The sequence below is a fragment of the Anabrus simplex genome, chromosome 1, assembly GCF_040414725.1.
Source record: "Anabrus simplex isolate iqAnaSimp1 chromosome 1, ASM4041472v1, whole genome shotgun sequence".
In the NCBI taxonomy this organism is placed as follows: Eukaryota; Metazoa; Arthropoda; class Insecta; order Orthoptera; family Tettigoniidae; genus Anabrus; species Anabrus simplex.
In genome coordinates, this window is record NC_090265.1 from 30,599,879 (window position 1) to 30,731,285 (window position 131,407).

Below are 131,407 nucleotides of genomic sequence, written 5' to 3' on the forward strand. Positions count from 1 at the left end.
TTGGAGATGTGTGGAATCTGGTGAATGCAGCATGGGTGAAGTTTAAGAAAGCGGAGATTGTTATTAGTGGAATACTGTGTAGGAGGGATACTGACTGGAGGATGATTGGGGATTTAAATGAGTATGGAGTGGATATGTGGGAAACTGGGAGTGAAATTTCTAGATCCTAATGGGTGGGTAGGAGATAGGGATCTGCGCTCGGATGGCCTTCATTTAAACCGCAGTGGTACGTATAAGTTAGGAAATTTGTTTGGAAGGGTAATAGCGAGGTACATTCAGGGAAACGGGATGGCCTAGGGAGCGGTAATAAGGGAACAGGGAACTGGAAATCAAGTAGGGATGACATAAAATTGTTAGTGTTGAACTGTAGAAGTATTGTAAAGAAAGGAATAGAATAAAGTAATTTAATAGATATATATTTACCAGATATTATAATAGGAGTTGAATCATGGCTGAGAAATGATATAAGGGATGCAGAAATTTTCTCACGGCACTGGAGTGTGTATCGTAGAGATAGGATAGGAATGGTGGGAGGGGGAGTGTTCATTCTGGTGAAAGAAGAATTTGTAAGCTACGAAAAAGTTAAAGATGACACACATGAAATTCTAGGTATAAGGCTCATTTCTAAAGATAATAGGCAACTTGATATATTTGGAGGGTACAGATCGGGAAAGGGTAGCACTGACGTGGATTTGGAATTATTTGATAGGATAGTCGGCTATGTGGGAAACGACATGGAAAGAAATGTGATTGTAGCGGGAGATCTGAATTTGCCAGATGTCAATTGGGAAGGAAATGCGAACGACACGAAGCATGACCAACAAATGGCAAATAAGTTAATATGGGAAGGACAGCTGATTCGGAAAGTGATGGAACCAACTAGACAGAAGAATATTCTGGATGTGGTGCTGATAAAACCAGATGAGCTCTATAGGGAAACTGAAGTAATAGATGGTATTAGTGATCATGAAGCTGTTTTTGTGGTAGTTAAAAATAAATGTTATAGAAAGGAAGGTCTTAAAAGTAGGACTATTAGGCAGTACCATATGGCTGATAAAGTAGGCATGAGGCAGTTTCTAAAAAGTAACTATGATTGGTGGAAAACGGTAAATAAAAATGTAAACAGACTCTGGGTTGGGTTTAAAGAAATTGTTGAGGAATGCGAAAACAGGTTTGTACATTTAAGGGTGGTAAGGAATGGTAAAGACCCACCTTATTATAATAGAGAAATAAAGAGACTAAGAAAGAGGTACAGACTGGAAAGAAATAGAGTTAGAATGGCTGTGGAAGTAAGGAGAAATTGAAGGAACTTACTAGAAAATTGAATCTAGCAAAGAAGGCAGCTAAGGATAACATGATGGCAAGTATAATTGGCAGTCATACAAATTTTAGTGAAAAATGGAAGGGTATGTATAGGTTTTTTAAGGCAGAAACAGGTTGCAAGAAGGACATTCCAGGAATAATTAATGAACAAGGGGAGTGTGTATGTACAGATTTTCAAAAGGCAGAAGTATTCAGTCAGCAGTATGTAAAGATTGTTGGTTACAGGCATAATGTCCAGATAGAGGAGAAGACTAAAGTTAAAGAAGTATGAAAATTTACATATGATAACAATGACATTTACAATAAGATACAAAAGTTGAAAACTAGAAAAGCAGCTGGAATTGAAAAGATTTCTGGAGATATACTAAAGACAATGGGTTGGGATATAGTACCATATCTGAAGTACTTGTTTGATTATTGTTTGGTCAGAGGAGCTATACCAGATGAATGGAGAGTTGCTATAGTAGCCCCTGTATATAAAGGAAAGGGTGATAGACATAAAGCTGAAAATTACAGGCCAGTAAGTTTGACATGCATTGTATGTAAGCTTTGGGAAGGCATTCTTTCTGATTATATTAGACATGTTTGTGAAATTAATAACTGGTTCGATAGAAGGCAATTCGGTTTTAGGAAAGGTTATTCCACTGAAGCTCAACTTGTAGGATTCCAGCAAGATATAGCAGATATCTTGGATTCAGGAGGTCAAATGGACTGTATCGCGATTGACCTGTCTAAAGCATTTGATAGGGTGGATCATGGAAGACTACTGGCAAATATGAGTGCAATTGGACTAGACAAAAGAGTGACTGAATGGGTTGCTATATTTCTAGAAAACAGATCTCAGAGAATTAGAGTAGGTGAAACTTTATCTGACCCTGTAATAATTAAGAGGGGAATTCCTCAAGGCAGTATTATCGGACATTTATGTTTTCTTATATATATAAATGATATGAGTAAAGGAGTGGAATCGGAGGTAAGGCTTTTTGCGGATGATGTTATTCTCTATAGAGTGATAAATAAGTTACAAGATTGTGAGCAACTGCAATGTGACCTCAAAAATGTTGTGAAATGGACAGCAGGCAATGGTATGTTGATAGGGTTAAAAGTCAGGTTGTGAGTTTCACAAATAGGAAAAGTCCTCTCAGTTTTAATTACTGCGTTGATGGGGTGAAAGTTCCTTTTGGGGATCATTGTAAGTATCTAGGTGTTAATATAAGGAAAAATCTTCATTGGGGTAATCACATAAATATGATTGTAAATAAAGGGTACAGATCTCTGCACATGGTTATGAGGATGTTTAGGGGTTGTAGTAAGGATGTAAAGGAGAGGGCATATAAGTCTTTGGTAAGACCCCAACTAGAGTATGGTTCCAGTGTATGGGACCCTCACCAGGATTACCTGATTCAAGAACTGGAAAAAATCCAAAGAAAAGCAGCTCGATTTGTTCTGGGTGATTTCCGACAAAAGAGTAGCGTTACAAAAATGTTGCAAAGTTTGGGTTGAGAAGAATTGAGAGAAAGAAGAAGAGCTGCTCGACTAAGAGGTGTGTAAAATTCTAAATTCCAATGGAGGGAATTAGATATTTTTCACCAATAGAGCATGTCAAAAACATATTAGATGTAAGGCTTTTCAGGCGTTTCAGGCACAGTATGCCTCATATATGGGCTTCTGATAAGCTCACCTGCATACACCCAGCGTCAGTGGGTAGGGTCTGACACATCCCACTCTGACGAGTCTAGTGTCAGACCTAAGACAAAACGCTGGTTAATAGAGCAAACAGCTGAAAAGCCTTACATCTGATATGTAAGTGGTATGTTCCGAGCTGTCAGCAGAGAGATGGCGTGGAATGACATTAGTAGACGAATAAGTTTGAATGGCGTTTGTAAAAGTAGGAAAGATCACAATATGAAGATAAAGTTGGAATTTAAGAGGACAAACTGGGGCAAATATTCTTTTATAGGAAGGGGAGTTAGGGATTCGAATAACTTACCAAGGGAGACGTTCAATAAATTTCCAATTTATTTGAAATCATTTAGGAAAAGGCTAGGAAAGCAACAGATAGGGAATCTGCCACCTGGGCGACTGCCCTAAATGCAGATCAGTATTGACTGATTGATTGTGGATTACGAACTTGGAGGAGAAAGTGTTTTTGAAGTTGATATTTGTAAGTACTTGGGTGTTACTATTAGAAAAGATTTATACTGGTTAGAGCATGTGGAAAATGTAGTTAAGAAATCCTAGAGATCATTACATTTCATTATGTGGAAACTCAAGAAAACTAATTTTGATGCTAAAAGTAAAGCTTATAAATGTTTAGTAAGACCGATTCCCAAATATGGATCTGCGTGTTGGGATCCATACAGGGTAGTTTTAATAAATTCCCTAGAAAAAGTTCAAAGAAGAGCGATGTTTTTTGTAACCGGGAATAGGAGGAATACCATTAATTGGGAAAGTCTTGAATCTGGAAGAACTAGAGCTCGCCTGTGTGGTCTCTACACGAGCTATACAGGAAGGGCTGCCGGAAGTAGTATTAGGAATGGGTTTGAACCTCCCTCGTTCTTATTGAGAAATGATCGAAAGCATAAAATTAGGGCCAGAAGCCAGCGTACGGATGTGGACAAGTTTTCCTTCGTAAACAGGACCATAAGGGATTGGAATAAATTAGCTGCAGCAGTTGCTAGTGTAAAGTGAAATGTAAAACTAGTAAATTAAGGACACTGAATTTGTGATTTTCTGCTTGATTTAGAATGTTATCAATCAATCAATCAATCAATACTGATCTGCATTTCAGCTTTATCAAGCAGTAATCCTAGAGTTTTGCATTATTTCAGTCCTATCCTAAACTGAAACAGAATAAAAAATGACTAAAGGTGAAGAAGCTATTTGATATTGCTGCTATTAAATATACTGTATTTACTCGCATATTAGGCCCCATAATGTTAGGAATTGGTAAGGCTTTTTGCGGATGATGTTATTCTCTATAGAGTGATAAATAAGTTACAAGATTGTGAGCAACTGCAACGTGACCTCGAAAATGTTGTGAGATGGACAGCAGGCAATGGTATGTTGATAAACGGGGTTAAAAGTCAGGTTGTGAGTTTTACAAGTAGGAGAAGTCCTCTCAGTTTTAATTACTGCGTTGATGGGGTGAAAGTTCCTTTTGGGGATCATTGTAAGTATCTAGGTGTTAATATAAGGAAAGATCTTCATTGGGGTAATCACATAAATGGGATTGTAAATAAAGGGTACAGATCTCTGCACATGGTTATGAGGGTGTTTAGGGGTTGTAGTAAGGATGTAAAGGAGAGGGCATATAAGTCTCTGGTAAGACCCCAACTAGAGTATGGTTCCAGTGTATGGGACCCTCACCAGGATTACCTGATTCAAGAACTGGAAAAAATCCAAAGAAAAGCAGCTCGATTTGTTCTGGGCGATTTCCGACAAAAGAGTAGCGTTACAAAAATGTTGCAATGTTTGGGTTGGGAAGAATTGAGAGAAAGAAGAAGAGCTGCTCGAATAAGTGATATGTTCCGGGCTGTCAGCGGAGAGATGGCGTGGAATGACATTAGTAGACAAATAAGTTTGAATGGCGTTTATAAAAGTAGGAAAGATCACAATATGAAGATAAAGTTGGAATTCAAGAGGACAAACTGGGGCAAATATTCATTTATAGGAAGGGGAGTTAGGGATTGGAATAACTTACCAAGAGAGGTGTTCAATAAATTTCCAATTTCTTTGAAATCATTTAGGAAAAGGCTAGGAAAACAACAAATAGGGAATCTGCCACCTGGGCGACTGCCCTAAATGCAGATCAGTATTGATTGATTGACAGTCACCCAGGTGGCAGATTCCCTATCTGTTGCTTTCCTAGCCTTTTCCTAAATGATTTCAAAGAAATTGGAAATTTATTGAACGTCTCCCTTGGTAAGTTATTCCAATCCCTAACTCCCCTTCCTATAAATGAATATTTGCCCCAGTTTGTCCTCTTGAATTCCAACTTTATCTTCATATTGTGATCTTTCCTACTTTTATAAACACCGTTGTAGATTTCTTGTAGTATTCTCTTGTTGTACTCATGTTACTGTAGTTGTTGTTGGGTGATCCTATGTTTTTAACTTTACTTTATTATAACCCGTAATGTTAAGCTAGTAGTAAGCTCAGCCTATAGTACTGTAAGCTGGTAAGCTGTAGTGTTAAGACCGGGAAATAAGAGTAGCCTACTTAAGTTGTGTGTGAATTTGTATATGATGATGCTGGATTTAGAATGTTAAACTAGTAGTATTTCTTATCGTATTTTCTTTCCACGGATTTGCTTGTTGTACTGTTGTTGTTATGTAGTTATGTTTTTACTTTACTTTATTATCACTTGTAATGCTAAGCTGGTAGTAAGCTCAACCTATGGTATTGTAAGCCGTAATATTAAGCAGTGGAAATAATTAAGTTGTGTGTGAAATTGTATATGATGATGCTGGATTTAAAATGTTAAACTATTAGTATTTCTTATTGTATTTTCTTTCCATGGGATTGCTTGTTATACTCTAGTTGTTGTGTAGCTAGGTTTTAACTTTACTTTATTATCACATGTAATGTTAAGCTAGTAGTAAGCTCAACCTATAGTATTGTAATCTGTAATGGTAAGCACTGGATATATGTATGAATGGTAAACTAGTAATATTTTCTTTCCATGGAATTGCTTGTTGTACTTTTGTTTTTGTTATTGTTGTTGGGTAATTATGTTGTAACTTTACCTTATTATCACACTGCTGTAAGTGACCATTGTTAACGGGATATTTCCCAATTGCGATGTATTTGATGATGATGATAATAATAATAATAATAATAATAATAATAATAATAATAATAATAATAATAATAATAATAATAATAATTGTACCGGGCGGTACACCTCTATGACGCAATTTCAAATCTTGCGCCAATTGAAACTTCTCTACCGGAGAAACCTGGAACTTTAGACGTCTAATGACGGAATATATGATGTATTGAATAGGAGGATACTCTCATTTTTCGCCATTGTAAAGTGAAAACCGTCAATACGGAATGATTCTAATATCTTGCTTTTGTTTGTCATTGATCAAGAAGTGTGGACGTTCTCTACCAGATGTCTCTACAAAAAAACTATGATCATGCACTCTGGTGCAAAGGAATGAACCTTCTTGAAGAAATTTTGTGCTCAAAAATTGTTGTCTTTACTAAATTTTGTTCTTTTATTTTCGGGTTGGCAATATTAATCCTTCCTTCCACCAGGTTTGAACTTAGCCAATCCCGAATTTCTTTAATTAATTCTCAGCCAATCATGTATGCCTTCTTCGATATGGATATGTAGCTCTAAGCTATCCAATAAAGTTGAGGGCGTGTGTCTACTCATTCTTGAAAGGTCTCGAATTTTCCACGAGGGTATAAAAACTGCTGATTTTCTTGTCTCCGGGCCACTAGTATAACATCTAACTCAGTGTGTGAATATGTAGCAGGGGGCGGGAAGCGCCTCGTTCTTCAGACAGCAGTTCTTCTACAAGGTAATGGCCTCTTAACATCTTTATTTCTTGCTAGCTCAGCAGTTTAACTCCCGGGGAAGGTCCGAAACCTTTAATATGTACACAATTAAACATGTAAACCCTTTTCCTGGTAAACTTCAGTTTTCTTGAACTTTAATTTGGGGATAGAGAGTGCTTTACCCTCTCGAGCTACCCCTCATTTGAAATTGAGGTGACTACGTTTTTGTAACTGTTTCTTCTCTTCATTAATGTATTAAAGTTTCTCATACGAGTCACCTCCCTAGCTTGGGATTAGCCCCTGTATTATCGGCCTAGCGCTACATAGGTTTTAATAAACTTTAGTGTAGGAGTGCATGTATTCGCCTCCATTCAATTTTGTATTTTTGGCCATTTAATTAACCTGATGTTTTGTTTTCTTCATGTGAAGGCCCTGTAGGTTGGGTATTAAATGCCCCTGCTTCTTTGTGTGCCTTGAGGGCAGTTAGAAGTGAAGTTTGTTGTGGCCTTGGATAGGCTTGTAAAATTGAGAGCAGGTCCGCTCTTTCTGGTATTTTGGAAGGTGCCTCTAGGAAGCTTGACATTATTAAGCGGGAGCAAGAGCTCCATGTAATTAAGGGTTTTCTGCCCTTTGGTGTTTTGTGATTGTGAGCTGAGAGCTGAAGGATTGATAAATTTGGGGCCCGTAGCCCAGAATTTGTAAACACCAATTAACTGGTGCTTTCTTGTAAATCTACTCTGGTACCTGATTTTGTTATTTCCCCTAGTGGAAACTGGTTTAAGTTTTTATCTAATCTTGGACTTCTTGATTGTGTACCTGATTTAATTTGTTGTTATTTGTTGTACGCTCAAATTCTATGTCACCATTGTTAAGTCTGAAAATATAACCTTTGTTGAAACTTTAATTCATCTTTCGAACTTGTAGTTAGACCCATTCCAGCCCGCACCTTCTTTCACCTCTGACTTCCACGGATAACTCCGTAACAACAACAACAACGACGACGACGACGACGACGACGACGACGACAACGACAACAACAACAATAATAATAATAATAATAATAATAATAATAATAATAATAATAATAATAATAATAATAATAAAGGCTTAATATGGACTGTTGTGCCGACTAATATGGTAAAGTGACTGATAGAAGATACAACTGTATCTGTAGCTGCTTGTAATGTGCTGCAGTGGTGGCGACTGGGAATTAGAAGTGGTGGGGGAACAAAAATTTATTGACAACAAAGAATACCCTGGTCTGTGGTTATAGGTAGGGGGGGGGGGGGGGTTAGACTTCAAAATGATAAGTTTTTTATGTTCTTTGAGTGAATTTTGACAGAGAAATAAAGGTTGACAGTTTACCAACTTAAGTGCAGTAATAATAATTTTATTGAGATTTTGATTCAGTGCTACACAATGAAACTTTAACCAAAGGAACAATTACACAAGTACAATTAAACAGAAGTATGTGGTGATTATACAATTAAAAAGTAATTTAGTATTTGACTGCATACTAACAAAGAAACAGACACTAGATAGAATTACACAGACACATTGACTAAGTGTGACCAAATACAGTAGAGACAATACGCGACACTCTGCGAGATATCGGGGGACAGCGATTAGAGCTCTGTCTAGAGGAGCGACCTGAGAGTTACTGATTCTGTCATAAGAGCACGTGTTATTTCTTTGTGAAGCTTTTGGGGTTATTTATGCGTTTACATTAAGTTGACATAAGTAAACAGTAGCGTGTGCCATTCCTTTATATCTACTGTCAATATGAGCGGAAAGATATGTGCTGCGTTAGGCTGCAATAACTATGAAGTGCAGAAGGATTCGCAGTCTTTCTTCCGTTTCCCTCATGACAAGAAAATGTAAGTAAATACTGTGTTTGCATATATATTCTTCCAGTTACAAAGATATTTTTATAGAAAGTCTATTTCCTAAACTTCTGACCTGCGCGACCCATATTTTAACTGGCTTAGAATATAAGCTTATTTTATTGTATTAGTGCAGCAGTTAACTTCAATACCGATGTGTTGCTGTAGGTGAGATCTGTGGGTTTTGATTTTATTCAGGAAAAATGCATATGTATATGTGTGTGGCTGGTTGTGTTCCAAGTTACCCCATTTGGAATGCCGTAATGCGTTGTCAAGCACCGAAGAAAATATGGGTGATTTAAGAAATGTGATGATTCAAATTTGCTTTACCCTGATGTAATGGAAAGTATTGCTTATAGGGAAATTTTGAATGTTTTTGCGGCTAAATTTATAGGTTTTCTTTCTGTTAGTAAACTTCAAGTTAAAAGGAAAAGTGTCCAGCTCTTAAATGTAAATTAATCGAATCATATGTGTAAGGATTGTGCTGATATTTTTATTGACAAGTGTCCTATTGTGATGTACAATGCTTTTAAATAATAATAATAATAAAAAAAAGAAAAATCTAGCCGTGAAAGTTCAGGCAGGTATACTTATGCTAAAGCTAAAAAAGTAATGCGTAAACGAAAGATCAAGTCCTTTCACATCTTGATTATATGTTTAATTTCAGTCTTTAAATAATTCTTCATTCATGTATCCAGAATTGGTTTAGCAACTTTGAAGTTAATATTTTAGCAACACTTTCTTTCTAGACGTAATTTATTTATCCATTTCCGTATATACATTTCCATTGATATTTGAATTTAGCGCGAATTGTCTCCCGTTTTAACAAGGCTAAATCTATTTGGCTAATCCGAAGTGTCGCATATTGTCTCTGCTGTCTACTGTATTTGGTGTGACTTGCTGGACTGACTGATGTATGCAGCAGCGAGTGGGTGAATCATACCTCAAAGCCCATGACCTAGGCAAAAATATACCCCTGCTACTCTTCCTCACAGCGACAACAATGTTACACATAACTAGGGCCCGGATTTTTTAAAAATGCATATGCGCATATGCAATTGCATATTTTGACATATTTTGAGGGTTAGTGCATATTCTAGACGTAACAGCATATTCCAGTATATAATGTCTGAATATAAGGATAATTACAAGAACTACTAAAATAAATCTGTTTTGTACATCCCTACCTAGTTGCCTATTTTATGTGCATCCCTCGCTAGTTGGTATTTTCGACTGTCTGTGTAACAGCACTTTACTTTCACAACTGACAATGGCAACAGATAGCTTAGGTGTGGGTAGGCAGGCTGGACTTCCCTGAATTCCGTTCTCTACCACAGCAGATAATAATCTCAGGGGGCTGGGCACTTGGTCAGGACAGAAGTATCTTCAGTTCACTAGTTACGTTCCACTTTAATGCCCTGCATCTCATTTCTAAAAGTTTTAGTTTTTAAAAAATGCTTAAGGAAAAGAGCAGCTGAAGAGATTTACTAAATCAGTGGGTGTCGGGTAATAGGGACTATTCAACAGATGGTGCCATCGTGTACTGTCAAGTTTGCTCAAAGGAAGTGAAATGTGAAAAGAAATTTCAGCTTGAACAGCATTCAAAAATAACTGCACATATTAAAGCAAAGGAGGAGAAGAACAGCACACCACAACTACTTCTTACACAGGTAAAGCCCAAGTCCTATAGTCTTAATACATTTTCAATTGATCTTTGTAGGGCTTTCGTATGCAGCAACATTCCATGGAAAAAAATTAAACAATCCAGTTCTGCGACCATTTCTCGAGAAATATTGCGTAAATCAAAAAATACCAGATGAATCAACTCTTAGGAAAAATTACCTACCTCCGCTATATGAATCTACCCTGGAATTGATCCGTTCTGATATCGGAAGGAACTGTGTCTGGATATCTGTGGATGAGACAACGGATTCGTGTGGCCGTTACGTAGCAAATTTCGTGGTTGGTAAATTACATCCAGACGAACCCGGTAAGCCACACCTTCTTGCTTGTAAAATACTAGAGAAAACCAACCATAGCACAATAGCAAGATTTGTAAATGATTCTCTGCGACTATTGTGGCCATCTGAAATTGAGGCTAATTGTTGTAAAGTGCTTGTACTGCTCACAGATGCAGCTTCGTATATGTTGAAAGCAGCAAAGGCCCTCCAAGTATTTTATCCAAAACTCATACACGTAACCTGTTTAGCGCACGGATTACACCGCATTGCAGAAGAAATACGCGCACAGTTTCCAGCTGTTAACAATTTAAATGGATGTGGGAAGAAACTGTTTCTGAAAGCACCAGCTCGTGTCCAGCTCTACAAAGATTGTCTACCTGAAGTTCCTTTCCCACCTGAACCTGTCCTGACTAGGTGGGGGACATGGTTATCTGCAGTATCATTTTATCAGGAACATTTTAATGAAGTGAAAGAAGTGGTTACAAAACTTGAAGATGAACATATTGCGTGTGTCCGTGATGAAAAAGTTGTGCTTGAAACCGCTACTGTTTATCAAGATGTGAATTTCATTCATGCACATTTTTCTAAACTTCCAAAAGCCATTGAGAGCTTAGAATCTTCTGGTACTCCCCTCCATGAATCACTTGATCTCGTTGAAAAAGCTGCATCTTCGTTGAATTACGCTCCAGGCGAAATTGGAGAGAAGATTAAACGCAAGTTAGAAAAGGTATTGAATTCGAACCCAGGTCTGAAGATGATTAAGTTAATTAGTCAATTCTTGAGTGGAATTAGGGTATCCTTGCCAGATGTATGCTCCGAAACGTCGGTGCCCATGTATAAGTACTGTCCAATTACGTCAGTTGATGTAGAACGATCATTTTCAGCCTATAAACTCATTTTGACGGACAACAGACATAGTCTGTCTCCAGAAAACATTGAAAGACTACTAGTTACCTATTGTGATGCTTCTTTTTGCAATAAATGATACCTGTAAATAGGTAAGTGAATAAAATTGCATGTTTTTAAGAGCATATTTCCTTATTATCCGTGCATATATTGTAACTTTTTAGTGCATATTTGCATGCATATTTTCAGGTTTTTAGTGCATATAAATCCGGGCCCTACACATAACACATTGCTGAGCGAGATTCCACTACTTGCTGTAGCGCTGTACGAATCAGTTAGTAACAACATTTTGCGCATATTTCTGCTAAGTATATTTTTTAATACCGTAATTAAAGAAATTAAAGGAAAGAAAATAACTTAATTAGGAGATGACAACAGGGTTTGTATAAGTCCCTTTTATAATTTCCAGTTTCAGGCTGCTAACACGACGTACACATTCATTTCTTTCTCAACAAAGTCAGAAGGGAGGGGAGGTGTGTGGACGACTTATCCTCCCACTTGCACCCCTAATCAACTGTAACTGGTATTAAACCCAGCTAAAGCAATCAGTAAATTATTTTGTTCACTCAGTATGTGTTATGTAATCCTGTGAGAGACTATACAATTATAGTGATTTCTATAATAAATATCTACAAAGGCTTATTTTGTAAATAATGATATAGGCCTAAACCTCCATATTTTGTTGAATTTTCGTTTCATATTTTGATGCAATTTTCTTCAAATTGTGTCTCTGTCTACTCATTAATCTACAAGGGTGAACGGTAGTGAATTAAGGCGTCGAAACCTGGGGTCGCTGCTGCTATAAAAAAAATAAAAAAAAATTAAAAATAAAAAAAAAAGAGAGAGAGAGAGAGAGAGAGAGAGTCAGTTTATGACGCAGCGAGAGATCACCTTTTAAATATTCAACAGCTTAGAATAATTTAGTAATTATAATTCCCTTCGATTAAGCATTCCTGACGGCTCAGTGGCTTTATTCAGATCGTTCCGTGCGCAAAAATCGGAAAATCCCCAATGTGTTGCAAGTTGCAAGCTGGGTTGCTAGATTTCATGCCCACCGTGTGCCCACCTGTTAAAGCAATTGGCCTTGATGTGCTAAGTACATTCAATTAAGCCTACAGACTTTAAAAATGACATTTCAGATGCGTACTTTTTTTATTTTTATTGATAGAACGGGCTTTCATCAACCTATCCCCAATAACTTTCTCTTACATGATGCTTGAACTTCTAATTTGTTGTTGTTTCAAGGGACGGAATAACACCAAAATTCCTTATCATGTAGATCTTTTTTTGACAGACTTCAGTGGGATGATCTAGTTCGTCAACTTTTCTGGCGCGTAAATTAAGACCTTGAACCGATTATCTCCAAGCTGCATTATTTCGTCCGCCCCGCTCATTGCCCCGTTGCTGGCTGGTTATAGGCAAATCTGAACACACTGCTGTGAATACAAGTTATCTGTGATCTTAGGCCCTTACGACCTTTACAAGCTTTATCGCGAGAGCTAGCTGGCTCCGACATTTGACGATTTACCAAGTTCAGTGACGTCAAATTGATTGTGTGTTTATTTTTTTGAAGTGTTGAAATTCCCGTAGACACTTGTAATCGCTCTTTTCTTCCTTGAGCGTGAGTGTGGTGAGTACATCCAATTAAAGCACCGACATTCCTCAAATGAAAATTACCGCTAGCCTACGTAATAGAGTAACAATATTTGTTTTAATGCTTTGCTTATCTGGTTTTGGCACTAGTCTTTGATTTGAAAGTATTTATAACAGAAGTCTTCAATACGGTACGTTCTTTCATTTTTTTTTTTTTTTTTTTTCATGGGGTCCGTAATGTTGCATTTAAAGGGACTTCATGGTCCAAACGTTTAATCAATGGAAACTTTCACTTTCGGTTATAAATTGTTTCATGTATGGAATCATTGCAAAGAATTACAATCGGCGTTAAATTTCTTAAATTAGCATGAATTTATTAATGAAAATTTTTGTATTTCAACCAGTGGCATACCGCAGAAACAGATTTGTTGATCAGTCTCACCTTAAAATGGGTGGCAACATTTGAAATGTAAAATTCGCCCACCTAACCTCATTGCTGACAGAAGTGCATCATGTGAAATCCTTTAAGTCTGTAGTTCCAAGAGTGGTTATACAATCCTACAAGTGTTCCATATTAAATCAGGATTGGGAACTGTTCTCTTAAATTACAAGTTGGAAGATATACTTGCACACATGCATGTCTACCCAAACATTTTTAGCACACATCGGCCAACTTGTACAAATATTTGTACTGTATCCAGTTGTTAAAATACTGACCAGCTCTGGTAAAATACAGTGTTTACTGTGTACTGTGCCCTCTGGCACAAGCTAGAACATGATTACCTTCATCTACTGTACCTACTTGTCTGAGTATGGTCTTTGGTTTTGACAACGTAAAAGTGATGAGTATGAGCAATGCTAGGAACGTCGTTCCTTATGCAGCCAGTGACTGTGATGAATGGTATGAGAGGATGGCTTGTACGGCCAGTTGGTATATGAGTTTGACAGACTGATATATCTCCCGACTTGAGAAAAAATGAGAAGCATTTACGTAGTATGCTTCTTCAGTGATTCCAAAGCTTTATCCAAGTCTCTGTCAAATGTATAGTACGCGAACCTTTTCTTGATCCCAAGTTCCCATTCAGCACCATAGAGCTCGGGGATCAAGAAAAGGTTCACGTACTATACTAACCTCCCGTTTTACTTGCTTAGGTAAGACTGTGATAGTGAGTTTTATCAGACATTTTCTGTTCATTTTAGCTGTTCGTAGATCAATCTCTTTCGCAATTCCTGAACATAAAGAGATTTTCTTAGCAAGAGTATTCTTCATAGTTCCCGGGTCCACTTCTTTACATTTCTTAGCCAAAACAGTATATGCTTGAACGTTTTTGTTTTGATCACTGTAGTCCTTTGATTTTATAGTACGTGAACCTTTTCTTGAGCCCTAGTTCCCATTCAGCACTATGGAGCTCGGGGATCAAGAAAAGGTTTGCTTACTATACTTACCAAAATGTTGTATGCTTAAGTCTTTTTGTCAATCTATGAAAACTGAAAACCTACAACCTGTTTTCCAGTCATTGACTGAGTCAGGGATGTAATGAATGAAGCAGATATAGGCTGTTAGTACGATGGGGTCATCACTCCCAAAGTGATTTATTAATGAATGATAGATGCTATGAAATGAGAATGGAGAGTGTTGCTGGATTGAAAGATGACAGGGAAAACCGGAGTACCCGGAGAAAAACCTGTCCTGCCTCTGCTTTGTCCAGCACAAATCTCACATGGAGTGACCGGGATTTGAACCACGGTATCCAGCAGTGAGAGGCCGACACGCTGCCGTCTGAGCCACGGAGGCTCCTGTCAATCTATGAAAATGCTTAATATTAGTTTTTTACTAAATGACATAGTAGGGATAAATGATTGAACAGTTTAGGCACAGAAAAGGGATGTTTTAACATTTTCAAAATATCATCTATGATTTATCTTATTGATGACAGTGTTGTACAAATGTGTTAGTGACCTCAAGATAGAACAAAAATGTGGAAAATGAGAATAAGATAAGACTTTAGTACTGTAATACTAGGAATGTTTAAATTGTACAATGAAGAGCATAGGATAGAATTAAGACATAGATTATAATAGCAAGTCCAAGGATTTTTGTTGATGTTTTGTACCGCTGAGAAAGAGAGCAGTTGAGCTCTCAAAACATGTATGAGAGGTAATATAATAAAATGTGAAGTATTGACAAGGCGGAAAGTGTTTTCATAGATTGAATGTAAGTCAGTACGGACAAAATTGAACCATCATGGTTTCGATCACTGAAGTTCTTCAGTTTTACTTGCTGTAGGGAAAGATAGCTATGATTTAATACAATGAATTCAGAGAAGAATTCTTGGTGACCGCTGGTGCAGTTCTGATATGTTTTGCTTAAAACAAAGCTCTGGTCCATGAATCATCTGGGCGATCATCTGTTTCCATTCGGTTGTGGCAAGGGGTGCGGTACGTGTTTCTGTCCACATGTAGGCCTAATGTTTTACCTGATCTGTCTTGCCTGACATGTGAACATTGATGATCTGTAGAGGATGATTGCTTAGTTGTATTTCATCTTAAAACAATAATCACCACCACAACCACCACCACCATTGATGATCTAACCAGTAGGCTGAGGACTTGACACGCATGCATACTTAGGTCATTTTTGCTTAGTATCACATATTTTTCTGTATGCATAAACTGGCATGGGTGGTGGGATCATGTGAGGCGAATGGAGGATGATAGATTATCTAGGAGAATAATATACTTGGTGAGGGAGGGTAAGGGAAGTAGAGGGAGACAAAGACGATGTTGGTTAGACTCCCCAAATGAGGCCACAGAGCTAGTTACAATGGAGGATTGTGGTAGCATTTAGTAAATTCACAGAGGCTTGCAGATTTAATATTGAAATGCATAATTCAGTCAATAATTGTGTGCGGGTGTTTTTCCCTTAACAGAGGAATAATGGTTTGGGGTCTGGACTGGAGTTTGAAGACCTTTACCTTCTTTAAAAAAATGCAGTTAGAAGGCACAGGACCTTTCTAATGGGTCTCACCGCCCAGCTAACATAATCTAGATATGTGCTATTTACATATTTTATTAATACATATTTTAGTCATTAGGTTTCGAAATGAACATGTAAATATATGAACAAGTTAATAGTGAACATGCATCTGGTTCAGAGAGTTCGTACTGTCTGCCACGATTAATGTTTGTGGCTTAGAGTGTATTATCTGTTACTTATGCCCTACCTACAAGCTGCCACGACTTCTTGTGAGATGCAGACAGGATGAGCAGGGCTGATTGGCTCAGATGGTTGAGGCACTGGCCTTCCGACTTCAACTTGGGAGGTTTGATCCTGGCTCAGTCCAGTGGTATTTGAAGCTGCTCAAATACATTAGCCTCATGTCAGTAGATTTATTGGCATGTAGAAGAACTCGTGCGGGATAAAATTCCGGCACCTCTACAAAAACTGTAAAAGGTAGTTGGTGGGACATAAAATTAAAAACATCATTATTATTACCAGGTGCATGCATAAGTTTTTGCCAGTTTTTGTGGTAAAGAAAACATGTCATTTTCAAGGGAAATTCATTTTTTGTTTGTTCAAAATATTGGCCATCGGCTTCTACACACTTCGCCTATCTTTCAGGTAAGTTATGAATACCATGCCAGAAAATCTGCCTGTCTTTTGCGGCAAACCATTCGTCGAGCCATTTTCCAACTTCCTCAAAATTGCTGAAGTGCTGCTCTGTGAGCGCATACCCCATTGATGCGAAGAGGTGATAGATGGCGCCAGGTCGGGGTAGTACGGCAGGTGTGGAAGTATGTTCCATCCAAGCAATTTCAAGGTGTCTCTCACTTGTTTTGCTGTGTGAGACGAGCATTGTCATGTAATAAAATCACTTTGCCATGTCTTCTGGGCCATTCCAGTCGTCTTTCAATGAGTGCATGGTTTAAATTAATCATTGTTGGCGATAGTGTAGTGCATTAGTGGTTTTGCCGGGTTTCAAGAGTTCATAATACACAATACCGCTCTGGTCCCACCAGACACAAAGCGTGGTCTTCTTGCTGAAGCGATTTGTCAAAACCATGTCTCACATGTTCTAATCTATGGAGAGTGTCCACCATATGTTTCTACCAGCAAATGATGACTTTCCACAGCCATTTTCTTTTGATTAAATAAGAAAAGCAATGCGTGTTTCTTTTTCAGGCACAGACGTCGACATGATCACTGAACGATACAACACAGACTAATGTTTGGTGGATTCAACTTATGTGTGTTGGTAGGTTAATGTCAGACGAACAAAATGATGTATGTGTACTGTTCGCTGGTGCCATCTCTTAGTGAAACAGGAAAAAGATTTATGCATACACCTGGTATGATGTATGCCAATTTTGAAGGAATGCTGAACTCTTAAGCTGCCCTGGCAAAGGTTATGAGAACATTATCTTTTGATTTAAGGTTTGGGGCATAAATCGTGGCAAGTATTATTTTTTCTTACATTGCACGATGCTTCCACACAGTGGTCATATGTCCTGGAAAGTATGTCACTCATAGTACATAGACACAGCACAAGATGGTGTGTTGGATAGGTAACGCACAGGGTGATGGGACTGCAGTAGTGAGTCAAGTCCCTTGAAGAATAGAGATTAGCGACCATTGATGAATTTTGGGGCGGGACATATGAACCAGGGCTCAAATGTCAGACTGCAAAATTACTGTTGTTAATTATTTAAAGGTCCACCTTGTCAATACAATTCAAAATCTAGTATATTTACTAATACATCAAAAACATATATATATATATGTTTTGAAAATTCATGAATATTGTCTTCTTCAGCTTACAGATTAAAATCACATGCATGTAATAGACCTTATTTAAAAAAAAAAAAAAAAAAAAATTGTGTCCTAACATAAAACTGGTTGAAAACAACAGTACAATAAAACATATTAAAAGTTCAAACATGAATATCATTCATGTTATGTCCAGTTTGTCATGTAAAGAGTTCATTTACATACATACATACATACATACATACATACATACATACATACATACATACATACATACATACATACATACATACATACATACATACATACATACATACATACATACATACATACATACATACATACATACATTATCATTAAAGACTGGTATGCCTTTCAGCGTTCAGTCTGCAAGTCTCTGTGAATTTACTAAATGTCGCCACAATCCCCTATTTGCAACTACTGCCGTGGCCTCATTTAGTCCTATACCTCTTATCTTTAAATCTTTAGAAACTGAGTCTAATCATTGTCGTCTTGATCTCCCTCTACTTCTCTTACAGAGTCCATTATTCTCCTAGTAACCTATCCTCCTCCATTCGCCTTTATGGTATCAAAATTGAGTCTGCCGATTGAGCTTATAGTGCTAACACATCTGCAAGGTCTTCGCATCCAATACAAAGAAAGTTCAATTTAACCTGGCAGGCTTGATCCTCAAACACAGATATAATCGTTTCCGTTGGATGCGTCGTGACAATTGTTTTGGTATAAGCAGACCCATACTGTTTCAACTATATTAAGAACAAAAACTTAAGACCCATGAAAGGCATTTGGTCTATGAGGTCATAAAGATGCCACACCACAACAACATTTGATACTTGTTAACCAGCTCAATTTTACTTGTACTTATATATATTTACTAGCTGTTACCCACGGCTTTGCTTGTGAGGATTTGGTAAGTTGATAAAAATTAATTGTTCCTCGGTACTCCACTAAGACATTATCTGAAAATCCCTAAAGTATAAAAACTCTCCGAAAAATTGCATTTCATTTACCCCAGAACCTCTTTGTAAACCACGTTTGTGGCATTGCCTTTTGGGGCTAAGGTGACCAGGCTACTGGCAGAGCTAAATCTGGAACATGCGACATGGAACTTGACATGTCCTCTTTTAAGTCGAAAAAAAAAAGTTTATTTCTAAAGCAGATTCCAAATACTGATTTTCACGCCTGTAACATTGTAGTTTTTGAGATATAAGTACCCTCATCAAGAGAATTCAACTCGTTCTTCACTTGTTTTCGATATCCAGCTTAAGTTGATTTTCCGAAAACAAAAAGTATGTATTTCTTTATTTTTAAAGGGGATTACAAATACCAATTTTTCACGTCTGTAACATGTTAAGTTTATGAGATATACTGAGATATACTCATTTCAAAAACTGCCCAACTCCTTGGCTGAGTGGTCTGCGTTGAGGCCTTCGGTTCACAGGGTTCCGGGTTCGATTCCTGGCTGGGTCGGGGATTATAATCGCATGTGATTAATTCATCTGGCTCGGGGACAGGTTGTTTGTGTTTGTCTCAACATTATCCTCTTCATATTCACTCATCACACTACATCACCAACCACAACAGGAACACACAATAGTAATTACATTCCTACACACGGGGTTGGCATCAGGAAGTGCATCCAGTCGTAAAACAGGGTCAAATCCACATGTGCGATACAGTTCCCACCTGCGACCTCACAAGTGTGGGAAAAGCGGTAGAAGAAGATACTCATTTTAAAATTCACCCACTTTTTGTTTTATTTCACCCCCTTAAGTGGATTTTCCAAAAAAAGGTGTGTTCATTTTTTTTTTTAAAGAGATTCCAAGTACCAGTTTTAACGTCTGTAAGGTCTTCAGATTCTGAGATATATGTATCCTCATGGAAAGAATTCAACTCCTTCCTCACTTCTTTTCAGCACCACCAAGCTCGATAGCTGCTGTCGTTTAAGTTCGGCCAGTATCCAGTATTCGGGAGATAGTGGGCTCGAACCCCACTGTCGGCAGCCCTGAAGATGGTTTTCTATGGTTTCCCAAATTCACACCAGGCAAATGCTGGGGCTGTACCTTAATTAAGGCCATGGGCGCTTCCTTCCCACTCCTAGCCCATTCCTATCCCATCGTCGCCATAAGACCTATCTGTGTTGGTGCGACGTAAAGCAGCTTGCAAAAAAAAAAAAAAAAAAAAAAAAAAAAAAAAAAAAAAAAAAAAAAAAAAAAAAAAAACTTCTCCCCCCCCCTCTCTTTCACCCCTTAAGTGGATTTTCTGGAAACAAAAATTGGTGTTCTTTTATTTTTAAAGGAGATTCCAAACTCTGTAACATGTTAGGTTCTTGTGATATATTGTAGATAATCTCGCTGCTGTAGAATCCTGGAGCTGACGTTGCCATGGTTACGGCTGTTCGTTTCTTTATCCTATTCCTAGAGCAGGGGTAGTGTGGTGCCAATATCTCCATAATGGTTAATTTTAGGGCCTTAAAACATGGTTTTCGGGCCCGTAGGGCTTACAGAGTTTTGTTTGTTGCGTCAAAGGGCTTAAAATGAGCTTTGTCCCGTCCTTGTACGACAAATTCGATTTTGCCTACATTAGCCTATTATTTTTATATCTCCACCCGTTGTTTTGAAAATAAAATACAGCCCATATTACTCACTGGCAATGTAGCTTTGTATAGGTGAAGTAATTTTTAAAATTGGTTCAGTAGTTTTTGAGTCTATCTGTTACAAACAAATATACAAAATTTTCCTCTTTATAATATTATATAGTATAGATGTATTTGGTGCATTAGTAAATATAATAGATTTTGAACTGTATTGACAAAGCAGACCTTTAACAGTAATTTAAGTCTATAACAGTAACAGTAATATAAGTCAATTGGTGGCCATTATGGTCAAGATTATAGATGCAGACTGCAAAATGGCGACATGCAGGATCACTACGAAGACAGAAGTTTTGGCAAAATCCTACCCCTGTGAAACTGACGGTCATTGTAGCTTACAATGTCAGAGGCATTATTGCATGTCACTTTGTTCCACATGGTGCAGTAGTTATAGGCACAACACTCAGATCTTCTCAACATTGTTATCTTTCTCCATGACATCACCAAACAGCATGCAGCAGAGGCTGTATGGAGGCAATTTTAGCAGTGGGGGTGGGAAGTACTGAAACACCTGTCTCATTGTGATTTTGATCTCATCCCCAAAGTGAAAGAAAAACCGTTGCATGGGAGAGTTTGGGACTCAAGAACAATGCCAATGTTGTGAAACATGAGATTGCAAAATTCACACATGGTGAGGTGACTGGTATCCAACGTCTTCCACATCATTGCCTGCAATCTAGGGGACGACTTGATGGGTTTACCACAGTCTCTGAGAATAAACATTGTGTAACACTAGGATTTCATGGCTGACAGTTTCCTCACCTGTTGTCCTACACCTGGTAGACCTACTCGGCATTATTCATACATTTCTCAGCACCTTATGCTCCTCCCATGTGCATATTTCCATTTGTTTTTGTTTAGAAGATCCCACATTCATGTGAGAAAAGAAATAGTTGCCATGAATCATGACCAACCCTTTACACTGCATGGCCAAAAGTCATGGGAAGACACTGAATGTGATGTTAATAATGAGTTGCTCCTCTGCGAGCCCTCAAAACGGCAACTATACGGCAAGGCATTAACTCTACAAGGTGTCGGAATTGTTCTGGAGGGATCTGGACCCACGCATCTTGCACTGCTACCCACAATTGGTCTTGTCCTCTAGTTGATGCAGGGTTCATGGAGCATATACCGGCATCGACAGCATCCTATAAATGCTTGATTGGATTAAGATCGGGGGATCTGGAGGGCTAATCCATGGTCATAACTTCATTATAGTGCTCCTCCATCCACCTGCGTGCCACCACAGAGTGGTGACATGGCGCATTGTCCTGTTGAAACATGGCATCTCCATCAGGGTACTCTAGGGGCAGAAAGGGATGCAGATGGTCTGAAATAATGTCCACATAATGTGCAACTGTCAGCGCTACTTGAAGCTGAACAATGGGGCCTAATTGCGACCGTAAGAACGCCACCCAGACCAGAACTGAGCCACCTTGTTGACATGCAAGATCCATAGCTTCATGGGATATACACCACACTCTCACACGCCCATCAGCTCGATACAACTGGAACCGGGATTCATCGGACCATATCACATGGTTTCACTGTTCTGTGCTCCATTGCTGCTGTTAGCGGGCTCATGCGCGTCGTTGAGCTGTGTGTCGAGGTGTTAGCAAAGGGACATGAGTTGGTCGTTGGCTGGTGTAGCCTATGCGATGCAATTGCCTCCTTACAGTCCTGGTAGAAATGGATTCCTGACTCCCAACATTCAACTGGGCGGTAATCTGACTCACAGTAGCCCATCGAGTGCCCAGTATGGTGACATGATGTCCATTCATTAAACACCTGTGGTCTTCCTGTGCTGTGGTTTATGTGGGTGGTAACATTCTCTCTGCGATATTGAAGATCCACCCTTTACACTGATGACCTCGGAAACCCAAATTTGCGTGTAATCTCTGCAATGTTATGACCTGTGAGCCGGTGATCATCCCACGTTCAAAGTCGGTTAACTCATGACGTGTTGCCATCTTCACGACACTGGTGTCTGTGACAGACTGCTCAACTACGCCGCAGTTAGCCGCAACGCTCAGGGGTCATACATGGCACATTTTCTAATGGGACACCCCTTCCTGTGACTTTTGGCCAGTCTGTATGTGTTCTGGTTATTCCCATCTTTAGACATTTTTGTCCTTAGACCTCGTTAACACCAAACAGTTAATTTTTGGCATACTGCTCTTGATCAAAAATATTGGTTAAACATTTTTCTTATATATTAGCTTCTTTTCTTTTATTTCTCTACCAGTAGACCTACTAGGAAGCCTTTAGAAGCCAATTGGAATTTTCATGAAGATTTATTTGGATATGGAGATCTTGTAGGTACTTCTATTGCATTATTTCAAGGTCTGATAGCTGTGATCTTGGTGCTCATTATAATAATAATAATAATTGTTAGTGACATTCATGATGGTGTTCAGTGTAACGTGTTAGATTCTTTCTCACTGTGTTAAAATTTGTCTGTGGCACTTGAAGTTTTAGCATGGAGAGGTAGAACATCTAAGAGGATCATTAACTGTGGGTCCTAGATCCCAAATCAAATGCTTTTCTTAAGAAAAGAACAAAACCTATGTGTGTGGGGTTATGCTTTATATGTTGTCATTCTAAAATGTATGTTTTTAATTTTAATAGTATTCTTTCCTTACACAGGTGATTAAATTGTACGCAGTTTACACCATCTGAACCATGTCTGCAAGTGGTAATTTAGGTGAGTACATCTCTGTGTTGTTGGCTGTTAATTTGCTTGCATAACAAGTTACTTGAGCATGTTAGTAAACCTCAGTAATATAGTAATATTATACAGAAAGAAATCACAGTTGTTTAAATGAGTTAGACAAGGTAACATTGTGAGGGAACACTTGTAGAAAGAAGTTGCACATCTGAAACACTGAAACACATGTTAAGGGAAGGGAAGGAACAAACAAACAATGTCAAATCTTACTGTATATAGAAATAATGTAACAAAATAAGTTAGGATTAATTCTAATGCCTCATATTGACATGTTGTTTTCATTATCTTACACCCAGATGTGCACATTGCGCAAGGGCATCAAATAGAAAGATCTGCACCAAGCGAGGCAAATATGCCCTCAGATGCTCCTGGCACTGAAAGCCATACACTAATAAAATGTGTAAAAAGCAGTGTTCTACCCAGAAATTTTCATCAGGTGGGTGGCAGGGATGAGTAATTGGGGCATTAACAATAATATGAGACAGGTAAACATTAACAGCAAAATTGAAATAGTTTAGTGTTATTATCCGACACAAGACATAACAGAGTATTTTGAACTTCTAGTGTTATACTGCTCGTTGATAATCGCATAGCACCGGGCCTTGCCATTCTGTTGCTGTGGAATGTCCTACGGGTTTGGAGACTTGGGAGAAAGGAGACGGGCTGCTCGACTAAGTGGTATGTTCTGAGCTGTCAGTGGAGAGATGGCGTGGGCGGACATCAGTACACGAATAAGTTTGAGTGGTGTCTTTAAAAGTAGGAAAGATCACAATATGAAGATAAAGTTGGAATTCAAGAGGACAAATTGGGGCAAATATTCATTTATAAGAAGGGGAGTTAGGGATTGGAATAACTTACCAAGGGAGATGTTCAATAAATTTCCAATTTCTTTGCAGTCATTTAAGAAAAGGCTAGGAAAACAACAGATAGGGAATCTGCCACCTGGGCGACTGCCCTAAATGCAGATCAGTAATGATTGATTGATTGTCAGTGAAATAGAGTGCTCCCTTGTGATTCCACGCCAATCCAGACACCGCTCGCGCACGACAGTACGTGAAAGTCAAGCTAATGTAATTGATGCAATTATGCTGACAATAATGAAGAATTTTAATATTATGTAACTAGCACTTATCTAGGTTATGTTAGCCGGGCGGTCTCTAAAAATGGCTGGGCGGTGCACCCATTAAAAAGGTCCTAGGGAGGACACTGAAAAATCACTAGAATATGACCTCTAAATTTCTCTTTTCTTGGCCACACGCTCTTTTTTCAACTGCCATTGGTATCATAGTCATTAACACTACTACTGCTACTTGGTTCTAATTCAGTTGTATGTTTCAATTCTTTTTTTAAACAGCTCTCTTGAGTGTGTCTGATAAGACAGGACTTCTGCCTTTGGCTGAGAAACTTCATGCTCTGGGTTTGACACTGGTGGCGTCAGGAGGCACAGCAAAAGCTTTGCGTGATGCCAAGCTTGCCGTTAAGGATGTAGCTGAGATTACTGGTGCTCCTGAACTTCTTGGAGGACGTGTCAAGACTCTCCATCCTGCTGTTCATGCTGGTAATGCTTATAAATTTCAATTTCAATATTCTTGTCAGTTGGCATGCATACAAATTGCATTAAACATTGTGTTCATGTTGCGCAGGTATCTTGTCACGATTGACGGAGAGTGACCAGAGTGACCTTAAGAAGATGAGCTACTCTATGATCCGGATAGTGGTGTGCAACCTTTATCCTTTTGTTAGCACAGTTTCTAAGCCTGGTGTCACCGTTGCTGATGCTGTGGAGAATATTGATATTGGTAAGAAAGTGCCTCCTTTTGTTAAGTTGTTACATATAATTTACAATGCTAAATAGGGGCCTTGTGGGGGGATGGGAAGATTGGAAGGGATGACAAGGAAGGGGGAAGGAAGCAGCTGTGGCTTTAAGTTAGGTACCATCCCAGTATTTGCCTGGAGGATAAATGGGAAACCATAGAAAACCACTTCAAGGATGGCTGAGGCGTTAAGTTGTTACATATAATTTTGAACATCAAATGGGAGGACCGTGTCACCAACCTTGCAGTTCTTGAGAAAGCACATGCTATAAGCATTGAGGCTACCATCATTGGCCACCATCTCAGATGGACAGGGCACGTCCATCGTATGAGTGAAACCAGGCTTCCTCAACTTCTGTATCGTGAACTCTGTTCCCCCTTCCTTGTTCTCCTTTGAGGCGTTTGAAGGATCAGCTAAAGCATACTATGAAAATAGCTGGAATTAACACACAATCCTGGGATATGCTTGCTGAGAATCGTACACTTTGGCGCCACACTGTTTCTACATCATTTTTGGTGGTTGTAGAGGAACGACGGTGACATGAAGTGGATAAACGACAAGCACGGAAGCTCCATCAAGCTCAGTTCTGCCCTCCCCCAACCATTTCATGTGATCTGTGAGATGTATGTTTCATGCCAAAATTGGGCTACTAAGTCATATGGAACATATTCACGAAGCTTTGCGAGTGTGAAAATGTAAACTGCTGAAAAATATGTTTACTTGGATACGATTTGCAGCCGCCGCCTCCAACATATAATTTAACATCTAGAATAACTTACTCCTTTGTTGCAAGCTGGTTTCTAAACTTGATGGGTTTGTGGAGTGTATTGCAAGTTTTGTATATAGATCTACATTTCTAAGCAATGGCCCTGTCAGATCGGTGAACAGCACAACCCTTTCTTCAGGGAAGAATAAAACTTGTATTGGATGAGAATGAGAATTCTTTTAATTCATGATCCTTTTATTATTCATTGAATGGAAATATAATGGTCTTTAGTATCACTGGTTCTATGAGTATATCTTTCTTCTTAATCTGTTTACCATCCAGGGTTGTCTTTTCTCTGGGACTTGGCGAGGGATCCTATCCCTTCCGCCTTAAAGGCAGTGACCTGGAGTGTGAGACTTTGGATCGGGGATACAACTGGGGAGGATGATCAGTACCTCACCCAGGAAACCTCGCCTGCTATACCAAACAGGAGCCTTGTGGGGGGGATGGGAAGATTGGAAGGGATAATAATACCAATATAATGGGTCCGTTATTGGACATTATAAATTTTCAGGCTAACTCATTCCTGTTGCCAGCATTTTGCCCCATTGTGGTAATTTGAACTCGTCAGTTGGTAAATAGCACACCCATTGAGACGCATGGCTAATACATGCCGTGGAGGCCACTGTGTAGGCTACTTGAAGCCACCAGCAGTGCCAATGCACTATGAAGGACTTTGTCTCTTTTGCAAAAGTTGAAGCTTGCCAGGATATGAGATGATATGGATATAGATTCCCGTAGGGAACCTGAATTATTTGTCCCTAATGAGTAAATTCATAATAACAATATATTGGTAAAAGCCATACGTAATATCTCGGAAGACGAGAGGAAATGAAGAAATACTGGGCACTAAGAAAAGAGCAACACTCAGAGATAGGATTGATTCAACGTACCTGAAAGAGGGTGAAATATAATAATAATAATAATAATAATAATAATAATAATAATAATAATAATAATAATAATAATATAATGGGAAGGGAGAGTGTGACCGTTCGCGGACGCGTATGGTTTGGGAAAATGATAATTTTCTTCTGTTGGGCCTCGGCTAGAATTCAGCGGTTCACATGAAAATCCACTCAAGGGCATGGCCCTTCGACGAGTACCGGTCACATCTCACCAAATATTAATTGAAAGTTAATGATTCAACATCCTTCCTAAATCTATCTAGGCTCTTTAATTATTATTCAAGAACAACAACCAATAAAAGTTTGGAAGGATACTAAATTTAATGAAACAATTCTAGGGAAATATAATAATAATAATAATAATAATAATAATAATAATAATAATAATAATAATAATAATAATAATAATTTTTTTAACGAGGGATTGTGGAAAATCTTCAAAAGACACTTGTGAAGGGTCCGCACTCCACAAGTGTGTGGGATTCTTACCCACTAAAAACCACACACCCTTTTCCCACGATGTGTATCATCACCCCGGAACCGCTCTCGCATTACTTCAGGGTGATATCGTGCTTTGTCTTTCAGACGTCTTCTTTCTTCATTTCTCCTTTACGAACGTTCGTATGCTTCCAAATCCTTCTTCTTCTGACGAAGGACGTTCTCCACGTACACTGCCACGCGATCCCAGGATTCCTGGTTTCGCAGCATCACCGAAATAATAATATTATCTGCTATCAATTCTTCTAGTTCAGTTTCCACACATCTTCTCTGAATCGTCCAATGGCTGCATACAAAAAAGGTGTGAAATACATCGTCAATGTCATCACAGTATATGCATGCTGCGTCATTCGCTCTGCCCACTTTATGCAGGAATTTCCGGAAATATCCATGCCCTGTTAGAAGCTGCGTGAGGTAGTAATTTACTTTGCCATGGGCCCTTTCAACCCAGATATCCAAGTGTGGTATCAGTCGCTTGGTCCATTTGCCTTGAGGGTCACTTTCCCATCTGAGTTGCCATCGCCTCATCCGTTGACTGAAGGCACGCTTCTTTGCACATTTCTTTCCCAGCTCTCCTTGGGTATGCCAGATTTCATGTCGCTCCAATGCAAGTAGGTCTATTGGGGCTATTGCTGCCACCGTGAGAATTGCAGGTTCGGAAACCGTGCGGTATGCGCATGCAATACGTAAAGTCGCTCTCCGTTGTACGGCAGCTATCCTTCTCCGATACCAAGCGAATCTCAAGGATTCAGCCCAGATTTCAGAGCCATATAGGAGCACTGACTGAACCGTCGACATGAGAAGACGTCGTTTGCTGGATTTCGGACCTTTAATATTTCCCATTAATCTGCTAAGTGCAGTCATGTATTTTACTGCCTTGTCTGTCGCTCTCTGAATATGATTCCAGAATGTGAGCTTGGAGTCAAGTGTCACTCCTAGATATTTTGTGCTCGCAGATGTTTCAATCACTAACTCTCCAACAGTCATTGGTACAAGAGTTTCGATCCTTTTCCTCGTGAGAAGAACTATCTCCGTTTTGTGTTCAGTTAATATTAGACTGTGGTTCATCATCCATTCTTTTATGCGCCGCATCACCTGGTTCAGTTTGATTTGAGCCATTTCAACATTACGAGCTACTATCAAGGCGGCCACATCATCAGCGTAGCCCACAAGCTTCGTGTCCTCTGGCATCTCCAAACGTAACAAGCCATCATACATTATGTTCCATAGATCTGGACCAAGGATCGATCCCTGCGCTGCACCAGCCGTCAGGCGTTTTGTCTTTTCTCCATCTTCCGTATCATACAACAGAGTGCGATCTTTGAAGTAATCTCTCATTATGCGCATAAGATATTGTGGTAGCTTGAAAGTTTCCTCAAGAGCTACCAACATGTCTCTCCATCTTGCCGAATTGAAGGCATTCTTCACATCCAGGGTCACAAGAAGTGTCCATTTACGGGAATGATGGTTGCCCATTTGTGCCCTTTCTGCTGTATTCACCACCTCCCACACTGCATCTAGCGTCGAGTGTCCTCTCCGAAATCCATGTTGGCGAACAGATAGATCCCCTGCTAGTTGAACTGCTGAGAGGATTCTGGGCTGCAGAAGTTTCTCCAGGCCTTTTCCGGCTGTGTCCAGCATACATAAAGGTCTATAACCGCCAAGTTTTCCTTTGCTGATCAGAACCAAATGAGCCATTTTCCTTCGGGGACTAAAAACACCCGTTTGCAGGCAATTATTGTACATATTCAGCATCAGTTCTGGACATAGTTCTGCTATTATCTTTAACACTTCTGTAGGTATACCATCTGGTCCTGGAGTTTTCTTGTTTCTAAGAGAGCTAATAGCTCTCTTCAGCTCTTCTACAGTGAAGAGGGGTATATCATCCAGTTCTTTTTCGTCATCACAGTCAATCCTCTCTGGATGGTCTGGGAATAATGTATCCACAATTTGTTTAATTGTTTGCGGATCCGCACTCGGGGTTGAAAATGTCCCGAGTTTCTTCATTACAATCTTATAACCTTGTCCCCATGGATCATCTTCTACTTCTTTAGCCAGTGCCCACCATTTATCGGCTTTACTTTTTCTGATTGCATTACGGAGTTCCTTCTTCGCTGACTTGTACTCCGCTGTGACTGAGGTATTCTCTTGACTGCCTCTCATCCTCTGAGCCCTGCGTCGAAGTCGCAGACAATTTTTTCTCAGTTCAACAATCTCTTCGGTCCACCAGTACGCTGGGCGCTTGCTATTTCGCGGTCTCCTTCGGGGCATTGAGGCGTTGCATGCTTGATGGATTAGCTGCATAGTGAGTTCAACACATACACCAGCTGCTTCTTTCCCTCTACGAGTAGAACATTTTTCAGTTATGTTCTTCATTCCATTCCGTTTCCTTGTCAATGCCGGCTACGTTCCACCGTGCTGGTCTGCGCAAGATGTTTCTTTCTTGAGGAGATTCTTGGAGCAGTCGAAAGATGATATATTGGTGATCGCTCCCCGTGTAGTTCTCAATCACTTGCCATTCAGAAATCTTAGGCGTAATATCCTCTGATGAAAAGGTTACATCCGGTATTGTTCCCTGGCACCCTGGCCGTCGGAATGTTGGCACATTTCCAATGTTGTTGACCACTAATAATAATAATAATAATAATAATAATAATAATAATAATAATAATAATTTGGATAAGCAACATCACGGATAGATATCATTATACAAGTCCTATCACACTCTGTTAGTTCTGGAAATCAATCTTGGAAACGTTATTTAATAGCTTCAAATATTAAAATGATTCGTAACAGTCTTTCAGGTACTTTCATTATGAAGGAAAAATTAATCACACAAGAAAATCATCAATTGGAAGTCTTTCACTTTTTCTGTTTGTTTATTCATTCATTTTTAAAAATCACTTTTATCCATAGCTTGCCTTCCCTGTTCTATCTGTGTCGTAATTCAAACACCTATCTAGCTAATGAACAACTTGAATTCCCTTAACGGTCATTGCTCTAACATGACACGGAATCATATCTATTAATCAACCAAGACACAAATAATTCCATAAATAAATATCACGATGCCATTACTTCATCTGGATACTCAGCATTGCCGTACCTGGAAAATAACATTTTCTAACTACTGACATAATCAAATAATACAATGTTGGAAGGTCTGCGCTGTACCGGCTTCCTCTCCACCTTTGCTGAAAATAATTCTAATGCTCCAACAACTACATAAAGCAATACATCGAATGCAACACACAATATTAGGTGACGTTGATCCCAGAATACATCTGTCTACTGTTCGGGTGTGTCACGAAGATCCTATCTACTCGTCCGCTCATCCAATTATTTTATTTCTGCTGTGCCATAATTCACATCATGATAAATCCTATGCGTTTGATACTAATTCTCCGAAGTACCTTCAAATTCTTGCATTATATACATCGCTTGTCTATTCAATACTCAAAATACGTGGCAAACATTTCATTCAACAACATCATCCTAACTCATTGACCATCTCGAAGATTTAAACATACTACCATAGCATGCAATTCAATAAATCTCGCGTACTATCACTACCGCATCAAATCATAACATCTGACGACTCTACACTCGCCACACTTCATCAAAATGCGCACCACATCAATATTAACACTCGAATAAAACAAGCATAGTCATCGAAGGGCCTTAATTCCACGCATATGAACATCACACAATTCCTACTGAATAAATACTTCATCAACGTTCTGCGGAACAAGTCATGTAAGAGGATCACAACATTAACAATATTACACACACACGTTCAGAGAACTTACATGCGGACACTCGACATTATCTTAACATGATTAACTTCCACAATTAGTTCATTAGTATAAGAGTAACGAATGAATTGTAATCGCGCCTAACCCTATTAAACGCTGACGGTAAGCTGAAATCCTATCTTATAAACGGTCAGACCAACACTTCACAAAATAAACACAACTGACCCGTTAGGTTATTCAAGCTGTTTCTTAAATGTCACCTGTATGTGACGTCAAAATGTAGCTCTACATTAAGCTGCTATAAATAGGACAAGGAAAGACAACACAGGGGTAATTATCGTTGAAGTCACAGACGTTCATCCCATCCTTCAGGTTATCAGCTTTCTGGACATCTGTTTTACGTTATTCCGGTCATTCTAGCAGAGCTCGGATCCATCAGGGATCCAGTTGGCTTTTAGGCACACGTCTCCATATTATTGGTATTCTGGATCATAATAAACAGTGATCTTGTTGGCTTCCAACCCTGAAACTTGAACAAGTGTATTAGATAGAGTTCAATTAAATTTTTATATCCACACTTTCATTTACTAACACTCCCCTGTAATGTAACGGTGTCGTATATTCAATTATTAATCTTATTTAAGCGATCTGCTCTCCCAATATCTTATAGATCGCCTCGGTTTTTAGTATACACCAGAGCTATTTCCAATATCGACCTACTATCTGCTTCTTTTTTTATACAATGTCCACGAAAACAAAATTCCACTTTAATTATCTTACAATAATTATCGGTTCGCATTTCATAATTCATAGAACTACCATATTATGATCTCCATTACACATGTTTCCGACATTTGAGGAACTCTGACATTACAGTCACTCTCTTCACTCACAGAACTTCACAAAGGAAAACATTCTACCATTTATTTACTCTTGCAACACATATGATACGTCACTTCGCACACGCCTTCTTGATGGTTAACCGTGCATGATTTTAAGTCATTCCATGGCCTCCGCTATGACATTTCCCAGACCAAATGTTATGTATGACCTTTTCTCTTCACAGCTGTTGACATAGTTTTCATTACTGATCTCTGCTTGTATTTCAAACATTCTTAACTCAATTTTCTGTATACCACGGGATTCTGAGCTGATTTTTCTACTTTATTCCGTAAGATTCCGTAACTATGCGAGTTGTATCGGTTTTCATATGTGATAGAATGCATAAGTTGGACGTATTTCAGCGATTTACGTACTTCTGTGCCGTTCTTGTTAATCTATTTATTTTATGATTTTCAATTAATTCTTCGCTCTCGACCTCGACATCATTGAAAGGTCATAGAGAGGGAAGGAAGTAAGTAGCCTTGGCTTTAAGTTGAGTTCCATCCCAGTATTTGTCTGGAGGAGAAGTGCAAAACCACGGAAAACCACTTTGATGATGGCTGAGGTGGGAATCGAACATCCTCTACTCAGTTGACCTCCCGAGGCTTAGAGGGACCCTGTTCCTGTCCTTGTACCACATTTCAAATTTTATGGCAGAGCTGGGAATTGAACCCGGACCTCTGGGGGGGGGGGGGGTGGCAGCAGATAATCACACTAACCACTACACCACAGAGTGGACTCTAGAAGTATATATTATTATATCAGTGGCGTATACTGAGGTCTACCAAGGCTATCAGTGAAGCCCAAACCTCAAATGCAAATGATGGAAATCTAAAGCACATCATAATGTTAGCATCTGACACATTGTTCCATTTACAAACCTTGAAAGCAGTGAGAAAAAACAGCGCACGTATTTCTGAGAACAAGGTTTTGGAGACTGATATTGCAGCCTAGACTCTCGTCTCTTCCCCTCGACTCACAGCACGTGGCTTGCTGCTGTATGCCTGATAGGCGCGGGGACCGGGAAGGATAGGTGTGCTAGGCTTCGGTCCGTCAGATCACCACTGCTAACTATCAACCATGCATTACTCATCGTATATACTTCCTCACCTCATCTTTCTAACTTTATTATATAGATAACAGAATGCTGGTTTACTTCTACATCCTTGTAGAAAGACACTTCAAGGCTGCTGTTATAGGAGTAATATAGTCTTATTTTCATAGGTAAACCTGCTAAAATGAAATGCAATCTTTCAGGTTTAGTGTTCTCTTTTGTTGGTTGGAATAGAACTCCGGTTTTCCCTTTCATCTTTCATTCCAGCAACACACTCCAGTATCATTTAATCTGCCATTTATTAATCATTGCCCCAGAGGAGTGCGACAGGCTTCAGCAGCCGGCACAGTTCGTATCCTCGCTGCTAGATGGGGCTTCATTCATTCCATTTCTGACCCGGTTGAATGACTGGAAACAGGCTGTTGATTTTCAGTAATAATAATAATAATAATAATAATAATAATAATAATAATAATAATAATAATAATAATAATAATAATAATAATAATAACGGTGGTGGTGCATGACATCTGTATAGGCTTGGTGGTGAATTAATGAAGAGAAAATGAATGGCGAAGATGTCATAAAGACCCAGTCCCCAAGCCAGGAGAATTAACAGTATGAGGGGGTTGATTCTGAAATTTGAACCGGGGCCATCGGACCAAAGGCAAGCATTCTATCCATTTAGCCACAAAGCCGGACTTCAATTTGCTAAACCTTAGGCTACCATCTTCACTGATCAGGGGTTGAGTATTGGCAGTGGCAGAGGCCAGGACAGTAGCTTGTGAAACCGCTTTGACAACACAGCTGGCTTCTCTGTTGGCTATTGGCTGCAGCTCAAAACGCTTAAGGCTTGACGTTCACTAAACCATCTTTTGAAAAGGGGTAATCTAAGTCTAGTGGTAGCCCACGTCTTGATCCCAGCATATACCACTGTATTATATACTGTATATAGTATATTATCCCATTAGGATCCTTTTCTCCTTTTGGGTTTATCTTGTGTTCCTGTTCTTTTTTACCAACCTGTATTTATCTTTGTATTATGTTTCTTCCCTTTTCCTGTACTTATCTGGCTTTCTTCATATCTTACACTTATCCCACATCAAGACTGAAAATCTCTCAAGATGGGCCCTCAATAAGTGTTGATGCCTGCCCTCCTGATGAAGGGATGGAGGTTGAAGAAGTGGGTTTGATGAGGAGAAAGCATGCCTGTTTGAAGACGGCAAACTGACGTGCCATTGTGTTCATCCTATTATGTGTGTCTTTTTTCTTATCGTCCTCCCCGTCTCTATCTGATTTAATATCACTGGTTCTGTTAATGTAAATCATTCGCTGGAAGAAGGGTAGGACATGCACACAAGGTAAAAACAAAGCAAGCAGTCATGGTGGCTTTAAGCAAAGGAATTGATGACTGTACCCATGAGAAAAGAAACCTTGTGTAAGCAGTTATGCAAGGAGTAAGGTAGACACCTTCAAGTGATGTCCGGCTCCATGACTTGAGGTGCCTAGAGATTTATTGGGTTTGATTACTGGCTGGGTGGTGGGATTTTAGTGGTAAACGGTTAATTCCCTCACCCAAGGACTAGGTGTTGGTGTTTTCAATATTCCTACAACTCGTACACCACACATTACACTATTCTCCACCACACTAACCTGCAATGTCCCATACACATTCCTTCATGTCCTGTGACTGAAATATTATTTTGTGTTTAGAAGTTTGGAGAAATAAGTATTCCATCTGCATGTAATGTCTAAGCTTTTAATAAATAATATTTTCGTGGTCCTTTTCTCAGTTAATTTTCTCGTCAGCTTTCTTCACTTGCATTTCATTACCTGAATCAATATGGGCTGTGCCTAAATGTTAAGATGACCTGAGTATTTGGGAACTAACCCGAGCACATCCACCATCACAATTGTGATTAAGACCTATTGAAAACTATCTGCTTCCAATATTTAGGATTCTGTGTACAGAGTGATGTTGTTGTTGACCAGGAAGTGTGTTCTAGAGTGAATGCTGCATAGCTTAGTTGGAGGGGGAGTCACGGGAGTACTGTGCTACTGGCAAGAACCGGCTCGCCTCTAATGAAAGGTGTACTGCACTATGGTCTGTTCAGTGTTGTTGTCTGGGGCTGAGAGCTGGCCGATTACCAAAAGTGCCAGGCATCCTCTACGCACCATGGAGAGGAGCATGTTATGTTGGTCTCTTGGCGTTTCAGTGTTGATCACATAGCCGACACGATCTGGCAGAGGATGGGAGTTGTTCCCATTCAAGAGAAAATGCAGCCTATCCTGACGGCACAAATGGGACCATCACTCATGATGCCTACAACTTCATTGTTGCTGGTAAGTGCTCCTGCAGAAGGCCAAGACAGTGGTGGGAAGACTTCCCAGCTGCTGACATGAAGATAGCTCAGTTGACACTGAATTTTGCATTTGATTGCTTAAAATAGTGTTTGTTGATGCGAACAGTGGACCTTGCACCTGCGGGGAAAGTATAAGAATAATAACTAGAGGAGACGTGCTTCTCCACAGCATTAATTATAAATAAGTCAGATAACTCGTCTTGATATGCCTGTCACAGCCATATTGTTTTGCCTGCCCTTTTCAAAGGTTTTATGAATATTTAATAAGAAGCGCGTTATGATATGCCGCAGTTATTAAGTCGGAATTCATCCATTGTGACATCATGCCGTCTGTTTGGTAAAAATCTATCCATATATTCGCTTTTTATTCTACAGTTCTTGATGTAAAGCCTGGTATTGTGTAGTAGAAGGCAGTGGCATTTTTAATCACAGATCACAGTTCTTGTATATAGAACGGCTGTTGTGTACGCTCATAGGTTAGTCTCGAAAGAGTGTTTTTTGCCAGGCAGAGAACTTTTTTAAGATACATGGCCTTCACTCTTTCTAGTACACCTAGATTATCCGTCGATGGGTGTTCCCTGATAATGCCGAAAGGCATATGTCATGAAGGGGTTTGTTTATACGTAGACTTTTTTCTCTTATAAGCATGGAAGTTATTAGAAATGCTCTGCTATCTGTTGAATATATTTGGAAGCTGGGAAAGTTTAGAGAAACAAATAGTATTTAGCGAGGAATAGTATTGTTCCGTAGAGCCTCCGTGGCTAAGACGGCAGCGTGTCGGCCTCTCACCGCCGGATACCGTGGTTCAAATCCCGGTGACTCCATGTGAGATTTGTGCTGGACAAAGTGGAGGCGGGACAGGTTTTTCTCCGGTTACTCCGGTTTTCCCTGTCATCTTTCATTCCAGCAACACTTTCCAATATCATTTCATAGCATTTATCACTCATTAATAAATCACCTTGGGAGTGGCGACCCCATTGTAATAACAGCCTATATATGTTTCATTCATTACATTCCTGACCCGGTCAATGACTGGAAAACAGGTTGTAGGTTTTCATTTTCATTTTCAGTATTGTTCCGTAATCAGAGGAAGTGTATACTGTACTGTCTGGCTGCGTGCAATGACATTACTAAGGATGAAAATCGCATATTTTATCAGAATATCAATGAAACTGTTAGTTGCTTAGCAACCTGCTAAGTGCAGAATGTATTGCAGGTTAGGGTAAGCCTTCGCCTGCAATTATTGTAGTGATCATTTAATGATTTTATGATTACTCAAAATTGGTTGAACTTAGAGACCTGTCAGTGTCTCATGATTCACCGGCAGGTAATTCCGGAGGGAATAAAACAAAAATAAAGCAAATCGGTCCAGTAGAACGAACGGACGAATTTGCCAAAGCTGTTTTTAGTAAAGTCTGTTAATATATAGATGATGATGATGATGATAATAATAATGTCACTGTTATTTACTTCTGAGGAAGGAGAGGAAGTTCAGAAAGATTATGCTTTCCTATGGTTTGTCTTCTGTAAAACCCTGGCTCATTTTGGGGTTTGGCGTGAGGTTTTCTTTCCTGCTGTGTGATATTTCAAATGAAAATTTCAACTCAGGATGCAGAGGGATCTGAACCGTGGCTATTTGAGTGGTAAGCCAACATAGCTAAGCCACTGCATTAATCCCTCCCCCCTTAAATAAATAAATAAATAAATAAATAAATAATCTCAGTCTTTAAAATATTTATTCATTGTTAAATCAGAGTTTTAAAATTCCTTTAATAATAATAATAATAATAATAATCATAATAATGATGACTGGGCGAGTAGGCCATGCAGTTAGGGACGCACAGCTGTGAGCTTGCATCCGAGAGATAGTGGTTCGAACCCCACTGTCGGCAGCCCTGAAGATGCTTTTCCGTGGTTTCCTATTTTTACACCAGGCAAACGCTGGCCATGGCAGTTTCCTTCCCATGCCTAAGCTTTTCCTATCCCATCGTCGCCATAAGACCTATCTGTGTCGGTGCGACACAAAAAAAAAAAATACCTTGGGCAATGTGTGTATGCATTCAGATTTGACCCCATTTAGGCTACTTGTGTGTCAATTGCAATATTTCATTTTGCAGGATAAGATGACCAAGGAGCCAGAGCCTCCATGGCTCAGGTGGCAGTGTGCCGGCCTCTCACCGTTGGGTTCCGTGGTTTAAATCCCGGTCACTCCATGTGATATTTGTGCTGGACAAAGTGGAGGCGGGACAGGTTTTTCTCCGGGTACTCTGGTTTCCTATCATATTTCATTCCAGCAACACTCTCCAATATAATTTCATTTAATCTGTCATTCATTAATCATTGTCCCAGAGGAGTGCGACAGGCTTCGGCACGATTCCTATCCTCACCGCTAGAGGATTCTTGACCTGGTCGAATGACTGGAAACAGGCTGTGGATTTTCATTTCAAGATGACCAAGAAACAGAACTCTTTTGGATGATCTATGGCCAAGTATTAATTGTGTCGAAAGATCTTTCACAAGCCAGAGGTGGACACTTTACCACCGATCCACAGAGGAAGCTATAAGATAAAGGAAGACCTAAAATAGGTTCAAATAACATTTTTTTGTCTTATAGAGTTTTCGTTCAGCTTTGGTTCTGATTTTCAAAGAATTTAATATGTGCTCAGCTCAAGACTTCTGTATGTTCTATGAGGCTCTCTCTTTGATCTTGTTTATGACGTCAGAAATAGGATAATTCAAATATAAAATACATGAATAACATGGATCAAGACAGGTCAAATAATGGTGTAATGAATAGGTGCAATGTCCTAAATTTCATTGGTATGTTGAGTGTGAAGTTTTGAGCAGTAATATTGACTTTTATCTGTTGCAGGTGGTGTTACTTTATTGAGAGCTGCTGCTAAGAATCATGATCGTGTGACTGTTCTGTGTGACCCATCAGACTACAGCAAGGTTATTTCTGAATTGGAAGCTTCTCCCAACAAGGACACCAGTCTCCAAACCAGGTGTGGATCATTTTGCAGAGTTGTATATACAGTGAAACTCGGTTAAGAAGTTCCCGCATAAGAAGTTTTCCCGCCTAAGAAGTGTGATATTCTTGGTCCCTTGATCAGTTGCATTAAGACATATGTATATTTTTCCCGTTTAAAGTGTTCTGTTGTAAATATATTTCCCGCTTAAACAGTTCAGATTTTAGAGCCCCTTGAGATAGAAAACGTCCGCTCAAAGCAGCCCGTGGTTAGAACTCTCCAGTCTCCGCGCAAGTTGCACCCTGTGTCAGACCGTGCGCGCGCTCGCGGTGTGTGTCTGGTGTCACGGAACATGTGCGGGCCTGCCACGGCCATATGACGTCACGCTATGACAACACGGACAGCAGATGATCACTCTCGACTTGTGGAATCGAATCGAACCCATCAGTCAAAATTTCCACTCCACCGTTCCATCTAGCGGAATAAAATCGAACGGGATTCTACGTAAGAAACAAAGTACGCAATGAATGATTTGATAAAACTTTAATGCAGTAATTTGCGGGCCGCGACAGGGTGAAGTCATTAATCGAGGTGGCCTAAACATTAATTAAAAACCGTAAAGTGCATTTGCCCACAACATTACTGTTAACCTACCACAAAACTGAATACTCTAACCTGTCTGATTTTTCATTCCCTTGCTTATTTCCTTCCAGGCATTCTGTCTTACGTTGTTGCAATAATACTTGTGGGCCTTGCCGTAGAGGAAATTACGTTTTTGAACTAAACTGATAAGATTTTCCGTGTCTATTATTAGTGAGGTGAATAAAAACAACTTCGCGACTCTATGCAGGAAACAGCCGATTTGCCAGCAGCCAGCTGATTGATACACATGCCGCCAAACAGCCGACCGAAAGATCCCGATCGTTTACGAAGTTGAACGAATGTTGATAGCCAACTGGGTGTTGAGGGAGGCACACATAGGCATTGCAATACCACGTGTTGGCATAAAATTGAAAGTTATTTTTAATTTTACCTTTATACGAGCTAAACATTGTATTATCGTGTCTCTCGTAATTATTACATCGCATTATTAGAACGTAGCACAAGGATGAGGAGACATCAAATAAAATTCTCGCGGGGAAAGAAACTGTTTACGTTTAGATGTGCTAGCGTTGCTACTGCACCTTTATCTCTCCCACGTAATACCCCGGATACATTTCCATGCACTAATTTCTACCAAATTCGAACCTGTGTTTCTTTTCTTCATTACCTACAGCATGAAGAGGATTGAAGCGGGAAAATAAACTCAATACTGGCTTGGCCATGCGGTACTTGTGAAACAGCCAGAAACTACGCCCGTTGCCGTGACAACCAGTAGGAATGCAGGGGTGATTTAGGCCTAGGTTCTAAGAATCTCTTAAGAGTAAGTTGCTAGATTTCCCATTTGCTGCCGTTATCCTTGAAGCAGGTGTCAGGGGTGTGAGGAAGATAGAAAGCACATGCTAACAAACTAGTACACGTCTTGTCTTTGCTTCTTGTAAGCCTAAGCTACGGATTGCCAAGCAGTGTAGCGTCGTAATTAGTATGAATAGGAGTAGGTGAAGTTACTTGTACTTGTAATATCAACGTACAAGCTTTTTTTAAAAAGTGAAAATGAGCGCAACTCAGAGGAAAGAGATCAAGCGAAAGACACTAACAATAAAAGACAAAGTGGAGATTATAAGGAAAGTGGCGTCATCTACACTTTCTCGTGTTGCTTTGGCAAAGGAGCTGGGGATGCCGCCGTCTACTTTGAACGATATTATAGCGAAGAAAGAAGAGATCTCTGCTTCTGCAGGGAATACTTCAGCAAATTGTAAGGAAGTTAAATCTGAAAAGTACGATGAAATAGAACAAGTTCTGCTAATATGGTTTAAACAGCAGCGAAGTTTAAACATACCTTTCAGTGGGACTATTGTGCAGGAGAAAGCCTCATGCAAATTAAGGGTACCTTTTACCGCGTCGAGCAGGTGGCTGGAACGCTTTAAAAATCGAGCCGGCATCGTTTACAAAGCCGGCCCCGTGGTGTAGGGGTAGCGTGCCTGCCTCTTACACGGAGGCCCCGGGTTCGATTCCCGGCCAGGACTGGGATTTTAACCTGGACCTGGTTCGAGGTCCACTCAGCCTACGTGATTAGAATTGAGAAACTATCTGACGGTGAGATATCGGCCCCGGTCTAGAAAGCCAAGAATAACGTCCGAGAGGATTCGTCGTGCTGACCACACGGCACCTCTTAATCTGCAGGCCTTCGGGCTGAGCAGCGGTCGCTTGGTAGGCCAAGGCCCTTCAAGGGCTGTAGTGCCATGGGGTTTTTTGTTTTCGCTTACAAAACAATTTGTTGCGAAGCAGAGAGTGTAAGTTCGCAGGGAAGGGAAGTGTGGAAGGACATGGTTCTGCCTGCTAAAATAATCAAACCTTGCAACGTTTTTATATAACTTAATATGTTCCCTTCTCTTATCAAATATATTTATAATATGGTATGTTCAATTATTTTACTTTATCTCTAAAAATATTGTCATGATAATCAAATTTTTATATTGTGGCTTTCTGTAAGCAGCTCTTATATATCGGCCTATTTCGGTATTGTTCACAAACAAGGAAATCTGTTGGCTGTGTGTTTCACATGTATTTCAAAGTACAGAATAAGTTTTTGGGCATTACCCCTTTTAAGAAGTTTCCTGCTTAAGAAGTTTTTTTTTTTGCAGTCCCTTGAAAAACTTCTTAACAGAGTTTCACTGTATTTTTTAGAGTCTATTTTTTGTTGATAAATATCCAGAAGTGAATTATTAAAAATGATAAAATAGGGTATAAAAGATCTCAGATCGATGAGGAGAGAGCCCGTGTTAATTTTGGCTATGGATAAAGATGCTGAAATTGTCATTGCCCTATTATGTTTTCATATTTGTCTCCTCTTTCTGTTGTTTCCTCTTCTCACACTGACCTGTCATGCTTATCCAATTGTGTGTTTGTGTTTATGTTACTATCTTTCTGCACTGGTGGAAATAAATATCCATAACCAAGAAGGGGTTGTGCTAGATTAACGAACGTTAGTATGCGTGTTTATACATCTGAAAGATGACATTGATTCAAATTTCCCGCAAATCGCATTAGCGTGGCGCTAGTAGCGGCCCCATGACTTTACACATCAGGTCTGTACTCTGCAAGAGCGTTAGTTACCTGTGAGATTGGACGGAGTGACTGTGAGTGGGTCAAGAATGCCATTTTGATGACAAAGCGGCCAGTATCAACAGCTCACAGCGGTTGAAGGAGGCCGTATAATAGGGCTACATGAAGGTGAATTTTTCTTTTGCGCTACTGCAGAATGACTTGGCAGGAATGTCTCCACTGTGCATGTGTGCTGGCAGCAGTGGTCACGAGAAGGTATACCTGCAAGAAGATAGGGCTCCAGATGTCCCTGTGGCACCACCGAGAGGGAGGACCGCTGTATTCGATGTATGGCGAAGCGAACTGCGTCTGCAGCAGCAATTCGAGCAGCATATGACACCACAGTGACGCAACGAACTGTTCGAAATCAGTTACTTGAAGGTCAGCTCCAAGCCAGACACCCTGCGGTGTGCATTCCACTTACCGCAAACCACCGCCATCTGCGACGTCAGTGGTGTCAAGCGAGAGCTCATTGGAGGATGGAGTGGAGGTCCGTTGTGTTTTCCGGTGAAAGCTGGTTCTGTCTTGGTGCCAGTGATGGCCATGTGTAGGTTAGGAGGAGGCCAGGTGAGCGCTTGCATTCCACCTGTCTGCGGCGTCGACACATTGGACCTACACCAGGAGTTCTGGTCTGGGGAGCAATTTCCTATGACAGCAGGAGCACTCTCGTGGTTATCTCACGCACCCTGACTGCTGATGTGTACGTCTGTCTGATGATTCGACCTGTTGTGCTGCCGTTCATGAACAGCATTCCCGGGGGGTGTTTTCCAACAGGATAATGTAAACCCCCCATGCCGCTTTTGTAACCCAACATGCTCTACAGTGTCGATATGTTGCCTTGGCCTGCTCGATCCCCCATCTGTCCCCAGTCCAGCTTGTATGGGACATCATTGGGCGGCAACTCCAGCGTCATCCACAACTGGCATTAACCATCCCTGTATTGACCGACTAGGTGCAACAGGTATGCAACTCCATCCCACAAGCTGACATCTGGCACCTGTATGACACAATGAATGCACATTTGCTTGCGTGCATTCAACAGTCAGGCAGTTACACTGGTCATTAATGGACCAGCATGGCACATTTGCAATCCGGGGATATTAACCTGTAGTCTTTTACCTTTAATCAATTCAGTATGTTACCTCTACAAATATATGGCCAAAATTTCCATATTCTACATTCCTTATTTCATGGTGTTTGGATATTTTTTTCTGCCAGTGTATATAGGTATGATTTGGGTTTTTTATATGTTTGTTAACTGGAATGGTCTTAGCTTGTAAGTCTAGCCTTTTACCTGTTTGTTAACAGGCAGCTGCTAGCTCTGAAAGCCTTCACACATACCTCTGAGTATGACTTGGCTATCTCAGACTACTTCCGCAAGCAGTATAGTGCTGGCAAGTCTCAACTCACACTACGGTATGGAATGAACCCTCATCAGAAGCCAGCACAGATCTTCACAACTCTCTCAGAGCTTCCTATTAAGGGCAAGTATCTCAGTCAACTTCTGTTAAGAAACTCATACTTCTTAATGATAGGACAGGAAAATAATTGTAGTTCCATGGTACTTCTCTTCTTCCTATACATTTCATATACACGTACGATGTCCGGCTCCATGGCTAAATGGTTAGCGTGCTGGCCTTTGGTCACAGGAGTCCCGGGTTTGATTCTCAGCAGGGTCGGTAACTTTAACCATAACTGGTTAATTTCGCTGGCACGGGGACTGGGTGTTTGTGTCATTTTCATAATCAAATTCATCCTCATCACGACATGCAGGTCGCCTACGGGAGTCAAATCAAAAGACCTGCATCTGGCGAGCCGAACTTGTCCTCGGACACTCCCGGCACTAGAAGCCATACACCATTTTATTTCATTACACTTACGATGAAATATTTTCAGTGATGAAATTGATTTCTAAGGTGACCAGATTTCTTGAAGGCAAAAGTGGAACTCTCTAAGTATTTTAGTGGTTGGACAGCTAAAAAATATACTTTACAGACATGAACATTGCAGCTGAGCTGAAGATCATGAATAAACGGAAATTTCTTGACCTTTGACAATTGTTTCCAATTTGTGACTTTGTGAATGTTGTAGCTTGGATGGTTGTTATTGTGTTAATGCATTCTGTTTTGGTCATTATTCCAGCCATGGTGGATCATGTGGAAAGGACATTGTATTTGTTACTTCACTTAAATATAGGAGAGAGAGGTTATGATATAAACTTCAAATTGTGGGTTGCACACAAGGCAAAACATACTACAAAGCATGCTTAGGGTTAAAGACAGGAAAATTTAACGAAAAACTAGTCGCTATATGTGATTTTTTTTTTTTTGCAAAAGTCAGGAAATCTCCCGACCAAACAGATCAAAATTGGCAGGAAACGGCAATCAGTTTGTTGAAAACTTGCGTTTTTGCAGATGATATCCACACTATGGCTTACTCATTAGTTATTTTTTGAATTCCGATACTATATGAACATGTATGTTCAATTTCATTCTGAAAAATTGTAGTATCACTAACTTAACCACATATTTTAAGCACCAGTAGAGAAACTATAACCTTGTCGTTATAAATTTACATGGGAATAGTCTTTCTAAAATTTAACCAGATCCAAGAAAATATAAACTACCTCTGAAATCAGTGATTCACTCTGTCATGTCTTTAGGTGCATCACATTCTTACTTAATAATTTCATTATCATCATCATCATCATCATCATCATCCTAAACCATCTCCAGTTTCCCGGGTGTGGTATATGAACCTCCTCCATCTCATCCTGTCCTTGTACCATTCTTCCTCCACCAACTTGTCCCAATCATGACCTCTGCAGTACATCGTTCTTAACTAAATCTATCCATTTCCTTCGTGGCCTTCCCAAGGGTCGTCTTCCTTCTACTTTTCTGTCAAATTCCTTCCTTGCAGTTCTGTTTACTGGCATCCTTTTCATGTGACCAAACCACTTCAGTCTTGATATCTGAATCTTATTGAGAAGAGAATCATCTATTCCTTCTCATTCCTAATCTTGTCTTTCCTGGTTTTCTGGATCATAGTGCGTAGGAATTTCATTTCAGCTGGCTGAAGTTTGGAATTATCTTTATTGTTCAGTGTTGTGGTTTCGAGATTGTATGTAAGAATTGGTGTATAATAATTGTTTTCATGGGTATTTGCTCATCCCACAGCAGGTGTCTTACCTGGTGGTAAAATTGTATTGCCTTATTGATTCGATTGTTCACCTCATGTTTTGCTAGGTTGTCATTTGATATAACGCTACCCAAGTATTTGAAAACTGGAACGCTGTCCAGTTGGGCTTCATTTAACATGACTATTGATTCTGCTCCTTCCCTATACACTTTCATCACCACCGTCTTGGTCTTGCTGATGTTTAAACCATATTTCTTAAACTCCTCATTCCAGCTTTGCATTCTCTCTCCCAATTCCTCTTCTGAGTCACTCCAGATCGCAACATCATCTGCAAATGTGAAGGCTCTGATATCTCCATGTTCTTTCCTTTTAATAGATTTTATTACTACATCCATTACAATAATAAATAGAAGTGGTGACAATGAGCTGCCCTGCTGCAGCCCTCTCTTTGTTTCCAACCAGTCCGACAAACCACATCCTACTTGAATACAGCTTCTGTTCCCACTATACAACATTTTCACTTTATCTATGAGGTTGTCTCGCACTTGAAGTTCTTTCATGCATTGCCAAATTCTTTCCCTTAGTACACTATCGTATGCTTTCTCAATGTCCAAAAATATTAGAAATATCTTGTTGAGCAGTCTGTAGAGCCATTGGATTCCTGGAATTCCTGCTGCTTTCAGCATATCTGCACTTAGTTCATCTATGCCCACTTCGTTTCTTCATGCTCTTGATCGCATTTTCAACCTCAAGCCATGTAATTGGTGGTTCAGTTGTGGTTCCTCGACTTGGCTCTCCTCTATCAGTTATGTTTTCTGTATATCCATTCAGCAGCTTTTCGAAATAGATCTTGAGTTTCTTATATAGCATTAAAATTAAGCAGTCGTTTACTTCAGCCTTTATTTCTAACATGTTAACTGCTATCAGCCACGTTAATAATGCATTTATTATGAAAACATGTTCGCTTTCATTTTGAATTTTCTTTACAGAACACCAGTCAACTTTGACATTGCTTTTGAATCGACAAGAGAGCCTACTAGTGCACATAGCGAGAAATTGACATTGAAGATGATCAATCACATTCTGTGGCAAACATTTCAGTTTTCTTATTCAAACAGTGTCACCTAACCTAACTCACCATATATGCATCATGAAAACATATTTCAAGTGCCAGTAGAGAAACGATAACCTTCTTGCTATCAATTTACATGAGAATAGACTTTCTGAAATTTAAACAAACATGAGAAAATAAAAACTACCTTCTGAAATCAGTGATTTACTCTGCCATGTCTTTAGGTGTATCACATTCTTACTTAATTTCAGTATATAGCCTTAAAATTAAGCGATAGTTTACTTCAGCCTTTATTTCTAATGAGTTAACAACTGCTATCACCCACGTTATTTACGCATTTATTACCAAAACATGTTCTCCTCTTTCATTCCAAATTTTCCTTACAGAACACTAGTCGACTCAGACATTGCCTTCGAATGTCAATGAGATAGCGTGCTAGTGCACATAGTGAGGAAATGATACCGAAGATGATCGATCGCATTCAGTATAATGGCTGGAGTGTATAAATATCGCTGTCGGAAGAAATAGCGCGTGCTTAATCACTTGTAATAACGGATGCATTCTCGCTGTAACCGAAGGATAATATACAGATTAATATAGGAATTTTCAAGGGACAGGAAAAGAACTGTTATGAAGGGGTTCTCGCTATATGCCGTACTTTTTACAACAGACTTATATCGTGAAAGACTCGGTCAGCATTCTAAATCACCATCTCTGTTATACATAGGTCATGGCATTTTACAGATTCTAATTTGTGCTATTCATAATATTGCTGTGGGTCATTTTATTCTATTGAATAATATGCACCTTTCTAATTATTTGGCTTTTGTTTAGAATTGAGGATCCTTGTGGTCACACACAATTTGTGAACTGATGTAATCTTGGGAAACATATAGAAAATAAGTTGTGACGTTAATACAAAGAATCCAACAATGAAGATGTCCTTAGAGATGACAAAACATGTATGTTGCATGCCTACGTGTATATACAGCTTTTTTAAATCGTACACCTTTCACATCAGGACTGAAAAGCTGTCAAGAAGTGAGTGTTTTAACCCCACCCTCTTGATGGAGCTGGGAAACAGAAACAAGCTCATCAGGGGCTGAGAAGAAATGACAAATGATTTCAACCAAAAAGTAATTGATTTTCATCGCTTCTGTTGCATGACCAAGAATTCAGTGCTCTGTAACATGAAGACATGGACGATTTTAAAGCATATTCTTGTTTCACCTGATACTTCTAGTTCAAATTAATAACCTTAACTCATTTTTGTAAATTTTGTGACCTTGCCGGTTTTGATACTAGACGCCTCATCTATTGAATAGTTGGTTAAATAATAAATTAATTAGCATCCTACAAGTACAGTGAAGTGTAGCGAATATTTGTTGCATGATGCAGCAACCTACAACTGGAATAGGAACATAATTGTGTGAAATTGACTGATGTAGTGCATATTTGTTGTGTGATAGCCTGGTTATGGATACGGAAAAGGTCGTGAAATTCCTTATTAATGAAGACAAAATTAAAATCTGTCAGAAAATGAACTGGCATACACATCTAAAAGCGTGCAGAGGTCGTGAATGTTTAACTCGCACCTTCAAGTTTCGATTTGATCATTTCGAGATGGTCGAAGTTTATTCAAAATGGTGGCCAAAGTCATTCCTGCCAGTCGCACATGGTAGAGCATAACCTCCAATTCATTGTCAACAAGTGCGACCAGAAAATAATTCTTAATAACCCACCTATTTGAAATAATTTGTTTTAGAAAGAGTGTAATCTGCAATAATGCCAATAATACGTTGATATTTTTATTGGTCCCCGTGCACATGTTTTCATATTTGTTGTTTGGTGTTTTCCCAAACTTTCACTGCAATTGTTATTTTATAAGCCCCAGCGGAAAAGGTTTTCATATTTGTTCTCTCATGTTTTTCACACCTTTTAATACTTTCCTCTCATCTTTAGATATGGTAGATATAGTTTACACTGTACCCGCGGATACACGACTCGAAATGCCCTCATGTCGGAAAAAAATCATATCTAGTGTTTCCATATCCCTGTTAGTTTTTACTTGTATATTCAGTAGCACGTTTTCTCGCTTAACATGTTCTTTTTTGTTGTCCCTTGTAGAAACATCGTAACGATGTTGTACTGTACATCTAAGTCTTCAAAGAATGAACGGGGAATTTAGCTTTAAAAATTTTCCTTCTCTCCCAAAACCTCTTCATTCTTTCTGACCTGGCTGCCCTCTTTTCAACGGATATGACATTGTTTTCATTGCAAAGTATTTAGTTTAAGTCTTATATGTTTTGTTCTTCAGAATTCTTTTCTCTTCTCTATTTGCAATTTATTGCATTGTAATATTCCACTCTTGAACTTGAAAAACAGAAAAGAAAGAAAAAAATAGAATGACATGTTCTGTTCTTAAAAGAACACCAGATATTCTATCAAATCACACTTAAATAACTATAAATGCATAAATATTTATGTTTATTTCTGTTTAAATACTTAGGAACTTGAAGTCTTGAACTTATCTTAATGAAGTCCTGCTTTGTCTCTGCCTCAGCAAAGAGATTTATAAATATTTGCGTGTGTTTTGATAGCATTTGATGGTGTTCTTTTAAGAGCGAAATATGTCATTCTATTTTAATGAAGGTTTTCTTTTTTCAAGGAAGATACTGTTACTGTATGGTTTCTTTTTCACATAGTTTATAAATGTATAAATCAAAATTAGTTTTGGCAGACCGAAGAACCCAACAGTTATAAAGAATACTTAAAAAATAAGCAATCAGAATTAATGATAACAACCTGCAGAAGACCATGCATTTTAAATACCTAGTATCCATTATCACCTCACACTCCAATGCCACTTTTGATACCCAGGCAAGGGTAAACGCAGCTTGGCTCAAGTGGAGATAAATCACTGGAGTTCTCTGAATTGAATAGGTGGTTAAATAATAAATTAATTAGCATCCTACATGCATAGTAACCTTCAATACGGAACCATAATGATATTTATTACTTGCAACACTTCACTGTACCACTCAACACAAAATAAATTTGTAACTTCTGAATGGAATGCAAAATACAAGCACAAATAGGCTCACTGTGTTATTCATCAATCTCGCTGCTAAGCGGAAAGCAAAACTGAACATTCCTGAGGCTAACGGCTTGCTCCCCGAAGGTGCAACTTATCCTGTGAAGTTCAGGAATCAAGGCCTTTTCCCATAATCACATGACTGTGGCAACAGCTCTTACCCAAGAAATTGCGTTTCTTTCACAAGATATGACAAATAACATTTTCAGGGCTAGGGAAAAGGTGATCGTACTAAGCGGTAATAGAGAAAATTCATGACACGGTAAATGAGGTACTTTTATATAGATTTAATACAATGACAATTGGGACTTCGAATTGATGACCTGTTAAGCGGGAAAGTGTGTTAATGAGGAATGCACTAATACGGTTTCACTGTATATGGTTTGATTTAAGTGTTCCAATGTGGGCATAAAATATGTAAGTAAATACATAAATACAATACTGTTAACACGTTTTCTTTTTCAGATAGTTTATAAATTTATTAATCAAAATTAGTTTTGGGAGACTGAAGAATCTAACAGTTTTAACCCTTACCCCTCGAATTAAAAATCTCTCTGTTGTCTCTACTACTCGTATTTAAAGTGTGAATTTCTATCTTATATGATCTATATTCATCTTTCATGATTTTGGAGATAGCAGCTGCTCTTAATTGATGTGTTTAGGCCTATAAACATTTACAAGAAGCTAAAGTGGGGCAAATAGGTGCAATATGTACAATTGAAACAAATTATTTTACAATTTTATTATTATTTTATTACTATTGTTATCATTAAAAGAAAGTATAATTATCAAATTCAACTAATGCCCTGTTAACATAGAATAAGAACACAGTTAACAGTCAGTCGTCGTCACTGAATACACTTTTCGGCATAGATCAACGTACTTTTTGGAACAAAAACATCAAGGTCAACAGTCATAAAAATATAAGCTCGCAGAGTGTTTATCACAAAAATAATATAAAAAATGTTCACTTTTTGTACATTTCTTACTAATTAGGAAGGGTAGCAATAACATACAAGAGCAAGACGATAAGATAACATATCACCTAACGATACAAAGGCTGTGTATGATACACCTGGAAACATTTTCCAGGGTGTAAGCCAGGTTTGCATGTACACGTTGTGCAGTAGAACACAGTCTCTCGCCTGCCACCGTTCACTTTCCTATCAGACCACTACACAATCTTTAGAATTGCTGTTTTCACTTGCAAAGATGAAATGGGAATATCCATTGAGGCGTTCTTCACAATCCGCAGTTGACGGACGACCACGTTTTCGTGAAGCAGTATTTCTCACAGCAGTCACCAGCTGCTTGATGAGGTTCTTCCTGTACTGCTTGTGGCTGATTTTCACTTTCCCTTCTTTGCTTCTTTGTTCATTGAATAACAGAAAACTATTCACCACACACACTTCCAGCAGCCAGAAAAACATCTTTCGCCACCATTTGACTGATTTTCATGTGAATGAATATGTAGATATGTAACGGTCATGTTAGTCTACACCACCCATATACTGATTATAATCACGTATCACTTTTGGTTTTTCCACTCCCTCGATGATATTTCCCTTCACTTTTCTTTGCACAATTTGTGTTGATACATTACACCAGGTACTAAACATTACCACCAACTTCTTATCTTTCCACAGCAAAGTCATCATTTCGTCATCTTTCCTGAAAGCCACGATGGTGTGCTTTTCAGTTTCATGCCACCTGCCCTTCTTACACTACACGGCAATCCTTTTCGTTTCAGCATGATTGTCCCTGTTATATGATACCCAAGGTCCAACAGTTTCTTTGCCTGTATAGTACCTATCAGTATACACGTGATACCCACTTGCCCCATTGGTAGAGTTCTGCAGCTTTTCACACAAATGGAGAACTATTCTGGCAGAGAATGGCAAGTCGGGATGAGGTAGGTAGGCAGTTGTAGGTGCTCCAAAGTAAGGTTCTATTGCAGCAATGTATCCTGCTGTAGAATCTGCTAACACAAATATTCTAAGACCCCATTTAGTGGGCTTCTGTGGGTTATAGCATTTGAACACTATCCTACCTTTGAAACCAGCAGTACTCTCATCTACGCACACATTCTGTCCTGGTACAAAATACTCTCTGAACTTCGAATCTATATATTCAACAACATTCTGAATTTTTGAACCTCTCGCTCTCACCCCTACGGGAGCACTAACAGGTGGTGGACAAACATGTACCATCCAAGAAATTTGCAAGAAATGTTCATGACTGAAAAGATTCTTGTAAAACGAACATTTGTCCAGCCAGTCTTCCGAAAAATAATCCTGCAGTTCAGGACTAGGATACATGGCCATATTCAAAATAACTCCTATAAATGCTTTCATTTCTTTCACAGTGATATTAGCCCACTTTTTCCAGATAGACCTGGGACTAAGAGTACCTATTTTATCTATTTTACTTTTAGCATACTGATTTGTTTCGTTAGTTATTTCACTGAAAAAATTATCGGTAAAAAACAATTGGAAAAACTAATTCATTCTCAGGTTTCATACCTTGTGTTGGTTTGTAGCCTGAAACTGCTGTAAACGGCAATTTCTTGAAATCGGGATCTGTTGATTTATAATTGCGCCAGCCATCAGCATCAGCTACATGTTGTGTTCCAATTTCCTGGTCATCGTTGTTATTTTCATCACAGGTACTGCTATCGCTGTTTGTGTCATCACCTCTATTGCTTACTACATCCAATTCACTCTCTTCCGACTCAGATATATTGTCAAGATCTTCAAAAACTTGTCTAATTTCTTCATCTTTCATAATGTGCTCAGCCATGTTTGTTTACTATCGCTCGAGCCTTCGCGGGGGACACAGCAGACGGCTACACTGCCATCTAAATAATAGATTTTGGACTGAATGTCAAATAGTATCTGAATTTTACAAAGTTCCACGCTGAACCAGAAGACGGCAGTACAGTATAGCATAGCGTATTTTGGTGGCTAAGAGACGGCAGACGTGCGGTGGCGATAAAATATCATGTTAAAAATTAAATAATTGAAAAGGAGGTCAACCTATTCAATACTTAAAAGAAAGAAATGCAGTAATCACATTCCTATTTAAATGGGACCGGTTTCGACCTTAGTCCAGGTCATCATCAGCCGTAAAAACATGTACAATGTTTATGAATATTGGAGGTCAGTTTCACACTCTGATAGGCACAAAGACACGACACCACATTCTGTCATGCACAAAGTCACAACACTATCAACTAATATACGAAGATCAAAAATAACTTGAAGTCGCAGACGAATAGATTTGTAGTAGAAAGCCGCCAGCTCCTGGTGATCAGCGCGGGACATTCAAGGTCATGCGCTGCGGTCGAACGCCAAAGTAGAGTGGAGAATGTTTTGAAGGTCCAGAATTTGTCACGGTTGCGGGAAGTTAAGTACGTATATAAAAATATACGACGCGAATCAGTATAATTGAATGAGTACTTGTACTCCTGCTAAGTTCTTGGAAAACAGTTGACTTGAAAAAACAATTGTAGAGAGAAGAAAAAATGTAGTAAAAAGCGCAATATCGGAAAACAAATGAAAACTTATATGCACAGTGCGCTATTTTTTAAATGAAAAATTTTTAGGTTATGATTGAAGTAGTCGAAGTTGGCGCAAGACAAGAGTTAAAATTTGAAAGAGGAGAACCGAAATGAAGGTCGTGGTTTTTTTTTTTTTTTAAATAGAGAAGGAAGAATAAATTAAACGAGGAAGAGTGATAGTGAAATAAGAGAAAGAATAAAAGAAATTGAAGTTAGATGGTAATGAGGAAGGATAAGATAGGGAAATGAAGGAGGGGTAGTTTAGGGTGGGTTAGGAGGGTGGGTTATTGGAGGTAGAAAATGTGGGTGGGAACTATGTAAGGCATGGAAAATAGAATTGGGGTTTTGGAATTTGGAATTTTTGAGAAGAAGAATTAGGAAGTCAAAAAGGATATTGGGTTTTTCAGAAATGTCGTTTAAATTGAAATTAGGGTTGAAGTACTGGTCAAGGTGGATAAAGCAATTTTCAGTAATGTTTAAGAGGGGGCCTTTGTTAATGATTTTAAGTATATTTATGTCATTGTCAATACTGGTGAAACTATGCTTGGAGTCTTGTATGTGCTGTCCTATGGCAGAGAATCTGTTGTATTTAATGGCGTTGACATGTTCAGAGTACCTGATATTGAAGTTGCGGCCAGTTTGTCCGACTTAGGAGGAATTGCAGTTGTTGCATTTAAATCTGTATACACCAGATTTAGAAAAAGCATTAGACTTATTTAGAGATTTAGAGTTGTGTAAGATATCAAGACTTCTATTGTTAGTTCTAAAAGAAATTTTCATATTATGTTTTTAAAAAATATTAGTTATTTTATAAGCATCCTGAGTGAAAGTGAAGGTGGAAAAAGCAGTTGGTTTAATTGTGTCTTTAGATAAAGTGGTTTTTGGATGGTGTTTGAATTTGTTGATGATGCGGTTAATGAAGGAGTTGTTAAAGCCATTAAATTTAGCAATGTTGCGGATGGTGTTTAATTCATTATTTAAATCTTTTTTGGACATAGGGGTGTTGAAAGCACGAAAAATTAAGCTGTTATAAGTAGCACGTTTATGAGCTTGGGGGTGCAAAGAATCTTGTCTTATTGTAGTTGCTGTTTGGGTTGGTTTTCTGAAAATTTTGTAAGATAAAGAAGAAGGATGTCTAGTAATAGTTAGGTCTAGAAAATTAAGAGTTTGGTTGTGTTCTGATTCGAGGGTGAATTTAATGTTAGAGTCTAAGTTGTTGAGATGAAGAAGTGTAGAGGCTGCGTTGGTTGATTCCTCATTTAATATTACTAATGTGTCATTGACATATCTTGCCCAAAAGAGGATGTTGGAGAAATTATTATTATTATTATTAATTCTTGTGTTTTCTAAGAAGTCGAGGTAAATTTCAGCAAGAATGCCAGAAGCAGGTGAGCCCATAGCCAAGCCATGTTGTTGATAAATGGTGTTGTCAAAGGTAAAATAATTATTGTTGAGAACTAATTTTAAAATAGACATGAAGTCTTGAATTTCAAGTTTACTTAGGTTACTGAATTTGTTTAGGTTGTTGTTTATAATGGGGAATAATTTTGGAATTGGAATACTAGGGTACATGTTGACAATGTCAAAAGAATGGAGAGAAAAATTTGGTTGGATTTCAAAATTCTTTAATTTGTTGATTAGATCAGAAGTGTTTTTGATAGATTTGTTGGATAAAAATCGATAATTTTTTAGTAAAAATGTTTGGATGAATTTAGAAGTGTTGTATAGGGGACTGGGTCTGTAATTGATAATTGGACGGATAGGAATGTTAGTTTTGTGAATTTTAGGGAGGGCTTTGGCAGTGGGTAGTCCAGGGTTCATGTTTATTAGTTTAGTTTTTTCTTGATCTGTGAGGAGAAAGGAAGCGTTTTTTAAAGTATGTTTGAGTAGGCGTTGGATTTTTGTGGTTGGGTCTTTTTTTATTATACAAGCGGAAAGGGAATTTCGTAATGTCGGCCCTCCCCCGACAGATGAGCGGTAAGAGTTAAATTAACTGAGTTGAAAGTGAAGAGAGATGGTTTCACATATTACAAAATTCTGTTGCTACCACTGGTTTGCGGACCATATTCTAGGTATTCAGTCTTCTGTATGTTGAGGCACAGTCCATTCTCAGCCAATCTATCCGTCCATGTTTGCGCCTGGTATTGTAGTTCAGGGCGGGTTTCTTGGGCAAATACTACCATCTGCATAGGGAAGGGTCCAGGGGTGTGGTGTCTTTACGTCAGCAGTTACTGTGTCCATGCAGAGGATGAATAATAGTGGTGATAGAGCAGAGCCCCGATGATCACCCACAGTGATGTCAAGAGGTGGAGAGATTCCAGCTGGACACCAGACCACACTAGTGATATTGTGATGCAGAAGTTGTACCTGGCTTACATAGTCTTCTGGAACTCCGTGACAGCGAAGAGTGCGTCAAATAAGGTCGTGTATACTGCAATCTTCAAATAACTAGGCTCTCTCCTCATCAGTCCAATTCTTCTGCATCCATTTCACTGCGGCCCCCAACAAGCTCCTTGCTTCACCACGAAGGTGAGAAGTGTGGGATGGGAAGAACATTGCAAATTGAAAGATACAAAAGGATGTGTGGGATGGGAAGAAAACTGGAAATGGAACGATACAAAAGGATAAATATGAATACAGATGGTAAAAGACTAGGAACACAGGACAAACATAGGAGAAATGGAGCCCAAATCATGGAAAGTAATACTGTAACTTGATTTAAACCTGGTAGTCATTGTTCTGCTTCCATCTGAGGCTCATTCTTAGATTGAAAGCAACACATAATAACACTCTTCTGCTGACCTGCTAAGCCTAATGCATCAGAAGATTTTCTTTCAGGGCTTACTCCCTTAGCCTTTGAGGATCCCTCCTCTTCCCACAAGGCAGTAGGTTCCTTCTGTACTAACCCCAGATGGACAGATTGCCTCCTCCGCCAGTTCAGCTGTATTAAAAACTTTAATTTTACGCTTTTACTGCCGTTAAGGTCTTCACACGTATTCCTGTTTATGGGGCCCATATTATACCCCATGGGATTGGATCCTCACCAGAACTTGGCCACTACCGTAGCTTTGACTACAGTACCGTTGCCCACCCCTGCGGCTTGGGCGGGCATGACAGGATTTATTCATGTAAACACAGATCATCTCTGACATCTCATAGACCGGGTTAAGTAGGCTGTCTGATGCCAGCTCCAAATGAAGTTCCTTCGATCAGCTGTACAGAGAACAAGGAAGGACAGAATTAGGAATGATCAGATACAAAGAGAACTGCAGGTCAACCTGTTCATGGAAGAAAGAGTGAGTGTTGCAAGGCTGAAGTGGCTAGGACATGTTATGTGGATGCAGGTGACTCAAACACCAAGGAAGTATTTTGAAAAGATTGTTCCAGGACAAAGACCAATTCAACGCCCTAGAAAAATGTTGTTAGAACAGATAAGAGAAGACCTAGAGAGAAAAGAAGCATACCAGGACCATAATAAATGGAGGCACATCGTTCTTAAACATCCTACCTGGCTTGCCGGATGGAATTCATGATGATGATGATGATGATGATGATGATGAGTCATTGTTCTGCTGAGACTCATTGCCTGCCAGCTACTAATGTTGCCCACCCTCATCGGAGGGTCTGCCTTACAAGGGCTGCACTCGGCTAGAAATAGCCACATGAAATAATTACCTGCTAATGTTGTGTAACTTGTACAAATAATTCTTACCTTATTCTATGTGCCTTGTAAATGTCTCAGTAGTGTAACTTATGTTTGTTTACAGTTGTGAATGGTTCTCCTGGGTTCATCAACCTATGCGATGCCCTCAATGGCTGGCAACTAGTTCGTGAGCTGAAGAAAGCCCTCAATTTGCCTGCTGCAACGTCTTTTAAGCATGTGAGTCCTGCTGGTGCAGCTGTTGGAGTTCCTTTGAGCCTTGCCCAGGTAAGTTATGCCTATTCTTGTACATTTGTATGCTGGAGGATATGAGCAGAGGGAGTTGCTCCATTTATGACACACAGGTTTTACTATACTGTATTTATTAATGTTGTAGGGACAAATCCACCTTCAAGTATATTTTCAGCGGAAGAAAATACATCTTTCTCTCTGAATATGTAATTTTCACAGCCGACTCAAAATAAACTTTCAGTGTATTAGGTCATGTTCAGTATACGGTGAAACTCTGTTAAGAAGTTTTTCAAGGGATGAAAAAAAAAAAAAAAAAAAAACTTCTTAAGCAGGAAAATTCTTAAAAGGGGTAATGCCCAAAAACTAATTCTGTACTTTGAAATACATGTGAAACACACAGCCAACAGATTTCCTTGTTTGTGAACAATACCGAAATAGGCCGATACATAAGAGCTGCTAACAGAAAGCCACAATATAAAAATTCGATTATCATGACAATATTTTTAGAGATAAAGTAAAATAATTGAACATTCTGTATTATAAATATATTTGATAAGAGAAGGGAATATATTAAGTTATATAAAAACGTTGCAAGGTTTGATTATTTTAGCAGGCAGAACCATTTCCGCACTTACAGTCTCTGCTTCGCAACAAATCGTTTTGTAAACGATGCCTGCTCGATTTTTAAAGCGGTCCAGCCACCCGTTCGACGCATTAAAAGGTACCCTTAATTTGCGTGCGGCTTTCTCCTGCACAATAGTCCCACTGAAAGGTACGTTTAAACTTCGCTGTTGTTTAAACCACGTTAGCAGAGCTTGTTCTATTTCATCGTACTTTTCAGATTTAACTTCCTTACAATTTGCTGAATTATTCCCTGCAGAAGCAGAGATCTCTTCTTTCTTCGCTGTAATACTGTTCAAAGTAGACGGCGGCATCCCCAGTTCCTTTGCCAAATCAACACGGGAAAGTGTAGATGACTCCACTTTCCTTAAAATCTCCACTTTGTCTTTTATTGTTAGTGCCTTTCGCTTGATCTCTTTCCTCTGAGTTCCGCTCATTTTCACTTAAAATGTTTGTACGTTGATATTACAAGTACAACTAACTTCATCGACTCCTATTCGTACTAATTACGACGCTACACTATGCTTGGCAATCCGTAGCTTAGGCTTACAAGACGCAAAGACAAGACGTGTACTACAGTTTGTTAGCATGTGCTTTCTATCTTCCTCACACCCCTGACACCTGCTTCAAGGATAATGGCATCAAATGGGAAATCTAGCAACTTATTCCCAGAGATCTTAGAACCTAGGCCTAAATCGCCCCTGCATTCCTACTGGTTGGCACGGCAACGGGCGTAGTTTCTGGCTGTTTCACAAGTACCGCATGGCCAAGCCAGTATTGAGTTTATTTTCCCACTTCAATCCTCTTCATGCTATAGGTAATGAAGAAAAGAAACACAGGTTCGAAGTTGCAGAAATGAGTGCATGGAAAAGTATCTGGGGTATTACGTGGGAGTGATAAAGGCGCAGTAGCAATGCTAGCACATCTAAACGTAAACAGTTTCTTTCCCCGCGAGTATTTTATTTAATGTCTCCTCATCCTTGTGCTACGTTCTAATAATGCAATGTAATAATTACGAGTGACACGATAATACAATGTTTAGCTCGTATAAAGGTAAAATTAAAAATAACTTTCAATTTTATGCCACCAACACCCAGTTGGCTAATACCAATATAAATGGTCCGTTATTGGACATTATAAATTTTCCAGCTAACTCATGCTTGTTGCCAGCATTTCGCCCCCATGTGCTAGGCTGGGCTCATCAGTTGGTACCTAGCACACCTACCAAGACGCTGGATAGTGCATACCATGAAGGCCACTGCGTAGGCTAATTGTAGCTACCGTCAGTGCCAATGCACTAAGAGAGACTTTGTCTCATTATCAAAAATTGATGCCTGCTTGGCCATCAGATGATATAGATGTTGATTCCCATAGGGAATCTGAAATATTTGTTCCGAATGAGTAAATTTATATTGGTATTATAAATTGGTATTATAAATTTACTCATTCGGAACAAATATTTCAGATTCCCTATGGGAATCAACATCTATATCACCCAGTTGGCTATCAACATTCGTTCAACTTCGTAAACGATCGGGATCTTTCGGCCGGCTGTGGCAGCATGTGTATCAGCTGGCTGCTGGCAAGTCGGCTGTTTCCTGCATAGAGTCGGAAGTTGTTTTTATTCACCTCACTAATAATGGACACGGAAAATCTTATCAGTTTAGTTCAAAAACGTAATTTCCTCTACGGCAAGACCCATAAGTGTTATTGCAACAACAACAACAACAACAACGTAAGAGAGAATGCCTGGAAGGAAATAAGCAAGGGAATGAAAAATCAAACAGGTTAGAATATTCAATTTTGTGGTAGATTAACAGTAATGTTGTGGACAAATACACTTTACGGTTTTTAATTAATGTTTAGGCCTCCTCGATTAATGACTTCACCCTGTCACGGCCCGCAAATTACTGCATTAAAGTTTTATCAAACCATCCATTGCGTGCTTTGTTTCCCACGTAGAATCCCGTTCGATTCTATTCCGCTAGATGGTACCGGTAATATCTACGAACGCGAGTGTGTGTGTAGGCCTAAAATGACGCCTTCATCTGTCCATGAAACTGTTGAATCACTACACAAAATAATAGAAGTGCTACATAAGGATTTGGTAGAAGCAAACCTTGTAATTAAAAAGTTACGATCTGAAAAGACAAATCTGATTGAAGAGGTGGAAAAACTAAAAAAATGCGATGGTGTTGGCGCGTCGTGGAGTGAGGTTACGTCGCGGCACAGGAAAGTGTCGCGAACAGGGCCTAATTCATCTGGAAATCAACCTACAGTAACAAACAGATTCAGCGTTTTACACGAAGTTCGGGAAGAGCAAGGAAGCACTTCTTTCTCCCGAGATGCGAGTTCACCGACGAAAAAACGCCGAATTCACGCCCATAACGTGATCAAGAAAGTAAGGAAGGAGAAGAAAGTGAAACTGTTTGGTGATAGTCACGGTCGAGGCCTTTCAGCAAATATAGCCGAGTTGCGAGCCGACAGTGAAGTGACAGGTGTTATTCAACCAGGTGCCCCCTTTTCAGAAGTAGTGAAACCCCTCTTGAGAAATGCTGATGAACTCTCGTCAAACGACGTCATAGTTATTGTCGGTGGAACCAACGACATAGCAAGAAATGAAGGCCATCAGGCTGCAAGTATTCTGAAAAGGACTCTAGGTAAGCTGACCCATACAAATGTGATAGTGACAAACGTACCCCATAGACATGATTTAACAGACTGGTCAATTGTGAATAAAGCTGTCAAGGACACAAATGAGAAATTCAGGCAAATATGTAGTCATTTCAAAAATGTTGCACTGTTAGACATTAGTAAATTAAACCGAACATCTCATACGAGGCATGGCATGCACTTGAATGGACTTGGGAAGCAATATGTAAGCAAGTTAATAAGTAACATCATTACAAGTAAAGATCAGGAAAAGACTGTCCTAGAACTACCTAGTCCGGGAAACGTGCGTTAGATTCTGGACCCAATAACATTTCAATCGAAAATGTGGGTCCAGAATTAATTACCGGTAATGACTTGGAGGGTAGGAATAGGCGGTTCAAAATATTTCATCAGAACATTCAATGTCTTAAAAATAAAATTTTAGAATTACAAGTAATTTTAAATTCAATACAGGATGTTATGTTTATCTGTTTGGATGAACATTGGTGTAATAATGATGAACTTGAACTCATTAATATTGAAGGTTATTATCTGGCAAGTAATTACAGTCGGGTTAATAAAGAGAATGGGGGAGTTTGTATTTTTGCTAAGTCAGGAATTGAATGTAAAGAAAGGAAGGATCTTGAAGTGCATAATTCTGAATTAGATTTTGAACTAACTTCAGTGGAATTTAAGCTTCCCTATGGTAAAAGGGTAATTCTGTTAACCGTGTACCGTTCACCGGATGCTGATGTGGAAATTTTCTTAGAAAAATTAGATCAAGTCCTTCATAACATTTTCGGTAGGAATAGCAGCGCAAAAGTAATACTTTGTGGTGATTTTAACATAGATTTTGCTGAAGAAAACCTTCCATCAACATCACAACTACTGCATGTTCTTCAAAGCTGTAATCTAAAACACTTAATTTTTACACCCACCCGGGTAACTGCCACCTCAGCTACAACGATAGACAACATTTGTATTAATTTCCATTGTTCTAAAATGCAAGCGTCCAATATAAATTTTGGATTATCAGATCATCATGCTCAAATTTTACAACTAGAATTTGAGAATGCTAGCAAGCATTCAACCAAAATAAAGCAAGCACAATTAACTCGTTTTTTCTCTGCAGCTGCATGTGGCAGTTTCATTGAAAGCCTTAAACTTCAGACCTGGACTGCAATAACATTCGGTCATAGCATTGACCAAAAGTATAGAACCTTTTTAAGCATTTTTTTAACGGAATTTGAATTACACTTTCCAAAAAAACTTGCAGTAATTAATGAATCTTCAAAAAAGCCATGGATCACGAAGGGTATACGGATCTCAAGTCAAAAATGTAAATTACTAAGTAGATTAGCACAGCAGAGTTGTGACCAGGTTTTTGTAAGTATGTTAAAAACTACAAATCAGTCTATCGAAGAGTTCTTAGGATGGCTAAGATAATGCACAATAACAAGAAAGTTAAAGAGTCGTGCAATAAATCACGAACCATATGGAAGGTAATCAAGGGAGAAACCAACAGACATGCAGTTGGAAATAAAGTTGCTGCCATAAAAAATGATAAGGGAATACAAATGAATGACCCTCATCATTTGGCTAATTATATAAATGATTTCTTTCTATCCCTACCATACAAACTTGAAAATGCAAATAAATCAGATGTATTACCAGAACTCCCAACCTTTGTGCAAAACTCTATGCAGTTAACTCCAGTAACAGAACTGGAAGTTTTTAAAATCATACAATCTTTGAAGAACAAAACTTCCACAGGTGTAGATGAAGTTCCTACAAAACTCATTAAAAAATGTGCTCCCTATCTGGTACAGCCTTTAACTTATCTCATCAATGAATCATTTTCTAGTGGTCAGTTCCCTAATCTCCTAAAAATAGCTAAAGTTATCCCAGTCTTTAAAAGTGGAAACTTACACGATTTACATAACTACAGACCAATATCAATACTTACTGTTATTTCAAAAATATTTGAATGTGCTATGAAAGATCGGCTTACTAAATTTTTAATCAAATATAACTTGTTAAATAATGCACAACATGGGTTCAGAGCTGGCAGAAGTACTTTGTCTGCTTTATCACATTTTACACAGTTGGTCGTAAATGCTCTTGACAATGATGAAACTGTGATAGGACTATTTCTTGACCTTTCAAAGGCATTTGATACTGTTGATCATGAAATATTGTTGCACAAATTATATCAGATTGGAGTTAGAGGAATTGTTAATGACTGGTTTAGATCATACCTGAATAAACGATCCCAGTTTGTTGAAATTACGCATTGTAACAGTAAAGGGCATAATGAGACATATCACTCTCAGGTAAAAAGCATAGACTTAGGTATTCCGCAGGGTAGTATTTTGGGGCCTGTTCTTTTCTTGATCTATGTGAATGATCTTCCTCACAATAATCAAGTAGAAACAGCAGTTCTGTATGCTGATGATACAAACATAATTATTAATAATCCTGACCCTACGTCTATAGAAACTACAGCAAATACAGTCCTGTCTAGGTTAGAATCATGGTTCAGGAAAAACAAATTAACAGTGAACTTTAAAAAGACCCAATACATGGAATTCAAGGCATCTAACTACCATGACAAAACTGCAAAAAAACACAACCTTATATTAAATGCAAATGCAATTGAAAATACGTTGACCACAAAATTTTTAGGTGTCCATATAGATGAAAAATTAAGATGGGATTGTCATATTATAAAAATAGGGAAGTCTCTGAGTTCTGTTTGTTTTGCCTTAAGGATCTTGTCTAATAGTTGTAGTGAAGAATATGTTAGAATGGCATGTTTTGGATATTTCCATTCTGTCATCACTTATGCTATTGGTCTCTGGGGCTGTTACAAATCAAATCTTGATGTTATTTTTCGAATACAGAAACGAGCTATCAGAATTATATTGAGACATAACAGGTTAGATCATTGCAGACCATTATTTAAGAGACTAAGGATACTCCCAGTACCAAGTATATACATCATGCGATGCATTCTACACGTGAAAAAAAATATTGATCACTTCAGAAAGAATTTTGACAATCACAATTACCAGACGTGAACAAGAAATAATATTTTTATCGAACACAAGAGTAAAACCATTGCCTTGAGACATGTAGACTCTGTTGGAATCAGATTGTATAATAAGCTTCCAAATACGATTAAAGATATTAGTCCCGTCAGTTCATTTACCACAGCTTTAAAAAATCTCCTGCTGAGTAGCTGCTTCTACAGTACAGAAGAATACATGATGAAGTGCTGGTAATGATGCTACTACTTATTAACTTGTAATCTAGTATATAGCCTTAAAAATATGTTAATGTCACATTGACTATGTTCACATTATTAACACCACACCAATATATTTTTATTTTGTCTTGTAAATATTGGTTATTAATATTATTTAAAAAAATTAAGATGTGCTGTCCTAACATTGAGGTATGTGGTGTTTCTGATCTTCTTCTTTTTCAAAATGTTCATTGTTGTGCATATATTATTGTTAGTATTAGGAAATCACTTGACAACTCCTATACTGTTGGCATATTTCCAAATATGTAATTGTACAGTCTATGGAAGCTAAATAAATGAATGAATGAATGAATGGATGAATGAATGAATGAATGAATGGAACGGTGGAGTGGAAATTTCGACTGATGGGTTCGATTCGATTCCACAAGGTGAGAGTGAGCATCTGCTGTCTGTGTTGTCATAGCGTAACGTCATATGGCCTTGGCAGGCCCGCACATTTTCCGCGACACCAGACGCACACCGCGAGCGCGCGAACAGTCTAACACGGGGTGCACCTTGCGCGGAGACTGGAGGCTTCTAACCATGGGCTGCTTTCAGCGGACGTTTTCTATCTCAAGGGGCTGTAAAATTTGAACTATTTTACCGGAAAATATATTTACAACAGAACACTTTAAACGGGAAAAATATACATATATCTTAATGCAACTGATCAAGGGACCAAGAATATTAAACTTCTTATGCGGGAACTTCTTAACCGAGTTTCACTGTATATGGTACATATTGAAGACAGTTAACCTGTTGACGAGTGCACCTAAGGACAGTCAATAGAGTGCGCACGGCATTTGCCATTTGGTCCCACATGAGGGAGCATAGCATTTGTTGTTTTAGGCTAGTACTAAGAACCTAATTGTTTACTGATGTAATATGACATCTGGTGGTGTTTTTTGGAACTTTTTCAGTTATTTGAATAGTGTCGCTGTACAAATCCTAGTTCTTTATTGTGGTGGTCTCTGACGGAAATGCATATACTCCCTACAATGTAAGAGTTCGGCGCATCGTTAGCTTACATGTTGCAGCAGTGTTACGATTGCCGCCGATGTGGATAGTTGTTTGTGCTCTTCGTAGCTATAAATTTTTTTTTTCATAAATATAACTGTGAATGTTTCTTCTTTTGTAAATTACAAGTGATGCTATGGAGTTTCTGGACACAAGTGATCTTATAGATGAACTAAGTAGAAATATTAGTGAAGGTTATATATTAAATAAATTTTGAAGTGAGAGTGTTTTCTTGATCCAAAATGTCTTCATGTGGCTCAAAGTCTCTCAAAGTTGTAATAAATAAGTTTATTCTAATTTTTTTCTTTTTAAATTCTTACTCCCCAGAGGTTCTTTACCGGTCAAATACGTACTCGGATGCGGCCGGCATTATTGCACTCGTCAAAAGTTTGTCGTCATCATCATCATCATCATCATCATTGAGCAATCTCTTCCTGTCTGCATATATTTTCTGTTCCAGGACATCTTCCCATTTGAGACCTCTCTTCTCCACATCTGATTTCACTCTGTCTATCCAGTGTTTCCTTGGCCTTCCCCTTAGTCTCTTTCCTTGGACGGTAAGGTCGAAGTATTTTCTGGCAGGTTTCTTGCTCTTAATTCTCATAATGTGCCCATACCACTGAAGTCTGTTTCTTTATTACACTGGTAATAGGGACCTCAGTGTCGGCTATCTTCCTGTTTACTTCATTCTGATTTTGTAGTTTGATTCATGGTTTTGATGAATTTCATTTCTGTTGCCTAAATTCTGCTGTAGTCGTCGTTTAGTAGAGTACATGCCTCTAAACCATATATGAGAATCGGTACGGAGTAGGTGTGATATTTTGCAGTCCCAGAGTAGATTTCTGACTTGACTGTATAAGTTTGATACTTTCTGTGTCCTGCTGAGTATTTCCTGCTTGACAATGTTGTCTTTGGAGGTTGTGCTTCCGAGGTACTTGAAGTGAGAAATCGATTCTAATTTTGCTCCTCCCAAAAAGAGCTTTGATTTCTTTCCTACAGTCTTTGTTTTACTTATGTTCATTTGAAATCTATTGGAACAAATTGTTCCACTCAGTCAGTTTTTTGTGTACTTCAGCTTCTGTTTCTCCCCATAACAGTACATCAGCAAATATCAGAGCATTTGGTCTGCTGTATATTTTCTTGATAGATTATGATCTTGTCCATTCCTGTTATGAACAAGAGTGGTGACAGGGCACTTCCTTGTTTAACACCACTCTCTTGTACCAATCCCCCCTTACTCAATAAAATATCAAAGAGAAAGGCTATTGAGGAAACTTCAATAATTATCATATACTAAGCAGAAAATGTCGTGCAGTGGAAGCCTAAGAATAGTTTATGCCCAAAAGAAATACAAATTATCCAATGGATCTGACTGGATCAGACAGAAATAATCTGGAACTGAACCTGAGCTTCATAAACCAAAGAGAACAAGCAAATGAGGCAATTTAAGTCAATAATATCAACAAGAATTACAGTGAAGTAAATGGTTAATTTATAATCATAGAAATAAAATGAATTTGACTCTCATAAGAAGAAAACATAAATGGCAATTATAATGTGAATGGAGATTACTCACAGCAATTTCCACAAAAACAGTTCTGTAGACCTCTAGCCAAAACCGAACAACGAAACTGGTTTAAATGCATTATGTAATACGTTACATGATATGTTTTAGGTTCATGGTAATTCTGCTTATAAGGGATGTTTGACAGGTTTGAACCAAAACCGTGGACCTTTTCCTTTTTTAGATTTAACTCTTAGTCAAGGATAAATATCTCTTTTTTTTTTTTTTTTAAATCTTTTCCACAAAACACGGTAGAACATTATTTTCTTGCTAACAATCCCCCAGGAAATCTCAAGGAACAATAGAATAAAACACATAGCTAATGTAAAGGTATGACCGAAAGACACCCCCCACCACAAAAAAAAAAAAAAAAAAAAAGCATGCGCAGAACGCGGAGAAAATGGAAGTCTTACTAAGATAAATAAGCATGTTGCCACAGTTCCGTGAAGTAAAGAAGAATAAAGGAAATGAATAAACAAATCTTAAGTACAAACCAATAAAATGGTGATATGAGCCAGCAATAAAAAATAAAGCAACTTTAAAATAAAATCTAGGGGATCCAAACAGCAGTATACATCCCGTATGAAACCTCAATCACACACACACATGCTTTCACAGACTCAGAATTCAAAACCGTGACGGGAGCAATATCTCGGTGACAACAGATCACCTACACTTTTACGAAATCCAATGCAATCACCAACACAGGCTGCCCAAACATCCCCATACAGTACAGACTCTTGTGCTGACATGAGGTGCGTACAGCAGACACTTATAAACATAAAAATCAAGACCTCTAGGTACGAGTGATTATATCACTCCCACATATGCATTTCGTAGCATGGTCTCAAAAAACACACAGGATCCACTCCACCACATCTATATATATAAAATAAGAGTTTTGTCTCTACATTGCTCAGAATTTGAAAAGAATGGTATTTCTGTATCGATCATGTCCACAGTAACAAGAAAATGCAGTTTTTACTTTTCCGTAATTTCTGTCTGTCTGTCTGTCTGTATGTATGTATGTATGTATGTATGTATGTACACGCATCACGAGGAAACGGCTGAAGAGAATTTAATAAAAATCGGTATGTAAAGTCGGGGGGTGAGCCGCTACAATCTAGGCTATAAACCATTTTATTCACGCAGAGTGAAATGGTAGTTTAGGGGAAGGCCTAAAATTCAATTCTCAAATATTTATATTATTAGTGGTCATATCGATAAATACTACATAACTAAAGTGATATAGAATTAAATTTCTGATCATTTACGTATTATGCATTTTTACTGTACCGGCTATGATAACACAGATATTCATGAATTTGGATTTTTGTTGCTAAGTCCATATCAACGCCGAGCCCCGACAAAATGGGTAAACAGAATTTAATGAAAATCGATATATCAAGTCGGGGAATAAGAAACTGCAGTTTAAGCTATAAACAATGTTATTCACCCTGGGTGAAATGGTAGTTTAGGGGAAGGCACCTAAAATTTAATTTTTAAATACCTATGTTCTTCGTCCTATGGAAAAGTACTACATAACAAAAGTTATAGGGAATACAATTTCCGATCATTTATGTTTTATTCAGTTTTACCGTACCGACTATGATAAGAGTAGTATTTCAGAACCGGAAGACAATTAATAATGTAAAGGCCTACAATATCGAAAGCGCGTAACATTGATCAACAATAACATTACACTGGCCGTTGTTTGTTGTAATGTTCTTTGCCTCTTATGCTGACATTCAACTCCGGTAGATGGGATTACTTCTGCGCACCAGGCAAAATAGCCTAACTGAATATTGGCGAGAAATAGCTGAGGAGTTAGGTAACTTTCTTCTTTAGCATGCTATTCCTCTGATTCATATATTTTCTGATACTGCTGGTACGTAACACACTGGTTCATCATAGTATGCCAGCTATTCGATACCTACTTTGACGCACTGTTTTGAATGAGCAGTGTGCGCACTTAAGTCAGAGGCTCAGTTAGTAGCCCCATGGCACTAAAGCCCTTGAAGAGCCTTGGCCTACCAAGCGACCACTGCTCAGCCCGAAGGGCTGCAGATGACGAGGTGTCGTGTGGCCAGCATGACGAATCCTCTCGGCCGTTATTCTTGGCTTTCTTGATCGGGGCCGCTAACTCAACGTCAGATAGCTCCTCAGTTCTGATCACGTAGGCTGAGTGGACCTCGAACCAGCCCATAAGTCGAGGTAAAGATCCCTGACCTGGCCGGCAATCGAACCCGGGGCCTCTGGGTAAGAGGCAGGCACGCTACCCCTGCACCACGGGGTCGGCCAGTAGTAGTATGAACTGGTCTAGAATTACAATTTAGGCCTATTCCAAATTATAGTACCACAGTTCACTAAATAACTCAAAAATTCAACCCTGAAATGAGCCGTTTCTTAAGAAAAGCTTCTTCCTCTTCACTTTCTTAAAATCTACATTAATTTTATTCCAAATTAGCAGCGAAGATGTGATTTCTTTTCTGGCTTGGAGGAAAAATTACCTCCACGTCAGATAGTTCTTTCCCCCGTCAGTGTAGTGAATTGAGATTTTCCGACTCATCGGGTACTCCCAAGAAACAGATAAGTAAACGGGCATAGTTTTTGCCCTGGGACTATCCACTATTCGGATTATCCCGCCGAAAAAAAGAGGAAGATTGTTCACGGATCACGGATGTGTGTGTTTTGGTCATTCCAGCTCTGTAGCTTTGGACTGTTAGTTCGGCAGCATAGTACTGTTCGTTAAAAGTCAGAAAATGTGTGGTTTTTCATTTGATCGAGTATTTCATATGAAAGCATTGCTTTGAATCGCGCCATTCCTACTGACGTCATTGTAATGACCCATGTTCATTTCAGTTGGGAAAACCACTAAGAGAGTCTTTCTGAGAATCTATAAAGGCAGGCGGAGAGTGAGTGTCTGCAATTATAATGAAAACTCCCCAACCTGATTGTAACTGACGGTGGGCAAGCTGGCCTACCATTACAAAATCCAGTCTTCATATGAGAAAAGACATTGGTGAATTCCCCGTCGTGTTTCTAGGGCAACGTTAAGAGCTATGCAACTTAATATAAACTTGCTCACAACGTTTACACTACCTAACCTAAAATTCTGTATAAAATTTTGAATTCCGTAGCGAAGCACGGGTACGTCAGCTAGTACATAGCATAAGGGACGCATGCCACTAATCATTCCCATTATCATTCAAGGAAAGAAAACCACTTATAAAACAAAACCAAAAGGAATCGGACTCGGGCCATAAAACAACAATAAAATATGGAATCAACACACATCCCGAGAATCCTTATGGCAATCGTTTCAAAATAAAAGACTCGGTAGGGTACGAACTGCTAATACTCAGCAATCCTCTCATATCTTCTGTCCATGGTATTTGGGTATGTGATCTAACTTTTTCTTGAAATCTCTTGGTAGTCTTGACCCTCGACTTGTAAGCATCCCTATTGCTGATTTCCTTTTCTTGTATTCCCGTTTCTTCTGGTCCTTCTTCACCTTCTGATGCTAGCACACCATAATTGTCCTGATCTCAAAAAACAAATGTTAGTAGAAGCCTTTTATTTTGCCTTGTGGAGATATGAATAAAATCAATCACCTGAAGTAGGCAAGAGCTTGGCGTATCATATTTAAAACAATTGAAGTAGCCTTTAGAAGCTAAGAATGCCGTCCCAATCAAAACAGCCTCAATTTTCATTTACAACAAAATACAGAGTCAACTCAAGGAAAACAAAAGGTCAAGGTAAGCCAAGGAAGAAATATATTACTGATAGATATGTGCTCAGAGCCACCTGTTATTAATAGGGTTAAAAACAAATAAACTACCATTTCATGAGCCCGATAAAGATATATTTGGTCAAGATAAATCATCTCCAGGCCATTATGTTCCCATCTACACAAAAATAGTTGCAGAGGCCATAACACCTTTTAATACTTTCCTCTTATCTTTAGAAATGGTAGATAGGCCTATAGTTTTCACTGAACCTGCAGATACACGATGTAAAATGCACTCATTTAGGAAAAAATCATATCTAGTGTCCCCATATCCCTTTTGGATAGTTTCAATTCATATATTCATTAGTATGTTTTCTCGCTTAACAAGTTCTTTTTCCTTGTGCCCTGCAGAAACGTCTTAACGAGGTTTCACTGTAATAAGATTTTATTTTGGAGCAGTGGGTTATTAAACATTATTTTCTGGTAGCACTCTTAGACAGTGAATTGTAGGTTACACTCGGCCATGTGCAACTGTGAGGAATAACTTTGGCTGCCATTTTGAATCAAATAAAACTTTGACCAACTTGAGTGATCGAGTCGAAACTCGAAGTTTATGCTTATGCTTATTATAAATTTGCTCATTCAGGACAAATATTTCAGATTCCCTATGGGAATCAACATCTATATCATCACACAACTGTGGCGATGACTCTTACCTGAGTCGGAAATCACGTTTCTTTCAGAAGGGATGGCAAATACAGTAACATTTTCAGGTCTAGGAAAAATGTGATCCTACTAAGCGGTAATAGCGAAAATTCGTGACGCGATAAGTGAGGTATTTTTTATATAGATTTAATACGATGAGAATCAGGATCAGTCTTCTCAGGTTCATTCTGTAGATATGTCCGAAGAACATGGCTCTCGTCTTCGGGGTGGTATCTGATATCTTTTCCATCTTGAGATATAATTCTTGGTTTCCTTTCTTTCTGTTATTTATTTATTTAATTTATTTATTTTTCTTCTCTTTTACAGGCCAAAGTGTGCATGGTGGATGATCTTATGGAACAGTTGACACCTCTTGGAACTGCTTATGCTAGAGCCCGTGGTGCAGATAGGATGTCATCATTTGGGGATTTCGTGGCTTTGTCTGATGTTTGCGATGCTATCACTGCCAGGATTATCTCTCGTGAGGTAAATTGCACTTTTTTTTTTGTGATGGCACACTGAGTTGGATGTTCGGATACATACAAATTTCTGTTTGGGATGTAAATAATTTATTTTGATAGAGTACTAAGAGATAAGGAGATTTTAGAATGTCATAGAAGAAACAAGAAGTACAAATTCATTCGAAAATCATTTAAAAAAAGCCAAGGCATGAAAATATCACAACTGCGATAAATATGATAAACATGAATAACATGATTTTTGGGACATTTTAAACTTTCTGTATTTTTACATCTCATTATTTCTAATCACTAGATTGCATGCCAAAAGCCTGGATTTGATTCCAAACCTATCTGGAGTGTTCATATGGAGCGAGGTCATATGACACTGTTAATGGTGAATTGTCCGTTGGATGGGGACGTGAAGCATTGAGCAGACCCCTTGCTGCTATTCGGCAGGGGTAGGCTGTTGCTGGCACCGGGTTTCAACCTATTATTTTAGCTCATGTGTAAGACTGGACGAGGAGTTGAACAGTTGAATTGCTCATAACATTGAAACTAACCAACATATTTATTAAAATTTTACAGCTATATTCCATACGGTTAACAATATCTCAGACTTACTCTTGCATTCCTGGAGTCCCCGAATTAGCTCCAATTTCATCACAGGTTGTGTCAAAACATTCACTATCAACCTTTCCTGCTTGAGGGCCTATATTCAGCATAGAGGTTAGCGTTACTCACTATGTTTTTGTAGAGTTCACTGCCATCTATCATAAATTCAAAATATGCAAACTCTGTAGAAGCAGAAGGAAGATTGTTAACACGTTCAGTGCGGAGCACGCGCTTAGCGCACCATGGGACGGTTGCTAGGAAATGTGAATCACAGGTTTCCTGCATGGTAAGAAAGGCTCTGATTGTCATCCCGCACATCGTCTAAGTCCAGTCTACTAGCAGATTCATCTGTAGCCACATTTGCGCATGCGTATTCAGTTTCCCGCGTCTTTCCTCTCCAGAGTTGTCGTCATACATCATCAGTCATTTATGGGATCTTTGAGCAGCAAGACAACTTCAATGCAAGGTAAGACACTGCAATTTCTGTTTATTATTACTTCAAAAGAATTACGAGTGATTCCGCTTTTGAAATAAATAAATTTCACTACTGCAATATGTTCAGTAAGAGAACTGAACTTGTAATTGTCATTTATTCTTGCATCATATTTATTAATAACTTGAAGGAACTTGCAGTAATCATTTTTGACTGCATCGTGATGCTTATTGCTTGTGTTAGCTATAGGGTTTCATTTTTGTCGTTATACTGATCACTTCTATTAGCTAAAGTGTATCATTTTTTTTGTCAAATTCTGTAATAGAGAAGTGTAAATATGAGTATATTTATATCTGTAACATACTTTACGCATTTCTTTGCTATCCGCAGTAAATAATGCACTATAATCTACCAACGCATGTGGCGCATGATCCGTCTGGTGACCAGTATTACTTCTTGATTTCAATCACTGTGCGGGTCACGCACCAGGCGCATGAGTGGGATAAGTCCACGAGTTCGATAGAACTCGTCCTGCCAACGTACAAAATTTTGATAATTACAACTTTTAAAGAGACCCACACAAATATTTTGCTCAGGTTGGTGGGTATGTCACGCTCTGCTAATACGCAGTGAACGTGTTAACGGATCCTTTATCATTGGTAACAGTGCCAGGCGAAGTAAACGGCAGTATCAAATGAACATTTGGTTGTATTCTACAGTCATCATCAGCATTTGTTGGATCGTGATTTTCAGCATCCACATCAGTCACGTAAATGATCATTTACACTTAATTCATAAAGAAAATCACTCACGTGAGCTTTCTGAGTCACTAATAAAATCACTTTTATGCAACTTTACTTCAACTTTTGTACCTGAAAGAGCAGCCATGTTTACAAACAGAACAGCGGAATGCTGCAGTTGTTTGAGTATTCTTGTTTATTGAAATATCCGACGGTTAGAAATAGGTAAGGATTTCCACCTATCAATACTTGTTTATTGCACTTATTATGCTACAGGACCGGTTTCGACCCTTTACATAAGGTCATCTTCAGCTGAACCATGCATACATATCTATGTGATGATGCTATGATTAAGATAGTGTTGTCAAAGGAATGCCATACGATAATAAACATAAGGTCACATCCAAATGGGGCATGTCGTAACGTGAACTGGCATATATGTCACTATGTACAACAATGCATTGTATGTCTAAAATACAGTAGTATGTTTAAGGTCTTAAAATTAGTTGATAAAACATATCTCTAATTAAAACTAATATATATATGTACAAGATGAATACAATATATGGGAGCACTTCATGCACATGAACGATCGTGTCTTGCTTGTTGGCTGACTCCCGTGTTCAAGTCTTATTTACACAGTTGTATACTCAGCTGCTGTTCCTGGAGTTTAAATGATATGGTTTGCTTGTAAAATTGTATAAGTAAAAGATTTTGTCTTCATGTATGTACAAGAATAAAACACTTTCCAATTTGAAAAGGTGCTGGACGTATGGATAAAATTAGGCTAAAATATGTTCAGCTCGGCTGTGTGTGTTGCCTTATGTTAAAATCAAATCATGTTGTCCTGTGACGTCCATAAAATTTGTGACAATGGGTTCAAAGTAGTGACTCTTTTCCCATTTGTAGCTGTGCAGTGATGTTATATTTATCTGTGGAAGATAAGATTGAGCTGTGATATTTATGTTGGAGGAATGTTTAAGGGTTGTGTGTGCTAATTTGAATATGTACTTAATGTTGTTGGTGTGGCTGAGATGTGTTTGATATGCAAGCTTGTTGTGTACTGCTTCTTGTTCTTCTTGGGCTCATACTAGCTGCTGTGAGGGGAAGGGAAGGAGGGGTAGGGAGAGTTGCTGTTGTGGGGGGTAGGGGTGGAGCTGGGTGTGTTGTTAGATGTTTTCCTGTCGCGTGTCGCGTTCTGTTTATCGATTATCTTAAGGTAAGAGTTTTTTAGGGCGGGGATAACTGTATTGAAGATGATGTTAGTGTTTTCTGTGATTTAATTTATGTTGTAATTTGGATTGGTATACTGATTTAGAATGATGTAAAATTCTTCTGTTATGTTGAGCAGGGGGCCTTTGAAGTTTATGTTCAGGATTTGCATGTCGTTATCGATGTTTGTGAAACTGTGTTTATAGTCTGCGACGTGTTGTCCTATTGAGGAAAAATGATTGTGTTTTACTGCGTTTATGTGTTCATTATATCGGGTTAGGAAGTTTCTACCGGTGCGTCCGACATAGTTTGTCTCACAGTTATTGCATTTGATACGGTATGCCCCTGAGTAGTTGTATTTGTTGTTGCTGTTGATTGTCCTGACATTGTGTATGATGTTGGTACTGTTGTGTGTAGTTCTAAATGCTATTCTTAGGTTGTTTTTTTTTAAATGTTAGTTATGGGGTATATGTGTACATTATTGAAGGTGAATAGTGCATACTCTTTCTTGGATTCGTCTGCTTTTGTTAGTTTGGTTTTGGGTTGGGATTTTATTTTGTGAATGGTTTTGTTGATCATTTCTTTCTTGTATCCATTGTTTTTAGCTATGTCGTGAATTAGTTGTAATTCTTTGTTTAGATCTTCTTTTGTTAACGGTATATTGAATGCTCTGTGTATCATGCTGTAGTAAGCTGCTCTTTTGTGTGTGTTGGGGTGAACGGGATCTATTTTAATTGTATTTGAGGTATGCGTGGGTTTTCTGTATATTCTGTAAGAAAGGTGGTCTTCATGTCTAGTTATCGTTATGTCCAAGTAGTTTTTTCTTGATTTATTCTTTTCGATTTTATTACTCTGTGTAATAGTTTCTGATTTCCTTGACTATTTTGCTCAATTTTGTTGGTAAACTCTCCCCAACATTTCTCCGTTTCTTCCTTGATACTCCTCTTTACTTATAGTTTGTCTGTTTTATTCCACATGTAACCGTTCTCTCTTATTCTCATCCCTCTGGTACATTTTTTTTTGCTTTTCCTTATCCATTTCTTTCTTCACCTTGTTACTTTCTTTTATTTTTAATTTATTTAATTTTTTTAATTTTGTCACTGTAAAGGAAGCATTAAACCTTTAGCAGTCGTATTTAGATAGAGAATGTTTGCTCAGCAGGTTGTATGTAGAAGGAGCAAGTTTTACAGGTTTCACACAAATGTTTTAATTTGGTAAGTCTTTTTAAATACAGGGATGTATATTTATATACAGGGCTGATTTTTCTACTGATTCTGGTTTTTAAATTTGTTTCACACCGACATCTTTAGTCATGTAATCGACTCCCGTGTGGTGCAGTATGAAACAAGCGCTTGGATACAAATCAAGTTTCTTCCCACAAGTTGCACGAAAGTAGACAGTTTCCCGTCGACCACCCTTGGTTTTCCTATTTGAACACACCGTGCAGTCTCTTATTTTACTTATTTCTTTGGAATAAATAAAATGTGGTTTCCCGTTCAGCGTGTTGATTGACGACCTTGGTTTGAGGATGCTCACACAGACCTTTTCTTGGCCGATAGTTTTTCCAACAATTTTCTCTTAATTTCTTCAGAAATATCAGAGGAAAACATGTTATCACTGTCAGAATTCTGAAGTGCGTCAGTATTGTCTGAATCGATTAAAAAGATGAGTTTACGTTTGTTTTATATGTATTACTGCTCATTGAGTATGCAGAACATAAACAGAAACACTTGGTTGTTGTTTCTTGCTAGAATTCGATAGTAGTGTTTCGATATATATATATCTATATCTATATATATATATATATATATATTATTAACTACTTCGAGAAGTTAATAGAACCATGGATAATGTGCAAAGAAACGTATAATTGTCGTAAGATGATCATAAATCACACATCGGGTTCCGTCCGACAATCAACCTCCTTGAGAAAAGCATAATATCAGGGCTGGTAATGGTTAAGTATTTCTCTTCCCTTTTCCTGTACTTACCCAGCTTTCTTCCTATCCTACACTTATCCCACATGAAGATCGCAGATCTGTCAATATGGCCCCTCAATGAGTGTTGAAGCGTGCCTTCCTGATGAAGCTGGGAAGCAGAAAGATGCTCGTTGGGGGCTGAGAAGAGATGCTTATAGAAGAACTGGGATTGATGAGGATCGATCGATCTATCTATCTATCTATCTATCTATCTATCTATCTATCTATCTATCTATCTGTCTATATATCTATCTATCTGTGACTTGAATTGACAACTTGTTTGTTCTTTTCTAGTTTATATTTCTCCATTGTGTTGACCTTGAGTTTTTATTTTCGGAATTGGATGTATACCCACTGAACACACTGCAAGCCAGAACAGTTATGGAGTGTTTTACAACAGAGATGCTTGCATGTTGTAATAAAAATAACAATATTGCATAGCTGTACACAGCCCATTTGAATTCACCCATGAAGTGATCAGATTGGCTAACTCCAGCAGTAGATAAAATGACAACGGTGCGAGATATTTCTTTCAAATTGTTTATCAGTATGATCAACCCTCTAACACTCATATACCTGCTCCACGTTGTTTCAGACTACTTCTTCTTTTCTTCATGGGGCCTCTAAATATTAGTTCCTAATTAGCGTCGACCTCTAAGATCGTTTGCTACCATGTTTTTCCTTCATTCCCTCCTACCGAGCTTGATAGCTGCAGTCGCTTAACCTTCTCAGTCCGTATGTAGCATATACTCTACATGTCATTTTAATTACTTGCAATAACACAATAAAATATAAGGAAGAGATTAATAATGGTAGAAAAATCAACTGTTGAGGACTGATGTAGCATATATGCTACAAGTCATTTAAAAAAAATAGCAACATTAAAATGTTCAAAAAAAGAAAATTAAAAGTTATTTTAGCAAAATGTAATATATTGAATGCGAAAACAGGTTCGGGACTGAAGAGGTTAAGTGCGGCCAGTATCCAGTATTCGGGAGATAGTAGGTTCGAACCCCACTGTCGGCAGCCCTGAAAATGGTTTTCCGTGGTTTCCCATTTTCACACCATGCAAATGCTGGGGCTGTACCTTAATTAAGGCCACGGCCGCTTCCTTCCAACTCCTAGCCCTTCCCTGTCCCATTGTTGCCATAACACCTATCTGTGTCAGTGCGACGTAAAGCAAAAAAAAAAAAAAAAAAATTATCCCCTCCTAGATATACCTGCTCCCTTCACAAAGCTGCAGGTTGTTCTTATTGGGTCTTCTTGGATATTTTCTCTCTCTTCACCTGGTAGTCCTAGAGTGGAGAGTCTGATTCTACCCGGCGCCTCACATTCGAAAAGTATGTGTTCAGCTGATTCCTCTGCTTCATTGCATTTCCTACATATGTCTCTTATTACTCCACTTCTATGTAGGTGTTTTTTCAGATGGTAGTGTCCTGTCAACAGTCCTACTACCCATCTTATATTTTCTCTGCCGAGTTTCAACAGTTCTTTAGTATGATTCTTGTTTGGTCCTTTTATCAGTTCCTTTGTAAGCCTGCATCCTGGAGTATTTTTCCAGTTCTCCATTTGTTTCTTTTGTACCCATTTTCCTATGTAGAGTCGGGCTTGTCCATAGGAAATCCCGCATACAGGTTCTGGGCCTACACAATGCGTTTCTGCCCCTTTCCTGGCCAGTTTATTTGCCTTTTCATTTCCTTCTATACCTGCATGCCCTGGTACCCATATTATTTTGACAATGTTGTACTTTGAGAGCTTTAGGAGAAGTGAGTGGCAATACCACACAATTTTGGATATTATCCAGACTGCTTCTAGTGCCTTAATGGCCGCTTGGCTGTCCGTAAAAATGAAAATGTTCGTATTCCTATGGTTTTGTTTCAGACTGTTACAAGTCTTTTTGTGGTAATGGAAATTGAAAGAAGTGGTTGAACGCAGTTTAGTGAGGGACTCTTCGCTTTAATGCATACAATCTGAAGGTCCTTGGAAAATAAGTTTTTATAGGATATTTTTCTACAAGATTTTCTTCAAGTAGTTCTTAAGTCTTTTGATACGAGGCATGTTTTTTAAGTAAAGGCCGTTTGAAAAAAATCTACACAACAAAAGACGATTTTCAAACACCACATTTATTTGCAGATTCTACATCCTTTACTCTATTTTTCAACATATCCGCCAAGTTTGTTTAAACACTTATCATACCTTACGACTGAGTTTTGAGTACTCTCTTCGTAGAAACTTGCTGCCTGTTCCGATAACCAAAAGTTCACGGCCATTTTCACTTCATCGTCATAATTGTAGTGGTTGCCGCTGAAGTGATGTTTGAGGTGGCGGAACAGATGGTAATCGCTCGGCGCAAGGTCAGGGCTGTAGGGTGGGTGGTGCGAAACTTCCCAGCCAAAAGTGTCCAATAAACATAGAGTCTGAGCTGCAGTGTGAGGCTGCATTGTTGTGGAGAAGGACAATTCTAGGGAAATTAATTTCATTTTATGGGTCCGTATTAAACTTGATTAAACCAAATTAAAATAATAAGTGAGTTATTCCACCTTTTCAATACAAATTAAATAGTGTTTGTTAAATAAACATTTAATGGGACTAGTTTCGACCTATTTAAAGGTCATCTTCATCCATATCGTGTGTAGAACAAGGTACAGTAGAAGTCCGTTATAGCGAGTACGCCATATAACGAAAACCCCATTATAACGATAGCTTTTGTCCGTCCCTTCAAAATTCCTATATTAAACTGTGTATTATGCTTCGATTACAGCGAGAACCCTATCACTGACGCATCCGTTATTACGAGTGATTTTGCGCACTCTATTTTCTCTGTTGCCGATATTTATGCACCCAGTCATTGTACTTTATGCGATCGATCATCTTGGGTACCATATAGTTTTCTCGCTATGCCCACCAGCGAGCTCTCTCATCGACATTCAAAGGCAATGTCGGAGTCCATTAGTAATACCCGTCGACTGCTCTTCTGCGAGGAAAATGAAAGAGGAGAACATGTTTTCGTAATAAATGCGTAAATAACGTGTCTGATAACCATTAACTCGTTAAAGATAAATGCTGAATAAACGATCGCTTAATTTTAATGCTAAATACCGCAATTAAGTAAGAATGCGATCGGCCTACACCTCAAGATATGGCAGTGTGCGTCATTAATTTACGAGGTTAGTTTATCTTTTCTCGCATCCGTTAAATTACAGGAAGGCTATTATCATGTAAATTTATAGTGAGAAGGTTATAATTTCTCTACTCCTGCTTGAAGTGTGTTTTCATCATATTTATAGTACCATACAGATAAGTTGATGTGATGTTGTTTGAATAACAAAACTGAAACGTTTGCCACAAAATGCGATTGATCGTATTCGGTACAGTATAGTTTTCGCGCTATGTGCATTTGAGAGCTCTCTCGTCAACATTCGAAGGCGATATTGGAGTTGGTTAGTAATATCAGTAATACCCGTCGACTGCTCTTCTCAAAAGAAAATTCGAAATGAAAGAGGATAACACATTTTCATAATAAATGCGTAAATAACATGGCCGATAGGAGTTGTTAACTCATTAAAAATAAAGGCTGAAGTAAACGATCTCTTAATTTTAATGGTATACCGTATACTGAAATTAAGTAAGAAAGTGATACACGTCAAGATATGGCAGGGTACATCACTGATTTCAGAGGGTAGTTTATATTTTCTTGCGTCTAGTTAAATTTCGGAAAGCTATTCCCATGTCAATTTTTAGCGAAGAGGTTATCATTTCTCTACATGCGTTTCAAATAGGTTTTCATGATACATATATGGTCAGGCTAGGTGATGCTGTTTGAAAAAGAAAACCGAAATGTTTGCCAGAGAAGCCTCTGGAGTGATACCGTAATTCTCCGAATCCAAGACGACTTTTTTTCTCTCAGAATCTCATGTGAAAACACAAGGGTCGTTTTGCATTTGCGGCCTGATAGTAATGAACACCACTGGCAACTGCCGCAGTAACCACGCTGTTTCTTTTCACTCCCCCGCGCGCGCACTTAAAACTCGTTGACAATAAACGACCGCCTACATCGCTAGCCGCGGCGACCGGTCGTACAGTGCCTATGTCTAACGTCACTGGATCTCGGGAAATAGTGAAGAGAGAATGACATTCTATTATCCTATACAAAAACGTTTCTCAAATCTACAGAATGGCATCAAAACATGCGAGCCTTTGAATTCTTAGAAAGGCCACGGCTACTCAGTGTCTGTCTGTTAGGTCATCAGCCCAGAGGCTGGTTGGATCCTCAAATAGCACCACCAAAGGTTATGCGGTTATAAGGAAACCGCAAAAACAAACTTAGTAGCACAGTTATAACACGTCTGCTGTACCTGATGCTTAGTAAAATTAAGTTTTATAGACAGCAGGAATATTTTCGTGATGGATCGTCATATTGTAAAGATACGTGAAATGGGTATTGCCGGCAAATTATCAACGGGTTCTCGTCGATGTTATGATGCCAATTTTAAGTTAATGGCTATTATTGATGGTTATGAATTTCATGTTTTTGGTCCGTATTGAACAATATATAAGTAATAATAATAATAATAACTTATATGTTTCCACCTTTTCAATACAATATATTCACAAAATTACAAAATTATACGGTACTAGTTTCGACCCATCTAGGGGTCATCATCAGCCGTATTGGAGCAAAGATCATTTGTGGCGAAATCCTAAGACAATATTATTTTAAAGAATAACAAGTGAAATGAGATGTTATGGTAATAGTTAATAATACAAGGAATATACATAATCAGAGGTTTTTAACAAAGAATAAAGTATAAATGGGGTGTTGTAAAAATTATAATCATGGAAATCAGTAAGTTCTTGTATTGAAATGAAATATGGCTTAGGAAGAGGGCTTAAGGTGGGGCTGAAGGGTGCGGGAGAAAGTGTAATTGTCTTGGAAAAGTACTTTTGATTAAATTTAGGATTGAGTTTAGGTTGGCTGCATTATTGTTTCTGAGGAAAGTGATAAATAGATCGAAGAGTATGTTGGGTTTCTCAGAGATTTCATTGAGGTTGTGACTGGCATTAAAGTATTGGTCTAGGTGTATGTAGTAATTTTCCATTATGTTCAGTAAAAGGCCCTTGTTTGCTAATACGAGGATGTCCATGTCTTGTTCAATATTGGTGAAATTATGGTTATAATCTTGCATGTGTTGGCCGATGGCTGAAAACTTGTTGTATTTTATTGCGTTAGGATCAAATGTACCACCTGTAAAAAAACCTACATCGGGCAAACCGGGAGAAACTTCATTATCAGATACCACGAGCACACTAACGCAATAAAATACAACAAGTTTTCAGCCATCGGCCAACACATGCAAGATTATAACCATAATTTCACCAATATTGAACAAGACATGGACATCCTCGTATTAGCAAACAAGGGCCTTTTACTGAACATAATGGAAAATTACTACATACACCTAGACCAATACTTTAATGCCAGTCACAACCTCAATGAAATCTCTGAGAAACCCAACATACTCTTCGATCTATTTATCACTTTCCTCAGAAACAATAATGCAGCCAACCTAAACTCAATCCTAAATTTAATCAAAAGTACTTTTCCAAGACAATTACACTTTCTCCCGCACCCTTCAGCCCCACCTTAAGCCCTCTTCCTAAGCCATATTTCATTTCAATACAAGAACTTACTGATTTCCATGATTATAATTTTTACAACACCCCATTTATACTTTATTCTTTGTTAAAAACCTCTGATTATGTATATTCCTTGTATTATTAACTATTACCATAACATCTCATTTCACTTGTTATTCTTTAAAATAATATTGTCTTAGGATTTCGCCACAAATGATCTTTGCTCCAATACGGCTGATGATGACCCCTAGATGGGTCGAAACTAGTACCGTATAATTTTGTAATTTTGTGAATATATTGTATTGAAAAGGTGGAAACATATAAGTTATTATTATTACTTAATGGCTATTAAACACTTGGAAATGTATAATAATTATGCAGCCGCAAGAAAATACGGCATAGGCCTAACTAAAGCCAATATTCGGCGTTACCATGAAGACAAAGATAACTTAAAAATGCGTACTGCACAAAAAATGCATTCAGTGGCCCGCAACAAGGACACTTTAAAGAAGTCGAAGGTGAAATTGTGAAGTATGTGCACAAAAATGCATGGGCGGAATTGCCATACCGCAATGCAATAAACTCGTTCGTTGACTTTCAAAGTCTGCGATTAAGACCTATATGTCGCTAGCCGCTGAAGTTGGCCGAATCTGGCAAGCAAGACATGCGTGTAGCGGCAGCGAGTGAAAGTGACAGTTTTATAGTTACCAAGAATATTTTCCTGATAGATCATTGTATTGTAGAGATGTGTGGAATGTCTATTGCCGGCAAATTTTCAACGAGTTCCCTTCGATATTATGATGCCAATTTTAGGTTAATGATTATTAAACCTGAAATAAAGCATAATTGTACAGCTGCAAAAAATACGGCATAACTAAAGCCAATGTTCGGCGTCTACAGTCTAAAAACGCATACTGTATAAGAAAGACATTCATATGATTCTACAAAGCACTTTTTAAGCCTGGTTAAAAATTTTTGAATAAAAAAGTGGGAGTCGTTTTGGATTCGGAGAAATATGGTAATATATACTTTTTCAGAATGAAATTACACACACTTTCACATAGTATCGGATTTCAAAAAACAACAATCAAGCAAGCCGCGTTGTGGATATTATCCGCGAAAACTCAAATTTTGAATGAACTGATTGCCATTTCATACTGAATTTAATGTGTATGGGGGTTTTCCTGACTTTTACAAAAAATCTGATATAACGACAATCCGCTATAGTGAGTACAGTTTATGCCGTGATGAATTCTCGTTATAACGGACTTCTACTGTATTTTAAAGACAGTGGTTTTAAAGATGGTCTTAAAACATAGAAGTTTGACACTATGAAAAATTGTTTTTTTGAATTTCCGGAAAACACTTTTGTTGTAAGAAATTAGTTCAGTTAGCTGTAGGAATTCACAAGAAGAAGAAATCTTATAATATTATTTATAGTATTCAAGAGCTTAGATACAATTCAAAATTCATAGTCTTGATGAGATGTGGAAATGGGCATATATGCATAGTGTTGTTGTGGTTGAGGAGAAGAAGTCTTATGATATTCTTCTTATCACTGCGAAGCATAGATACACTTAAAATCATTCATAATCTTGAGGAGATGTAGAAATGAGCATATTTGCAAAGTATTGTCTTAGTTAAAATGTGAGTTGAAACAAATATATTATTGCAGTGGAAAGGAAATTCTATGTAGTTGTGTATAAAGAAAACAATGTAAAAAATGTTGAAGGTGTCCATGGAGATAATGACTTTAAAAAATGAAAGTGAAAAGACACTTGAAGATATGAATCAAGTTAAAAAGTTATTTTATTCTTTGGATTAAAATGGTGGAATGAATTCTCAACTAATGCTGATATAAAAGAAAGGAAAATAAGTTAGAAAAATGTAGGAAATATTAATGAAATTTAAGGAATGTAAAATATTAAATGAAGAGAATGAAAGAAAGAAAAGAAAAGAAATAAGTAAAAATGTGGCTCATGTTACATAATCAAGTGTTGGATGTATTAGCAAACTAATGTACTAGGAAGTAAATGACATGAAAAATGAAAACAGAAAAATATAGTTATAATGAAAGGTGTTATGAATGGAGGGAAGAAACTTAAGGTGGGGCTGAAGAATGTGGGAATGGGGGCAAATGCTGAGGAGAGGTGGAATGAGTAGAATGGAAAATTGAATTTAAATCATTTAAATTAAAATTTTTAAGAATAATGATAAGTCAAAAAGAATGTTGGTTTTTTCACATATTTCATTTCGGTTGTAATTAGGGTTAAAATATTGATCTAATGTATGAACAAATTTTCTGTTATATCAAGTATTGGGCCTTTGTGTAGTGTTTTAAGAATTTGTAGGTCTTGTTGAATATCGGTGAAATTATGGTTATATTCGTGCATATGTTGACCTACAGCCGAAAATTTCTTGTATTTAGTGGCGTTCTTATGTTCTGAGTATCTAGTGATGAAGTTTCTCCCTGTTTGTCCGATATAAGAAAAATTGCAATCATGACATTTGAATCTATAAATACCTGATTTAGAGAAACAATTACATTTATTAATAGATGTGGAGTTGTATAAGATCTCTGAATTCTTATTATTAGTTTTGAATTTCATATTTATATGTATTTTTTAAAGGTGTTAGTGATTTTGTAAATGTCCTTGTTAAAAGTAAAGGTTGAAATTATTGAAGTGTCATGTTTATCTTTTATTTAAGTAGTTAAAGGATGATGTCTGTATTATTATTAATTATTCTATCAATGAAAAAATTGTTATATCCATTTGATTTTGTGATGAAACAAATGGTATTTAATTCACTTTTTAGATCTTGTTTGGACATCGGAACAGTGAAAGCTCTATGAACTAAACTATTGTAAGTAGCCCGTTTGTGGGTTATTGGACGAGTTGAATCATGACGGATTGTGGAACTAGTTTGAGTAGGTTTTCTGAAGATTTTATAACCTGAAGAGGTTGGGTTTCTAGTGATGGTTAAGTCTAAATAGTTACTTTTTGTTCTAATTCAGATTCGATTGTAAATTTAATGTGGGGCTCAATATTATTAAGATTTAGAAGAGTGGACTCTGCATTAGGACAATTCCCTTTGTTAGCATGCCTCATTTTCTGTTTTTGTATCACTGTGCAGCTTTCTCAAGGTTTGGCAGTAGGTTTCCGCATTGATAGTGGTTCCTCGTTGCATGAAGTCGACCAACAAAACACCATGCCTATCCCAAAACATGGACGCCAGAGTCTGTTCGGCCTTCACCTTTACAGGCGAATGTGTGTGTCTCCATTCTATGCTCTCTTGCTCCGATTCGGGTGTGATATGCGAAACCCATGTTTAGTCTCCTGTTACGACCTGACTCAACATGTCGTCACCTTCTTTGGCATAACAAGTCAAAAACGTCATCGAACACTCAAATCTCTTGTTTTTGTGGTCCTCCATTAGGAGTTTAGGGACCCAACGGGAGCACGGTTTCCTAAAGTTTAGGTTTTCAGAAACAATTTTGTAAAGCACTGACCTAGACACGTCAGGAAAGGCGTTTGAGAGAGCTGTTGTTCTGAAGCGTCTGCCCTCACGAATCTTCGCTTCAGCTGAAGCCACCAAATTGTCTGTGATCGAAGATGGGCGACCAGAGTGGGCCTCATCTTGGACGTTGTCACGCCCATCTTTGAAGTCTCGTACTTGCGCACTTTGCCTTCACTCATAGTGTTAGCATCGTACACTTTGCAAATCTGTCGGTAAATGTCTGCAGCAGACAGGATCTTTGCCGACAAAAACCGTATCACTGACCGAACCTCGCACGGGGCGGGTGAGCCGATAATCTTGAACATTTGAACAAGGACAAAACAACCGTACAGGTTAGCAACAGAGCTGCAACTGAACATCGTTGTTCCCGAGGCATGCCGGCACACGACGTGTGCACGATCTATTAGTGTCTACAACAAAACAGCCCTTACTTAAAAAACACGCCTTGTATGTATCATGTGGCAGCTAGTATCATTGCTACTAGTTCTGTAAATCACCAGTTTCAAGCAGGGAGTTTTAGGATGCTATTAAAGGTGGTAGCATTAAATTATTACAAGCTTTGTTGTTGTGAACTTAGAGTTAAAAATCAGTGTAATGCCATGTCTGCTAGGAGACATCCCCATAGATGTGGTTGATCCTACAGAGATAAATTTAACCAAGAGAGTTTCATTGCCAACGACCAGATCACAAAGACCAACTGTTGTTTTGCTCAGGTATCTGGGAAACTTCATTGTTGCACAAGCCACTTGTTGGTAATATGTTTATATTCATATATTCTAACACTGATAGTCGGTCCATCTTGCTTTTAAGGATTGCTGAGTGAACTCCAGGTATGACTGTGTTTACTATTGGCTTATTGTTGTTTAGTTTGATAGAAAGAGCATTCTTTGTTTTGTAGGTTTCTGATGGTATTATTGCACCCGGCTATTCTCCCGAGGCACTGGAACTGCTGAAGAAGAAGAAAGGTGGAGCCTACTGCATTCTCCAGATCGATCCAGAGTATGAGCCACATCCTATGGAACAAAGAGTGTTGTTTGGCCTCACCATGGAGCAGATGAGAAACAACGCTGTCATAGACAAAAATCTTTTTGCTAAAGTTGTAACAACCAAGAAGGAGGTTAGTTCTTCATTTTAATGTTGGTAAAATATAGTGCTGTAAATCGTCAGGCCATGGTGATACATTAAGGCTAGGTCCTGCACATACTCTGATGGCTTTCATTCATTTCTCTGTGTTTGTGTTAATAATGTGAGTGACACCTGGGCAAAAGATGCCTACTTTAGGTGTGTTTTGTTGATCCTAGGTCTTAGTATAAGGAAAGATCTAATCACATCTAATCACATTGAGGTTGTAAATGTTCAGAGTTTACAGATCTCTTCATATTGGTTGTGAGGGTATTTAGGGGTGTAATAAAGATGTAAAGGAGATGGCATGTAAGTCGTTGGTAAGACCCCAGTTAGGGTATGGATCCAATGAATGGGACTCCTCACCAGGATTACATGATTCGAGAACTGGTAAAGATCCAAAGAATGCAGTACGATTTCTTCTGTGATTTCCGCCAAAAGAGTAGTGTTATGAAGATATTGCAAACCTTGGAAGTAAGGAGACGAGTGCTGGACTAAACATTATGTTCTGAGCTGTCAGTGGAGAAATGTTATGGAATAACATTAGTAGACAAGTAAGCTTGAATGGAGTTATTAAATGTTGGAAAGATCATAATATGAAGACAAAGTTGAAATTCAAGAGGGAAAATTGGGGCAAATATTAGTACATAAGAAGAGGAATAAGGACTTGGAATAATTTATTAATGGAAATGTTGTGTAAATTTGCAATTTTTTGAAATTGAAAATAGTAGGTTGAGAATTGATAGGGAATCTGCCACCTGGTCGACAGCCTTAAATGCGGATTAGTGGTGATTGATTGACTGATTTACAACTTCTGCATGGTATTGGTTGGCCAGAGTCTACACCAAAGGCAAACGTGCTACCCAGATTCCACATCACAAAAATGAAATATGATTGTATACTTACAATCTTACAAACACCCCTAAACCAAACCAAACCAAACCATACCAAACCAAACTACAGCCCCAATGAGCCTTCCGCCTACCAAGTGACCATTGCTCGGTCCAAAGGCCTGCAGATTGAGGTTACGCATGGTCAATGTGACGAATCCTCTCGGTCGTTATTTCTGGCTCTCTAGACCGGGGTCGCCATCTCACCATTAAACAGCTCCTTAGTTAAAGGTAATCGTAGAATGAGTGAGCCTGGAACCAGCCCTCATATCCAGGTAAAAATGGCTGACCTGGGTTGGAATCGAACCCGGGCCCTCCGGGTGGGAGGCAGGCAAGTTAGACCGTGGGGCCGGCTTCAAACGTTAATTTCCGGTACGCGACTTAAAAATCTCGAAAGTTTACATTCAGTTTTACGGGGGAAACTTTGTCAGTTTTCTCTGTAAACTTCTTTCAGTTCAGCAACTTTGATCAGTCAAACTCTTCGAAAAATCTAATAGCTGTAATGCCAAGCCAACAACAATCAAACACAAGTAGCTTTTAATTCTTTAATCTAATAAAGTAAAGCACATTGGATACAAAAGCGCCCAACATGATGTCGAAATCCATTTTTAAAATCTTCCATTATAATTTGGTCACCGGTATACTGTTCGTAGTCAGTTTATGGAAATCTTGTACCGCGTAAATTAGGCCTGCATTGACTTTGGTTTTTAATATGGTTTCAAATGTAAGTATCGATTCTCAAGTTCTCGAATGCATTATATTCAATTCTGCCCGTCAGTAATGACAATCAAATTGGAAAGAGAAAAAATATCATTAACATTTCTGAAATTATGGATATTCGCGACCTTGAGCTCAGCTGGCAAGCACGCTCGCTGTACAGGTCGGTACGAGTGCGAAATGATACAAATTTTTAAAATGTAACGTGTGCAAATAAAACGAGTGCGGTTTTTATAATATGTTAACACAAAAACGTGAAATTCCCAGTCTTATATTAGGACGAAAACAGTAATAGGCAATCCCAAAACCTCCCATGGCTTTATGTATGTAAGTTGCAACATCTGTTCTGGTATTGATAACATAATCGTATACGATAATATTAAAATACTAAATTTGTGTTACTTAAGAAGGAATATTTTCGATTCCTGCCTGAAAGCCCAGTGACTATACAGTGCCCTGAGGGAAGTGCCGAAAACCTGTTCGGCGTTACACTTGGAAAAAGTAAAAAAATAAACATCTAACCCTGGATGTAATGTAGATGTTTTGCAAGTACGAACATTTGACGAAACTCATTCCGTCTTCAGGTAGAGCTCACTTAGTGTACAAAAGGAGTATATCTATTACTCCACCTATTTAATCCTTCTGATTGTTGTGGACAGACTCTGCTTCATGACTTCCAAGGATTCTCTAAACAATACCACCCGAATGCGATGCTAAGATGGTCCCTTATGCAAGTTCACCACTGTTCACTTTTCAGTATAGTACTGGTACTTCCTCAAATTACTGCAATGACAAGACGTTAACACCAAGATCTGTAAGTTTTCCGTAGCCGTCCTTTCATGATATACAATTTCTTGAAAAATGCCTGATCGAGGGTTTAGCGTTGATGGTACTGAAATTTCTAATACCAATATAATGGTCCGTTATTGGACATTATAAATCTTCCAGCTAACTCATTCTTGGTTGCCTGCGTTTCGCCCTCGTGTGCTAAGTTAGGCTCATCAGTTGGGACTTAGCACACCACCCAAGACGCAAGGCTAGTGCATACCGTGGAGGCCACTGCATAGGCCACTTGAAGCCACCAGCAGTGCCAATGCACTATGAGAGCTATGTCTCATTTTCAAAAAGTTGATGCCTGCCTGGCCATCAGATAAAACAGATGTTGATTCCCATAGGGAATTTAAAATATTTGTTCCGAATGAGTAAATTTCTAATACCAATATAATGGTCCGTTATTGGACATTATAAATCTTCCAGCTAACTCATTTTAAATTACCTATGGGAATCAACATCTGTTTTATCTGATGGCCAGGCAGGCATCAACTTTTTGAAAATGAGACATAGCTCTCATAGTGCATTGGCACTGCTGGTGGCTTCAAGTGGCCTATGCAGTGGCCTCCACGGTATGCACTAGCCTTGCGTCTTGGGTGGTGTGCTAAGTCCCAACTGATGAGCCTAACTTAGCACACGAGGGCGAAACGCAGGCAACCAAGAATGAGTTAGCTGGAAGATTTATAATGTCCAATAACGGACCATTATATTGGTATTAGAAATTTACTCATTCGGAACAAATATTTTAAATTCCCTATGGGAATCAACATCTGTTTTATCTGATGGCCAGGCAGGCATCAACTTTTTGAAAATGAGACATAGCTCTCATAGTGCATTGGCACTGCTGGTGGCTTCAAGTGGCCTATGCAGTGGCCTCCACGGTATGCACTAGCCTTGCGTCTTTGGTGGTGTGCTAAGTCCCAACTGATGAGCCTAACTTAGCACACGAGGGCGAAACGCAGGCAACCAAGAATGAGTTAGCTGGAAGATTTATAATGTCCAATAACGGACCATTATATTGGTATTATAAATTTACTCATTCGGAACAAATATTTTAAATTCCCTATGGGAATCAACATTTTAACTGAAATTTCTGGAGGGTTGATCCAGAAATTCATTTCTTTGAGGAACGGATAATGCAGGGTTTTACAGCATGATTTAATTAGGATGCTCGCGGGACCATGCAATTTGAACGAATAATACGAGAAAATGTAGTTTCCAGGAACGTATAATCGAGGTTCTACTGTATATGTAACATGTTATTCTGATATATGTAACATGTGGTCTGCGATTTAGATCTGACACAGAGTCACGATAGCTGGTAGATGCTGAAAGTCTGATCTTAGTAATGTTTTTCCGTTAGTGATATTATCACAATACGAGACACCAGCAGTTTTCTGAAGGAAATATAATTGGAAAACACTGAGCTGTTTAACCCTTACCACTCGTCTGTCGGGAGAGGCCCGACATTACAATATTCCCTTTCCGGTCGCGTGTCGGGCGAGGCCCAACATGACATTGTATCGCCCACTGCTCGTCTGCCGTCTCTTAGTCGACAGAATACATGATGCTATACTGTACTCCCATCTTTTGGTTCAGTGTGGAACTTTGTAAAATCCAGATACTATTTGACAGTCAGTCAAAAATCTATTAATTAAATGGCAGTGTAGCCGTCTGCTCTGTCCAGTCCACTCACGTACGCGAAGGCTATAGTGATAGTAAACAAACATGGTCGCCATGTGCTCTCCTAGTCATGTACAGTGTACAGTTCAATGTTGTATATGTCAGGTAATTGTACAAAACCCCAGTATTTTCGCACTTCTACTTCTTCCTTGTACCCTAATGAATATATCAAATAGAATTTGACGGTGCCTACAAGTGAACTGGTGGTGGTTTGTATACTGTAACCCAACATGTAGCTGATGCTGACAGCTGGCGTAATTATGAATAAACAGATCTAGATTTCAAGAAACTGTCATTTACAGCAGTTTCAGGCTACAAATCATCGCAAGGTATGAAACCAGAGACTGAATTAGTTTTTTTCAATTATTTTTTACCGATAATTTGTTCAGTGAAATTACTAACGAAACCAATCAGTATGCGATGATAATAATAATAATAATAATAATAATAATAATAATAATAATAATAATAATAATAATAATAAAAATATAAAATAATTTGTCTTAAGTTGCACATATTGCTTTTATATGCTCCAGTATAGCTTGCTCTAAATGTTTATAGCCCAGATACATCATTTAAGAGCAAGTGCTATCTCCAAAATCGTGAAAGAGTAATACTGGTCATATAAGATAATGATACATTTAAAATACGAGTAGTAGAGACAACACAGAGAAATTTAATTTGAGGAGGTAACAGTTAATCACCTTGGTTGTAAATTTCCTTGTTTCATAGGCATATAGTGCAGTTTGTAAGACTGTTTTGAAGAGTTTTATGTTTGATGTGGTACTAATGGCTGTCATTGACAAAATTGTACGTATGCTCTGAAACGCAGCGGATGCCAGTCCAGTCTGATGGCCAGTCAGTCAGTCAGTCAGTCAGTCAGTCCTGAACTGCATCTGTACCTCCATCGTTGGCATCAATACTGCAAAGATTGCTGAACTGTTGAACTTGTTCTTTGGTCTGGCCGTGGACTGTTACAAGTCTGTTATCTTGGGTTCCACCAGTCTGCATGAACTTGGTCTTTTCTATACTTATATTTAGAATTCCCATCACCATGTATGCCACTTATATATGGACGGTTAAAACAGCTAACAGGAAGAAGATAGAAGCACTGGAAATGTGGATCTACTGCTGAGTCCTGTGCATATCATGAGCAAAGCACTGAACCCATGCTTCAGTTCTTCAGATCGCAGTAGAGGAGAAGTTCGTGGAGAAGACCAATCTAACATTCTTGAGCTACGTTGGCCATATTTCAAGGAGAAGACGGTGGTGGAAGGGAAGGTTCCAGGAAGGAACTCTCAGGGGCAGCCTCCTGCGAGATTGGTTGATCGGATAAGGACACAGGTTGGAAAGTCTTTATTCAAAGCTTCACAGCTGGCCAAAGATCAGTTGGCATGGAAAAAACTTTCAAACTGCTAGTGGCATGTCACCTTGCACTGTCAAGGGTAAAGGAAGCACATCTTACTGGCTTCAGTTTCTAAGCTGGTGGTCATTTCTTGCAAACACTTCGTAAGTAGGATGCTAATTGGTTGATACCTGATTTATGCCTTGAGATAGCACTGTGACTGATGATGCCTTCAAATGAAAGGCGAAACATGTCTCATATGGTAATAAAGATAAATTCCTAATTGTTTAAAATTTTAATATATTGAATAGGTGATCTTGTAAAACAATTAGTATCCTACATATAGTATCTTCAATACGGATCCATAATGATATTTATTACTTGCAACACTTCGTAATTTTGCTGTGCAGTCCAGTATCATTTGCAAAATAGAAAATGAATTAAATCTGTGATACAGCTCAGCTGGTCTCAAGTCTGGGCAAGTAATGGAAGTTGGGTATAGGGCTGGTATCCCTACTCTGCAAAAATCACAACAGCCAAAGAAACAATAAGTTAAACTCACTATGGTAAATATTCGTTTGTAAATCAGGGAATTGATAGTTGCAGCAGTCTTAGAGCCTTTTCCCATAAATATGAGATGCTTCAAGAATAGACTCCTGCTTCCTGTAAACTTTATGTAAATTTCTATGCAATGGTGTTTTATTTACCACTTTCTGTACTGTAAGCCATAGTCGCCAAATATTTTAAGCTTTTCACAACTTCTAATGGTCTTCCATTTACTTCCATATTTTCTCTTCTTTCTCTATTACCTTTCATCATCGCTACTGTCTTACTCTTCTCCATACTTATTTTCATTCCATATTCCTCCATTTTCTGATTCCATACAGTAACTTTTCTTGTACTTCCATTTTATCTTCTCCTCATATTACTATGTCTCGGTATAGATTCAAAATTGAATTTACTGTAGCCACACCGACACCACATTTTGAAGCACTTTGTTCTTTGTGTCATGGAGGTATGGACAGCTAATGTCACAGTTTTTTAAAGTTACTGTGGGTTGGTATCCATGATCAATTTGCAGTACAATAACACGACACAAAACTGAAAACTTTTACGAGCTTACCTGGAGACTTTCAATTAATTGCTGCATTACAAAAAACATCCAATAAATGCCCAATAATGTTAACAATAATGCTGCCACACACGTACAGTGCATTTAGAGCTTGAAAATGGGATCAATATTCAGCGCGAATGCAAGATTCTGCCATCATTAGTTATGCTACTATATGATTGTTAAAAATACAATATTTTGTATGTTCACTGTAATGGGGCTATATTTGTATTGTTAACTTATAAAATGAAACATTTGGAAACAGGGTGATTAATTACCGTATGTCATATTTGAAGAACGCATACAGTTAATGAATTTAATGCAATGAATTTGTGTCTCTCAGTTAATCCTTTCCTGAATTATTTGTACCATTTACTTCAAAATAGTTTTGGTGTGTGAAGTATTGTTGATGTTTGACAGGACATGTTTTGTTTATTCCTATTCATCATCATCATCATCATCATCATCATCATCATAATTATAAAACCCCTCCAGTGTGCCATCATTGTCTGTCCAGAAATGCCTCCTTTCTCATCATTGACTCTCAGTTCCCTCCTCTTTTCTCCACACTCTCAGCTGGTGTAACCATCTCTTCCTAGGTCTTACCACTGGCCGTCTTCCTTCAACCCTTCATTCTAGGCATGCACGTGGTGTTCTTGTGTCTGGCATTCTCTTTACATATCCATACCATGTTAGCCTCAAAGTTCTCAGTTTCTCTTGTATTGAGTCTGCTTCCAGTTTCATTTTGATGCAGTGTTCTCCCTAGGACCTTTCTAATGAGCGCACCGCTCAGCCATTTCCACTGACCGTCCGGCTATCATAAACTAGATATGTGCTAGTTACATAATATTTCAAGTTGCTTTACGTCGCACCGACACAGATAGGTCTTATGGCGACGATGATATAGGAAAGGTCTAGGAGTGGGAAGGAAACATCCGTGGCCTTAATTAAGGTACAGTCCCAGCATTTACCTGGTGTGAAAATGGGAAACCACAGAAAACCATTTTCAGGGCTGCCGACAGTGGGATTCAAACCCACTATCTCTCGATTGCAAGCTCACAGCTGCACACTCCTAACCGCACTGCTAACTTGCTCGGTTTACGTGATATTGATACATATTTGAGTCATTGTGTTTTCCAAATTAAAATGTGAATACTGTAAATTATTTAAATGCAAAATCTTTGTTGTTGTCAGTGTAATTTGCAGGAGTTGCATCGGAGTTTAAATGTTTAGCTTATCACATAGTGTCATGCGTGAGCGGTGTCTGGATTAGTGTGGAATCGCACGCAAGCACTCAATTCTGTGGGACGTAACAAACCCGCCTGGGACTCCACAGCAATCGCTTGATTATGAACGAGCAGTGGAACACTAGAAGTTCAAAATACTCTGTTATGTCTTGTTTGTGATAACAATAAAATAGTTCAGTTTTTCAGTTAATGTTTACCTAATATTGTTGTTAATGCCCTGAGGGGAATAAATTGAAATTTTATCATATTCATTTTTCACAGAGTATTCCCTGCCTTGCTACTCATTCCTGCCACCAACTGATGAAAATTTCTGGGGAGAGCACAGTGATGTCATCATTCCTTTATCCTATGACTGTACTTATTTGACCTGCTAACTGTATATTAAGTAGTATGAATAGTTTAGAGCTTAAGAAATGTGTTGTTTTCAGCTGCCTGAGTCTGCTGTGAGAGATCTTATTGTGGCCACTATTGCTCTTAAGTACACACAGAGCAATTCTGTGTGTTATGCTCGTGATGGACAAGTGATTGGTATTGGAGCTGGACAACAATCCCGTATTCACTGTACTCGTCTGGCAGGTGACAAGGCTGACAACTGGTGAGTTGCTTCTTGTGTATCTCAAACCTTTGTGAATGAGGCAGTGCACTTTAACTAGTCATGCTCCAAAAACGTCTGTGTTAGGTGCTTAAATTAACCATGAAAAAAATTAAAATAAATGCCCTTAACAATCACAAAATAAATATTACCATGTTCCGTATTTGAAAGTAAATAAAGGCAGCAGGAGGATAGAATTTTTCTTTGATTTGAATGAACACAGCTAGGATGAACCCCACAGTCAGCAGTCATGAAAATGTTTTTTTTTTGTGGTTTCCCATTTTCACACCAGTCAGATGCTGGGGTTGCACATTAATTAAGGCCATGGTCACTTTCTTTGCAGTGCTTGTCCTATCCTATCTCATCACCGCGATAAGACCTGTTTATGTAGATGAGATGTTAAACCTCTTCCTCCAGCGCTTTTCCCACATCTGTGGGGTCGCGGGTGCGAACTATGTCGCACATGTGGATTTAGCCCTGTTTTACGGCCGGATGCCCTTCTTGACGCCAACCCTACCTGGATGGATGTAATCACTATTGCGTCTTTCTGTGGTGGTTGGTAGTGTAGTAATGTTGTCTGAATATCAAGAGGAAAGTGTTGGAACCATGAACACCCAGTCCCCGGGTTAGAAGAATTAATCGGACGCGATTAAAATCCCTGACCCGGCTGGGAATTGAACCTGGGACCCTCTGAACCGAAGGACTCAACGCTGACTATTTAGCCAATGGGTTGGATAGATGCGATGTAAAACAAATAGCTGAATAAGATGCATTTGATGATGAACGAGTGAGTTGGCCATGTGGTTAAGGTCGCTCAGCTGGAAGCTTGCATTCGGGAGATAGAGGGTTCGAACCCTACTGTCGGCAGCTCTGACAATGCTTTTTCTTGGTTTCCCATTTTCACACAAGGCAAATGCTGGGGCTGTACCTTAATTAAGGTCACGGCCACTTTCTTCCCGCCAGGCTGAGTGGCTCAGATGGTTGAGGCACTGGCTTTCTGACCCCAACTTGTGTTACAAGCTCCCTAATCATATTCACTACGTTGATGTTTGATCTTACCTTCTGCCTACTTCGCCGGCTTGCTGCTGTCTATTATGCAACTCAACTCATCTTGCACTGTCTGCTCACACGGCCTACCTGCAACTGTTTGTTGCCTCTCCTTCCCGGCCTCCATTCTACTACGTCACAATGTTCTCGCATGTTCTCGGCTCCACTTCTCTTGCGTATATAAGTCGCCACTGCCCTGTTACCGGCAGTCAGGCATTCTCTGTTAACTTGAGCAGAGAGAGCAGAAACTGTTATGCACGGCTGGTCCGTTGTGATTTAAAAATTTTTCCATCTTCAACGTGACATCTTTATTATCTTCACTATGCTGGGTGGGCAGAACTTTATTATGTTACTCTAGACCAGGGCTTTCCAACTCGAGCACTTAGTGCTGGGGCGCAACAGCGCTGCACTCAGCAGCACCGTTCCCCACCTACCCACACAGTGGTCAGTGCATGTGTGCGTAAGAGACAATACATTCATTCTCATTTTCTCTTTGTGTGTGTCATTCTCAGTGGAATCTATTCGACAGAACAGATAGCGGAGCATTTGGTTTCACCTTCGTTAAAAATGTCGTTTAATCCTTCATGGGTGGATTCATGTTTTGTTCTCAATACTGAAGGAAAAGCTCAGTGTTTAATTTGTCATGTCGTTTTACGCGTAAAGTCTTCAAACGTTCAACTACACTACCACAATAAACATGTTCCAACGTATGATGACATTGTTGGCGCAGCAAGAACCGAACAAAATCGGAATTGCCAAGTTCTTCAGAGATGAGTAATAACTTACTCATTAGGAATTGTTTTACATCCAATTTAGGGGATTTGTTTTTGTTTTGGGGTTTGTATTATTAAGAACTGTTTAGAATTAGACTTAGATGTGCTGCTAAAAAAACACAAAGATAATTTTTTTATCTCCCTGTCCTACAGATACTTGAACCCAACACTTTAGAAGGCACAGTTCGAGCAAATTATGGGCTATTGTTGCTCTGAAAGTTGAAAAAGGTGGGCGACCCTTTACTGATGGTGAATTTGTAAAAAAATGTTTAATAGAGTGCTCGGAAATATTATGTCCACGTGCTGTGGCCCACTTTGAGGCGATAAGCTTGTCAAAAAACCGACCTCTCGTCGTGTACAGGAACTTCGTGCCGACTAGAAATAGAATTGTGGAAATAATGAGGCACTTTCCAAAAGTACTTGATTGCTCTCGATGAGACTACTGACAAAAATGAAACAGCACAGCTATCTATTTTCGTCAGGGGTGTCGAAAAAGGTTTCGCTATAACTGAGGAACTACTGGACATCATTCCCATCAAAGATACTACCACCGGCGCAGATATATTTGCAGCTGTTGAAGATGCAATGAACGATATGGGCTTATCACTCGGAAATCTGTCTAGTGTCGCTAATGAAGGAGCACCACTGAAGTCGTCGGGTGGGCATGGTTTTACAGGCCTCATCAAAACGAAAGTGTGCGATACTGGGTTACCTCCAATATTATCGGTACCGGTACATTGTGTTTTACATCAAAAACAATTATGAGCAAAGAACTTTTGCAACTTTAAATCTGTTATGGATACTGTGTCAAAATGTGTAAATTTCAGCAGAAAGTGATGTTTGAACCATCGGCAGTTCAAAGAAATTTTAAAAGATCTCGAGGCAGAATGTAGCGACATTCCCTTTATTGTATTGTGCGCTGGTTAAGTTGCGCGAAGTGCTAGCAACCTTCTTTGTAATAATTGAAGCAATTGCTCTGTTCATGGAGATGAAAGGTTCTCCTTACCAACTTTGCAGAATAAATAATGGGTAGCTGACCTCGCTTTCTTGGCAGACATAATGTCTTATTTGAATGATTTAAATATTTCATTGCAAGGTAGAAACAAATTGATTAGCACAATGTGTGATAAAATTAAAGCTTTCAAAATGCAGAGTTTGTTATAGAAAAGTCAGCTTGAAGCCGGAAATGTTGACAATTTTCCTTCATAAAAATCACTACATTTGCCTACTTATGAACATCTTGGAGACTATCAGACGTTGTTACAGACTTTGCACTCTGAATTCAGTGCCCGATTCAAAGAAATGAATCAGGTCACCTCAATTTGAAATATTTATGACCTCATTTTCAGTGCGTTTTGAAAAATCACCATCATATTTCCAAGCAGAGCTGATAAAACTACAGTGTGACACAATCCTAAAGGACAGGTACTACGACTAAAGCGGTGATTTAATTTCCTTTTACAAAGGTGTTCATCCACAAGTATTTACTAGACTTCAAGCACTTGCCTTAAAATTTATGTCAATGTTCGGTACAACGCATGCATGCGAACAGAGGTTTTCAGTTCTGAATTTAAATAAATGGAGAACTAGGACTTCTCTGTCTGATGCTGAGTTAGAGGCTGTAATTAGAATTTCTACTGCAAATCGATTGTACCCAATATTGGTAAGGTGCCGCAAAATTATGTCAACAATCGACTTAAACGCTAATTGTACATTAAGGCAAATGCAGTGTATGTACAGAATAAATTGTGTGTTTATGTGTTCACAGAACTGTCATAAATGATATTGTTTTCATAAGCTGCGCGCTGACTTGACGACCTGTGGTTCTGCCTCTGCCACTTCCCCTCCTTCCCCCACCACATCAACGGTGATAGAGTATTGCGCCGGGCTGCTGCCGGGGCCAGCCGGGGCCATGTCAGCACCTCAGTTGGAATTGCTTGCTCTAGACACTCTGGATTAATCTTCTCCAATTTTGCCCCTCAGGCCTTATTAGTATTTCAAACTATGGGGTCAGGTATGAAGTGAAAAGAATCTGTCGTGGCAGGTTTTTATGACCGGATGCCCTTCCTGACATCAACCTCATCAGAGGAGTTAATGAGATAAAATGAATGACGAGATATATGATAGTAGGAAGGAAGAGGGTGAAACCCAGTGCCGGCACATAGCCTACTTCTGTCGAATAGCACCAAGGAGTCTGTTCAAGGCTTAATGTTTCCATCTGACGGATGAATCACCTTCCCCAGTGTCATATGCCCTCACTTCATATGAGTACTGCGGAGAGGTTTGGAATTTAATCCAGGCTTTTGGCATGCTATCTAGTGATTAGAAATTGTATACCACCACCTTCCCCTATCCTGCTGGCGAACATTCTGATGGTGAAATTTTTTTCGACCAACGGGACTCGAACCGGTTAACCACGGTGTCGGTCTGTTTAGACTTCAATGCTTTAATGATCATGGCCGCCGGGCGGTCACAGTGATTTCTCTCGAGAATATTAGAGAATAATGGTTAATTCCCATATGGTTTCCTGGCTTGCACACCTGTCCATCACAGGGATATCCCAGTTTGCATGAAGGAAGAAGCTTCACTTCAAAATAAAAAAAAATAAAAAAAGACTATGGTATCACTCATGCATAATTTTCAAGTTTTACTTTATAAATGCAAGAGAATTGAAAGTTCTGGCCTGAGTCCATAGTGGCTTGGCAGGATGGTAGAATTACCCAAGTCCTGACATAACTAAATAGAATTTTGAGGACAAGTCCTACCTGATACTCCTGCCACTAATGTATCAGTCTCTCACTCCATGTGAAACACAAAGATGGTGAACGAACAGTTGCGATGGGGGATAGCGCACGATGGGTTGAATGAGTTTGGGTGGAAAAGCTGAGCCCTGTTGCTCTTTTAAGGAGAAGAATAGAAAGGAAGAGCTTGTGTGTATTGTTGAAGTTCTTGGGACATATAGTAGAAATATGTTTTTAACACATTGTGGATGGGACCAGAGTCTACTCATGTTTCGCTGGCCGAACGTTGCAGACGGGTCCTGAGTTAACTTGTGTTCATGAGACTTGTACATTTGGTGACATCTCTTGGAACTTCTGAAACTAGCTGGCAGTCAAGATTGATGGAATTTAGTTGTTGGTGGTTTTGTTTATTCCCTGCTACCTTTACTTTATGTTTATGCTTCAGTTTCTTAGTTTTTGGACCTCATGTTTACGTCGATCAAAGAGCCATGTGGTGAGTAAGATGGCGCTTCCCAGACTGACCGCATGTTTAGATCGGGACGAAATATTTAAGGAACTGTATGCGAATAATTATTCAGAATGCCCAAGTAACGTTGAAAAACGTGAGTTCGATTTTGAAAGCTCTTCTGATGAAAGTGTGAGTAGTGATGGTGAAGATAATGAGATTACCGTACATTTTTAAAAATTTCACATGATGCAGTTACCCAATTATTTTTTTAAGCTACATAGTACCAATACATCAACATGTGTAAAAAGTTATAACCCACATAGTCACGTAAAGGTCGTGCAAAGAACAATTATGTAAGTACAATGTCAGTCTAATGACAACAGTTAGTAGTATGTGTTATGATTTGATGATAATCATGAATACTAATACTTTTGCAAAAGGTATTTTATGTCACAGCATGTAAATAGTTACAACCAACATTCAAAACCACGTGATAAACACAGCTGCTAGCCATCTGGAAAACTTAATGCACCGTTCCGGCTCCCTGAGAGGACGCATAAGATCCAGGCTAGCTTAATTACGATCCTTTTGGCTAACATAATCTACCATTTGGGCTATGAGTTCCGAATATGAGAAAGACATACCATACGGAGCCAAAGAAATCTTAAATTACACATAGATACAATTCTCATACGTTACTTATTGAATTTCTTATGCTGCCAAGATGTTGCAGCATTCATCCACTTAAATCTAAGTCTCTACGCTACGATACACATTGAAAGAATAGTTTAAGTTTACATATCTTATTTATTACATATTTGTTTCAATCCAAAGGTCGAACGTTATGCTATCCTCCCTAAAGAATTTCTAATAGAAGAAACTGCATGATCATCTGATTATCCCATCCATCTCTGGGGAGCATGGCCTTAATTTGTTAAATCTATCTACTTCTTCTACCCGAATGCATAATCAATCATTTTACTTCTTCTCTTAGCCTCTCTCCATACCAATATTTCAGTTAACGCATCCACATTTCTGGCGTAAGGAGAAATTGAAGAAATGTCAGTATCGGGCGAAAATACATACAAGCGACGTTCACCTTGAATCTGCCGGTAATTGACATGTCCGGCACCCACTATGCATTATATAAGAAATGCTATTTGAGTTAGTCATTTAAAAAAAAAAATGAATCTATTGAAATCTATTGCACTAGGTGCTTAAATCTTGACTGACCCCAAAATCAGGGACAGAATGTAATATACGGCAAATTATTGAAGTCCGTATAATCAATTATTTAACTGAACATTACTATAATTCAGCTCGTAATTAACAAATTAAAAATTATAAGTCCAAAGATGTCAAACTCACCATCTTAGGTTTGTAAAGAAATGATTAAATCGAAATAAAGTTAAAAAATTAATAGATTGAAACAACTAAATTAAAATATGTTTGGGTAATTAGAACATGTTTGGATAATTAAAACTTGTGTGGGTAGTTAAAACATATTTGGGTGCACCCTAGCAAAGAAAAATATTTACAATATGATACCTTACAAGCTGAAGTGTAGATTGAGGGCAGTTTCAAGATATTCAGGACGCATTTTAGGCCTAAAACCATATCTCATGAATTGGAATTCTCCTCTGTTGCCTATGAAGTCTTTGAGTTAATTACTGGCTCTCACTCGGAGCTCATATTTATCTGCTGACATATAGTTAGTCCTCTCTCTCATAACACATCAATAGATACATATAAATATCAACCTGGGAGGACAGTTCCCTAATATTTCTATAAACAACTGATTTACAATTCTGAATATTCATGCTTTTTCCTCTTCTGCGTGAATATTGATAAGTCTTCTTCTAAATTAATGTATTTTTAATAAATGGTTCAACAAGTACCAGTAGGTTCCATATACTATTCTAAAATCTGAATCTTCTCATCATTTTAAATTGAACATACGTGCGACATTATATATTCTAACGACTACTCTACTAGTTTCATCTGAAGTATACTAGCTAATGTGGTCTGCATTGTGCGAAGACTCGACCATAAGATACAATTTATACACCTACAGTCAGTCATCAGTGATAGGGTGTTGCCTAAGAAGTTACTACACGTCCTTTCGCTTGAGAATAGATTACAATTAGAAAACATTTGTGACATAGTGCATGTGTTTGGTTCATCCTCCTAACTGAGACTTCATTGGTACTACCAAGTATGCACGCTAACCAACAGGTGTCACTTCGATCATACTTGAACTTTCTCGTGCTTGCTCGTAATAGAAATAGTACATATAAATGCTTCATATTCATTTCCACTTAGTACAAACTCAACTTGAAACCATTAAGTCCACTACTACATCACCGTGCTCATATTCGTGAAGAATCAATAACTACCACCATTCTAAATTATCAATCTCATATCAACTTCTCTTAAAATAATCATTATTATACTTCCAAACATATATCCCGTCTCCTTTACTAAATACGTATCCACTCCATTTAATTGTGGCATTTATTATTTTAATCACGGTTCATGGACATATTTCACGACATTATGACCTTAATTCCGTCATAACCTTAAATTATTGTAAACACGTCTATCTGTTTGGCAAGCATAACCTACTGCTGATTCCCAACTTGACATTCTTTGGTCATAACCAACGTATACGCGTACCTAAATCTCTCTTTGACATAGTATACAATTCACTGTCACCTTAACGAACTCAGTATTTCACACTACATGGATCACATCTCGAACGTAGGCTTTCATCACTGATTGACTACCTATCTATGGATTTGTCATTCATATACGAAGATTACCTAACCACCTTTGATCTAATTCAATACACCACTTTCGTCGCTTCATTATTTCGCACGGAATAACTTAACAAATTATATTATACTCGCATATGAATATACTGTATAAACATTACTACATTAATTTAAAAACAAGACTTATCTGAATTCAGCAGCTCCAGTCGTCGGCATATGTCCAGCTGACAGGACATAGGGACACGCCTCTTTTTACTTCCCTAGGTGAATGGGAAATACTGGCATAATTCTCCTCTGGACTTAGTCATCTCTCGGCAGGCAACGTCATCCGACGGCACCCATTTGGGCAGTCTGGCCTATCATCTTCTTAGAACATCTTGCTCATTTCTGGACTAGTTGGAATAGAATAACAAACAGGATCAATTAGCATTGCCATCATGAATAGCTGTGATAATCTGCTTAACGCGAAAGATTGCTTTCTTTGAAAGAGTTGATCTACTTGACAAATAATAATCTTGGGGTAGTATAATTCTATGACTTGAAATGAACAGATTTTTCTTCTTTGTCTTTCCAGGAGTTATTATAGGATTCCCACTTCTGTAGTTCTTTAACTTGGGTGATATTGAGTAATACGTCAGCAGAGACTGCCGTGACGTAAGCTTGTCGTAGTTTATGCTTGAGTTTCCACGTATCTTAAAGTTCGCGGAACAAAATTAAAAATCTTCTGCTTGATCTGCGACGCAGCTTCCAATAAATCTGCTCCTTGTTTCTGTTGAAATGATCTCTTGTCGATACGTTCTTTTTCTGACGTAGTTGCTTTCCGTCTACGACTCTGATTTAGAAGTAGCAATTCAATCTCGTTTTCTTATTTTTTAAAAATAATTGTTAGTAACAATCTTCACATTCGTTCTTTTTCACTGCCTTCTGGATCTAAATTCTTTTCTCTAGCGCCTGAGGTGAATACTTTTGCTTTCGCTCGCGGTATCATCAGACATTTTGACGTTAATTATTCTCGGAGACCTGGACTCCATCTTTGTCCTTCTTACGGACGGAACTTCTTATAACAGTGAAATGGCACAGTATCTGTTCACTATTTTCTTCAAAACAACCTGAAATCTGTATAAGTTGCCATATGCCCCTTCACCGATGTCATTGCTACACAACTTATCACACCAGAAAACTTTATTAGGACTCTTTCAGAAGGTTTTCAGTAAATGTTATCACAACAGTACAAGATTAGAGAAGCCAGGCTCATTTAATTCTATGCAAGCGCTTTTGCATTAAGTTACTCAGGAAATGGCTGGGTACAGGGGGATGGGCAGTGTGAGGAGCATCCAGTCAGCAGTGTGTTAAGAGTCCTTCATGAAGTTTGCTGTCTGGTTTGAAATAGATACAGATTTGTAGAAATCAAAATAGGTTGTTTTTGGCAATATTTTTGAAGCTTATATGTTGAATGATTTACATGCAAAGTTCTGAAGAAATGAAATGATATTGGAGAGCGTTGCTGAAATGAAAGATGACAGGGAAAACCGGAGTACCCAGAGAAAAACCTGTCCTGCCTCCGCTTTGTCCAGCACAAATCTCACATGGAATGAGCGGGATTTGAACCACGGAACCCAGCGGTGAGAGGCCGACGCGCTGCCAACTGAGCCACGGAAGCTCCTCTGAAGATACTTATTCAAACTAAAATATAATTTTTCCTAAAGATGTGAAGTGAAATTACAACATTCAATTTCTCTATTCCAGGTGGTTGAGGCAGCACCCCCAAGTGATAAACATGCAGTTCAAGAAGGGAGTGAAGCGTGCAGAAATTTCAAATGCCATTGATAACTATGTTAATGGCACTGTTGGTAAGTTAAACCTCCTGCCCCATCTTTATCTCCCCCTCCTTTGCTTGGTGATATTTACTTTCATAAGTTTTGCTGGGCATGAATGTGTTTTTAGTATATGTTAATCAGAAGTAACTTCAAATGCTAATGTCATAACAGTTATTGATGACTTTCGGGGTAAATAATGACAACCCACATTTTGTAAGTTCTGAGATATAAAGGAATGAATTTTCGCAAAATATTTACTGCTAAAATGTTTAATCTTTGAAACTTCTTACTCAATACAGTGGTACATGTAATCCTTCTTTATAACATCCTGGAGAAAAAATGCATACAGAACCAGTATTATAGATATTTAAAGTATGTTAAACACTCATTGTGCCTATCAATTTGAGGGTTTTATTTATTTACAAAACTTCCCTTAGTTGAAGGTTGACACAATGGACAAAGCTTAATGAAACAAATGAAATTATCAATCTTTTTTGATCCATGTTTTTCTTCAAGCAAAGGTTCCAGAATCTTCCTAAGTCTCATTTCGATGATCTCTTTCAACAGCTTCAAGCTGTGTGACAATAACGTTATGCCTCTGTAGTTTGGACATTTCTGTCTGTTGCCCTTTTTAAACAGTGGGATGATGGTTCCTTTTCTCCAATCTTATGGGATTTTGTTTTCTTCCCGGATCACCAAGAGCACTCTATATAGCTAATTTAAGCCTGCTATTCCAGCTTCCTTTATCATATCTGGCGCGAGATCCTCGAAGGGGAAGGACTTTCCATTTCACATGTTCTTTAGTGCTGTTTCAACTTCAAGCCATGTTAATGGGGGTTGGTATTCCTGGATTTAGTCTATTCTACAGTTGGTGGTGATGTTGTCTCCATCTCCATTTAACAACATGCTGAAGTACCTCTTCATATCATCTCTGATCCCCTCCTCTGTTTTTATCAAACTGCCATCATTTTTTTCCAGTGCAAGGATGTTTCCTTATTCACTTCTTTTACTTTTTACTGCTTTGTATGGTAACTTTCTACTTCCTTGGCTGTCTTCCTTTATTCTGGTAGTAAAGTCATCCCAGCACTTTTTCTTCTTGGATTAGTCGTTTTACAGCCATCTTCTTGGTCTGATATTCCTGTGCTCACTCTGTAATTTCTACCTGAGTTTTTCATTCGCCCATATTTTGTTTTACTTGATTTTTAAAAAAACATATTTCTTTCTTTTACTGCTGTCTTCACCTGGGCATTCCACCCACGGTTTTCCTTCTCTATCTTTTTTTGCACTTGTTTTCCCACAGATATGTCTTTCAATTCATTATGATGTGGTGGAGTAGTTGATATGACCACACTGCGTCTGCTTAAAGTGTTTTAGTCAGTGGATTGCAAGCAAGTAAATGTGATCATGGGGAGAGTGCACATGATGATGATGATGATGATGCTGATTTAAGTGAGGTTAACAGTTGTAATGTTATCCATACCTTCTGCCACCATGTTCCGAATTTATGTATCTGGAACTCAATCTTCATGACCCTTTCTTAAATTTCTTCTCTTCACATCAGCCTGGATTTCTCTACTTGCCTACACCCAACAATGTACGCTATTGCATCGTCATCGCCATCATCTACTTCTTTCCGGAATGTTTTCTCTCCACTCTTGCCCCTGCCGACAGGTGACATTTTCATTTTTGGAGATGATATAAATTCTCGGAACATTTTCTGTCCCATGTCTGTGATACGGTTCTTGTTCACGAGAGGAGACCTATCTCTTGCCCAAGTCATCTCGGCGATGCCTGCCATTATCTTGCACCATGATAACTTCTGTTGAATGGATCACTATCAGGTAGGAGGAGAGACCTCTTTTGATTTCATATTAATCTTGTGAAGCTGGTTCTTCAAAATTGTTTGATTTTAGCTACGTGGCTTTACTATGATGGTGTTTTGCCTCCACTCTACATTGGAGATGCATATTTTGTGGGCTTGATCCATGCAATATTCAATTTCATCTTCTTTTCTCATTTTTTACTTCTGTTCTTAATCTTGGATTGTTTAATATACTTTGCTTTGGACTATCTTCCTGTTGTGCTTTATCAAGCGAGTGATAAGTGCTCCAAGGAATATGTGAGCTTTCAGTGTGGTTTCTTTTATTCTATGAACTATGGAGTTTCTTAATTGAACCTGAAATATTTGTCCCGAATGAGTAAATTTATAATGCCAAAATAGATTGTCCATTATTGGACATTATAAATTTTTCAGCTAACTCATTCCTGGTTGCCAGCTTTTCGCCTCTGTGTGCTAATTATTATTTCAAATGATGGTGCTGTATACATTAACTTTAATTAGTAATGATTGTAATTTCCCTGTTAACTCTTAGAGGGTGGAACTTAATATATTAAATTCCATAGCGGGTTGCTTGCAGTGGAAGTAAATTATTAAATGGTCAGAGATCCATTCTTTAAGAGACCGGTGGATGTAGTAATAAAAAAAACTCAGCAGATGGCAGTAAACGACACTTATAGGCCTGAATGAAAGGATGATCCTCAAACAGAGTTCCATTATCTCCCTGCTAGCTTTTTACAAGCTATGAGAGGCTATTGTGTTCAGTTAAGCATGCTTCTCGAGTTTGAGACTGGTTTTTTGTGGTTTAGGATAGCTATTTTGCGACATGGTTAGTAAGAAGAGAGTCAGGGAGCAATAGATTGCTTCAATTTTGAACTCTACGGACGTAGATGAAAGTGATTTTTCATTTGAACACAAAACAGTTACATGTAACTAATCTCATGTTTAGACCTGTATTGAAATTTGCTATTAAAAAAAAAAGTTGTATGCAAATTATAACAAAACAGTTGACAAAAGCATTGATGAGAGTAACTTGGACCCAGGAGCTTCAAGTACCATTCTGATATAATACATTAATCAAAGGCCGATTTTACATTCATATTTTGACAGGTGACCGAGTCTATAGAGTACTTTTCACTTTTTTTGATACCGAAATTTTGACATAATTCATCAAGGAAGCAACAATTCAGGGAAACAGATGGAAAAATCAGGCAACACCTCCATGTAGAACATGTAGAATCAAAGACGATCATCTCCAACACTGTCTGGCACTATTGGCATAATAACTTATTTGTGGAATGACTGTTATGCCTTTTTTGCGCTGGCATGCTGCCGCAGAAAAATTCAATAATATCCTGCGGACCTCTGCGTTAGAGTACATCTAATATTCAAGGTAACTAATTAATATTACGGACATACGCATGTTCATAGCTGGTGTTTAATAATTCTGGACGAGTTTTAATTTGCCATAGTTTCAGTCCATGTGCACATAAAATGCTTCCACCCACGTAGAATTTTTCTTCAGAATGAATTGTAGGTGTTTAAATTCTATTGAAAATTTACTTGTGCATAAGTTACATTCGTTTGGAGGTTATTTTCATCTCTGAACATTCTGTAATGTTAATTATTGTCCGAAAGTGATAATGAAATTAGTTGTGAGTGACTTAGCGCAGGCACCACAGAAACATGTCAGAAAGGACAAACGTGAATGGATATGAGTGGCTAGAAAAAAAAAAAAACAGATCATTTGTTCATTTATTCATCCATTCATTTGATGATAACTGTGCGGTTCTGAAGTATTATTACTTGTGTGTGAAAATGCTCTGTGTGTATACAATTATTTCTATTCTGTGATGATCTGTGATGTATTTTGTTTTTGTGTGCCATAGTGCAGGGCAAAGCTTTAAACCTTAGTACTCAAATTTGTTTAGCTGGTTACTCTTATGGAAATGTATGCCTATACTGCTATTCATTCATAAGGCTAAAACAATTTATTTTCCAGAACTTAAAGTGGAATAAATGACTTTACATGCTGATGCAGACCTTGAATATTCAGAATTTACTAATGTCCCTGTGTGTTTTGACTTGTCAAATTATGCGGGAACTTCATAAAATTGGTGTGGGTAGGCTTCTAGGTGACCCAGTCAGAACAATCATCTTTTAATGAATTTGAGCCAACTTCAGATTCACCGAATATTCCTGAAGCTCCGCGATACTCACTTCCCGAATCAAGTTCCAAAACACAATCATCTTTACTCTAGTTCAAATCATTCACAATCACGCTTATGTCAGTACTGCTCAGCCCACTTGATTTGCTTGAGGCCGTTTTGTGCTTTATAGCTGTAAATCACTTGATATACGTTCTGCAGATTGCCTGACCAAATCATACTATTAGGCAATGGATTCTCTAAAGTCAAGGTATTGCCCGAAATTTGCTAGCTACTTAAATTCTTCTGTTAAAACACTGACAAGCTTGCAGAGCACAGGATTTAAGTCCAGTTGTGTAATAAACTGAGTGGCCATTTAAATACGAGGCAAAAGCATTTATAAGCACCTCGTCATATACGGTATACAACACACTGCACTACCAACCACAACAGAGATATGTTGTGGTGAATGCATCCCTCGGCAGAGGATTGGCATCATGAAGGACATTCGTCTGTAAAACTAGTCCTAGGCCACATGGAGTACCGACCCCAAATAATTGGGAAAAGGCAAAGAAGATGAAGATGATGATGAAAGACAGAACTGTGAAGGTGGATAAGACCATACATAAACGTTGAACAGTGTGAGAAGAAAGGAAAATTTCAGCTTCCCAGAGCTTCTTTCCTCTAGGAAAATCGAGCAAGTTGGTCGTGTGGTTAGGGTTACACAGCTGTAGATTTGTATTTGGGAGACAGTGGGTTCGAGCTTCACTGTCAGCAGTCCTGAAGATGGTTTTCCATAGTCTCCTATTTTCACACCAGGCAAATCTGTGGCTGTACATTAAATAAGGCCATGGCCACTTCCTTCCCACTCCTAGCCATTCCCTATCCCATCATCACCATAAGACCTATCAGTGTCAGTGCAATGCAAAGCAAATTGTAAAAAAAAGAAAAAAATCTAGTGGGAAAGATGATAAAGGAACTTCCTTTAACATACCCCCAGGTATTTCTGAGATCATTTTACCATGTTTTGGGTTTTCTACAATGAAGCATGATGAATTTCTTCTTAGCTCCCTCCCTAAAAAAACTTGTTTCTGCTTCCCACCTTCTTCAGGAGGGCGGGCTTCAACACTCATTGAGGGGCCTTCTTATGGCAGATTTTCAGTTATGTAGCAAGCGTGGAATAAGAAGGATAAACTCAGGAAACGGGAACATACATACGGCTGAACACAGGTGGTAAAGTCTGTGTCAAATGAGAAGCGTTTTGGCGTTGAAGGTTAGGTCAAATGTTCCACCTTTACAATACTAAGATTCTTTATTAACTAAATATTTACATGATTTTTAATTATATCGGGACATGTTTCGTCTACCTTGTAGACATCATCAGCCATAAAAACTTTTGAGAAAAAGCTACAAGGACAAGGACAAAGTAACACATTAAAATAATTCGGGTAACCGAATATGTCATTTAAAATGGTGAAGAATTCAGAACTGTTTTGAGCACAGTACTTAAGAATATCGTTGACATTAAAATTAAAATTGTCCACATGGGATGATACAGTAAAAACTTGCGTTAAAATTCTTCTTTTTTGTGTGATGTGTTAATATATAATATTCTGTTATGTCGTGAAGGCTTGATAATGAATTGCACAATGTTCATTCCAATAGGATAATAACGATGTATAAGAAATACAGCGAGCATATGTTAAAGCCGTCTTATTGGTGTAGTATTGGCATTTCCTGTTGAGAAGTTAGGTGGAAAATTTGAACGTGATGACGTAATGTGGAATGTGCAGTAGAGGGCCCTAGAATAAGAAAGATAGTTGTTGTTAAGTACTGTGCTCAAAACAGTTCTGAATTCTTCACCATTTTAAATGACATATTCGGTTACCCGAATTATTTTAATGTGTTACTTTGTCCTTGTCCTTGTAGCTTTTTCTCAAAAGTTTTTATGGCTGATGATGTCTACAAGGTAGACGAAACATGTCCCGATATAATTAAAAATCATGTAAATATTTAGTTAATAAAGAATCTTAGTATTGTAAAGGTGGAACATTTGACCTAACCTTCAACGTATACTCACGACAATACGGGCTTTATAATGAAGTTTATTTTATGTAATAAGCGTTTTGGCCTCGAGAGGATACTCATAATTGTCCATCAGAGCGGCTGCTATGTTGTCGTGTCATCCCACCCACTCAACATGCTTTGTTTTGTGGAAAATTGCTCTACGCTAGATATTACTTCTACCAGGTCAAAATATTTTTACTTCATAAAAGCAACTGCTTGGAAGTGGCTGTAATGGAGACTTACCATATTTATCTGAATCCAAGAGGACGAATATCTTTTCCTTAAAAAAAAAAACTAAACTCAGCTTAAAAAGCGCTGTGTGAAATCATAATTCTATTTGTAACAAATTTAAAATTTAATTTGAGAAATAAAATAAACACACAAGTATCTTGTAAATTGTGCTTACTTCCCTAATCATGTTCATTAGAGGTATCTGATAACTGCTTTTGAAAGTTCAGGGAATTCTCATTTGTGAGCACGCTTTTGTATCACATCTCGTGTTATGGCCGTTCTGACCTTGCGTTTTTTGTGTACATACTACACAATTTCATGTTCGACTTCTTTAAAGCATCCTTGTTGCGGGCCACTGAATGCCCTTGTTGTACAGTACACATTTTTAGACTACCTTTGTCTACACACCAACGCCAAACAGTGGCTTTAGTTATGCCATATTTTCTTGCAGCTGCACAATTACTGTATTGTATATTTCCGCGTGTTTAATAACCATTAATTTAAAATTGGCATCATAATATCAAAGAGAACCTGTTGAAAATTTGCTGCTATACTTGTTCCACGTGTCTCTACAGTACGATGATCCATCACGAAAGTATTTCTGTTGTCTTTAAAACTCTTACTAAGCATCATGTACAACAGGTTGTCACTAGATGCACATCTCACTCACCAGATTCAGCCGTCTTCAGCGGTTAGTGTTGTACAGTGTAATAAAGACGCGGACGTTGAAGGTCAGCAAGTTTTGTGTGATGCGATGTGATGTGGCCGTTCTGCCCTTGTGTTTTTCATGCACATACCTCACAATTTCATTTTCTGAGTTCTGTAAAGCGTCCTTGTTGCGTGCCACCGAATGTATTTTTTGAGCAGTATGCATTTTTTATACTATCTTTGGCTTCATGCTAATGCCAAACATTGGCTTTAGTTGTTCCGTATTTTCTTGTGACTGTACAATTATTCTTCATTTCCGCATGTAAAAAAAGAAACATTAGCTTAAAATTGGCATCATAATATCGATGAGAAACCGTTGAAAATTTGCCGGCAGTACCTGTTCCATGGGTCTCTGCAATACGATGATCCATCGCGGAAATATTTCTGCCCGCGGAAATATTTCTGCCGACTATAAAACGGTTACTTTTACTAAGCGTCAGGTACAGTAGACACATTCTAACTCTGTGACTGAGTAACCATGGCCTTTCTAAGAATTTTAAGAGTCACATCCTTGCTATTCCAGTTCAAATGACATTTCCTACGCAGTTGGGGCTCGGAAGTATGGTACATTATCGTCGACCTTGCAACAAGCTCAAGAGAGTAGGCCTAATGTTTTGACGCCATTCTACGGATTTGAGAAACGTTTCGTAGAGGGTAGTAGAATGTCATTCGGTATTCACTGTTTCCCAAGAACCATTGATGCTAAGCAGAGGCACTGTACAATTGACTGCCACGGCTAGCGATGTATAATAAAGACTTGGAATTCTGAGGAAAAAAAAACCCATTGTCTTGGGTTTGGAGAAATACAGTACATAGTAGATCATTCTTTCATGATCCCTTGGTGTTATGTTGATGCATTCTTTTCTAGGTAAGGATATGGAGTATGATACCTGGGCTGCTATGTATGAGACAGTGCCCAAGGCTCTGAGTGAACAGGACCGCAAGGAGTGGTCCAAGCAGCTGACTGGCGTAGCTCTCAGTTCCGATGCCTTCTTCCCCTTCAGAGACAATGTAGAGCGTGCAAAACAGGTGAGCACCTTCTTTTGTATGTCGCTTCAGAGAACAGTTTTCCTCTTATTTAATATTTCAGTATTCATATCTACTGTATATCCCCTAGAAATGTCATGGCATTCCAAGCCAAGTTATGTTTCAGAATGAAAATAGTTAGTGATATTACATTTACCATATAATCCCAAATACCACCCGCCATTGGGGGGATCACACGTTTACCAACAAATTTGACCAAATACTGGAAAATGTCACAGATTTTGCTAATTTCAGTAATAAAAACATTACATACAGTAGTAGTCTACTATAGTGAGTATAGCATATAGCGAGAACCCCATTGTAACTTTTTTCTTAAAGCCCCTTGAAAATTCCTAAATTAACTTATGTAATATCCTACTCACCTGTTCCGAAGAGTATATTCATCCATAATTATGACTTTACGATTGATCACAGATTCTATTTTAAGGTTAAGATAATGGCTGATGAAGCTTAAATTCAAGGCGAAACATGTACCATTTTAGTTAATATGCCAAAGTAAATTCAACTAAGACAAGACTTATTGTATTGATTAGATGGTGAAATCAATAAATTAACTTATTGTTATTATTCCAATCATACTGACAGCGTCTAAGCTTTAGATAATCTAAAATGTGTCTGGTCGTCGTAGTCCTCAAAATATGCCGCACGTACTTTCATCCATCTAAGACGTTTGTTAATTGTATAATCTTGATCATATTACTTGTCGCTGTGATTTTCTCTAGCAATTAGATATTACAGCCGTCTACGAATAGCCATCTTAGATTTTCCATTGTACCGGCCAACCAATCTCCGGTAAAATTTTAAACCGAGATAATACTCTTTATCCGAGATAATGTTGTTGGTGAATACAAACTTAACTGTTATCTTGGATTACGTAGCATTAAACTAAGATAAAAGCCAACTCCACGAACTTGTAAGTAATTTAGGAGAGGATTCTAGTGATGCAAGAGACAACGAATCTTCCCATCTACAGGGAATTGAGCCTATTGCAAGTTCAGATTAATGAAATACCTGTCACGCAAGTAGGCCTACTTGCTCATTATCATGGAAAATATATTTCATAGCAGTGATATTTGCGTCAAGACCACGTGGACCTCGCGGAGTGATACGAAATATTTGTTTATGCCTACATTACTCTTTCGATGGAAGGAATTTTAGTCCATTTCATTTTTTTCAAAATGAGCCTTCTTTAAATGAGGGTGCGGGCATTATTCGACAGCGGGGATTATTCGGGTAAATATGGTAAATTAAATGGTCTGTATTGTCATTATGTCAAAAGGTCATATTTTGACCTATATTAAGGTCATCTTCAGCTTATAATAAAAGCATACACAGAAAAACATTATGTTTATATAAAACTTAATTTTACTATTTTACAAGGAGGAAAGTTTAAAATATTTGGCACTGTTTCAAAAACTTGCTGTGATTAATGGCCAAGTGCACCGACCTTGTTTAATATTCAGCTAACCAGTGTGCATGTAAACATAGTTTAAATTTAAGGCCTGGTTAGAAGGAAGTGCGGAGCACCATTCGTAATCAATGTTTAGTTCAGCACATTTAGCTGGCAGTGGAATTAAACACTAGCATGATGTTTAACTTACTAGTGAAGAATAGTGAACACGCTTCGGTGATTTTGTGTTTCTTTTGTTAGAAGGAGGAATATTCATTTCTTCTTTGCCGACAGTGCTTATTAGAAACATGTTAGAACAAAAGAGAAAAAGGTCATCAGATTTGTAGGATTTTGAAACCGATATTGTGAAATAATTCTAGAAGCTATAATATTACTCGCATCGTGTATAATCTGAGCTGCTGCTGTTCTGTGCATGTTTATAGTATCACCTACAATTGTTAAAGGATCGAGTGGCATAACACCTCATTGTTGTGAGCAGTCTGTTGATAGCAGAAACAGGATGATTTCTCTGCGTTAGAAATTTTAGATAGTTTTGTATTGTTTTCAGAAGAAAAGAAACTGTTTGTTTAGATAGGCAAAACTTTTACACAAATTTCCTATCACTAAGTTCTTCAAAAGGACCACCTCTCTCCAAGATTATACTTTCATGCTTATATCAATTTTGTTCCAGATATTCCAGATATAACAGTTCATCTTCAAAATTATCTCCAAATCTGGCAGCCATTTTACATTCACTGCTAATCCCTGTTTATATTTGGTAACCGCTCGAACTTGACTGTTTAACTTTATCTGACAATAATCAGGGTTTTAAATAATAATCAGGAATGATGCTCTGCAGTTTCATTTCAACAAGGTTTAGGAAGAATCTTAAACGCTGATTAGGGTAAACAAGATTCGTGCACTTGGCCATAATATTGGTGGTGATTTCACTAAAACTACCACTCCATTTGAATAAAAAGTGCTTGGCTGAAGGAAAGGAGTATCATTGATCTCAGTGGACTATTTTCAGTGGAAATGTCTGATGAATCACTTGTCAGTGTTTGACCAGAGTATGAAATTTAAATTCAATTTTTTCTTCATTGAAGAATAAATATGTTGAGCAGGTATCTGAAAAGAAAACAGTATGAGAGTGAGAGTGAGAATGATAAAACTTGAAGAAAAAAGAGTGAATAATTAAAATGCCATAACATGTACTCACTCACTCTCTCTCCCAGCCCCGTGTGTAAGTTGTTCAGGTCGGGCTGATGTTGACCTTAGCACTGACTGGGGACTGCTCAGAGATAATGTTCACTAGGGGAAGCGGCACATGAGGGGGATGAGTTGAAAGACGAGAAGCTGCACATGTATTGCATGACTTGCTTCCATCCTGATTAAGATCTCTTTCAATTATTACATCAACGAGAATGTTAGTCTTTTCCTGAATTTTGTTGCAATTGAGAATGGGTCCAGAATGTTCAATGAAGCTCCTTTATTTACTCAAGAATGAGTGATTATAATCCCTCACGTGTTCACTCATAGCAGAAAACTTTCTATATTTAGCTGCATTCATGCGATATTGAGGTTTTTTTTTTTAAAGATGTTTGAAATTTGGTACAGATTATTAATGTTAAAAGTAAAGGTAATGAAATATTTTTTTTTCTTTCTTTTCTTTTTTGAGTGTGATAATAGGTTTTCTCTTATTAAAAATTCTGTCAACGAAACTACTATTATTGCGTGCTAAGGTATAAATTATGTTGATCTCTTTCTTAAATAATGATGTTATTGTTTTTACGTTCCACTAACTACTTTTGAGGGTTTTTGGAGGATCTCTTTCTTGTAAGCCTTCTTAGACATCAGGATGTTCAGAGCTCTATGTATCATGCTATAAAAAGTGGCCATTTTTATAGGTACTGGAGTGGAATGAATCGTTTCTGATAGTATTTATTGTCTGAGTGGGTTTCCTAAATACAGTGAAACTCGGTTAAGAAGTTCCCGCATAAGAAGTTTTCCCGCCTAAGAAGTGTGATATTCTTGGTCCCTTGATCAGTTGCATTAAGATATATGTAAATTTTTCCCGTTTAAAGTGTTCTGTTATAAATATATTTCCTGGTTAAACAGTTCAGATGTGTGTCTGGTGTCACGGAACATGTGCGGGCCTGCCAAGGCCATATGACGTCACGCTATGACAACATGGACAGCAGATGCTCACTCTCACCTTGTGGAATCGAATCGAACCCATCAGTCGAAATTTCCACTCCACCGTTCCATCTCGCGGAATAGAATCGAACGGGATTCTACGTGGGAAACATAAAGCTCGCAATGGATGGTTTGATAAAACTTTAATGCAGTAATTTGCGGGCCGCGGCAGGGGGACGTCATTAATCGAGGTGGCCTAAACAGTAATTAAAAACTGTAAAGTGTATTTGTCCACAACATTACTGTTAATCTACCACAAAATTGAATATTCTAACCTGTTTGATTTTTCATTCCCTTGCTTATTTCCTTCCAGGCATTCTCTCTTACGTTGTTGTTGTTGCAATAATACTTATGGGTCTTGCCGTTTTTGAACTAAACTGATAAGATTTTCCGTGTCCATTATTAGTGAGGTGAATAAAAACAACTTCCCGACTCTATGCAGGAAACAGCCGACTTGCCAGCAGCCAGCTGAGAGCTGATACACATGCCGACATAGCCGGCCGAAAGATCCCGATTGTTTACGTAGTTGAACGAATGTTGATAGCCAACTGGGTGTTGGTGGGAGGCACACAGACGCATTGCAATACCACGTGTTGGCATAAATTTGAAAGTTATTTTAAATTTTACCGTTATACAAGCTAAACAATGTATTATCGTGTCACTCGTAATTATTACATCGCTTTATTAGAACGTAGCACAAGGATGAGGAGACATGAAATAAAATTCTCGTGGGGAAAGAAACTGTTTACGTTTAGATGTGCTAGCATTGCTACTGCACCTTTATCACTCCCACGTAATACCCCAGATACTTTTCCATGCACTCATTTCTGCAACTTCGAACCTATGTTTCTTTTCTTCATTACCTATAGCATGAAGAGGATTGAAGCGGGAAAATAAACTCAATACTGGCTTGGCCATGCGGTACTTGTGAAACAGCCAGAAACTGCGCCCGTTGCCGTGCCAACCAGTAGGAATGCAGGGGCGATTTAGGCCTAGGTTCTAAGGTCTCTAAGAATAAGTTGCTCGATTTCCCATTTGCTGCCGTTATCCTTGAAGCAGGTGTCAGGGGTGTAAGGAAGATAGAAAGCACATGCTAACAAACTGTAGTACACGTCTTGTCTTTGTGTCTTGTAAGCCTAAGCTACGGATTGCCAAGCATAGTGTAGAGTCGTAATTAGTATGAATAGGAGTCGGTGAAGTTAGTTGTACTTGTAATATCAACGTACAAACTTTTAAAGTGAAAATGAGCGGAACTCGGAGGAAAGAGATCAAGCGAAAGGCACTAACAATAAAAGACAAAGTGGAGATTATAAGGAAAGTGGAGTCATCTACACTTTCCCGTGTTGCTTTGGCAAAGGAGCTGGGGATGCCGCCTTCTACTTTGAACGGTATTATAGCGAAGAAAGAAGAGATCTCTGCTTCTGCAGGGAATACTTCAGCAAATTGTAAGGAAGTTAAATCTGAAAAGTATGATGAAATAGAACAAGCTCTGCTAATGTGGTTTAAACAGCAGCGAAGTTTAAACATACCTTTCAGTGGGACTATTGTGCAGGAGAAAGCTGCACGTAAATTAAGGGTACCTTTTACTGCGTCGAACGGGTGGCTGGACCGCTTTAAAAATCGAGCCGGCATCGCTTACAAAACAATTTGTTGCGAAGCAGAGACTGTAAGTGCAGAGGAAAGGAAAGCGTGGAAGGAAATGGTTCTGCCTGCTAAAATAAGCAAACCTTGCAACGTTTTTATATAACTTAATATGTTCCCTTCTCTTATCAAATATATTTATAATACGGTATGTTCAATTATTTTACTTTATCTCTAAAAATATTGTCATGATAATCAAATTTTTATATTGTGGCTTTCTGTTAGCAGCTCTTCTATATCGACCTATTTTGGTATTGTTCACAAACAAGGAAATCTGTTGGCTGTGTGTTTCACATGTATTTCAAAGTACAGAATAAGTTTTTGGGCATTACCCCTTTCAAGAAGTTTCCTGCTTAAGTTTTTTTTTTTTTGCAGTCCCTTGAAAAACTTCTTAAGAGTTTCACTGTATTTCAAACTTGAGATGATTGTCACTTCTCCTAATTTAAGTGATGTGTATTTTTTTATTGAATAGGTTATTGTATATGTTAATTCTTGCTAAGAATTTTTAACTAAAATCTCAATTGAATGTTGAATGTTATAATATTTAAGTTTATCTTGAATATTCACTACTTAAACTCTCAATTGACGAATTCATAATATTGATGAATTTCACAAACAGTAAGATATTTTGCTATTGAAATGTCTGTCGTCAGGAATTCTGCTCATCGCAGACTAGCTGGGGAAAGTAAAAGGAGCATGCACTGTCAGACTCGGTCTTCTCCCGAGTGATGTTATGTGCGACCATGCTTCACAGGTTCTGTGTACGCAGACTTTACATTCTGAAACCATTCTGTCCTACACACAGGGTCTGGACACTGCTGCATCAGTATTACTTGGATATTATGTTCTTTAAAATGATTGTTATGATGAGAGTTTCTGCTGTAAATGCCATTTTGATATTTTACATTGCAGAGTGGAGTACAGTTCATTGCCAGTCCATCAGGCTCGACAAATGATGCAGAGGTGATCAAAGCTTGCGATGAGAATGGAATCGTCTTGAGCCATACAGAGTTGCGTCTCTTCCACCACTAAGTGAATGGTTGCTCAAGTGCAGGTGATCTGTTAAGGATTCAAGTGTGCCTGAGATTTGCTCAATCTCAAATAATCTGTACTAACACATTTTTAGAAGGCTTTCTCAAGTGTATTACCATGAATTGAATATTTTTATATATTTTAAAATGAGCACTTTGATGTGTCCCCATTTGTTAAGAACTTTAGAGGTAACTTACCATTGTTTTGTCTCAGTAGAATCCTGATTATGGAAAGTCGTTTAGATATCGCATTATTGGAAACTTGGGTGATACAAATGGTAATTGTAATTTTGGATAAAATTTATGGACGTGCTTATTTGGTACTGCTTTACTTTTAGCCTTTCCTTTTTTATTGTTATGTAATTGGAACAGTGATAATGAGTGCTATTTCATCATAGCACGCCAGCTTGAAGGGCTATAATGTTTATGTTCATTAGCTAATTTGCTTAGGAAATCAGTTGTCTTTTGATAACTCTTCTACATTTATTTGAAGTATATGAATATTAGATTCTGTTAGATGGGTCTCAGAAGTGCCTTTAAAACAATTCACTGTGTACTGTTGCTTATAGTCACGATAGATCATTGATCTAGTTCGGTTGCCATTTGTAACAACTTTTCGCCGTGCTGTACTATCAGTCCGTTGCATAGGATAAAACATCCTGGTGGTTGTCCACATGCTGTACACCCCTATGTATTACTATTGTTTCCTTGCCATGTGATAAATAAATAAAATCATACCAGTCGTGGTTATCTCCTGTAAACTACCAATGTCAGGTTCAGAACATAACAATCTGTTTTTCCCCTGGAACTGCAAACTTTCACACCTCCCTGTTTTCTTACAGGGACCACAGCAATACAGCAGAACCTGGCATTCCCAAATGTATAGGGGTGGTGTCTTTCATTCTGTTCTAGAACCTTGCAATGAGTGAGTCTGAACTCATTCTGTCTCCACTTCGACTACCCAGCTCGTTTGGTTAGAGAACGAGTCTGCTCCTAGTACAAACAGACAGACACATAAATTATGAGTCTGGACAGACTTGAACCAGACTGCTCAGTCGAAATGGTCGATATTTGAACAATGAGCAGTATGAGTCAAGGTAAACTTCAAAACTCGATAACAGGCTCGGTGTATGAGTCCACTCAATTGTTCAGTCAAACTGCTAGTTGTTGTCATGTTTCTGCGTGTGCGTTACGAGTGTCATATGCACTGGCTGTACAAGAAAGGTGCTCGGAGAACCAATGCATGTGTCAACCTTTCGCTGTTGAGCGAGTCAGTTGAACTTCTGGGTTTCTGAGCTTCTCTGTCACTCCAGACTAAGTTCTGCTCATTGTGATCAGACAGCATGCACACTTCCATTGCATCATTTGTTTCGTGAAGTTGAGCACCTCTGAGAGTTTGGTTCTTCCAAACATTCATTGAACAGAGTGCCCATTTCTTGTTAATAAGTTTGAGCAAGTCTTCTGGTAGTTTTGCACAGCTCTGGTCTGTTCATACTGACCTCTTCTATTCAGTCTGTTTCACAATTGAGAAGCAGCAGTTGTTTATTAGATAAATATAATAATGTGTATCTTGTTTTTGCCATGGAATAGTGTTTAACAAGTAGACGATTCGTGGGCCTTTTAATTCGGCTCAAATAACAAATCATTTAGTCAAAGAATGTCAACCACCCATAAAGTGGCAACATAGTAGAGTATTTGCAAGTTATGAATCACATTATAAACCGTATTGAATTTCAGAATATAGAAGTTCAACATTAATTAAACCACCTTTCCAATACATAACAATCCTTATATTGTAACCATTATGCAGATGTTAGAACTAGGACATGTTTCACTTATACTTAGTAAGCATTATCAGCTAGAAAAGGACTTAAACCAAAGGTAGGTCAGGGCCCTGTACCTGGTTCACATAATATAAAATGTTCCATAAGGTCTAATATTACAGTGATAAAAAACTAATTTTAACAATTTAAAACCAGTCAATAAGGCTATATTGTCTAATAAAAACAAGTGATAACTATAAAATTGCTAAGATACATATGAGATGAGTGAAATGGAAATGTTGCCGTGAGTTACTATGAATGCTCATTCGTGTAATGTTCGAGATCATGACGATCTTCACACGGTGGCATTTGAATGCTTATATATAGGAACAGTTTTTCCAAAAAGAGTGGGCTGGTATGGATTTATGAGCTATGATCTCATTTCACAGATTAAAACGTAGTCAGGTACGTAGAAATGTATTGGAAAGGTGGCTTAATTAATGTTGTAACTTCTATACAACTCCGGGCTTTATTAGTTGGCACATGGGTATTATTAGTTAGCGAAGGACATGGGGGAAGGTCATCTTGTTCTGAGCAGACTATACATTTCAGTTTAGTACTGAAACCACCTTTTCATGTTTCATTACTGAAAAAATCTCTACATTCAATCTCCTTGACCCAGTATTTATATTCTTAGAGTGACAATACATTATTTATAAGAAGGCGTTTTAGCCATCTATGGAAAACATAAAACCAATATTATTATTTTTAGCCATTGTAAGGAAAGTAGTGTTACGCTTGTAGGTTAATCATGAATAATACAGTGCCTTAGGGCTCGGATAATCAGGATTCTACTGTATGATTTTGTGTAACATATTGTACACATTATGTGTTGAATGGTTTTATTTCTTTTGTCAACAATATTACATTTCGATGAGATCAGGAATGTATTAAATATAATGAGGGAAATGATTGGAATGACATCATTGAATAATGAAGCTTGTTTATTAATTTTTTGAGGAACTTGTCAAGTCCTTTGTACGAAGAAGGTAGTTTTTATAGATGTTATTATTATTATTATTATTATTATTAGTTGAGTTCAGAATTTAGTCTTTGAATAATGTTAATGTAAAGGATATAAAATTCTGCAGAACAAAGGCTTTCATTAATGTTACTCCATTACAGCATTAGCAGCAATTAAAATAATTTTTTTTTTTCACATTAAGGAATTCATTAGAAAGAAACAAATCTTGTTACAGGTGGTTATTATTTGTAAGAAAATAAAGTCTGCGAATATTCAAGGCTAATTGCATGGGATAACTGTTGAATAGGTTGTAACATTTTTATATCATACGCTGGAAAGCTTGAGATTGGTAAAAGAAGTACATCATGATCTGAAAATATGTTGGTAAATGTAAAATACACTTTGAGAATCTTCTGCATCTTCCATTCCTGTTAAGACTGTAAAACATTTTATTAATCTCACTTTTGTATTCTAGGATTTACAATTGGTTAATGATGCATTTATCAGGATTGTTAGTGTCATCTATTTTTCTACTTTTATACATTTATACTTGCATATGTAAGCAGTTGTTGCATCATTTTTAATAATTGTTGTTTGTACGTGCAGTAATAGTCTACGCTATGTACGTCTGATGTATGAACTTTTGCATATGTCATTTATGTCACAGATTATTAATTTAAAATAAATGTCCTTGTGGACAGTGTGTTGTAACATTAAATTTTCATTTTATTTATTTAAAAGAAGTACACTATGAACTTACTAGGAAATTTTACTTGACTGAGGTGATTCTAGAAAGAAAGAAAGAAAGAAAGAAAGAAAGAAATAAAAGACTGTAAAACCTGGATTATATACATGTTTATTAAGTGACCACTTGGAATGTGGGTTTTCTGTCCAGTTCCTGATAGCACCTATGAAAACCATTTAACCATTTTAAATGACTTCTTCTTATCATCATCATCATCATAACCATCACCACCACTCTTCATATTCACAATTCTGTGCATATTTTTTCTTAACACATTGCTGACCGGATGCTTGAGCATACCCTGTGGACCGGACATCTTTCTACTAAGCGTACTAGGGTGCACTTGATTATAAAAATGTATGTAAATATTAAACCAGTAAAGATTTTATCTTTAAAGTTGGTATGAGTACTCAACCAATGCCCCTAGTGTTAATTCAACAACACATCATTAATGTTTATATCGTTGTCGTCGTCAGTCACTTGAATAAATAAGCACACTAGGTAAATTACGGCGTGTAGAAGCTTCCACTATCACTCTCACATTCAGTTTCCACTAATTCATTATCACTATATCCATTTGATTCCATATAATTCTTATCGTCGTCAGCTAACACCGTATTCCGCGGGCACTCCATCTTGTCATTGACTGAACCGGCAGAAAGAAAGTCGACGTTTCAAAACTAAATCAAAGAATAAAAGAGGCCGTGGATAAAAGAAAAGTGGCAGATATACATCTACGATTTATTCTACTCAATGTGAAAGTTTGAAATAGTTCAATGTATGATTAAGAGATGTCACAGGAAGACCGAAAATAATGTCGTGAATAAAACAGAGATTTCTTGGGGCCCGTCACCTACCGCTGGCGAGCGTACTACGAGATTTCTCGGGGCCCGTCACCCATGTGTTAAAATGTTGGCACCAAAAAATGCAGATACATGTACTATTCGGGATAGGGTTGTTACTGACCTTGCTATACCTGAATCTTGTTATACTTGGTTGTTGTGATTGACATCAGTTACCTAGTTAGAATTTTAACCATAATTGGTTAATTTCTCTGGCACGGGGGCTGGGTGTACGTGTCGTCTTCATCATCTTTTCATCCTCATCATGACGCGCAGGTCGCTTACGGGAGTCAAATCAAAAGACCTGCACCTGGCGAGCCGAACATGTTGTTGGACACTCTCGGCACTAAACACCATACGCCATTTCATTTTACCTAGTTAGAAGAGAGGTTTGGCTGATTGGCTGTGTGTGGCCTCCTGAGAGGCCCGGTGCAGATCCTTCTGTTCAATGCCCAAGGGCGACCGGCGTCCCTGGACGGATGATGACGATGATGATAATGAGGTAGGGAGAGGGTGAAACCTGGTGTCAGCACATAGCCTACTTCTGTTGAATAACACCAACAAGTCCGCTCAAGACTTAATGACCTCCTGTGGGTGGGGGACGCAGACGAAGAATACATCCACGGTATCCCCTGCCTGTCGTAAGAGGCGACTAAAAGGGGCGACCAAGGGATGATTGAATTAGAACCATGAGACTACTTGTAATTAGTACCATCACGTGGGGAACAACATGGATCACTTTTACTTGCGCATAGTATGACTTTGTTAGGTACACAATAGGTTTATGATTAGTAGCGACAGCATGTGAATCCGCATGGGTTTTACAGTACCTATGTTTAGTACCACTATATGAGCGACACCATGGGTCTGCCTTACCTATGATTAGTACCCACTATGTGTGGAACACCACGGGATAGTAAGAGTCCCTGTGGTTAGTACACCTATGTGAGGAACACCATAGGTTTGCGTTGCCTGTAAATGGTGCCGCAATGTGCGAAACACCATAGGTCTGTGTTACGTGTGCACATTACATTACCTGTGAGTAGTACCATAATGTGTGGAAAACTGTGAGTCTACAATACTTTTTATTAGTACCGGAACATGACAACCAAGCTCGATAGCTGCAGTCGCTTAAGTGTGGCCAGTATCCAGTATTCGGGAAATAGTAGGTTCGAACCCCACTGTCGGCAGCCCTGAAAATGGTTTTTCGTGGTTTCCCATTTTTCACACCAGACAACTGCTGGGGCTGTACCTTAATTAAGGCCACGGCCACTTCCTTCCCACTCCTGGCCCTTTCCTGTCCCATCATCGCCATAAGACATATCTGAGTTGTGGCGTCATAAAGCAACTAGCAGTTGGAACATGACAAATACCATGGTTCTATTTTCGTAGCGTTAAGTACCACCATTATGAGGGGCTGATGACTGGATTTTGGACCCCTTTAGACTACAAGCATCATCGATTCAGTATTGTGTTTTAGAAGCTGTCACTTGGTCAGTACATCTATTGTTTAACACCAGTTTCTGGGAATGTGGGGCATTGCGGGTCAGATCCACTGATTGTTTTAAATTCATATCCATCTATTCATTCTTCGTCATCACGTTTTGATTTCTGGTCAGTGGATGCTTTTGGACTTTTAAATTGTCATTACGTTTTGTCTCATTTTGTACCTAGGGGCCGATGACCTAGATGTTAGCCCACTTTAAACAACAAGCATCATCATCATCATTGTACCGGGGATTCTGTGGAACACAGAGGTGTAAGAAGGTGCGGGCATAAATGGGTGGATAGAGAAAAGATCAAATATTAATTTAAAATTCTAAAATTCAAGATTTTCTTTCCTTGGTTTTTTCTCTTTTCAGATTTTAAACTTTGTTAAACAGTAACAAATTTGATAGATAAAGATTAGCTAGTGAGCTCGAGAAACAATCTTAGGAAAGGCTAAAATAGTCGGACAAGAACGATTTAACAGAATGAGCTTGAAGCTCCCAAGTTAAAAATTTTACAAGAGCACCACTGCTCCATTCAATTACTCCTCCAAAATTTACTACATTCAAAGAGCGTCTTTGCGACTATTCTCCAAAATTCAGAAGGCACAGTAGTCACTCACTGCCTTATCCGCTCAACAGTCTTAAGTTACATTTAGAGAGATAAACTTTTAACGGAGGCAAAAGGTGCCTATTCTACATGGCCTTAGTGGAAAAAGAAAATATTTAATATTGTCGGCCATTAACCAAAATGTCAGGAAGTGAACATTTGCACTCCTTTGAAGTTCACTTGAAAATTCTAAAAACCCTATGTGGGCTGAGGGCCTGAAGTTACAGAGGCTAAGCCTATGCTATGGAGGTGACTAGATGGAGAGAGAGTTTTAAATTACAAAAGGCAAATTTTAAAGTTTTCGAAATCATAGTCACCTCAATACCAAGTTGAAGGGGAATACAAGAGGGTTCACACTCTTCATTCCCTAAGTTAGACTGAGGTCTTAGACCTGATTGAAAATTTACATTGAAAGATTACATAAAGAAAGGATTTTGAAACCTTCCCCTCGAGTTAGCTGCCTGAGACTATTACATGATTAAAAGATGTCTGTCATTACCTTGAGCTGGTGGACCTTCGGAGATGGACAAGGCAAGCCCCCTGCCTCCTCTATGAACACACTCTAAACCTCTTGACTGGAGTGATTGAAAAGACAACATGGCCCAAAAGGTCCCAGCTTTTATAGCGGAAGAACGTTCCAGAATTCTCTGGGCCGAAGCCCTGGACACACCCACAATAACTATTGGTTGATTAAATAAATATAAAAAATTCTTGATTGGCTAAAATTTTAAACAGGTGGGAAGAGATAGAAGTGCTAGTAACCTTAGAACAGTCCGGCCCTACGATGTAGGGGGCAATGCGTCCGCCTGTCACCCGGCGGCCCTGGGTTCGATTCCCGGCCGGGTCAGGGATTTTTAATTGTAAATGATTAATATCCCTGGCCGGGGGACTGGGTGTTTGTGTCATGTGTCGTCCTTAATGTTCCTTTCCTCACATGAAACACTTTTATACTTCCGCAATTTCCATATACACGCAGGTTCATAACATATGGTGCAGAGTAGGGGTAAAAGATATTTCTAGGTTGATGCCCCGAATAAATAGCATTTATATTAAAAAAAAAAAAAAAAAAAGAACCTTAGAACACAAAAAACAATTACAAACAATTCAGTTTAGGAAATCAATGAATACAAAAATTCTCTTGAAATTTAATTGTCCATCCTCCCACCAGAGGGGGGCCACATAAGTCGACAGTAGAGACGTCTGACGATAAACATTCAAAATTCTTCCATTCCACAGTTTGAAGTACATAATGCAGATGGCCTTCTAAAAGGCGTTAGTTTTAAATGCACGGAGCGGGTGTACCTCCGGTACAATCATCATCAAGACTTAACGTCTCCATCCAATGGATGAATCGCTATCAGCAGAGTCATGTGCTCTCACTCCATTTGAACACTGCGGAGAGGTTTGGAATTGAATCCAGGCTACTGGCACATAATCTGGTGATTAGAAATTGTATACCACCACTTCTCTTATCCTGATGGCCAACATTCTGATGGTGAAAATAAGTCTACACCAAATGGACTCGTACCAGCTAACTACAGTGCCAGAACTTGAAGATTTGCTGCTGTAATGATTATGCCCACCGGGTGTACTGAAGAGAGGTGTGAATCACATAAAAAACAAAAAAACTAGACTTCAAGAAACAAATAATAATTGCTGGGGGTTTCATGGCCAAAAAGTGAAGCATTTGGACACTGAAAATAGGCTGTACAATTGGGCAGCTGTAAAGAGACAGTACAGAACATGGTTACAAGATAAATGTGCCAGCTTAAAGCTTTAGCTACACCCAGGAAACTGGGTGTCGCTGGCTTCTAAGCCAGCCGGGGCTGGATAAAAATTTTCTTTTAAAAGTCCATTTACTACCACACTCTGTGTGTGTGTTTTGTTTTTTCTGAATGCTATGTCTTGTCTACCAAACCCTTAACGTTTACATTTTGTTGGACGTGCCTACTTTGCTGAACCCGTATATGCATGAGATATAGTGTCAGGCTTTGAATTTCCGCAGGAATGTTCAAAGATATTCAGTTTTGCAGATATACCACTCCATTTGAAGACATGCTGTGAAAGTGACCTGATGTTATTTCATTGGAGTGTATTAACGTTCCTGCTATAGTGTAGTCACACTTGACAAATTTCATCCATTCTTTTTAATATCCATGCTGGTTATGACAAATTATAAAATGAGAAGGTCTGTGCAATTCAACACAATTTGTATTACACTTTTCAGTTATACATTATTGTACAGTGTTTCGTCCCACCATGGAGACATCTTCAGTTCCTGTATGTGAGACTCACTATTACAAAAAATACAGCAAGCACATTATTAAATACTTAAAAGTAATGGTGGTTAAATAAGGTAAGTAGTGTCAGTGAGCACTAGTATTTGTAATCAGTGTTGGTTTTCAGTGGTTTCTCATTTTCACATGAGGCAAATACTGGGGCTGCACCTTAATTAAGGCCACGTCCACTTCCTTCCCACTCCTAGCCCTTGCCTGTACCATCATCATCATCATCATCATCATAAGACCTATCTGTGTCGGTGCAATGTAAGGCAACTTATTATATTAAGAAAAAGAGAGAGAGAAGTATTCTGTGTAACACTTTGTCATATAACTTATTTGAGGAAATTGATTTACTATTAATTAAAGAATGGAGCAGATGAGAAGGCAGGGAAGTGAATACCAATTAATGCCTCAATTACACATTCTCACTTTTAGTTTAACACAATATTCATTAATTTTTTCATTCTTTTCTAGGCAAATGTTTCTGAAGATTCTAATTATCATCTGAGAAGAGTTTTCCTGCTGCAATGTTAACTAGAATTCTAATGGAGCATAACACCAAAACTAATGGGCGACTATTTGAAAGATTTTTAAAGAAGTTTGTTTCAGTTCCTTTTAATTAATAATAATCAATAACTGCTGATCTGCACTTAGGGCAGTCGCCCAGGTGACAGATTCCCTATCTGTTGTTTTCCTAGCCTTTTTTTAAATGATTGCAAAGCAATTGGAAATTTACTTGGTAAGTTATTAAAAGACAAAGACCAAGTCACCTCCGTACAGGCCATGAAGGCCCTTGGAGGAGTGGAAGGTAAAGGCTTCCGCCATTGTTAACCGCGGCACGTGATGGGGTAGAGTGGTTAGCTCTATGCCCGGCCGCCTTTGCCCTCAGGAATTAACCTGGTACTCATTTTTGGTGTAGGCTGAGTGAACCTCAGGGCCATATGCACCTCCGGAAGTGGAAATCTTGTTTCTTAAATTTTACGACTTCCTGACGGGGATTAAAATCCACGTCCTTCCGGGCGAACCGAGCACGCCTTTACCGACTCGGCCAGGCAGCCCCTTGGTAAGTTATTCCAGTCCCTAATTCTCCTTCCTACAAATGAATACTTAGCCTAATTTGTCCTCTTGAATTCCAACTTTCCTACTTTTAAGGACACCACTCAAACTTATCATTTACCTTTGTGAAATAAGTTACGTGACGAAGTGTTACACAGATTACAAATACTGGGGCTTATTGATACTACTTTATTTAACAACCATTATTTTTAAGAATTTAAATGTGTTTGTTGTATTTTTTTAAAATATTGAGTCTCACATTAAGGAACCTGAAATTGTCTCCACGATGGGACGAAACATGTACAGTAAAGCATTGGATTGTGAGCATAATTCATTCTGCATATGTGTTTATAATTCAAAGCACCCGTACATCAAAGCAAATTTTCTCATAAGGAATAATTGATACACAGATGATTTTGTTTCACATCTCAAAAATATGTAATGATATAAAGTGTTCCACATAAGAAGCAACTTTCCAACATCATCTAGACCGTGGGCATTGTTTTGATAATGTTACGACTCTCTCTGCTGCACCCAGTCCCTTTGATTCTTTGTTATTCTTTAATATTGTGCAAATAGTATATGTACTTTGTGTAATATCTCTCAATACTGGGCCCAATCTTCAGCATGAGGTAATTAATGGAAAAGGCCTTTCCTGTCACATCATCACCAGTAGACCTATCTGTGTCGGTGCGATGTAAAGCCACCAGCAAAAAAAAAAAAAAAGGCAAATACTCTATAACATTGTAAGGAATTAATTTCCTTCGTCACCACAATGTCGGTAAAAGCACTGGTGAATGAGGGGTCTGATAAATTATGAGTGATAACGATGTACATCTACAGTAGCTGCCAGTTTCTGTACTTAGCCTACTCATTCATGTACTTTATGCATATAATGGCAGAATGCGTATCCTTTATAATGATGGTATACTGTGTCAAAATAGACCTCAGTAGAATTGAAAGAAATGAACGGCCTAGAGGCTTGTTGACACGTATTTATGGAATGGAGAAGGCCCATGGTTGGCTATTCGTATACTCGGCACGAGCAGTGTTCAGCTGTGTCTACCTGTAGGCCTACAACACGCACAGTGCGGGCAATAAGGCTCTCGAGATCTCTCAAAATTTCTCGCGAGAAACGTGTGCTCGAGACCTCGTCTCAAACTGCTCATCCGTAGGTTAAACCTAATGTACAGTGTGGCTTGTTGGCAATGTGTGGAAAAGTTATATGCTGCTGGGATGAAAATACCGAGAGGGCGTAACAGAGTCGCTTTTAGATAGTGAGAAACAACCACATTTCTCGCGAGAAACGTGTGCTCGAGACCTCGTCTCAAACTGCTCATCCGTAGGTTAAACCTAATGTACAGTGTGGCTTGTTGGCAATGTGTGGATAAGTTATATGCTGCTGGGATGAAAATACCGAGAGGGCCTAACAGAGTCACTTTTAGATAGTGAGAAACAACCACATTTGAGCGAGTTTCATTTACAGGTCCAAAGAGGATAGAATAGAACAGAGATGAAGCTCAATGATAAAGTTTGGTGCCAAGCCACAAGGCACTAGTAGTTTCAGTCCACAATCAGAGATAGCACCACTATACACATTGTGTGCAATACCTTACTATTGTTATCAACAGATAGCGCTGAGAAGAAACTTCCGACGCATCCGGTTATGCTTACGCAGCTCCTACCTCCCCACTCCTTACCCATACCCACTCCTATAACCCCACCCATCACCACCTAGTCCAACAATTATAATGCAGTTCTACTATTTCCATTCTCAATACATTATAATTCATACATTTTTATTTTCAAGTACTATGTTGTAAATAATGATCTGATACCCCTAGTTCATATGGCATACTATGTTATTATTGAGAGCATAACCTCTCACCACAAAGTACAGTAGCTTTACCTTGAAATGAATGATTGACACATTAACACAAAACTGATATTATGATAAATAATACATCCCTTCAAAAGTAAGACAGCAAAGTACAGCATACATAAGATATGGGTATCATATCAATATCAAAGTACCACATGAAAATAAAAATAACAGAATTAAATGCCCTGAGACAGGAAATATATAGAAATACATTAATAGAACAATTCAGCTTCCAGCCTCTGCGGTGTACTCAAACTGGAAATATAGATTTCAAGAGGACTTCAAAAGATATATTTCTAATAAACAAGAACAAGGAATAAAGATTTACAGCATTTGGAATTCAAACACAAATAGCATCAAGGGAACTAGCGCTTGAAATCGACGTGAGTTCGAACAAGGTTAATCAATTGGGTAAAGCCGGTTATGATGCAATCCAGCAATATTATCTCCAAAATACTTGATGTTATATGACTAATTCTTTGTCAGAAGGGCCCACTGAATGAGGTTAGACTTGAAATACTTCAAGCCAAACAGCCTTTAATGATTAAAATCGCTCATTTCATACCTACTAGCCCGCGATCTACAGGACCTGCCTACAACTATATACACATTGTGAATGACGTCCAGTGTCATCTAAAAATAGAGACTGGAACTACCTGAAGCTAACTACAGACTGGAACTAAAAGCCCAATTGGACTTTCACCCAGCTGGTCAGGTCCATTATTGACAAACTTTCCTCTGGGACAGTAATGGAAACTGGAACTGAACTGAGTGGTCAAGGAAAACCTTGTCAAACTAGGATGTCCATTATGAATAAAGACTTGTGTAAAGTCCAACTAAATTCAGTAATGATTCAGTGCAGGAGGAATTGGTTAATTCAAACTAGGAGAGCTTACTCGATGGTATGAACTGTTCTTATGGGGATTGTGCAAATGATCCTAAACTTTCAAATGCGTTCATCTCCATGATTTTGTGACTTAAGTCTTATACATCCAGTGCAGAATTTTGTGAGTTATGAAGTAAGGATAGAAGGAACAAAAGAAAACACTTTCCCTGTAAATTTTATTGTATATTTGAAACACTTGACATACAATTCATAAATGCCCTTGTAGGAGAACTGAACAGTCTTTATAGAAACTGAATGGATAATAAAAGCAAACTCTCGACTTAAACTACATCACTAGTATTAATTCAACATTAGCCTCTTTATGGGTACAACCAGTTATCATATCATTACTGGAGAGCAGAAATCATCTTAGTCGTATTGTATTTGCTGAGTTGGATCATGTCTCAAAAAATAACCTTTAGCATCAATGTTAATTTGGTAAGAATTACTCAAATTTGGTAAAGAAAATTGCAGTAACTTTTCATCATAATGATGTTCAATGGGGATTTTCTGTATTAGTCCAGCCTTTTTTGATTGAACTGAGCACAAGAAAGAAGGTGTGATCAACAGTTCATTTAATATTGCCATTTGGCAGAAGGTGCTTGCTTGTGAACCTCTGGTTTGCCCTTGCTGAATAGGGGTATTCCCAGAGTGCCGTAGATCAAAACATAACAAATTATTACACCTTGTTTGTGTGTTAGATAAGTTGGGTGAGACAAGTTGTATCATATTTGAATGGCAAAACTTGGCTAATGGATATACAGAGAAGATAAAAATATTATGGCAACATAAGCCTTTAGTAACATTAATGCTGTCTTACACTGTTTCACTGAATATACCTGTAGTGCCACCTGGAACACACTATTCAGATGAGATATTCAAAGTGACTTCC

At 38.4% G+C, this 131,407-nt stretch overlaps 1 protein-coding gene across 1 annotated transcript; it reads left to right on the forward strand.

Moving 5' to 3' along the window:
- The first annotated feature begins 13,079 nt into the window (after positions 1 to 13,079).
- LOC136883643 (bifunctional purine biosynthesis protein ATIC) lies at positions 13,080 to 121,443 on the forward strand. Its single transcript, XM_067155985.2, has 13 exons — positions 13,080 to 13,214; positions 23,266 to 23,323; positions 24,702 to 24,905; positions 24,991 to 25,146; positions 38,261 to 38,393; positions 42,870 to 43,045; positions 56,192 to 56,352; positions 70,240 to 70,398; positions 85,404 to 85,622; positions 93,880 to 94,046; positions 103,573 to 103,676; positions 111,502 to 111,662; positions 117,820 to 121,443. Exons 2-13 carry the CDS (start codon positions 23,302 to 23,304, stop codon positions 117,937 to 117,939), a joined length of 1,782 nt encoding a protein of 593 aa, XP_067012086.2. The 5' UTR covers positions 13,080 to 13,214; positions 23,266 to 23,301; the 3' UTR covers positions 117,940 to 121,443.
- The last annotated feature ends 9,964 nt before the right edge of the window (positions 121,444 to 131,407 follow it).

Coding starts and splice junctions, on each gene's coding strand:
- LOC136883643 (XM_067155985.2), top strand. CDS start 23,302: ATGTCTGCAAGTGGTAATTTAG. Junction 23,324..24,701: donor GTCTGCAAGTGGTAATTTAG/GTGAGTACATCT, acceptor TTTTTTAAACAG/CTCTCTTGAGTGTGTCTGAT. Junction 38,394..42,869: donor GACACCAGTCTCCAAACCAG/GTGTGGATCATT, acceptor GTTTGTTAACAG/GCAGCTGCTAGCTCTGAAAG.